We start from the raw sequence: 144,179 nt of genomic DNA, 5'->3' as shown, positions 1-144,179 counted from the left end.
CATGCATTTAAAGTAGCACAATACCACTTAAAACAGCCGTGGCTTTTCCTGCAAAGAATCCTGGGTACTATAGTTTGTTAAGGGTACTGAGGATTGTTAGGAGACCCCTGTTCACTTCGCAATTCCCAGAGTGGTTTAACATGCAGTCGCTCTTCCCAGGGAACTCTGGGAATTGCAGGGGTCTCCTAACTACTTGCAAAAATGTGTACGTTTGTCAGAGCTGCGTACAAAAATGTGTTTATTAGGGGTGTTATAAGAAAAAATGCTCCCTTTCTCTTATGGTGTATTCTGGAGCCCGCATAGAGTCCTTAAATGGATTCCCTATCAGTAGGAGAAAACAGAGGCCAACCAGAGTATATTGAGAAGCAAAGCGGCTAGTAAGTCTGATCTTTATTAAAGGAAATAAATTGTTGCAACAGGGTCCCCACTCACCACACACAGGAGGGAGGAGAGCCCTGAACAATGGTGTGCAAGCCCTTAAATAGACTTTTGAAATTGCCCACCCTGTAGCCCAAGAACACCCCCCTAATCTTGGCTGCCAAGTTACCTGATAATGGTCACTGATTGCATTACCTGGGCAGCCTGGCCATACTTTTGGGATAGTTAATACTTTAGTTCCTGAATCCTGGTCACAGGCTCACCCTATTCATACACAAATATGCCTTTAAGACAGGATTTGCAAGCAAAAAGACAATGGGAAGGCTTTCCTCATTTGCCTCCCTTACTGCAGAGCAATATTTGAGGTCATTGGGAGAGTCAAAATGGCTTCAGGATTGCTCTCCCATACTATTTCAGACACATGGGTCATATATTTAGGTATGTGTGCACTTACGAATATTTATTCTATATTTGAGACCTTAAAATTCTTATAACAAGGGCAATTTGCGCAAAAATGCTGGCCAATTCAAGATTGGAAAAATAAGAAACTGGCAGAACCAAAACAAATATATCCTTCCTTGGTAGGGAACCATGATTATTTAAAAACTAAACAAGACAGGGAAAAGAAAACAAGTAATGTATGGGTGTATCAAACTATCCTCCACCACTCCAGAAGCAGTTGTTCAATATAATTCTGCTTGAAAGAAAACAAAAGACAATTCATACATGTCTCTCTCTACAAATATTGGGTGAGCTCATTGCACTTCTTCAAAATCAACTTTGAAAACCGCTGGACCCGGAAACAAAAGGAGCTGAGGCGTAGAACAAAACATGTCAGTTCACTGAATTAAAATCAATTGCTTTTTTGTTTTTATTCCTTTGATTGCAAGCAGCTTCTTTTAATTGTACCAGGGAGGGAGTGTGTAACCCTCTGGAGAGGCAAGAAAACAAGTGCTGAGTATCACATACATTGCTGCCTACCCGAAAAACCGAGTATTCTCCTCTGGATTACAAAAAGGGGTGTTGGGGAGGGAATCGATGCTCTCAAAAGTGTGATGGAAGAAAATCAGAATTGGCCCCAGGGGAGTTCCAGAGGCAATAAAACCTTCTAAAGTTCATGGGGAAAGCTGTGCACCCTTTCACAGCACTGCTGTTAGCAAAGCGACCTGACTGCTAAGTGATGTTTAATTATTAAGCGATAAGATTCTCAACTCTGCCCTGGGTCTTTTCAAAGGCAAGAAGACGTTTTGGCTCTGCAAAATGATGTTCTCTCTCTAGGATTCTGTAGCATTTTGCTTGCTAGGGATGATTGCTTGGGGAGCAGGGATGGCTGCTAGCTAGCATCTGCCAAGCCCCTTGACCAGAGGCAGATTTAGGGGATGATGACTGGTTCGGTCACACTGGGCAAGGAGCCTCAGGGGCCCCGTAGGAGATGCTGCGATTATTTTTTAGAATGGAGCGCAAGATGCAAAGGGGTGCCGAATTTTTGCACCCCACAAGGTGCCACTGACATTTGAGACTCCAAGGTTCCCCACTGCCTTGACTCAGATTCAAGGGAAGCAGTTTGGCAGTTCTGAATAGAGCTCCAAATAAGCAAAACACTTGCAAATTTAATCAATCAATCAATTTCCTTTATTCGACCGATAGTCAGAGATAAAACATGATACAGAATTATAAACTAAAACACCATAGGGGTACATAAATAAGGTAAATTGCAAATTTAAAAGACATAAACACAAAGTGGCTAACACCCCAGAGGACAGGATCACACTTCAAAACGACCTTGACAGATTAGAGAACTGGGCCAAAACAAACAAGATGAATTTTAACAGGGAGAAATGTAAAGTATTGCACTTGGGCAAAAAAAAATGAGAGGCACAAATACAAGATGGGTGACACCTGGCTTGAGAGCAGTACATGTGAAAAGGATCTAGGAGTCTTGGTTGACCACAAACTTGACATGAGCCAACAGTGTGATGCGGCAGCTAAAAAAGCCAATGCAATTCTGGGCTGCATCAATAGGAGTATAGCATCTAGATCAAGGGAAGTAATAGTGCCACTGTATTCTGCTCTGGTCAGACCTCACCTGGAGTACTGTGTCCAGTTCTGGGCACCACAGTTCAAGAAGGACACTGACAAACTGGAACGTGTCCAGAGGAGGGCAACCAAAATGGTCAAAGGCCTGGAAACGATGCCTTATGAGGAACGGCTAAGGGAGCTGGGCATGTTTAGCCTGGAGAAGAGGAGGTTAAGGGGTGATATGATAGCCATGTTCAAATATATAAAAGGATATCACATAGAGGAGGAAGAAAGGTTGTTTTCTGCTGCTCCAGAGAAGCGGACACGGAGCAATGGTTCCAAACTACAAGAAAGAAGATTCCACCTAAACATTAGGAAGAACTTCCTGACAGTAAGAGCTGTTTGACAGTGGAATTTGCTGCCAAGGAGTGTGGTGGAGTCTCCTTCTTTGGAGGTCTTTAAGCAGAGGCTTGACAACCATATGTCAGGAGTGCTCTGATGGTGTTTCCTGCTTGGCAGGGGGTTGGACTCGATGGCCCTTGTGGTCTCTTCCAACTCTATGATTCTATGATTCTATGAAATATTTGTTAACCTATTTGATCTCATCTATGTGGAAAGTGGGAAAAGCTGCTTTCTGTAACTTCTGACAGTTATGGGGAACTGACCATATCACAAAGCATTTCTTTAGGTGGGTGGGGGGTGGAATTCAAGCAGATATTATCAGTGTAGCTTTGCACAAATAAAGTTAAAGGGCTGTGTTGCCCTCATACAGCAAATCAACTTCAGAAAAGTAATGGTCTTTTGGGGTTGTTGCCAGCTAAATTCTACTCAAAGTAGAAATAATTACAGTCATCTTTCAAAATTCACATTTATCCAAAATTTTGCGATACGGTTCTCTAACCAATGTTTCCAAAAATGCATATATTAAGGGAAAGTGTTCACAAAAATGAAGATAGTAGTGAAAATGCATACAAAAAAATGAAGTGTCAATGGAAATTACTTGCAAAAATGTGTGTTTGTCAAAAATCCACATAAAATGCTTTGACTGGGAGAAATTTGCCCTAAAAAGCTGGTGAATTTTCATGAGCATGAAGCAAAAGAAGAAGAAGAGAAGCTGCAAAATGTGGAAAACTAAATTGTAAGACTGGAAGAATGAAAAATCAGAGAAATGATACTGGCAGATCCTTCCATCTCAACTGACAAAGCTCCTTGGCACAGAATGCTTGCAAAACAGAGTTTGTCTGGCCAGATGTGTGTAATCGGCCAGTTCTGTTCCTAAGGATGTGATTGATGGCCAGACTGTGTGGTGGGTTTTTTAAAAAATGTATTTATAATGGTAAATATCATAGTGGTGTACAATGCAATCATTATAAAATCATATTCGTGGTCTGTTAGAAAAAAATAGAGATTTGGAAATAAAGCAATGCATTATTGAAAAAGCATAGACTCAATACTTCTTAGCTTGAAGCTATCCTAATATTAAATATTAATATTAAACACAGAAAAATGAAGGCTGTAAATGAAAGCGAAATAAATAAGTAAATAAAAAAACTGTTAAAAAAGAAAAGCAAAGGAAGGAAATAAGTTCAACCCTGGAATGAATGACATTAAAGAAATCTCCTGTTGGGAAAAAAAATTTCAGCTCTGGCTCATAATTTAAATATATGGACTGCTAGCTTTTTTAAAGCGATGAAACAATCGCTGAGACGGCTAGAGCGTCGGTGGCAAAAAACTCACTCCGAATCTGACCAGACACAGGTTAGAGCTCAACGTCGAGCCTACCAAGTGGCGATAGCAACGGCGAAGACTTTCTTCACCGCCTCTATTGCATCTGCAGAAAATAGTAGCAGGAGACTCTTTCAGGTGGTTCGTAATTTAACGGAACCACCTTTACCACCGGGGCCTTGTAAAGACCCCAAGATCTCCTGCAATGATTTTGCAAAGTTTTTTGCAGATAAAATCACTCATATTCGGAAGGAGCTAGACACCACCGTGGGAGCAGTGCCGGGGCGGGAGAGTGCTAGAGCTCTGTCTGGTCAAGTTGCATGGAATCAATTTCAATCCGTTACCCCCGAGGATGTGGACAGGCTGCTTGGACGCGTGAAACCAACCACCTGTCTCCTGGATCCTTGCCCATCCTGGCTAATAAAAGCAAGCCGGGAAGGGCTGGGCGATGGGCTCTGCGGGGTGGTGAATGCTTCCCTCTGTGAGGGAACATTCCCAGATCCGCTGAAAGAGGCGGTCATTAAACTGCTTCTTAAAAAACCATCTTTAGACCCGGCCAGTATGGCCAACTATCGCCCAGTCTCAAATCTTCCTTTCTTGGGCAAGGTGATTGAGCGCGTGATTGCTGAACAACTCCAGGCACGCCTGGAGGATGCGGACCATTTGGATCCCTTCCAATCGGGATTCAGGCCTCATCATGGGACTGAAACTGCCTTGGTCATGCTGGTTGATGATCTCCGGCAAGCTAGGGACAAAGGTGAGAGTTGTTTCCTAGTTCTGCTGGATCTCTCAGCGGCCTTTGATACAATCAACCATAACATCCTTCTGGACCGTCTAGAGGGGCTGGGAGCTGGGGGCACTGTTATACAGTGGTTTCGCTCCTTCCTCCTGGGCCGTGTTCAGAAAGTGGTGGTGGGGGATGAGTGTTCAGACCCCTGGGCCCTCACTTGTGGGGTGCCTCAGGGTTCCGTCCTCTCCCCCATGCTTTTTAACATCTATATGAAGCCGCTGGGAGAGATCATCAGGGGGTTTGGACTGGGTGTCCATCAATATGCAGATGATACCCAGCTCTACCTCTCTTTCAAATCAGAACCAGTGAAGGCGGTGAAGGTCCTGTGTGAGTGCCTGGAGGCGGTTGGAGGATGGATGGCGGCTAATGGATTGAGATTGAATCCTGACAAGACAGAAGTACTGTTTTTGGGGGACAGGGGGCGGGCTGGTGTGGAGGACTCCCTGGTCCTGAATAGGGTAACTGTGCCCCTGAAGGACCAGGTGCGCAGCCTGGGAGTCATTTTGGACTTACAGCTGTCCACGGAGGCGCAGGTCAATTCTGTATCCAGGGCAGCTGTCTACCAACTCCACCTGGTACGCAGGCTGAGACCCTACCTGCCCGCAGACTGTTTTGCCAGAGTGGTGCATGCTCTAGTTATCTCCCGCTTGGATTACTGCAATGCGCTCTACGTGGGGCTACCTTTGAAGATGACTCGGAAACTACAACTAATCCAGAATGCGGCAGCTAGACTGGTGACTGGGGGCGGCCACCGAGACCACATAACACCGGTCTTGAAATACCTACATTGGCTCCCAGTACGTTTCCGAGCACAATTCAAAGTGCTGGTGTTGACCTTTAAAGCCCTAAACGGCCTCGGCCCAGTATACCTGAAGGAGCGTCTCCACCCCCATCGTTCTGCCCGGACGCTGAGGTCCAGCGCCGAGGGCCTTCTGGCGGTTCCTTCATTGCGAGAAGCAAAGCTACAGGGAACCAGGCAGAGGGCCTTCTTGGTCGTGGCGCCTGCACTGTGGAACGCCCTCCCATCAGATGTCAAAGCGATAAATAACTACCTGACATTCAGAAGACATCTTAAGGCAGCCCTGTTCAGGGAAGTTTTTAATCTGTGATATTTTAGTGTATTTTTGGTTTTTATGGAAGCCGCCCAGAGTGGCTGGGGAAACCCAGCCAGATGGGCGGGGTACAAATAATAAATTATTATTATTATTATTATTTTAAAAAATAAAATGGCTCCCATATTGCCTAAGTTTGACCCCACTCATTGATATTTGTTGCATTTCTGTGATGTCATGGAATGTTCACAAACACTAACTGCTGTGCAGAAAAAACATCATCCATAGAAATCTGACAGACAGGTGAGGGCAGTGCCTTCCTTCCTTTTCTTGCAGATATTTGCGTAAGAACCTTTTACAGAACAGAGGATGGACAAAACATCAACCAAACACTGAAGGAGTGAGAGACCCCCATGCAAAAAGATGGGGAAATGGTAGACATAAAAAACCCCACCTCTTATTGTGCAAATGACAGATTCTGTCGCTGAAGGGATTTAGCCAGCATCTTCTGAACCTCTAGGTCCGGCATTTCAGTGACAGGATTTCTCAAACTGGAGAAAGAGGAAGGATCTGGTCTGAAAATGACCACAGCTCAGTATAGTTTAGCACCTGTTTTGCAGGTAGAAGTTCAGAGCTTCAGTCTCTTGCATTTTCAGGTAGGACTGGGAATGTCCTGCACCTGTAGTCCTGGAGAGCCACAGCCAGTCAGTGTCAACAATACATTAAAAAGAAATTGTTGCACAATTTTTCCAAAATATAAAAAATGGCAGCATGGTCAAGCCCCCTGCTGTTGTTATGGAAATGCCTCTCCATGGGACATTTAGTTTTTCCCTCCCCTGGCTGGAGAAGTATAAAAGGAAGTTTGCCTTATCCTGAGCCAGACCATTGGTCCACCTAGCTCTATACTGTCTACACCAAAAGGAGGAGGAGGAGGAGGAGTTTGGATTTGATATCCCGCTTTATCACTACCCAAAGGAGTCTCAAAGCGGCTAACATTCTCCTTTCCCTTCCTCCCCCACAGCAAACACTCTGTGAGGTGAGTGGGGCTTAGAGACTTCAAAGAAGTGTGACTGGCCCAAGGTCACCCAGCAGCTGCATGTGGAGGAGCGGAGATGCGAACCCGGTTCACCAGATTATGAGTCCACCGCTCTTAACCACTACAGTAGTACCTCAGGTTAAGTACTTAATTCGTTCTGGAGGTCCGTTCTTAACCTGAAACTGTTCTGTACCTGAAGCACCACTTTAGCTAATGGGGCCTCCTGCTGCTGCCATGCCACTGGAGCACGATTTCTGTTCTCATCCTGAAGCAAAGTTCTTAACCCGAGGTACTATTTCTGGGTTAGCGGAGTCTGTAACCTGAAGCGTCTTTAACCTGAAGCGTATGTAACCCGAGGTACTACCCGAAGGAGTCTCAAAGTGGCTAACATTCTCCTTTCCCTTCCTCCCCCACAACAAACACTCTGTGAGGTGAGTGGGGCTGAGAGACTTCAAAGAAGTGTGACTGGCCCAAGGTCACCCAGCAGCTGCATGTGGTGGAGCGGAGATGCGAACCCGGTTCCACAGATTACAAGTCTACCACTCTTAACCACTACACCACACAGGCATTTGGACTCTCCAGGATTTCAACTGGAGGGCACCATGTTGGGAAAGACTACTCTGAATCCTTTTTCAATTCTGTTTCATGCTCCAAATTGCAACACAGCTGACAATTGCCCCCATCACAAATGGGGAAGCAGAGAAGAGGCGGGCTCACCACTGTGCTGAAAGCATTGTGCACCCAGTGAACATTAAGAAATTGTTGTTTTGCTACTCGGCAAATCTCCAAGGTCAGCAAAGCAAACATTTCACCGCTGACAAATCCTACCTGGGCCAGCCTTCTGAATGATGTCTGTCTCATATTTCAGCCACAGAATCCTTTGGCAAGCTAAAAGCTCTGCTCACAAATAATACTACAAACATTTTACAGCTTTGGGTTGGATTTTTATATTATTTATTTGCAAGAATTCCCCCCCCCCAATGCAAATGATAAATATTTCTGACAGCACTTTAATTAATTTATCCAACCCACCAGAAGACGGAAAAGTCCAGTGGACTTGTTTTGGGGGTGTTTTCGTTGGTAGGAACAGTCTGGGTTTTGTTCCTTTTAATGCAGAACTGCAGAGTCTACCGCAATAGAAACAGCTTTTTAATTATTGCAACAAATCAAGGGGTAGCACCTCACTATTTGTCTGCATAAGGCTTGCATTCACAGCTCCCGAGAAGGGGGTGTTGGGAGAATTGATTTGTGCTGGAGGTCTGTTCAGTTTGAGCTGAGTAAACTGAGAAGAACTTCCATTTAATTCAATTTATTCTAAATAAATTTCATTCAAACTGGAAAAGAAGCTAATTGCCTCAATGTCTCAATTTTGTAGCACTGAGTGCAGAGATGGCAAAAATACTCCAAACAAACCTGGTGTGTTTGTTATGAGGATCATTTATTTTTAATTATTCTTTATTGTGCAGTTTATAAACACAATAACATTAAGTGTATAATGGCAATGATAAAAGGATTAAAGATTTTAAAAGCATAAGATGAGATAAGTTCGACAAATTCCCATTATATATATTTTTACCAGAAGATTCCAAATTTCAACTGAGATCATCCTTCTGAAATTGACCCTAATTGAGTTACAGCACATACCAATGTATTTGCACATGGTGCAAAACAGTGACAAGTAGCAAAAGCATTGTCAGTTTCTGTGGTTTTATGTATAGATCTAATATTATAGGCAAGTTTCTCCATGGCTTCCGTATCAAGGAAAGTATTTGATTGCCCTTGGTCAAATGCCACCTGCAGTACTGTATTGACAAGCTGGAACGTGTGCAGCTTGGGTGACCAAGATTATCAAAGGTCTGAAAACCAAGCCTTACAAAGAAGGGTTGAGGGAGTTGGGTATGTTTAGCCTGGAGAAGAGAAGACTGAGAGAGGGAAAGGAGAGGCATCTTGAAATACCTGGAGGGCTGTCGCATGGAAGATGGAGCAAGCTTGTTTTCTGCTGCTCCAGTGGGTAGGACAACGGATAGCTCATTTGGTAGAGCATGAGACTTTTAATCTCAGGATCTTGGATTTGAGCCCCACGTGGGACAAAAGATTCCTGCATTTTCAGGGGGTTGGACAAGATGATCACTGTGGTCCCTGCCAACTCCTTCCATGATTCCACGAAACTGCAAGAAAGCAGCTTCTGATCAAACATTAGGAAGAACACTGGAACGGTCTCCTTTGGAAAGTTGTGGGCACTCCTTCATTTCAGGTTTTTAAAGCAGAGGTTTGATAGCCATGTGTCATAGCTTCTTTATCTGCATTGGGATGGACTAGATGAACCTTGGGGTAATTTCCAAATGGCAATTCTATGATTCTATGTTTCTATGCCATATTTTTTTAAACAAACAAACAAACCAATTATTGTTTTATTTTCATTATACTTTAAAGTTCTCTCTGCAACACTGCCAGGAGGAGATGACACTTCTCAAAAAGAGAGGAAGTATAAGCTTACCCATTGGCTAGGTTTGTCTTCACTCTCCCTTCTTCAGAGCCAAGAAATGTGAGCCTTGGCAGTACTATTACCATGGCCTTGAGAATGACCTCCACCTTTCATCGTAACACAGCCAAGTCAGGTTTGATTCCCTCCCCAACCCCCAACCCTCCAAAATGTTTATTCTATGTGACTGTGTTGCTTACATAAGGTATTGTTAAGTCTTAAGAGCATTTGAAAACAGACTGCAAGTTGTTCAATAGTCCAGAGTCTAGCTGTGTATTATTGCTGTCCATTGTTAAGACTCGAAGATGCTACTCTGTGAAAAAGCACTTTAACACCATGAAAAGGCAATTTTGCCACATTTTTGCTAGCAGCGGAAGACCTCAGTGAGTTCTCCTGTCCAGCACACAGGTCTATTCAAACAAATGCTTGTCTCATCCACACTTCTTATTTTGAACTGCACACTTTAAAAAGGGGGTTGTTGTTGTTGTTGTTTTAGTTACAGTGCAAAGTTCTCAGAAATACATGGATGGTCCAACCTAGGGCTCTATCTCCAGCGGTTTCCAACAGATGCCTTTAGAAAGCTTGCAAACAGCACATAGTAGAGAGATTTATTTTCTATAATTAGTCCCAAACATATGGAAACTGGAGATAGAAAATTTGTAAACCTTGAGGTTCCACTCGTCAAATTTCCAATTAATCAATACTTTAAAACTGTGTTAGTGACTTGGAATGTTTCTTAAAGCAGAAGGTGTCCAAATTCAAGTTGCTGAAAAAGGGGTTGGGGAAAATTAAGAAACCCCAAGCCCCATCAAAGAGATTCCCTGTAAATCAGTGCCCACAGGGGGCACAAAACAGACTTATTAACCAAGTTGCAGAAAGAACATCCAGCTCCTGAGTGGCGAGCACCATCTGCAAGGCAGCTGGGCCCAGCTACTGCAATGCACCATGAAGCTTCAATGAGTTCTCTGTGTCCTAAGCTTCTCGGTGTGAGGCAAACATCCTCATCAGCTGAAACGCCAAACGCAACCCTGCATCACATAGCCAGGACCATTTCCAAAAGCAGCAGACAGGAGATTGGAAGCACATTTTAAACCATGGGGAAATGGCATTTTTGTCATGGTCCTCAGAACATCAGAACCCTGTTGAATCAGGCCAAATGCCTAGCGAAGCCAGCATCCTGCTTCCACAGTGGCTGACCAGATGCCTCTTGGAAGGCCACCAGAAGGACATCTCTTCTCCATACTGGTGCCCCCCCCCAGCATTTTAAAGCCCTCCAAGTTTATGGCCATCACTACAACATGTGATAGCGCATCCTACGGTTTAACTATGTGCTATGGGAAGAAGTCCTTTCTTTTGTATATGTGGAATCTTCCAACATTCATTGCATGGTCCTCATTGGCTTCTAGCTTTAGGAGAGAGGGATTAAAACTGATCTCTGTTCACTTTGCCCACTCCATGAACCATCTTCTACAGCAAAGACTACAGATGCTATTGGACTCCAACTCCCTTCAGCCCCAGCCAGCATGGCAAATAGCCAGGTATGATGAGACTTGGAGTCTAGCAACATCTGGAGGACCACATGTTTCTCTGTCCGTGATCTAAGAAGTAGCATTCTCCACTGCATGCAAGAATAGTGTCTCTACTTAGAAAAGTCATTCCCTCCATAGAGCATGGAATGTCCTCTAAGAGCAGAGATGGAGACCTCTGTGGCCCTCCAGGTGTTTTTGAACTCCACCTTCCATCAGCCCCAGCCAGCATGGCCAGTGATCAGGCCTGATGGGAGCTGAGGTCCAGCAACACCTAGAGAGACAGAGGTTTCCCATCCCTGTCCTACAGCTTCCTACATCCAAGAGCAGAAAACCCAAAACCACTGGGAAGTGCACAAAGAAGGCTTGAAGCAGCGGTGAGGAACCTGCGGTCCTCCAAACGTTACTAGACTACAGTTTCCATTATCCCTAAATATTAGCCAGGCTGGCTGGAGCTGATGGGAGTTGGAGTCCAACAACACCTGGAGTCCCCCATTGCCAGCCTTTCCCACTTGACTGCCACCATTGCCAGCCTTCCCCACATTGCCAGCCCCATCACAAGCCTTTCCCACTTGACTGCCACCTGTTGTTGTTTAGTCGTTTAGTCATGTCCGACTCTTCGGGACCCCATGGACCAAAGCACACCAGGCACTCCTGTCTTCCACTGCCTCCTGCAGTTTGGTCAAACTCATGTTTGTAGTTTCGAGAACACTGTCCAACCATCTCGTCCTCTGTCGTCCCCTTCTCCTTGTGCCCTCAATCTTTCCCAACATCAGGGTCTTTTCCAGGGAGTCTTCTCTTCTCATGAGGTGGCCAAAGTACTGGAGCCTCAGCTTCAGGATCTGTCCTTCCAGTGAGCACTCAGGGCTGATTTCCTTAAGAATGGATAGGTTTGATCTTCTTGCAGTCCATGGGACTCTCAAGAGTCTCCTCCAGCACCATAATTCAAAAGCATCAATTCTTCAGTGATCAGCCTTCTTGAATTGAAGGCGGGGGAGATTGTTCAAGGCAGTTTTGGTCTCTGGATGGGTGTCACTTTCCCCATTTCAAACCTGAGACACAGATGTTTGATGCCGCTCCACTAGGCTGCAAGGCATGCATCTTAGTTAACACAGGCAATTTTATGAATCATGTAATTAACGAGCAGCTCTAATGAACTACCATTCATTTAATGAATACCCTTCATTTTTCAACCTCAGAAAGTGCATCGGGAGAGGGAGGAGGGGGGGGGAATGAATCAAAAGCAGAGAGAGATTAAAATTCGCTCACCAACAGCACAGATTTGCTCTTTAATCAGGAAAATATGGTGATAATTAAGTGCTTATTTTTCAATTAAGAAAAACTTTGCTAGCTAGAGAAATGGAAAGAGTCTCTCCTGCCGCTGTAAGAAATGGGTGAGGTGTGGAGAGCCAGCTTTGAAGCAAGGCAAGCAACAAGGGCTGGGGAACAGCTTTAAATCACCGAGAAACCAAATCCGCCCATTGATCCATTGATACCAATATTGTCTACCCTGATTGGCAGTGGCTTCTCAAGGGAGAGTTTGTGCCTTAGATCATTTAACCCAGGAGTGCCTAATCTCCAGTTTGAGGGGTGTGATTTGGGGCCGTTGTGCTGAATGGAAGCATATGGCGTTCTTTACCCTTGAAGGTCAGACAGAGAAGTGTGAGGTGATGGCTTTGCACCTATCCAGGGACGAAACAGACACCATGCAAGTGCACAGATACATGCCAGGGTGTCATGTCGATTCACATCAAGGGACAGAGCTGGGGTTCTAAAAGCTTGCTCTATTTTCTGCCAGCCCTTTACAAATTCCCCTACCCCAGTAGTGATAATTTCAGACACACACACACACACCTGCAATGCCAAGGGGTGTGGGGACCAAAAACGGTTCAGCCACCCTACCCAAAGCCTTGATAGACTCAGGAATGGTACCAGAACCCATTGGGACAACCCAATAATACTGAATATGGGAAGGTTCAAGACAAATAAAAATGAAGTACTTCACACAATGCATAGTTGGACTATGGAATCTGCTCCCACAAGAAGCAGTGATGGCCACCAACTTGAATGGCTTTAAAAAAGTGTCAGACAAATTCATGGAAAAGAAAGCTATCAATGGCCACCAGCCACAATGACTATGTTCTACCTCCACTGTTAAGGCAGTATGCATCTGAGCACCATTTGCTAGGAATTACAAGTGGATATTATGTTGCTGCCCTTGAGTCCTGCTTGTGGGCTTCCCAGAAGAGGAATCTGGTTGGCCACTGTGAGAACAGGATGATGGACTAAATTGGCCTTTAATCTGACCAGTCAGTTGGGTTCTTCCAGTGTTTTTTATCTGGACTCCCCTTTATCTTGAATTCCCTAAGGTCTCTAGGGGACCTTAGCAGTAACAACAACAACTTAATATTTATAAGGTAAAGGGACCCCTGACTATTAGGTCCAGTCATGGCCGACTCTGGGGTTGCGGCGCTCATCTCCCTTTATTGGCCGAGGGAGCTGGCGTACAGCTTCCAGGTCATGTGGCCAGCATGACTAAGCCACTTCTGGCGAACCAGAGCAGCGCACAGAAATGCCGTTTACCTTCCTGCCGGAGCGGTACCTATTTATCTACTTGCACTTTGATGTGCTCTTGAACTGCAAGGTTGGCAGGAGCAGGGACCAAGCAACGGGAGCTCACCCTGTCATGGGGATTCGAACCACCGACCTTCTGATCGGCAAGTCCTAGGCTCTGTAACCCACAGCGTAACCTGAGTCCCTTTTTATTATTTATACTCCTCCCCCCCCCCCAAATATGGCCAGGCCTCCCCAGCCACTCTGGGCGGCTCCCAACAGAGTATTAAAACATGATAAAACATCAAACATTAAAATCTTCCCTAAACAGGGTTGCCTTCAGATGTCTTCTAAAATTCAGATAGTTGTTTATTTCCTTGACATTGGATGGGAGGGCATCCCACAGGGTGGGCACCACTGCTGAGAAGGACCTCTGCCTGGTTCCCTGTAACCTCACAGTGAGGGAACCGCCAGAAGGCCCTCGGAGATGGACCTCAGTGTCCAGGCAGAATGATGGGGATGGAGACACTCCTTCAGATATACTGGGCTGAGGCTGCCCTGTGCCACCATTGTGCCCTGGCAAATGTGGTTGGGGAAACTGGTTGCCAACTGAACATCAGGAAGAACTTTCTGACAGTAAGAGCTGTTTGATAGTGGAATGGTCTCTCACAGGAGGTTATGGGCTCTTCTTCATTGGAGGCTTTTAAGCAGAGGTTGGATGGCCATCTGTTATAGATGCTTTAGTTGAGATTTCTGCATTGCAGGGGGTTGGACCTGATGGCCCTTGCGGTCCCTTCCCACTCTACAATTCTATGATTCTATGATTCTATAACCACGGAAATCTGTTTTGGAGCCTCCTTGTGCTTGTTATTCCCCACCACACATCTCAGCTGTTTCAAGCTAATCATGAATATTTTACATCAGAGGGAAGAGATGAAAAGAGACGGCAAAATGGGAGAGAGGGAAAGTACTTAGGAGGCTGCCCTTCGTGCTAGAACACAGAAGAGAAGGGACGCTGACCGGAGCCTCTGGTTATTTGTACTTGCCTTTCCTAAATCCGTAAATGGCAAATTAGGGAGCTTCAAAGCTGCTCTGGGACCTGAAGAATGCACACTGCACTCCCTTGAAAGTGATAGGGATGGAAGTGAAGGGGAAATAGCATAAAGAGCCCATCATGCTGTTTGGATACACTGGACAGATCCAGTGAAGTTAAAGTGTTGGACCAGGACATGGGTAAACCAGGGTCAAAATCCCTTGGCCATGATACTGCCTGGGTGACCTTGGGCCAGTCACTGCCTCTCAGCCTAACCTTCTTCCCAGGGTTGTTGTGGGAATTAAATGAGGAGCGGAGATAACTATGTACACAACACTGAGCTTCTTGGAAATAAGGTGGGGGGTATAAATGCAATAAATAAATACATACAATTGTAGAGTTGGAAGGGACTCTGAGAATCATCTGGTCCAACCCCCTGCAATGAGGACTATGCAGCTGTCCCATACGGGGATCGAACCTGCAACCTTGATGTTATCAGCACCATGCTCTAACCACACTTGTGAAGAAATAGATCTCTTAGTACACTGGAGCTCCCTGCCTATTATTATTAGATGGACACATTCATTATACAGTTTTCAATGTTCCCTAAACACTCCCCCCCCCCCATTTAGGCATGTCTAAATAAGCATGTGGGATGCAGGTGGCGCTGTGGGTTAAACCACAGAGCCTAGGACTTGCCGATCAGAAGGTCAGCGGTTCGAATCCCCGTGACGGAGTGAGCTCCCGTTGCTCAGTCCTTGCTCCTGCCAACCTAGCAGTTCGAAAGCACGTCAAAGTACAAGTAGATAAATAGGCACCACTCCGGCAGGAAGGTAAACGGCATTTCCGTGCACTGCTCTGGTTCGCCAGAAGCGGCTTAGTCATGCTGGTCACATGACCCGGAAGCTGTACGCCGGCTCCCTCGGCCAATAAAGAGAGATGAGCGCCGCAACCCTAGAGTCAGTCACGACTAGACCTAATGGTTAGGGGTCCCTTTACCTTTACCTTTAAATAAGCATGTAATTTGATTATGTGCATTTTGAAAAAACAAACCTGTTGGTTTTATCTATATTGTGGTGGTCTTATTATCCCTACTTGTTTTTAAAGTCTGTTTTCAATTGCAGTTTTCAAATGGATATTTCGTGCCATTTCATGTAAACTGCTTAGGGATATTTGTGCAATTAAGCAGTACATAGCTAAATAAATAGATTAAAATGAATGCAGTGGAACCTCCTGCGCAAGCAGTCTGCAAGCAACAGGCAGCACCTGGGCTAATAATATCTTTAAACCTGGCAGGAGCAATCTGCCCCTAAAGGGAAAGGGGGAGGGGGAGAGACAGAGAGAGACCCTCAATTTTTACTCTGGTTTTTGACGCTTGTGTGTTTTCCGGACCCACCCTATTCCTGTGACTGTCATCTGTTTTAGAAGTTTTAAATTTAATATAATAATTATATCAACAACAACGGGCAGCCAAAAGGTTGCTCTCTATTTCTGGCCTGCACAGAGAATCCCTTTCAGCAATTTAGTTTCTCATGAATTTTGCAACCATCTTGGCTGGGAAACCACTGAATTTTTCTTACTGGACTCTACAAGCAGAGATTGGGGAAGAAGTTCAGTTCAGTTGACATATTCTTCTTACTGTTGTTGTTGTCTTGATTTATTACCTGCCTTTCACCTTAAGGCTCCAGGATAAGTTGCATAAGAGCAGCCTGCTGGTCACAAAGCCCAAACTGATGGCAGGGAGTAACCTACACGCAGGATTCAAGCACAAGAGTTTGAACCGTTTAAAAGCTTACAATGAATTCACATGTGGTGGACTTAAAGGTAAAGGTAAAGGTACCCCTGCCCGTACGGGCCAGTCTTGACAGACTCTGGGGTTGTGCGCCCATCTCACTTAAGAGGCCAGGGGCCAGCGCTGTCCGGAGACACTTCCGGGTCACGTGGCCAGCATGACATCGCTGCTCTGGCGAGCCAGAGCCGCACACGGAAACGCCGTTTACCTTCCCGCTGGTAAGCGGTCCCTATTTATCTACTTGCCCCCGGAGGTGCTTTCGAACTGCTAGGTTGGCAGGCGCTGGGACCGAGCAGCGGGAGCACACCCCGCCGCAGGGATTCGAACCGCCGACCTTTCGATCGGCAAGTCCTAGGCGCTGAGGCTTTAACCCACAGCGCCACCTGCGTCCCTGTGGTGGACTTACAAAAGGGTAAAAGAGTACAGTATTGGGAAATGATCCATAATGAACTGAAAAAAATGTTTTAAAGTACTTTACCCAAGAGTCCTTCCAGGTGTTAAAAAAGGTTATTTATGTATGCCACTGCTGCAGCCTGTGTTTTGATAGCCCCAAAATGGAAAATGAGTGAAGTCCCAACCAAAGAAGAATGGTAACTTAAGTTGACAGAATACGCACAGCTTGCAGACTTAACATATAAAATAAGAGACAAGAAGCACATACGTTTAGAAAAGATTGGAAAACGTTGACATGAATATATGGGAAATAACTGTGTACAGCTGAAAACGCTGGCAGCATTAAGATAAATTCGACAGTGTAAATAAGTTGCGATGGATGTAATAATGGAATACTGAATGGTATAGTTTCTGTAAAATATGCAGGGACTTATGTAAAATGAACCGTGGAAAGAGAAAAAGGGAAGTCATTGATATTTTAAGGATGCAAAAATGAGTGTTTTAAACTGTAAAACAGAAAATTTAATAAAAATTATATACAAAAAAATAAAAACTTACAATGAAAAAATGCAGTCACAAAGAACAGGATGGGTCCTAAGAATATGCATCTCATGGAGATATAAGAATATGCAGAAATGGTGGGAAAATTCAAGGAACCAGGAAAGGGGAAGAAGGGAAGTCATTGAATGTTTTTTATTAAAAGAAATATGTCAATGGTGGAAATGTATATTTGAACGTGAATGTGACTTTGGAAATGGTAATAATGAAAATTATAAATAAAATTAAAAGGGTCATCTAAAAAAAAAGAATATGTATCTCAGATGCCAAAGGTCAGGGTAAAGGGGTACATCCTAGCTAACTGGCCCTTCCTGAAACAATATATCAACCGAAATGAAACTAACCTCTGAAACTCGCACTGCTCTGAATGTGGTGATGTGGTTCTGCAAACCAAATACTGTGCAGAAAAGTGCACATTTTAGGGGAAAGCCTACATTTAAAGACATGTGCATTAGTGATTAGTGAACATAACAAGCAAAAGTGCATTCTATTTGGCAAAAAGGCATACATACAGCATGTGTTTAGGTTAGGAGTGCACTAAAATGCCAGTGAATTTCCACAAATTTCTTTGGAGGAGTGACTTTGCAAACTGATGCGGAAATGTGGAGAACTGAATAGAAGATTGGAAAAAATGAGAAATGGGGTGGAACCACAAATGGGCACATTCATCCATCCCTATCTTCAGGACAAAGCGCTGGAAAGAATAGCACTTTTTGCAATGTTGGAATTTGAACAGAGATGGGGGTGTAGCCTTGCTGCTGACTTCTTTTCAGCTTCCTTGTCCCATCCCCCCACCCCCATTTTTCTGAAGCAGAGTCAGCACAGATAGGAGCCGTATCCCTTTTTACGTCAGCCAGGCCAGTCTGTACTCTAGCTAAGAATAAGCTTTTGCAAAAGCAGGAACCACGGAAATAAAAGAAAATGCAGAAGCTGACAGAAAAGCAAACAGCTCTTGATGCCTGATTAAATGGGCTGCTCCGGAAAATCTTCCTCAATAAAGAAGTCATTGTTTTACAGTTCTCTGCAGTCCTCGCTCTCTTTATCTCTGGGACAGTCACAGTCGTGTGTGAAAGAGGAAAGTGTGTGATAAATTGTATAACTGCAGGAGGTTGCCTGATTATGGTTGGCTAGAGGGTCATGAAGGACAAAGAAAAACTGGGGAACGATCTATCACTTTTTGTAAAGAGGAGAGTCGGTTGGGAGGCAGAGGTTGCTAATGCAACCATTTTCTGTCTTTATCTTCTTTCTTAGCGATTCATATTCATGTTCAAATCTGCCTCAGAGTTCTTCTTCCACCAGCATTATGGAAAGCTGGTGTTAGTTGGTAAACAACATCAATAAACGGTAACTAATCTTTTGCTGACTTGCTCTGCTGTCACGGAACATTTTCATTGCCGAGGAGTAAAGTGTTTGGGCTTTGAACATTGGTCAAATAAATGTTGCTGCTGCGAAGGAAGTGACCTGTCAGTTTGGCTGGGGGACATAGCTTCCCACCAGCAGGGCTGTGTGGTGGGTGTGCTCTTGGTGGGAACGAAAGACTGGCTGGATAAAGCGGCTCTCCTTCAGAATAAAGGTAAAGGTAAAGGTAAAGGTACCCCTGCCCGTACGGGCCAGTCTTGACAGACTCTGGGGTTGTGCGCCCATCTCACTTAAGAGGCCAGGGGCCAGCGCTGTCCGGAGACACTTCTGGGTCATGTGGCCAGCGTGACATCGCTGCTCTGGCGAGCCAGAGCCGCACACGGAAACGCCGTTTACCTTCCCGCTGGTAAGCGGTCCCTATTTATCTACTTGCACCCGGAGGTGCTTTCGAACTGCTAGGTTGGCAGGCGCTGGGACCGAGCAGCGGGAGTGCACCCCGCCGCAGGGATTCGAACCGCCGACCTTTCGATCGGCAAGCCCTAGGCGCTGAGGCTTTAACCCACAGCGCCACCTGCGTCCCAGCTCCTTCAGAATACAAGAACATAAAAAGAGCCAAGATGGAGCAGAATATTGTTTCTCACAGTGGTTAGCCTCTGCAAAGTCCACAAACAGGACTCATAGGCAATTGGCCCACCCTGGTGTTGATCCCCAGCAACTGGCCTTTCAGAGACAGACTTCCTCTGTAGGTCTAGTTACAGGTAGGTATCCGTGTTGGTCTGCCACAGTCGAAACAAAATAAAAGAAAAAATGTATGAGCTTTCATGTGCATGCACACTTCTTCAGATACCAATAACAAACTTAGTTGGTCTCTAAGGTGCTACTGGAAGGAATTTCTTTTTTATTGTTTCCTCTGTAGGGAGAGTGAGACAATTTAGACATCATAAGGGCTAACAGCTATTGACAGACCTCTTCAGCTCTCTCCATAAATTTGCCTAATCCCCTTTTGTAGCCATCTTAGCTAATGGCTACCACTGCAACTTGTGGCAAGGAATTCTATAACAATGGTGAAATAAAAAAAATTAAGGTTTTATATATAAAAATCATTTTGTCCCTTCCAAATTGCTCTCAAATATTTCTCTGCAAGGTCGAAGGAAAATGGAAAAGCCTCCCCATTGTCCTTTTGTTCACAAATCCTATCTTAAGGGTATGTCTGTGAATGAACAGGGTGAGCCTGTAACCTGGCTCAGGAACTAAGTATTTATCATTACAAAAGACTGGCCAGGCTCCCCAGGTAATCCAACAGGAGATAAACAATGCACTCAGATTTCTGTTGTAGACTGCCCTTTCTGTGATGTAGGTATGATGTTTCTGGGGGTGGTATTGGACTCCAAGGCGAGCAATTAAAAATGTCTATATAAGGGCGGGCACACCTTGGTTTGAGGTCCTCCTCCTTTCCTGCCTTATTGGGTGACACCCCCCCCCCAGGTTATAGCATTATGAGAATGGGTGAGGCAGTTCTGAGTCTCTCTCTCCTTTCTCCACAGGATGTCCCATTTTATAACCCTCTGTGATGCAGTCACCTTTTGCCGCAAGCTTCAAAGGCTTCAGCTTTTCCTCATAGGGACGATGTCCCAATCACCTGATTCAGTTTGGTACAGCATTGAGTGGAGCACCCAAAAATTACAGAATAAACAGACGAATTTCCAAGGCATCCAGAAAGTTAAATCTGCAGCTTTGCAGCAGACCTGGGATGGCGATGCAGTTGTAGCGTGCCATAAGTTAGAGGCCTCAGACTCTTGGTGTGCTGTAAATCCTGGGATCAGTTGAATGTAATCAAAACTCCATACTCAACCTAAGCAAAGTCCAGCCAAGAGAAAGAAAGAATCTGCTCTTAAAAGAAGGGAGAGAAAATTCCAACGAAAGAGGAATGGCAGATTAAACTGTTTGACTGTTTGGAACATGCAAAAATGACAGAAAAAATTCAGGAATCAAACAAACCAAAAGTTTATAAAGGAGTGGGAGTGTTACAGAGGGTATTTAAAGAAAACAATGTTCCCAATTAAAATCTTGGGATTTGACTAATTTTCGCAAATTACATGAGTGAAGGATAATGTATTTTATACAATACTGATGATTGTGAAGGCAATAAAGGACACAGTAAAAGGGGGGAGCTGCAGTGAGGTAGATGGAAGTCACTTTCAAAAAATAGAAGATTATTTAACCATGATTGAAGGCTCCGAAGATATAAGGTGTTGAACGTCTTTATTAAGTATGGGTGACTTTTCATGCTTTTTTCTTTTTACTTTCTGTATTCTATGTTGTTTTGAAGATGAATGGAATACTTGTAATATCTAATGAAATCAACAAAGAGCATTGTAAAGAAGAAGAAGAAGAAGAAGAAGAAGAAGAAGAAGAAGAAGAAGAAGAAGAAGAAGAAGAAGAAGAAGAAGAAGCTGCTCTTAACAGTAATTTCTGTTTGCTTAAGATTTTTTTTTTAATTAAAGGTTTCCAAAGGATTGGTTTTGGGGGTGGGGGGGTTGAAGCTTTTGTCCTCTTTTCTCTTGTTTTCAACAAGCTTGTAGCATTTCAGGTGTTTGAGGATAGGAACTGGACTCAGCCGCGTGAAACCAAAAGCTTTCAAGGTCTCCCCATATTTCCCTGCAGAAAGCTGTGTGGAAAAGCTGCAGAGGAGACCCTGCCCCCTTTGACCTTGGCAAGACATAAGCAGGCAAATCTCTGAGAATATAATTGTGCTTTTAAGGGGAATGCAGCCCTTTTGACGAGCTTAATTTCTAACCGCTATCTAAAAAAAGCAGAAAGCACTTTGCCCTTTTTCCAGTTTGGACAAGTAGCCTCCGTCTCTCTCTTTGATCCACTCAGACCATCACATCTTCCTGAGCATCACCTATCAAAGGAATCTGCTGCCAGCGCTCAGATGTCAAGTAGCAGCAAATGTCACTTTGACCCGGCATTTCATCTCCCTGTTAATTAAAGACCTCCATTACTTCTTGAAGTGCAATATTTATCCCCGCTTCCAGCACTGAAGGACAACTTGCAGCATGACTTGACTCCTGGATTGAAAACTAAAAGTTTTTTTTTCCCACCCACCACTGTTGCTTTGCGGTGACCCCCACCCCTTCTCCAGCCTCTGGTCATAGCTTTGGAGGCCGTAATCTAACAAAATGCTGTGCGACTTTCATTAAACGTGGTTCCGTATTATCCTGGATATTCCCTAGCTGTGAGGCTGCAGAAGGATTTTGGTGTGACTTAGCAGGGCTTTAATGCTCAGCAGCCCTCGAGAACACAAAATTGGAAAAAATGTTATTTGTGACCAAGGTTGCCATCTGATAGACGCTCACACGGGAGCAAGTACATGAATGCAGTGGTACTTCCTTCCAAGCAAACAAAGCTAGAATTGCATGTGAAGGCTGCCATCTCATACCAGCAATAAGCCTTGTTAGTAAAGTGAGATTTACTTTGAATAGAGAAAAGAAAGAAGAAAAAAACATGGGCAGGCTGCGCATACCAAGTTTGAAAACAGGTGGGCATCAGTTACTTGTATAACTAAGTCCCGTTCCATTTCTACCAATGAGAAATAGTGGCCAGGACCCATGAGAGTGTCAGGAGCTCGTCCTACACTCAAGTAGGACCCTGGCAGAGACACATGCCCGACTGGCATGTTCTCTCCCTCCTGGTCATTCGTTCGGGAGCTTCAAAAGCTTTCTTCAGCCCGAACATCACAGCGACCAATGCCAACAGACATCGGCACACTTAGGGATCCGCAGAGTTTTCACAGCTTGCATAACAGACCTCAGCAACTCAGCATTTTGGCTAATCTACTTTATTCACATATAAACACACATGGAGCACTGCAACATGGCTCCCCCTCTCTCTAGCATCAGACAGCAAAGAGAAAAAGAGCAAAGGACAATAGTCCCACTTCACAGAACACAGTAACACAAACATCCTGTCTTCTTCACTTCCCACTTTGTGGAGTCAAAACATACACTGTCATGTGATAGACAAAAATCCCATGACTGCAACCATGGAGCAGGAATTCTAACAGGGAGCGATGGCTGTCACTTAACTACCAGGCAAAATTCAAAGTGCTGGTTCTGGTGTGTCGCTTGAGACTAGGATAACTAAAGGATTTTCACATAGCCAGCTGAGTCGGTAGGGCATGAGACTCATAAAGTCGTGGCTTCGAGCCCCATGTTGGGCAAAAGATTCTTGCATTCCAGGGGGTTGGACTAGATGATCCTCGTGGTCCCCTCCAATACTATGATTCTGCCAGAGATGGCCTTTAGTGTTTAGTGTGCTGAGACAGATAGGTAGTCATGTTGGTCTGCCATAGTAAAAACAAAATAATTTTTTTTTTCTTCTAGTAGCACCTTAAAGACCAACTAAGTTAGTTCTTGGTATGAGCTTTCGTGTACATGCACACTTCTTCAGATACACTGAAGCAGAAGTCACCAGACCCTTCTATATAGTGAGAAGGTGGGGAGGGGTATTACTCAGAAGGGTGGTGGGATTGGGTGATTGGCAGATAGCTGTGATGAGCCTGTTGACGACTCTTAACGACTGCAATAGGTCTTACAGGAAAAAGCAAGGGGTGAGAAGGTGAAAAATGGCTTTGTCATGTATAATGAGATAAGAATCCAATGTCTTTGTTCAGACCAGGTCTCTCCATGGTTTTAAGTTTGGTAATAAGTTGCAATTCAGCAGCTTCTCTTTCCAGTCTGCTGAGAGTTGTTAGGAAACCCCTATTCTCCTCACAAAGCTACAATTCCCAGAGTATCCCAGGAAGAGGGATTGATTGTTAAACCACTCTGGGAACTGCAACTCTCCAAGTGGAATAGGGGTCTCTTAGCAGCTCTCACCTGTCACCACCCTTCATAAACTACAGTTCCCGACAGGAAAATAGGTTTCCAGAAAGAGAGGTCAAAACTAGAAACAGAATTGTTAGAATCCAATACTAAGAATTTATCAAGAATGTATAACTTGCTGTTGAAATGGAATACACAGGATGAAACGGTGAAATCAGCTATGATTAAATGGGCACAAGATATCGGTCATGATATTATGTTTGCTGACTGGGAACAGTTATGGACTACCGGTATTAAATTTACTGCATGTAATGCTCTAAAAGAAAACATTATGAAGATGATCTACCGGTGGTACATGACTCCAGTCAAGCTTGCAAAAATTTATCATCGGCCTAACAATAAGTGTTGGAAATGCAATGAGACTGAAGGCACTTTTTACCACCTTTGGTGGACCTGCCCAAAGATTAAAGCTTTCTGGGAAATGATCTATAATGAAATTAAGAAGGTCCTTAAGTGGACTTTTCCTAAGAAACCAGAGGCTTTCCTCTTGGGCATGGTTGGCCAATTGGTGTTAAAGAGGGATAGGATCTTCTTTATGTATGCCACCACAGCAGCAAGAATTCTACTGGCGAAGTATTGGAAGATGCAAGAACTACCTACTCTGGAGGAATGGCAAACAAAGGTAATGGACTTTATGGGACTGGCTGAGATGACGGGCAGAATTCGCGACCAGGGGAAGGAGACAGTGGAAGAGGACTGGAAGAAATTTAAAATATACCTTAAAAACTATTGTAATATTGAAGAATGCTAAGATGTCAGGGGGTAAGAAGCAGAGAATTGCAGTTGTAACTAACAAGCTAAAGGAAATTTAATGAAAGGGAATTAGGATAATTGACTAAAGGGTTGCTAAAGAATCACTAAACAAGGATGCAGGGATGGGGAGGTATGGGGAAGTCATAAGAAAGAAGGGAATGAAAATATAATCTTGAAATTATATTGGTTTAAATGTTTTGTATGTTTTTGTTTGTGTTTTGAACTTTTTGTTTTTCTGTTTTGTATTGTTTCTATTATATGTTTGGAAAACGAATAAAAATTATTTAAAAAAAAACAACATAAACTACAGTTCCCATGGTTCTTTGGGGGAAGCCATGACCATTCAAAATGGTATGCTGCTGCTTTAAATATATCATGGAGCCATTGTGCTGAACTTTAACAGAAAGAATTACTATATATATATAAAAGCACCATTTCTCAAATCTGCATTTTCTACAAGAAAAATGTTGCCTCTGAAGCCTGCCCAACAAAGAGTGATATGAAATTCTAACTTATGCCACTGGAACAAAAATCCAGGCCTATGAAAATCTGGGGTTGGCATTACAAAGAGGGAGGTCTCTCCCCCACCATGGACGACGACCTATATTTGAAAAGTATGTTAACGTTACGGTATATATCCGATCTCCCAATCAGTACAGAGGCAAAACTTCACCTGCTCTCTGCTTACAATGCAGTCACGATCACGCGCCATATTAAAGGCTGGTAATTCCAGCAAATCGGAGAATTAAGGAATGTAAGAAGCGGATTATAGCAAAACTCCTCAGCAGCCGGGTTAATACTTCCAAAACTTGTCAAGGCTCTTGTTATCTTGAAGGCAAACATGAGAACATGAGACATTTGGCTGTTTTTTTCAGAACCCCTAAGAACCCATAAGGCAATGGGAATCTCCAAAGACACAGCAGTTCCCACCGACAAGGTTTGTACATGGCCAACTTGCTGGGTGCCTTAGAGCACAGGTCCTCAACCAGTGGGTCAGGATTCTGACGTTGGGTTAGAAGGCCATGGTGAGTCTCAGCAAAGCCATTGCTGCTGTCTTGGATTCCAGCTAAGGCTCACCAAACCCAAGAATACAGTTGAATACAGTTTCTCTGGAGGAAAACACATTCTTCTTATGACACACTCGTTCCTGCAGTTTCCATGAGTGGCTGGAGAAAGGCAGGAGCCCTTTTTCTCTCTCTCAAGAAAGAAGATAGAGGGCTAAGGGAGCTCTCTATGGAGCAGGGACCCTCTGTTCACTTTTGAGTCGGTTTCTCTGGCTTTCTAGACTTCATCCAGAACTGCTCTGCTGGGGACTAGAATGCAGAAGTGTCCACCGCATTGGTTTAGCTCAGCTGCACAGAGGTTGCCACCCATGTGTCTTTTCCTAATAAAAAGTACTAATGATTCTCAATAGCTTCTAAGCCTTTTGGCTAAGAACAACTGTAAAAATAACTGGGTTGTTGTTGTTTTTTTAGTAGTAATCTTCAGGCAACCCTAGGTATATAGAAGAAGAGTTTGGATTTGATATCCCACTTTATCACTACCCTAAGGAGTTTCAAAGCGGCTAACATTCTCCTTTCCCTTCCTCCCCCACAACAAACACTCTGTGAGGTGAGTGAGGCTGAGAGACTTCAGAGAAGTGTGACTAGCCCAAGATCACCCAGCAGCTGCATGTGGAGGAGCAGAGAAGCGAACCCGGTTCACCAAATTACAAGTCTACTGCTCTTAACCACTACACCGCCCTGTGAATTGCCATTTTAGGATTACTAATGTGCCTCATTAGCATTACAGCATAAATCACATGGAAGTGGGTCAGAGGTGAGTCTTGGGTCTGGACCAGTTGAAGACCACTGCTTCAGAACACTTCTGGAAACTGCAAAGCTGCGGGGGAGTCTCAAAGGGGCAGGGGTGGACTTTGGTAATGTGGTGTCCTGAGAGAGGATGAAATCGCCTCCCCCACCAATATTTCTTATTTTCACAATAATTCCTTTTGGTACAGTTGCTTTTTAATGGATCCTCTCAGTATGTGCCCATATTTTCCAGGGTAAACATACCCAGCTCCTTCAAACATTTATCGTGAGGCTTAGTTTCCAGACCCTCGATCATCTTGGCTGCCCTCCTCTGCGACATCAAATGTACATGGTTAGTCCGGGGATCCGGAGGTCCTTTGCTCTAAATTTTTACCCTATGCAAACCCCTTTCTGTAAGCTGAGTTGTACCCCAACTTCAACAGGAGTCACACAGTCTTCTCTTGCATAAGAATGCCAGGCTCTACTTTGCAGTGCACCCATTCTGACAAGGCGAAGGTAGACTTAAGTCCTCATATGATACTTAGGAACATCAGAGGAACTCAGCAAATGATTCTGAGAGGTCCACAAGAGGGGCACGTAGATGAGAGCTCTATCCTGTTGTTGCCCCCAGCCCAGCAATTGGTATTCAATGGCAGACTTCTTCTGTTAGTGGAAGTCCCATAGAGCCATCTTGACTCATATCCAGCGAAAGACTTCTCCTTCGTGAATGCCTTGCCTAGCTTATTCCTCTCGCCCAGCTACTGTCCAGTCCTCCTTCCCCATTTCAAAAAGCAGCTGTAGCATTTCCGCACAACAAACTTCATCCAAGCTGCTTCCAAGCTGCTTAATTCTACACACATTTGCTAGGTTCGGCGGTGCTTGTTCCCAACTAAGCATGCCTTAGGGAACTCTGATGGATCAGTGCTGGAGCCCTCCATTGTAGCCAAAACATGAAAATTATCCTAATCCGCTTTTCTGAGTTTCTGAGTTCTGCTCCAATGAGATTAAAGAGGAGGAAAAGCATTGCAAATTTCCCCACCCAGTGGGAAATGCAGACCCCTGAAGGAAAGAGGACTGATCGCAGCAGATTGAGCTGAGGGCTAAATCTGAGGTGCAGCTTGCAGGTTTTAAAAAATGTACATTTGCTTGCTTGCAGAAGCTTAACAAGGAAGGGGAAGGTTCGAGAGTAATACTCTTAAAATTCATATCCCCAGCAGATACACACACACAAGTCACACCGGGAGTGGGCTACGTATCGGCAATTAAATCATCGCTTAATATTTTGATTTTGACAGCTTAACCATCATCAAAACAGCTTAAGGCCTAGCAGGAGTGTTGGAGCAGTTTGGGTTTGAAAATTAAGACAATTAGAGGAAAGGCTCACTCTTTCCTCCCCAGTTGAAATTGGGATGCGGAAACTGTGAATCACAGTCATGCCATGCTGGGCAAGACAGTGATCCATATCATCACCAGGGGGGCAAAAGGATTGTATCACTCTTCGGGGGAAATGGGAATTCTACACACACCACTTGGCAGGGCAATTTGTACAACCAATTTGCCAAGTAGTTATGCATACAGTAGAGAACTGGGAAAAATGCAGCCTTGCATTTGTACAACCAATCTGAAGGTTGGTTCATCTATCTCAATAATGTCTGCATCAGGGTTCCCAGTGTGGTACTCTCTAGATGTTGTGAACAAATCCTGAATCAGGAAGTCCTTGACTGGTTCAAAACTTGTCTCTGCCATAAAGTTGTAATTAGCCCTTGACAAACTGCTGGCTGTGTTCTCCTGTAACATTGAGCTGTAACATAGTTTAGCCTTCCATGCATGAGCTTCATGTGCTTTCCTCTCCCATCTCCCTGAATTGCAGACTGGAAGGGCTCATATCTGTTTTCAACTAACCACAGTTTCTTGTGTCCAGACCTGGATAACTTGTGGCTAGCATGCTACCTATGGTTTACTGAAGCAAACCAACTTCCAGCTGTGTTTAATACAATACAAAGCAACTACTCTATTCTGAACTTAAAAATGGAAAGCGTAATGCTGGTGGTCAACAAAAGAGGTTTAAAGACTGTCTCAAGGCAAATCTTTAAAAATGTAGTATAAACACTGACAACTGGGAAACACTAACCTGCAAGCGCTCTAGTTGAAGAACAGCCTTTACCAAAGGTATCATGGGCTTTGAAGACACTCGAACCCTGGACACAAGGGAGAAACGTGCTAAGAGGAAGGCACACTTGGCAAATCCACACCGTAATCAACTCCCACCCAGAAACCAATGTCCCCACTGTGGAAGGACGTGTGGATCCAGAATTGGCCTCCACAGTCCCTTACGGACTCATGGTTAAAACTGTGTTTATGGAAGACAATCTTACTCGGCTATGAGTGATTGCCAAAGAAGACTTTAATGATCTGCAGCAGAGCCTCTGCTTAGGTGCAAACGGAACAGGGTAGCTCTTCACATTTGATAAATTCAATTCCAATTATATTGGGCAAACTTTTTCCACTGGTATTTTTCAACAGACTTTGAAAACTCGTCTTCATTCTGCTGCCTGTCATGTTCCATTTATTTATTGATTATTTAAGCATTGAAGGTGCAATTATTTGAACTGTTTATATTACCTGTATGCTTAGCTTTATGCTAGGCTGGTTGTTGTTTCCCCAGCCTGCTTTTTCCTGTGAATTTGGGGTAGATAAAAAGTTTTAGTTTTTTGTTTTGCATTGTTCTCACAATTATTTACTTTTGATATTTTTATGCCACTTTCTGAAGGGTTTTCTCTTGAAAAGCAGCTTATTGACTAATCAAATATATAATGACCCTGCCTTGCACCAACAAACCTTGGTAAACACTAGAAACTATGATTATTCGACAATGGATGTGAAAACTTCTGATTGCCTTCTCATGTCCATGCTAGAGGAGAAGAGGGGGAAGCAAGGAACATTCCATTGCCTCTCATTTTCAGACGTCTCCAAGCTATACCCTGTGGTGAATAACTTACTTCACATGTAGATGGTCCCAGACTTAATCTGAGGTGTCCCGAATTAAAAGGATTTCAGATAGCGGAGCCAGAAACGGTTGTGAGGCATTGGAGCAGAGCTTACTCTAAGTTTCATATCCTCCAGCTTACTGCCCAAGCAGGTGGCATAATCTTCCTCCCCACCAAAAAAATATACATCCCTCCCCAGAATTTCTTCTGAGAAAAGGAAGAAAACAGGAGGGGAAGGAGGAAATGACAGAAAAGAAGAAGAGGGAAATGGAAATAGATAGGAATCACAATAAAGAAAGATGGCGAAGAAGAAAAGGAAATGAGAAAGCAATCATAAAAGAAATGGGGGAGGTCTTTGCAAATAATTTCAGAGTTAAAATGTAATACAGTTATACCATGGTTGTCAAATGGAATCCATTCCATTAGACTTCCAAAAACATTTAACAACCAAGGCATGACTTCCAATTGGCTGCAGGAGCTTCCTGAACTCAACGTCGGATGTTCAGCTTCCAAAGAATGTTCGCAAACTGGAACGGCATTCAGGAGCCAAAATGTGTGAGTCGCAAGGTATTTGGGATCCAAGGTACAACTATACAGTGGAATCTCATTTGTCAAATGTTTTGAAAGTCAAACGTTTCAGCTTTTGAACGCTGACAACCCAGAAGTGAATGTTTCCATTTTCGAACGCCCCTCAGAAGTTGAATGGCTTCTGAGGCGCGTTTCTCCATTTTTTCAATGGATTTTGCCGACTGGCAATTGCGCCTTGATTGTTGAACGTTTTGGAAGTCAAATGTCTTCTGGAACAGATTGCATTCGACAACCAAGGTTCCACTGTATACTATTTGTATCAAGCTGAAGAGGGTAACCCCAGGTCTCAAGAGTGTGGGGTATGTGGAATTCGGCCCTCTAGATTTCTGTCTGGCCCGTGGAATTCCCCCTAGGCCATACCCCTGCTTTCCAAGCCACCCCTCTTGTTAATCATGCTTGGCACCTTTTTTGGTAGAAATGTTTACTGGTACTGCGGTGATGCCTCCTGCTTGTCTGAACAGCTTCAAGTGAGTCTTTGGTTGTAGAAACCTCTGAATTTTGTGTGGCTGGACTACAGCCTGCTGAGCAAAAGTCATTTCCTTTACTCCGCCCACTTTTCCCTCTGTCTCTCCACCCACTTCTTGCCCCTCCCACCACTGGCACGTTCCCCCTCCCCAGCTTTGGTCCTTGGGCTGAACAAGGTCACGTTAATAAAGTTAATTAGACTGGAAGGAAACTATTTGTCTTCATTTTCTATTTTATTTAAGTTAGCAAGCGAACTCCCTATTAAACTTCATATTGCCTAACTTCACCAAAAAACCCCACCTACAATTAAATTTTTGTCGCACATAATCTTCCTGGCTGCATACCAGAGCCAATTAAATCCCACTTTGGAGAGTCATTGATCTTCAGTCTGTACAGTGCTTGGCTAGTGGGAGCAATGAACTGACTCTGGGTAAAGCAAAGACGTCTGTTCCTCTGCAAGATGGGGATAACAATGACCCACTGAAATTTATAGGTCTGTTTAATTTAGGTTCGTTAATTTCAGCAAGTCTACCCTTAGTAGAATTTGGATATGATCCATCTTCTTCAGCACTTTGAGCTGCTTGGCAGATGTGAACATTTAAGAGGAGTTAGATACAACTTATATCTTTCCCATGCAACGGACACATTTTTTTGCCACATCTCAAACCAACTTTCCTGAAACTGCCTAATAGGACAAAGGCACAAACTCAAGCATGTCCTATGAGGGACCACCCACAGAAGCAGAGAAATTATTGCCCACTTGAATTCCTCATGCTGGTACTGACCCTCTCCCAAACTCTGAGGTCAATCCAGTTCCACCTCGGATTTGTTTGGATGTTTTCTTGGAGCCTTCCCTTCATCCCTCCTGGCTCCTTGGGCTGGTTTTTGAGGACTCCATGCCTTGCAACAAATCCACAATGCTTTGCTTTTCATTCCTGATGGCAAGTTGGAGCGGCGTGCACCCAGCATTGTCCTCCAGCTCCAGCAGTGCCCCAGCATCCAGCAAAGTCTTTACAATGGCCACGTTGTCTTTGAGCACTGCAAGGTGAGTGGGCGTCCAACCCACCTTGTTCCTGATGTTGACATCTGCCTTGTGCTCAAGGAGGTGGAGGATGCTGAGAAAAGCCCCCCGCTGTACTGACAGGTGGAGTGGAGTCCAGCCCAAATTCTCAGCTGCATTGGGGTCCGCTCCGCTCCTTAGCAACTCGAAAATTGCAGCCGCCTCACTGTAACGTGCTGCCAAGTGGAGGGGAGTCCAGTCCAGGCTTCCTCTGGCATTCACTTTGCCATGGTTGTCCACCAGGAGGTGGATGATGTCCACGTAGCCTTCAATGGAAGCCAGGTGCAAAGGCGTCCATCCTTTCTCTGTCCTCAGGTCCACAATGGCTCCATATTTTATAAGTTTCTCACAGATAAGGTATTTCCCTTTTGCTACAGCCATATGCAGAGCACTGTAGTGATTCTGGTCCAGGCTGTTGACTTCAACGCCATTCTTCAGAAGGTACTGGACCACCCTAAATTTGCCTTTCTCCACAGCGAGGTGAAGAGGGGTCCGGAGGTTTCTCTGCTTCCTTTCCAGGTCTGCGCCTTGGCTGGCCAGCATTTTAACGAGCTTGATGTGCCCATAACAAGCTGCCAGGTGCAAGGCAGTCCGTCCCTCATTCTCCTGAGCATTGGGATCAGCCTGGCGTGAGAGGAGAACCCGCACCACGTTCTCAAAGTTGTTCTGAGAGGCCAAGTGAAGGGGCGTCCACCCATCAAGTTCTCGGGTATCAACGTTGGCCTTGTGATCGAGTAGGAGACGTGCAATCCTGTCGTCTCCGTTCTGAGCCACAAAATGGAGAGGTGACCAGTTGTCCTCATCAGCCATGTTGACATCTGCACCATGTTGGATAAGGAGCAAGATGGTCTCCAGAGACCTCTTTTGGACGGCCAGGATGAGGGGTGTGTAGCCACAGGCTATCCGCTTGTTGACATCAGCTCCCTGCCTCAACAGGAATTTCACCTTCTCCAGGTTTCCTGAAGCAACCATGAGGTGAAGGGTGTCTTCATGGCTCTTGCTAACTTCTTCTGACATTACCAGAGCTTCCAAGCTTTCAACCTCATTGTGAGGGAAACAGTGGGATTGATCCTTTTCATCCTCAGCTGAAACAAAATTAAAAGGGGCTGAGAACATAACCAATGAGATCTGCTGATATCAGGCGCTTTGGTTCTGCTGAAATGTGGCCCAATGCCATCTATGAAGTACTACTGTCAACTGCTGTGGCCAAGCTATTTATTAATTTTATTAATTTATACCCCACTTTTCTTCCAGGGAGCTCAAAATTTCATAGATGGTTCTTCCTCTCCCCATTTTTTCCTCACAACAACCCATTGAGATAAGCCGAAAAGATGGTGACTGGCCCAAGTTCACCCAAGCTTGAGTTTCATGGCAGAGTGGGGATTTGAATCCTGGTCTCCCAGGTTCAACACTCTAATTAATTAATGTACCATGCTGGCTCTGATACACGGCATGATCCATCTCTGTCATATATGGTGCTAATTTTGCATTCTAGGATCTGTAAATATTTGCTTGTGCCATTCTCTACATTCTCAAGCAGACAGAGCTCTCCTACTGGATTGGTCAGCAATAAGAAGTCCTTCCCTTGGTCACTTTCATTAGAAACACAGCTGCCCCCACATATCCAGTCAGTTTGTGAAGGCGTCCAAATTGTGCATTGTGACCCACATCTCCAATACAACTGATGGTAATGTTTACCTTGTGCCCGAAGTAGTCACTTCATATCTTACACCAACCTTATTTCCTGCTCCCACCAAATTATACTGTAGGTTGCAACAATGCATTCTGCCTGCTCAGTTTGAGCTTACCCCCTGTCACCACTTCTATCCCCTTTCCATATGGGTCACTAGTCTGAACTTTCACCCCTGAATAGGTTTGTGGTTTTCTGCCTGACCCCAAATTGATGCTGGAATTACACACAAACACCCATTGATTAGGACTTGATTTGCTCAAGTCCCAACTGGTTCTTATATCATTGCCTCATTGTGTTTCAATAGGTTTTCAGCTACTTACATTCTAGTTACTAACAGGTCATTGAGATAATTTCTTTAACTGATCCAATTAATTCCTGTTTGTAAGCCTAACTTCCAACCTCCATCCAGACCAAGAACTCTCAAAATGACTTGGAAGTTGCTGCTAGCCACCACACCTCTCAAAACCCAGAACAGGGCAGTGGGGAATGATGGGCAAAGGCTGTCTCAAGATTCAGTGCAATGCTAAGGTCAGATTCCCTTATCCAGCTTGGAAGAGAACATGTTGAGCAGTAGGACTTTGCAAAACTCCAAAATGTGTTTTAGATCCTACAAAAGCAGATACTCACCACTGTTGTGTGCTTCCTGAAAGGGACCGCATCCATCTGTACCCTTTCTCTTTGTATTGAAGACATGGAAAAGAACATGGAGGCAGTTAGCAGTGTAATAACACGAGCCATGTGCTTTTCTGTCATGATATCTTTTTTAAAAGGCCTCTTTACTGGATTGCGCTGTGTTTTATATTCATTTTCACTTTGTGTGCTACACACTTGTTACACAAAGGCATTCTTTTCTTTGTTCACCTTTAATGGCCTTTTTGAAAATAAAGAAAAATCTATCTATCCTCTATCATCTATCATCTATCTATCTATCTATCTATCATCTACCATCTACCATCTACCATCTATATCTATCTATCTATCTATCTATCTATCTATCTATCTATCTATCATCTATCTATCTATATCTAGGAATCGTGTCTACTGGAGAACTATAAATATGCAGAGCCCATCAGAAACAGCAAGTCCCACAATTGACCTTGAGTTGTTTTGCATCATTTCAGATCCTACTTCTGTACCCTTCTTAAGATGCAACACATGGAGAATTCCCTTCCTATTTAGGGCAAATGCTCTGCCTAAAATGAGCAAGGTAGCAGGACAGCTTTCCCCTTACCTGTTCTCTTCTAGAGAAAGGAGGCTTCACCGACATCTTCCTGGAGAAGCGCTCATTCTCCAGGTCCACCACAGGGCATTGGGTTAGGGACAATAGCATGTCCGTCTCCACCACAACATCTAAGGAAGTGGAAAAGATTGGGAATGAGCTCATTTCAAGGACTTGCAGTTCCATTTCCCATGCAGCTGAAGAATGATGAAATGCCAATTAGTTGTGGAGACCAGATTCTACATGTTCTGGGGAGGCTGTGGTCCATGTTCCAGAGATATGATAGATGGGGCCTTCTCTGAGGCAGCAGCACTTAGAGGATGTTGCTCATGGCAGAAAACCTGCTTTTCATGCAGAAAGTCTCAGGTTAAAGCTCTGGCATCAAGATGTAAAGGATCTCAGGTAGGATGTAATGGGAAAGACCATTGCCTGGGACCCTGAGGAGGAGCTGCCTCTCAGACTGGGCATCATCTGACTAGATCAGGGATGAGGAGCATGTAGCCCTTTGTATATTGTTGGACTCCAACTCTTAGCAGCCCCAGATGCCAGCAAAGCCAATGGCTGGGGATGATGAAAGTTGAAGTCCAGCTACATCTGGAGGTCCACAGGTTCCCCAGCCCTGATCTAAGAAGTAGCATTCTCTACTGCAAGAGGCACTCCATCTTGAGACCATAGAACACCTCTTCTCAGTTCAAGGATTGAAATCCCTGTGGTCCTCTAGATATTTTTGGACTCCAATTCCCAGCAGCCCCAACAGCCAGCATGACAAATGGCAAGGAATGATGGGAGTTGCTGTAGCCCAGTATCATCTGATCAATCTCCACAGGTTGCCTATCCTTGGGCTGTATGGATCAATGGTCTACGACCTCTGGATAAGGTCAAAAGCCCAGCTGGGACCCCATATGTGGAATAGCTCTCAGGAGGAATCCTTTCAGCTACCAGACCTGTGAAGCTTGGCCTCTTCTGGGGCTCTTGGTCCCAACATCTCTTCATCAAGTCAACCATCTGCTGGCATTCCGCTGGCCAGTCATCACGGATGGGCTCCATGGAGGGGCGCTGGCCTGTTGCCACGGTGACGATGACAGCCATTGTCTTGACCCCTGTTGAAAACGAAAAAGGACCACCTTCTGTCACATATTTTTCCTCCGTGGGAAAACTGTGGGTGTATGTTAGGAGAGCACTAAATTGCTGACAGGTTTTTGTGAGGACTTAAAAAAAAAAAATCACCAGCTGATGTGACATTGCGACACACTGGATTTGAGACTGGCAAAAATGAGAAACTGAGAGAAGCCCAAATGGGCAGATATGTCCCTCTCTTGTGGTGAGTGGCAAAAAGGGCCACCTCTCTGGTGGTAGTCCACTTCAGAAACATCCTCTCCGGAAAGATCAAGTTGAATCCCTCAGCTTGAGCCAGTCAAGATATCCCTTGCCCTCCTACCAAGAGATCTGAAGCGCCTTTACAGAGTGGTGCTTAAGCTGCGTTGATTTGAAACAATTTTATCCCACTGTCTATAAATGTTAACTTCATTTTACATCTGCTTCTTTGCTGCGGTTTTCTTCCTGCTGTTTTTATGGTTTTCATTTTAATTTCCCTTTGTGCAAATTCTCTTTATTTGGGTGTTACTCACTTTGGGAGTTCGCTTTTCCCAAGCTGAAAAGGAAGCTTTAAATCTGGGGTTGGGGGTGGGCGGGATGGAACAGATAGTTAGTTGTTTTTAATTTTTGTTAATGTATGGAAAGACTGCCTTTTTAGGCATAGCTCACAGGGGGCGGCTTCTCTGTCATAAAAACACAATAGATTTCGAAAGAAGCAGCTAGATGGTTTATATGGAAGCAACACAAATGTTATTTAAAAAACATTGACTGCTTAAAATAAACAAACCAAGAGCAATATAAATTTCAGCAGATTAAAAAAAAAAAAAAGCCAGGCATTTACTAGATGTTTTGGAAAGTTGTTTGTTCTCTATGCATTTCAACAGCTCTTAAGATATAATCAAATTTTGGGTTCCTGAGATCAAGGAGGTTTTCAGCTATGCCTGGATAAAATTGGATGCCATTTTGAATCAAGATGGCAGGCTGAAGCTTTCTAAACTGCACTGATTTGGGGGGGGGTGCTTAGAATTATAGAGCAACATTGGGGCCTTTCCCACTTGTTCTAAATAAATAAAAATAAAGGCATTTCCTCCATTAACAACACACTCACCATTCACTCATAGGGTTATGAGGAAGTGAACTCTGGATATGTAACTGTTCTTGCATAGGTTAGAAACTTGTGGCCATCATGATGCTGTTGGGACTCCAGCTCCCGTCATCCTTGACCGTTGTCCATCATGGCTGGACAATAACATATGGAAGTAGTCACAGGTTTACCATCCCTGTGGCATTATTGGAAGCCTGTACTGAAATTTCTGTTCCAATCCCTCACCTGCATTCTGCCAAGGAGAACCCTGGGAGAATAGGTGATTTCCATCTCCTCACCCCATCAGAATTACCTGAATATGGCTTCTTCTGGGTAAGAATCTCCCAGATGACAATCCCAAAACTTGAAAAAGAATGAAAGAAATGAAGATGAAACAAATACAAACAAAAACACAAAGCATTATTAGGAGAAAATAGTTACACATGGAGCTTAAACAAAACAGGGATTTGAAAACTATGAAATATGGTCATGTGGAGCAACAGGGTGAGCCCAAATATAGTTTGCAGCCAGAAAGAAAATACAAAATGGCTCCTTCCCCCTTTCCACGTATGGAAACCAACTAAACTGCAGTTGGATGTTGTTACTCCAACCCAGGTAATGAGGAGAACTATCCCATCATGCCTGAATGTAGCAGGAAGAGGTGGCACATCCCATTTGCTGCCTGAGGTGAAACAGAAATGTGCCATGCTGCTGTACTGCCATGCCACCAAGCCACCATCTCCCTTACCTGGGTTGTGTGGTGGCACCTATGAAGTGGTGGTGGGCTCCAATGAGATCTCACCAAAATCTCAGGAGATCTCACAATATTTTGGTGAGATCTCATCAGAAGCCAACACTGCTGCCAGCATTGCTTCTCCGCTGGTGGCAGAGTGCCCACAGGGGCACTGCCTCTTGCACTTCTGCCACCTGAGGCAGCAGCCTCATCCCACCTCATGAGCAGGCCGGCCCTGGCATTAGGCTAGCTTGGGAGGTGGGCACTTGGACACACACTTAACTTTTCCTGCTCCAAGTGCCTCAGCATCTGCTACCTTAAGCATCCTCCTCATTCTGCCTAATGATTGGGTTGGGCCCAGACTGCAAGCTGGGAAGTGGCAAGCAAGATTCAAGAGTGGTCAGAAGGTAAGTCAACTCCACCAGAGAATAGATAGCCAGCAACTCAAAGGGACAGCAGGTTGGTCCTCACCTGTAGACATCAAATTTAGTTCCTGGTGGACTGGAGCTCTGCAGAAGTATCTCAGGAGGGATATAGCTCAAACTACCCCTCTGGGCTGACCTCTCAATGTATTCCATTAGGCTTGATTCTTCCATCCACTTGCAGAGTCCAAAATCTGAAATCTGAAGTCAAGGTGAAATAAAAGTACATTTTTCACTTCCATGCCTACCACTGGTTTAACTTCATTTGTCTCCTTATTTCTGGGCATGGACTCCTTTTTGTATTTGTGTGAGAGTTTGTAGGTGTGGGTAGATGGATGTTATATAAAATTTACTTTAATTATAACTGGAGCCAAAAACCACAAATTCACTGATGTTTTAATTTTTCAACATCCTCTGGCCAGAACAAGAGGCAGATGAATAAGCAGGGCTGCAGTGAGTAAGAGGAGGAGCAGGTCCTGGGGGCTCTTGTCATTGGACTGCGTTCCGGGATGTGGGCCCTCAGTAGGTGCCCAATCACGCCAAACCTTGGCATCAGCCCTGATCTTTCCCATCCTTGAAACTTGTAACTGGATATGTTAGAGACAGAACCTGTGACTTTCTACAAGCAAAGCTGCACCATACATGCAGTACTGAGCTATCACACACGCGCGCACGCGCACACACACACACACACACACACACACACACTAATCCTTCTCCCCAGGGATGCAGGTGGCACTGTGGTCTAAACCACTGAGCCTCTTGGGCTTGCGGATCAGCAGGTTGGCAGTTCAAATCCCTGCGACGGGGTGAGCTCCCATTGCTCTGTCCCAGCTTCTGCCAACCTAGCAGTTCAAAAGCACACCAGTGCAAGTAAATAAATAGGTACCGCTGCGGCAGGAAGCTAAATGGCATTTCTGTGCACTGTGGCACTTGTCATTGTGCACCGTTGCACCAGAAGCAGTTTAGTCATGCTGGCCATGCTGTGGACAAATGCCAGCTCTCTCGGCCTGAAGCAAGATGAGCGTCGCACCCCATAGTCACCTTTGACTGGACTTAACTGTCCAGGGGTCCTTTACCTTTTACCTTTACCTGAATCCTGCTCCCCAGTTTGACCTCACCTTCACATGCATGTTGGCATCCAGTAGGATGTTTCCTGGCTTTAGGTCCAGGTGAAGCAAAGGAGGCTTCAGACTGTGCAAGAAGTTCACAGCCAAGCTCGTCTCATGGATGATCCGGAACTTGAGTTGCCAAGACATTTGGTGGGTGGGGAGAATCTTCTCCAGGGACCCATTGGCCATATATTCCATCACAATCCCCAAAGGGCTGTAACAGATACCATAGATGGACACAATGTGCTGGAACTTGATTTTCTCTATTTTGGCTGCCTCTTCAGCGAGATGCTTTGTGCTGGTTCTACAGGGGGTAATGTGGAGCATTACTGCTAAATTTTGGTCTCAAAACAGTGAAAGTCACAAATAAGAACACAAGGTGAGCCTGCTGGGTCAGATCCATGTTGTCAAGCTCTGTTGTTTCAGTTTTACAACAACAGCACAACACATTAGTGTACTTTAACTTCAGTGGTAGATGCAGGTCAGTGCAAAAGATTGGCTGAGATGGTACCAAGGGATGACGCCTAGACAGGATGGTGATGGTGCCACGGTGAGCAATTCAATGAATGATTTGTGTAGTCTGGATTAGAAACTGAGGAAGAACCCAGTTTAAATAGATGCATACATTAAATTTTGTGGCTTTGCCTACATTGGATCACCTCTGGCATCAAGTGCCTACTTATGCCCAAGCCACTCATGAGTGGAACATTTTTCTTCCTCTCTCATAATATTAGGACTTGGAGACATCCAATGAAACTGAACATTGGAAGGCTCAGGACAGACAAAAGGACTTCATCTCACAGTTAGAAATCGCTCCCACAAGAGGTGGTGATGGGAAGAATAGGGTGTTGGATGAGATGGGCCATTGATCATTAGCCTGATTCAGCAGGCTCTTGTTGTGTCAGGATTTTTTATAAAAAAAATTAATAACAATCCTAATTATATACAAAACTATTCACACAAAAGTCATATTATATGTGTGTGTGTGTGTGTGTGTGTGTGTGTGTGTGTATACATATATATCTATATAGGGTCCCATGCTATACTACAGTTAGGCAGCATTATTTTATACAGTTATATGCATTGTTGCATGTATATGCTTATGCACTGGTAACCTGAAAACCTGGAGTAAAACAGTATATGCAAAAAATGAGTATATGAGAATTGTTCATATTTTTAGAAGGACCAATAAAAAAAATAACTGGCATCTCATCTAGCTCAATGAGTGAGATGGAAATGATTGAAATTCTATAGATAAGATAAACCAGTAAAGTAAAGCTTTTGGTTGACAATTTTAGTCCAAGCTCCTGCCAACCTAGCATTTCGAAAGCACCTCCGGGTGCAAGTAGATAAATAGGGACCGCTTACCAGCGGGAAGGTAAACGGCGTTTCCGTGTGCGACTCTGGCTCGCCAGAGCAGCGATGTCACGCTGGCCACGTGACCCGGAAGTGTCTCCGGACAGCGCTGGCCCCTGGCCTCTTAAGTGAGATGGGCGCACAACCCCAGAGTCTGTCAAGACTGGCCCGTACGGGCAGGGGGACCTTTACCTTTACCTCTCATGACAATCTTGCGATGCTAAGGGTGGTAGACCAGTGAGGTTTAAATTTAGGCAAAGCCAATAATTAAAAGTCCTGCGCCAAATATGTAATTCAACAGAGGGGAGGTTAGCCTCTAAGCACAATGAAGCTTTTGGAACACAGGATAGAAGAAGAAGAAAAAATGCCTTAGGAACTTTGAACAGCTTCTGTAGATCCAAGGTGAGTGCCTGTCCAAATCTGAGACCCATATAATAACTGTGCTAGGGGTTTAGCTTTAAACACTTCAAGGGCTGAGGGTATGTGATTGCCACCTTTGGTATGGAAAAAGTGCACCAGAATTTTGGCACTTTGGGACACTTTTGCTTTGCATGTATCTGATGGGCTCCCCATGACCCTGTTGACTGGAAAATAAAGCCGAGGTATTTAAAGACCAATAAAAAAATAACTGGCATCATGGAAATGATTGAAATTCTGTGCAGATAAACCCAACATTGAAATTCTGGGGAAACTCCATTCCCAGTTTGGAATTACACATGCAATCAATGTCCAGCCCTTCTTGAGCATAGCATCAAGATGACTTAGAAGTGTGGGAACAGCGGATCACAGCTTAGTCATCGTCACAGAGAGAACACCTGGACTGCACTAAGAACCTCACCAATATGCATTGTGTTCACCACATCACTAGCAGTGGTACTCCTACAAGCAAGTTCACTACCTGCTTTCCCATGGGCTTGCAAGCCCCTCTGTGACATCAGAGAGCCTTGAGGCAGTCTGAGGCAGTACTGCACCTCTGACTGCGCTTGGTTCAGCTGCATTTCATTTCCTTCTGACCTCAGTGCTTATAGTTCCTCCAATCATACAGTTGTACCTCGGGTTAAGTACTTAATTCGTTCTGGAGGTCCGTACTTAACCTGAAACTGTCCTTAACCTGAAGCACCACTTTAGCTAATGGGGCCTCCTGCTGCCACTGCCCCGCCAGTGCACAATTTCTGTTCTCATCCTGAGGTAAAGTTCTTAACATGAAGCACTATTTCTGGGTTAGCGGAGTCTGTAACCTGAAGCGTATGTAACCTGAAGCATATGTAACCACTGTATATACATGGCTGCAACTCAGGGCTCCACCACACTTCCGCTTGTTCTGTGATTTCAAAGCATGGGCTCTGGTTTCCTGCTGCTTTCCCTGGGAAAACCCACTGTTTGCTTCTGAATCAGAAAAATCCACAGAAAACAAGACTGACGTTTGTTCCAATTCATCAGCAAACAGTGGGTTTTCTCAAGGAAAGCAGCAGGAAAAAAGAAAAACCTCTTGGACCACCTAGAAGTCACAGACCAAATGGAAGTATGATGAGCCCTCAGAACAGGCACCCCCAAACTCAGCCCTCCAGATGTTTTGGGACTACAATTCCCATCATCCCTGACCACTGGTCCTGTTAGCTTGGGATAAGACCCTGCAGAAAGAAGTCAAGTCCTGCAGGGCCCTCGTCTCTTGTGACAGAGCGTTCCACCAGATCGGAGCCACAGCCGAAAAAGCCCTGGCTCTGGTCGAGGCCAGCCTAATCTCTCTGTGGCCCGGGACCTCCAAGGTGTTTTTGTTTGAAGACCATAAGGTCCTCCGTGGGGCATACCAGGAGAGGCGGTCCCGTATGATGGGAGTTGTAGTCCCAAAACATCTGGAGGGATGAATTTGGGGATGTCTGCCTCAGAATAACACTCCATGCACTTGCTGGAGTGGACCACTGTTCACAAAAACCTGTGTCATTAAATTTTTTAGCCTTTAAGCTATGTGTTCCTATAGAGCAGAGTTTCCCAAACTTGGGTCTCCAGCTGTTTTGGGACTACAACTCCTATCATCCCTAGCCAGAAGAAGCAGTGGTCAGGGATGATGGGAATTGTAGTCCAAAAGCCATTGGAGAACCAAGTTTGGGAAACCCTGCTATAGAGTATACCATGGATCAAGAGGGGAGAAAGGAGAGGGCAGGAAATCTCTGGCTAAAGTACTACTGAGTAATGGTTTCAAAAGTGCAAAGGGTCACAAAGAGTGAGGGGTGTTCAAATGCCTTTTAAAAGTTGATGCGCTTCATGACTGCCCCCCCCCAAAAAAAAAATGAAGACAAGAAATCTTAATTACAAGGATTACAGGGATACTTTGGGGTAAATTTAGCAGTGAATGACAGAGCCCATCTACATACTTAATATTTTAAAGACAGTTGGCTGGTTTGGAAATTCCATACCAGAACAGGCAACCATTGCAGTATCTAGTCTTGTTTTGCCTGGGTGCAATGCAACAGTTTTTTATCTTGCTTCTCAGCTGGCTTCACATTCTGCTTGATAACTTGCCTGACCAGTTGGTGCAGCTCAACACACGTTGAAGGCTGCCAAGAGAATTAGCTTCAGGCGCTTGACAAGGTGGGCCTGAAGCAAACCAGGCCAGTCTCAACTCGCCTCCCACTGAATGCTGTTTTTGTTGCTTTGGCCAAGCGCAATGAACAGTCTCGTGCCAAAGGTGTGAGCTAAGCAGATCCAAAGAGCCTTTCAAACAGAAATCTGGCAAGGCAACCCTCTCCAAAGAAAGCACCTAGCACAGCCAAGCAGATTACCTGTCAGGTCTGGAGTCCTGGGGAAGGCGAGAGGATAACTTCACTGCAAAGGTGGTTCTCCATCGCTTGTGCCTCACTCGGAAGACCTCGCCAAAAACCCCACTGGCCACCTTGAGCCAATCGTCCTCAAAATCTTCCTTGGTGAACATGGTTAAGCTGCCCGAATGCCGGTCCATTTCCAGAAGAACAAGCCAGGAGGAGCCTTCCTCTGGAGAGCTGCCTCCGCCTCTTGTTTCTCTGCATCTGATGAGACAAGGAAAGCCCAGGGAGGACTGACTTCCTGGTTCTGCCTTGCCAAGGGCGGGCAGAGAGAGTTGTGTGTGTTGATTGCATTTGTTTGGCGTGACTCTTAATGAAGTCACAAGTTCCACAGTTTGCAGCAGGCAGCAGTGCCCTCCGAAACAGACCAGCTCTTATACAAGTAAGACAGCAAGGAGGGGAGAGATACAGTGGTACCTCGGGTTACATACGCTTCAGGTTACAAACGCTTCAGGTTACAGACTCCGCTAATCCAGAAATGGTGCTTCAGGTTAAGAACTTTGTTTCAGGATGAGAACAGAAATCATGCTCCAGCGGTGCGGCAGCAGCAGGAGGCCCCATTAGCTAAAATGGTGCTTCAGGTTAAGAACAGTTTCAGGTTAAGTACAGACCTCCGGAATGAATTTAGTACTTAACCCGAGGTACCACTGTACAGTACACACACAGAGGCCTCTCCAGTGTGATAATCCTGTCTGGGTGGGGAGATTTTTCTGCCTTCAAGTGAGCTATTTTGGCCCATCTGAAGACCCACAAGTGCTGAAGGCCATTGAAAGAAGCTCTTAGCCATCCTTCTCTCACCCTGTCTGTTCTACTCCTCACAGTCAAACATTAAATTGTATGTTTCTTGGGGAAGATATCTGCCCCGTTTATTTATTCCTGTACTGTGCTTTGATGGAGATGTATTTCCCAACAAAGAGCGCTTCATAGTGAGGCATTCCTGATCGAACCAAGGTTTAGATTTGTTGTAGTATAATGGCTGCCGCGTTGCCTTTTTGGGGGTCAAATAGGGTTGAAGAAGTGAAATCAAATCCTGAAACAAGTTTATTCTAGTTTCAGGGCATGAGGAGTTTAAGAGGTTGTCTCTCCTAATGAGGAATATATCTGAGTGTAACCTGATGGAGATGGATAAATATAAATATAAAATGTCAAGTGTGGGGCAGGGGGCTGCTCTTTCTGCATTTATCCTATTTCAGTCGGTCTCTAACTGTTTCGTTCTGTTGACACTGTAAGTTTTTAAATAAACGAATGAATACACTGCATGTGTTGTTAGGCGTGCTTCAATAGCGATGTTACTGATTTTGATGCCTTGTGTTTGCCTGCTTTGTAGAAGAGCTGGGTGGTAACGTTTTCCATATATACAAAAGGGTATGATCATCCAGTGGCGTAGCATGGGTTATCAGCACCCGGGGCAAGGCAAGTAATTTGTGCCCCCTAACCCATGGATTTGCGCCCCCTAACCCGTGGATTTCCCTAACCCCCAGATGTTGCGGCCGGCCCCCCCTGCACCCCCCACGCTACGCCACTGTGATCATCCGGTGCACATTTTCTCAGGAGGAAACCTTGCCTGAGGGAGCATTGGTAAGGAAGTTAGGCAGAAACTCCACAAGCGCTATGTCACCACTAGTGTGCAGCGTCTGGGAAGTCTCAGGGTGATCACATGGCACACCTGATTCTCAAATGTCTCCTGCTTAACTCCTTCACTTAGGAATGGTATGGTGTGGTTTATGAAGTTACATAAGAAGGGAAAATCCCCAACCCATCCCAAACAGCTCAACCCTGCAGAAACATCCCAACAAGTAATTAAACTTTTATGAGTCCTGCTGGTCAGTGGCTCAAGTTGCTTCATAATCTGACCAGCAGTGAGAAAGGGAATTAATTTCACTTAATTGCACACTTTCTCTCTCTCCCTCTCTCCCTCTCTCTCTCTCTCTCTCTCTCTCTCTCTCTCTCTCTCATCTATCAGACACAAAGCTTAATTGCAGAACTGAGAGCTGCCAAATTCCAACATCTGGATTTTGTTGTCCTGAAAATTCCTCCCCACCCCCAGCTGTAGGTAAGTTTAAAAAAGTTTTTTGTCGGCAAGGAAGAGAACTGTGCACAAGCTCAGAGGAATACTTTATTATTTCATGTGCTTCCAGGGTCTAGTACAGAAAGCAGGTTCTATGAATCAAGTCAGTCAAGTTTAGTGACTAGAACTTCAGCTTGAAGTAACCATCTGCCCAAACTTGGCCCCAAATCCCACTTCACAATATCATACTCCTTTTCCTTTGAGGCAGAGAAAAAGCCCAAAATGATGTTAGAGCTCAGAATACCAAACTGAAAAATGAATCAACAGGCATTGTGATGTCAGTGCCAAAGGAGCACTAATCTCCAAATCAGTTGGCAATCATAGTTTTCTCTATGTCAACAGATTAAGCAGCCTGGCTAGGTGGATGAGGTGAAGGACAAAGGAACCCTAAAAACTGATGCACAAGATATCAAGGCACTATGATTAATCACATTCAGAAAGCAAATGACTGGGAAGGCAGGGTAGTGGGAGAGATGCAAGGAACCCACTAGTCATTTTTACAGCAGCTAAAGGATTTCTAAAGAATCAACAGCAGAGGTGCAGTTAAGAAACTTTAAACTCTGAACTTGAGTGGTCTTATGCCCACCCCTGGTCAATATGCAATACTTTACTTCCTTTAAAATTAGGCACGTCAGCACAGCTGCAGTTGGGGGACCCACCAGCCCTGGACTACTGCTGCCCCCCTAGCACCGCTGCTGATAAACAGGGAACTATCCAGGGAGAAGTCTCGGTTCAGCTCTTCTAACTTCCATGGATCGCAAAGGACCTGTTTGCTTATCCTTTCATTTCCCTCCCCCTCCCTTCAGATCTGTGACCTCTTTCTTGACTTGGACAAATTCCTTCCACATGAATGCAAGCCAAGGTGCCTGACCAGTATCGTCTGAACGTTAAGCCAGCAGTTGTAATGCTGCAGCAAATATTGCTAACACAGTAGAGCATGGAAAAAACCAGGGATACGGCAGTTAAATCCCAGGAGATAATAACTGTGAAACCCAACAATCTCCTTTCAGGAGGAAGATTCCTGACCCATGTCAACTCTTGGGAATTTCTACTCCCAAATTATTTAGGATCAACGCTGCAACTAGGCTCTAAAGAAGGGCCCCTCTTTCTTCGCAAACTTGGCTTCTGAACTTCCAGTCTCCAAGGTGGAGACACAACTCACATGGGGTCCATTAGCCCATCAAAACCTTTTCAAGCTAAGCCTTTTCTCTCTTTCAGAATGTGCCGCCCACTCCAGTGACACCTCTGCAGTTCTTAGGTTCTCTCATGAAGAAGGAAGGGAGAGAGAGAAGCAGAGACTTAAAAAGCAAGCAGCAGTGTGTTCCCAATTTACACTGGCGGCAGCGGCAGCAGCATCGAATCATGGCATAGCTACTGGCAGCAGCTAGCACTGAGGGCTTCAAGGAGCTTCCATTCTTTGGGGCTCCAAGGCTGCTGCCATTTTGATTTGGCGCTTCCGATACAACCAGAGAAGTACGACGACAGACGTTAAGACAACAATGCCGGTCGATAAGCCTAGAAGAGCAGGGAGCATCATGGTCATGTCAGAGCCTGGAAAGATAAATGGAACGAGAGTTGGGTGGGATTGGCCAATGTTGCAACGTGGTAGTAATTCTTTCCTAGGTGTCCCCCGTATTGCAGACATGTAAACTTAAAATTCCCCGCAGGTGAGAACAAAGTGCCAACCCAAGATGCAGGACTGGCAGTGGCAATCCAGGACCCCATGTGATGGAGAAGCTGAAATCCTGAACACTTGGCCAGCACGAGGAGACAGATGCTGTTATGGGTTTTGTGGGGTCAGCCTGGATGATATCCTTGAATCCCTTCCAGGCCTGCAATCCAGTAAGAGTTAGAATCTAGTTGAAGAGGCTGCAGAACCTGCCCAATCAGTCCCTGTGTTAAGGTAATGGCCATTTTGCCTTCTCCAGCATCTCAAAGATGTTGCAAGAGCTGCAACAACAGCCATGGTGCTCTACAGCCTAATGGGCTGGCTTTCCCCCACCGCCCTCACTGAGCTGCAACATAGGAAAACAATAGAGTTGGTGAGTGTAAGATGGAGACACTGAGGCATGTTTTGCTCTGTGCAGGGGCTCCCCTGGGAACCTGGGGACAAGCAAGATCTGTTGGGGTGTTGTTGCTGTGAGCACCTCCATCCTATGCTCAGGTGGCATGCATGTGTAAATAAAACCATATACAGTGGTACCTCAGGTTACAGATGCTTCAGGTTACAGACACTTCAGGTTAAAGACTCTGCTAACCCAGAAATAGTACCTCGGGTTAAGAACTTTGTTTCAGGGTGAGAACAGAAATCGCACACCGATAGTGTGGCGGCAGCGGGAGGCGCCATTAGCTAAAGTGGTGCTTCAGGTTAAGAACAGTTTCAGGTTAAGAACGGACCTCCAGAACGAATTAAGTTCTTAACCCGAGGTACCACTGTACAGTTGTACCTTGGTTGACGAACGCCTTGCGACTCGAATGTTTGTGCTCCCAAACACCGCAAAACCAGAAGTGAGTGTTCCGGTTTGCGAATGTTCTTTTGGAAGCTGAACGTCCAACGTGGCTTCCACAGCTTCCAGTTGGCTGCAGGAGCTTCCTGCAGCCAATCGGAAGCCGCGCCTTGATTTCTGAACATTTTGGAAGTCGAACAGACTTCTGGAATGGATTCCGTTCAACTTCCGAGGTACGACTGTATCCCAGAGACACCATATTCTCTGCTGACCTTCATTCCAAGGAAACCAAACCCTGAGCTTGCCACTCAGAAATTGTGGTGGCATGTAAAAAATATTCTGCAGCAGAAAAGGATCAAGGGGGATCAAGAACATAGCTCTGTACCCCACCACTCCTAATGGGCACCAGCCACCACTGAGTGTGTGGGGTTTGTGTGCATGTTTGTGTGCATGTTTGTGTGCATGTGTTTGTGAATGCATGTCCTCCCCCCCCCCACCCTTCACTCATTTGTGTGCATGTCAATCCTTGAATGCTGGCAGAAGAGAAGGTCATGCTTAGAAATCAGACCCATCATCCCTAAGATAAAGGTAAAGGTAAAGGGACCCTGACCATTAGGTCCAGTCGTTACTGACTCTGGGGTTGCAGCGCTCATCTTGCTTTATTGGCCGAGGGAGCCGGCGTACAGCTTCCGGGTCATGTGGCCAGCATGACAAAGCCTCTTCTGGCGAACCAGAGCAGCACACGGAAACGCCATTTGCCTTCCTGCCGGAGTGGTACCTATTTATCTACTTGCACTTTGACGTGCTTTTGAACTGCTAGGTTGGCAGGAGCAAGGACCGAGCAACGGGAGCTCACTCTGTCGCGGGGATTCAAACCGCTGACCTTCTGATAGGCAAGTCCTAGACTCTGTGGTTTAACCCACAGTGCCACCCACATCCCTTCATCCCTAAGATAGTAGAACTCAAATCCTGCAGGGCTCACTTTTGCTGAAATATGCATGGGATCAAGCCATAAGAAATATGCAGCTGGAACAAACGAACCCAGCCTAAGGCTGTTGAGTCCTTTGCTCTCGCCCACAGCAGGGGTGCAAAGGTGAGGGGATTAGCTGGATAAGCAAACCTAATTTTAATCCCCGCTTCTCAACCTGTGATGATGTCCCTTCAAGCACTCCTTTTCTGATGACCTTGTTGCAACCCTAGGAAAAGCCAGCAGCTAGTATATTGCTCATATTTATCATTTATAGGGAATGTCTTTTCTCTCTCCTGCTTCAAGAATGCATTGCACATCTCTCTGTACATCCCAGCAACCCTGCAAGAGTTTCACAGGTAGGCAACTGTGGGAGAATTATTTGCCCAAAGTTATCCACCAAACTCATGGCAGAAGTTAGACTTAAATCCGTTACCCAGATCCAAGGAGCAAATTCAGCCTCCCTCAACTTGGTGCTCACCAGGTGTATACCAGGTAAAGGTAAAGGGACCCCTGACTATTAGATCCAGTCGTGGCCGACTCTGGGGTTGTGGCGCTCATCTCGCTTTATTGGCCGAGGGAGCCAGTGTACAGCTTCTGGGTCATGTGGCCAGCATGACTAAGCCGCTTCTGGCAAACCAGAGCAGCGCACGGAAACACCGTTTACCTTCCCGCCGGAGCGGTACCTATTTATCTACTTGCACTTTGACGTGCTTTCGAACTGCTAGGTTGGCAGGAGCATATTCAGCCTTCCTCAACTTGATGCTCACCAGGTATGTTGGACTGCAACTCCCATCAGACCACCAGTTGGATAGCTCAGCCAGTACAGCATAAGACTCACAATCTCAGGGTTGTGGGTTCAAGCCCCACGTTGGGCTAAAGATTCCTGCATTGCAGGGGCCTGGAATAAATGATCCTCATGTCCCTTCAAACTCTGTAATTCTATGATATGTCCCAGCAGCAGAGGGATGTGCTGACTAGGGCTGTGATGGAAGTTGTGGTCCAAAACACCTTGGCAGCAGAAGGCTCTAGCTGCTAGACTTGTGCAATTCTCTAGTTGCTACCTGGAAACCTTGAGGCAAGGGGAAGAATGAAGAACACAGACCACACACACACACACACCTGTAACTGGTCCAGGTGTAAACTCTACCTGGGTCTTTGGAACCGGTCCGAAGGAGATTATGTTGTGGCGGGTTTGGTAACTATCCCTGCTGCTTGACTTGGAGAGGGTACTTAAGCAGCTCTGGGAAGGAAATGGAAGGATTATTCAACGTGGAGGCTGCAGCTCAGTTTATTATTATCACATTATTTATCCATTGAAAGTACAACATTAAAACACCCACACAAATTGGAAAGGGGAAAGAACCACCATTAAGGCTCAGAGCGCAGTAGGGGAACTTGGGGCCTTATATTTCAGCAGTGCCCTGTGCAATCCAATAATTCAGCACCCCCCGCCTCTCAAGCTACATTCTAAATAATAGTTGCAGCTTCCCCTGCAGCCCTGAATAAAATATTGTGGGGGCCCAGGTAAGCCCTGCCGCACATAGTTGATCACATGACATAGTGCACAGACACACTATTTGAAAGGGGATGCCCATCATTTTTATGGGGGCCCGGCCCCCTCAAATATTTTATTGTGGGGGGCTGAAGCCCCCACAACTCCTAAGAATTGGCTCCTATGCCCTGTGGCACCCCTGAAAGTCCACACTCTGGGTGACCAAGCTGGTCATGCTCCCCTAAATTCTCCTCTGCAGAGATGCAAGGTTCAGCAAAAGGATTTATTTTTATCCACAGCTTCTTTGGTTTCTAGAATGGCGGTCTGTGGCAGGACTTGGTTACAGAACAGCAATTGGAGAAGAGAGGAAGGGGAGAAAGATAACACATTAAATAAAGCAAGGAAATAAGTCAGGGTGGTAATTACCACCTGATAATTTGGTTTGGATGTCATGTCTAAAAGTGTCTTCCCTTTGTTCCCCAAATCCTGCAGACACTTTTGGAAGGAGAGGAATTCTGGATATGCTCAGAGGTACCCTATTCTTTTCTGGGCAACCTCCCAAGGGTCACATGTCAGTGGAGGAGGGGGAGGTGAGGGCCGGAAGATGAGTGAAGCAGAAAATGCAAATGTTACCTTTGTACAGTAGGCTAGTTTCTTCACACACACTCATACACCTGCTTACAGAATTTCAGCACCTTTCCCCCTCATAATTGTTTAAAACGATCATTGCTAAAACTCAGCTGCTAGGTAGCATAACAACTGCGTAGACATCAGCTGCTTAGAGAATATTTGCTAAACCTGAGCTGCTACTAAGGCAGCTCAGCTCAGCTCAGATAGATGCCTTAGCTTGCACCCTTGCCAACAAACTAAAAGAGGAGTAAATTACACAGTGCTTCTATTTTCTACCCTTACACCTCTTGAAAGACTCTAGCGGCACCCTTTGGTCCTCTGTCTTCTAACGGAACTCACCTGTTCACATCCAGCATCGTCACTCAGGCAGACACTGAGTTCACAGTGCAGATAAGCCACAGCGTGGCTCACCATCTGAAAAAGCTGGATGGTGAAGTTGACTGTTTGGGATTTGCTGTTCTGGAGCACTTGAATATGTGTGCATTCCCTCAGTGATCTAAGAGAGAGAGAGAGAGAGAGAGAGAGAGAGAGAGAGAGAGAGAGAGAATGAATCACCTGCATAGCGGCTCAATATGCACCAAATCAGCAAACTGGAAATTCACAGACTGTTGAGAATCCTTAACTGAACATGGAATTCAAACTCTGGACATGCTGTGATGGGCCCAGATGCTCCTGATTTTAAAGGTGGTGGTGGGAGAATGAGATATATTTTCGGATGACAAATCTCTCAATATCTGTTATTAGCTGAGGAATGAAAACCCCATATTCAGAGGTAGCATACCTTTGACAGCTCTCCAGATTACATAGATGGTTGGTTCTTATGATATTCCTACGATTTGCTGATGTGGCTGGATCTGAACAGCCATGCTCTTTCAGCAGTCATTGGGGTCACTGCCAATGGGGGTCTTATTGCATTATGGAAAAGAGTGTTTGCCCAGGGCTGGAGAAATCCCTCCTTTTTTAAAAAAATTAAAAGTCAAGGTGATTTTGCTAAGCAGACTCAGCCAGATGTTGTGTGGGTTCTCTATGATTCCCTTGATCCTCTTTCGGCTGACAACATGGCAGAAGTGATCCTTCCTGCTGGCAAGCCACCCCTAAGCCTTCACGTACGGATAAGGACAGTGAAGGAAAGTCACCATGAATTAATGAATTTGTCCTCATGTAGTCGAGGCCAAGGGCAAATGGATTTGCATCTGGCACAAAGATACAGGCGAACAGCCAAAATGACCATTTGCCACCTATGGATTGTGTGTGGGGGAGGTTCCTGCTAACAGTTGGCACAGGTTCTGAATAAGCTGTTAGGGTTGCAGCAGACAAATCAGCTGTTGGAAGAGGCTGGGAATTTCACGGCTGTTGCACCAAAGGATGTAGATAACAGCCTAATGTTGCAAGCCCAACCCCTCTTACCTGGGAGTAAGACCCACTAAATTCAATAGGACTTACTTCTGGATTTCAGAGTTGATCCGTTCTGCAACTTTTGACCCCACCCCCAATTTTCCCACTCTTGCTGTTCACCATAATATTCCCAGACCAGATTCAACTACAGTAACAAGTCCTCCCAGTGGAAACCTATGCAAGGACTTCCATTAGCGTAATAGGGCGTTCCCAGCCTGTCCTGTGTGTCCCCTGAATTGGCTAGGGATATGTGTGCCTGGGGAACCTTCAGAACAGCACAGTGGTACCTCGGGTTACATACGCTTCAGGTTACATACGCTTCAGGTTATAGACTCCGCTGACCCAGAAATAGTGCTTCAGGTTAAGAAATTTGCTTCAGGATAAGAACAGAAATCGTGCTCCGGCGGCATGGCAGCAGCGGGAGGCCCCATTAGCTAAAGTGGTGCTTCATGTTAGGAACAGTTTCAGGTTAAGAACGGACCTCCAGAACGAATTAAGTACTTAGCCCGAGGTACCACTGTACAGGGAGACAGGGGAGACCTTTTGGTTTTGGTTTTAGAAAAGCAACTAATAAGTGCAACCAGTAATCATGATGACGTTTCATTCATTCAGTCATTCATTTAATCTTGTACAACTCTCACAGGATTTAATTTTATACGGCGTCTCATAAGCATAATAAATAAATAAATGAAAGTCCATCTTGTTCCCTTTTCCCAGAAGCTCTGTCTATGCGTTTGTGGTGGTGTTGGTGCAACCATCAGGCCAGGCCAAGCATAAATGGGGAAAGGTAAAAACTCCTCCCCCCCCGCCGGGCCTCTAACCAATTTGACATGGGAGCAATGCCTTCCTGAACTCAGATATGGCTGTCCAGGTAAAGGTAACGGGCCCCTGGACAGTTAAGTCCAGTCAAAGGCGACTATGGGGTTGTGGTGCTCATCTTACTTTCAGGCCAAGAAATCCGGTGTTTGTCCACAGGCAGCTTTCCGGGTCACGTGGTCAACATGACTAAACTGCTTCTGGCACAACGGACACCATGACAGAAACCAGAGCACATGGAAACATTGTTTACCTTCCCACCACAGTGGTACCTATTTATCTACTTGCACTGGCCTGATTGTTGCACCAACACCACCACTGCTGGTGTTGAACTGCTAAGTTGTCAGAAGCTGGACAGAGCTCACCTGTCACGGGGATTCGAACCGCCGACCTTCTGACCGGCAAGCCCAAGAGGCTCAGTGATTTAGACCACAGTGCCACCCGCATCCCTATACGGCTGTCAATTACATCCTGAATATCTAAGGCCAAATCCATGCACTCCCCACCGCCACCAAGACAACAGACAGCATCCCTTTCTATAGTCCCTGATGCCCCAGACAAAGGTAGGTTCTGGAGCATCCATTTCCCGCCTCACCCCAAGCATCCTTCAGCCTCAAGTTGCTTCCCCATCTGACCTGGGGAAAAGACAGCAGGCAGCCTCTGGACCCACAGGCCTGGAGGTGGGCGTAACACAGCACGACTTGACGCTCAGAGTCGGGCGGCTTCTGTTGTCCTGCAGAACGATCTGGGCCAGGAAATTGTTAGGGAGAGATGGAGTCTTGCCCATGGCTACAGCCTGTAGGCTCATCTCCGCAGTGTAGTTGCCAGAGCCACAGGCATCGTCAGACACAACCGCATAGCTGAGTGGAGAGAAAGAGAGAGGGAGTGTGAGTGGGGAAGGAGGTGGGGATTATCCCCCCAAATGAAGGCTAAACTACAAATATCCCTTCCAAAGCCCAATTGTTTTCCTTTAACATCTCACTATATAATACATGGGGACGCAGGTGGCGCTGTGGGTTAAAGCCTCAGCGCCTAGGACTTGCCGATCGAAAGGTCGGCGGTTCGAATCCCTGCGGCGGGGTGCGCTCCCGCTGCTCGGTCCCAGCGCCTGCCAACCTAGCAGTTCGAAAGCACCTCCGGGTGCAAGTAGATAAATAGGGACCGCTTACCAGCGGGAAGGTAAACGGCGTTTCCGTGTGCGGCTCTGGCTCTGGCTCTGGCTCTGGCTCTGGCTCTGGCTCTGGCTCTGGCCAGAGCAGCGATGTCACGCTGGCCACGTGACCCGGAAGTGTCTCCGGACAGCGCTGGCCCCTGGCCTCTTAAGTGAGATGGGCGCACAACCCCAGAGTCTGTCAAGACTGGCCCGTACGGGCAGGGGTACCTTTACCTTTTTTATATAATACATATATGCCTCCAAAGTAACAACAATCCTTCCTGCATCTGATAAAGGGGATGTTAGTCCATGAAAGTTGATGGAACAATAAATCTGCTGGTCTTTCCACGAGGCTCTGAAAGATGCCCTAATTTATTATGAGCAACCACAGATATTCAGTCTCCCTGCTGAATTTCAAAAGGACAAAAAAAACCCACCAAAAAGAATTGCAAAAGGGAATACGCCTCCACAGCCCAACTGCATCAACACTCCGCTTTTGTAAACTGAAAACGGCAGCAGAACATTGTTAGTTACCACTCTTTGGTTAGGCTGTTAATAATAATAAAAAATGATTATTTGCATATGAAGGGGGAGGAGGAAATATCTGGGGAAAGAGTGTAGCTCAGTATTAGAACATCTGCTTTGCAAAATGAATGAATGAATAAATAAAAAGAGCAAAAACAATAATCTTAAACAAAAAATAATCTAAGGAAGCACGGCGGTTGGGTGGGGGCTAATGAGAAGCGAATGTGCTCAATAGCTGAGGAATGCTGGACATGGAAAAGAAAATAGAAAATCAAGTGAGCATGGAATGAAATAACCCTGAGGACATGGCTGTCTGGCACTGTGAACAGAGGCATCCTGTTAATGGATGAGGAGGACACACTGCCACATTTTGTTGCAGTTGCCACTTGTAAAATTCTGCTATTATGGCCATTTGGGGTGTGGGGAAGTCGCAGGAATGAAACAGAAAAGCCATCAATATATTGTGAAAATGAAATAAACTGCAGCCCTGGCACTTGAAGATCCACCATTTGAACAGTTATAAAAAGTAAGGTAAAAAAAGATAAAGAACCCCTGGATGGTTACATCCAGTCAAAGGCAACTATGGGATTGTGACGCTCATTTTGCTTTTAGGCCAAGGGAGCCAGCGTTTGTTCACAGACAGCTTTCTGGGACACGTGGCCAGCATGACTAAACCACTTCTGGCTCAATGGAACACTGTGATGGAAACCAGAGCACACGGAAATGTATTTACCTTCCCGCCACAGCGGTGCCTATTTATCTACTTGCACTGGTGTGCTTTTGAACTGCTAGGTTGGCAGGAGCTGGGACAGAGCAACGGGAGCTCACTCCATCGCAGGGATTCAAACAACTGACCTTCTGATTAGCAAGCCCAAGAGGCTCAGTGGTTTAGACCCTGTGTAGAATGGTTTTAAACCCTGACTGGAGCAATGGGGGATTATTTGCAGCTCATGATATCTGAAGGGAGCTTGTAGATGCCTCTCACCCTTGTCCAGAGGCAGTATTCGCTAAGCAAGGCCCCCTGCCCAGTCACCACTCACCTTGCTTCCACAAGTGAGGCCACCCAAAGCAAGACCTCAGTTCCTGATCTTAAGCACCGAACAGCTCATTTAACAGAAAGCTGTCCCGATTCATAAGTACGGTAATCTTAATTTTGCATGTCCTACAGCATTGAAATGACTGCCTCTCGCTTGAGGCTATCCTTACCCAACTTGGTGCCCTCTAAATGTTCTAGACTACAAGTCCCACGGGCTACTAAATGTTATGGACTACAATGGCTGCAGTCCATAAATATTTGGAGGGCACCAGGTTGGGGAAGGCTTCCAATAGCCCCAGCTCCAAATAGTTACCCATCCATGAAAACATCATCTGAGCGCATCACTCTCTGGTGGTGTGCTCTCCAATCTGACAGAGTTGAATTGGGGTCCCATGGTGGCAAATCAGCTACTGAGTCTTCTCTTCCTCCTCCTCCAGTAGAGTCACTTGTGATGGGAACTTGCTCTTCAGAGGTGTATGAATTAAATCCTCTACTGATGCTGGTAGCATCTGCAGAGAAGTCTCCACCAGCCTTCATACTAGGTGTATCTGAAAGGCTCCCCAGGGTCGGTTTGACTTGAGCTTCAGGATTTAGGAATATCTCAGAGGTGCCCGGTGGAAGACTTTGCAAATGGGATGTCTGGTTTAGAAGACTACCAGCAAGTCCATCAGCAGAAATGCTGGGAAATAATGTGGTCATTAGAAATGCTGGTGTATTAAGAGCTGTAGAAAACACAGAGGAGATTGGCAAGGAAGAAGCAGCCTCCTCCTCCTGTCCCTGTTCATCACCTGCCAATCTGGGCATTTCAGGGTGGTCAGCTTCTAAACTTGCTGGCTGAGGTTGCAAGTAAGATGCAACCAGGAACTGATCTCCAGTCCCAGCATTCTTGTTTCTCCTTTGTTTAAGAAACCTGCCCTTGCTTGCTGATGGTGAGGAAGCTACCATTTCACTTGTTCCACCTACACTAGGCTGTAGCCTGTAGGAGTCAGTCTGCAGTGTTTCCAAAATCATTGCTTCTTCACCCACAAGTGACGGAGTCACGTCTTTAAGAGTAGAATTTGGTGCAAATGAATGGACAGGGTGCAGAGGTGACTGAAGAACCTCCTTTTGATGATCTGTAGATCCTGCAGCATAGTATGATGATGACGACGATAATGATGATGATGATGATGATGATGATGGGGAGGAGGAGGTTAATCTGAAATCTGTGGCAACCAGTGAAGCAGATGAATGCCCAGAATCTGTGCCAGGCATGGTTGACATCAAGCTAGTTGCTTTGGTTTGCTTGTAAGTTTCAATATCTGTCAAAGTCTTGGTTTCTACAGCACTCAGCACTGGTTCCAGCTGTTCTGCTGCACTTGCAAGAGAGGCCCTTCCCCTGAGCGTTACAGTGGTTGGATTGTATTCCGTAACCAATTTGGCAGAATAGGAATGTGTTGTTACCTGGGAAGGAACATCGGCAGATGGTCTAGAATGTGTCTGATGATTCAGGATGTCCTCAGGATGTTTTCCAGGCAGAGTCATTTGCATCAGAGCATCTGCTGAGAACAGAGAAGACAAAGATGGTGTCTCCAGGCTCTCATCTGTCCTGGGGGCCTTGGATGGGATGTGATGGGAATCAGAAGGCTTGGGGAAGGTAATGTTCGTATGATAGGAAGATGTTTCATTTGCCACAAGAAATGCTTCTGCATAGGGGTTATTTAAGGCTGCAGCTTCTTTGTGCTCTTTTCCAGTTGAGGACATTGGAAAAGTTGACACCGCGTTGGGTACATAATGAACTTTAGAAGGAGCCTTTCCAAAGTGTTCATTGATTAAGGAGCCACGTGGTGCTGAGCTTGAAGGTGCAAGATGTTGTCCCACTTCTAATGGCAGTTTCGTGTTCCTAGCTGAAGATGCACTCAAGGACCCTTCAGAGTTCTTACTGATGTGAGTAATGGGGCTCACTGAACCATATGGATGCTCTTCAGCGTGAAGCATTACTGTTGATCTCAGCAGTGGGGGGTTACTTGCAGCCTGAAGGGAGCTTGTTGGCATCTGAGAGGCATAGGGTTCTGTCAAGGAGGACTGAGAAGAAACCTTGTCAAGGGTGCTCAACAGTTCAGTTGTGAGTGATAATGCTTTGGGTTGTTGCTGGATTGGCACCATAACTGGTGGAGCAGCTGAGATATGGTTCTTCACAAGCACTCCAGCAGATAACGAAACTGGATTGTCCTCTTCCAGCCTTCCAGCAGACAACTGAAAGTCTTCATTGTGGTCTGTGGTCAGTCCATGCTTTGTCCTAGTGCTACGATCCCTCAACCCATAGAGGAATGGATTGGCTGTTGAAGTGTTGGATCTCACCAGACTGACTCCTGTATGCTTTGGAGAAGCACTGGAGGCTGGCCCAGAAATGACTAGATGATCCAACAAATTAGGAGAATGAGTGTTTGCCCTTGAGGAGTGTCTAAGGGTGGACACAAGAGGACCAATTCCCACCAATCGCTCCTGGATACTACCAGGAGTAACCAAAGCTAGAGCAGCCTTGCTGGTGAATGAAAGACTAGCATCATGGCCCACTTCTTCCTCAGTAGGAAGTGGCACATAACCTTTAGGTGCCTCTGGTGGTAAGAAGACAAACACAGGTTTAACCAGAATGACACTGGATGGACTCATTTGTATCAGACTCGAAACCCCTGGATGGGAGAAGCCAAGGGCAGAAGTCAGAACCAGCATTTCCTGCCCACTAGCAATTGGTTCTCCCAAAGTTGGGGTGGTGTTTCGCAAAGGTTGTAGGCACACCATGTTTTCAGCATTCTGGACCAAGTGGGACAAATACTGAAGGGAGGGAGACATTCCCAGGATGCCACTAGAGGCAAAAGAGTCAAGACTTCCAATATCTGGTCGACTGAGGTGTTGAAAGAACCCCAAGGAGCTTTGAATGAGATCTTGAGCACCAGCCACCACCAGCATTGGTGTTGTCCTCAGGCTGGTGATGTTTTCCTCCACCTTGTGAGCCAGTGGAAGGGGAATGTTTATTTTGGTTTGGTGGCTGATAGGAGAGGCTGGACTATCTGAACTAGGAGGACTTCTCCTTGAGGAGGCAGGGATAGAAACATCCTGCACAGTTGTCCCTCGAGTGCCAGACTGAGGTGTTGGAAGGCTGGTTTGTGGAGAGTGTTTTCCTTCACTCACTTTCTCAGCAGTGTGAGGAGTCGTGGGAAGACCAGGTGCAGCTTGAAGTTGCAAACCAGGATGGACAAATGTGAGTCTACTTGGCATCTGGGTTTCAGCACCTGTAGAGGTTGGTGCTTCTGGTAACAGGGATAAAGCATGGACAAAGGCAGAGGCATTGGATAGTCTTGACTTGAGATGGCCAAGGAAAGTCATTTCAAGTGAAGGGTGCTGTGCTGGGGTAGAGGAACGTGTTTTTGGTGGGTTACTCTCATTTTGGGGTAGGCCCCGCAATTTCCCCAAGGCATCCAAGAACTCATGTTCTATGGGGGCATGGGCAGACACCACTAGCAATTGTGACTCGGTGGGAGAAGAGGCAGAAGACCCTGCTATCTGTGGTTTGGCATCAACAGAGATTGGCAATCCTTGTTCCAAGGATGCCTCATTTGTCACTGGCTCAACACGGGCAGATGTGACCGAAAGATGGGACTCATCAATAAAAGAGGCAGACATTTGCGACTTGGCATGTGATGGCACATTCGTGCCTGAGATACCCATTTGCAGCTCACCACTAGCATGAGGATGGATGCTCTGTGGTTGCAATGATTGGGCAGGCAGGGAGGGTGCCTTAGTGTAAAAAGAGACAGACGTATCTGGTGACAGTTTTTGAGAGCTATGGCCAAGGAAAGTGGTGCCTGAGACATTCAGGCCAGCAGCAGATGTGCCTGACACATTTGGTTCAACACGAAAAGGAACAAGTGACCCTGAGGCTGTTGCTCTAGTATGAGTAGAAGCAAAGTTGCCTAGCAGTTGCTGCTGAGCTTGGAATGGCACAGATGTGCCTGACACTGTTCTCTGTGATTCACTGGGTACAAGAGTTGGCAACACTGACTGCCTGGGCTCAGATTGGGAAGACTCTGCCACAACTGATGTGCTAAATCCAGCATGTGGAAAGGCAGAAGCCGAAGCCACACTTGATGGTTCTGACTCATGTTCAGCAGAAGAAGGAGAAACAAGTGAAACAGGTCTCTTTTGCCCTTCATGGGTGCCATGAGTCTCTGGCTTGGTGAGAGCAGATGTATCCAATGATTCTGACTCACTAAGAGATGGAACAAGAGCACTGGGAGATGGTCGCTCTCCATGGACTGTCAAAAACGTGTTGGGCAGTTGAGATTTGGATGTGCCTTGCATAATGTAACCAATAGGGGCAGACACAGTGTCTGATGGCGATGCAACAGTGGAAGAGATACCCATGCTTGACACTGCAGGTCCAGAACGAGCTGATGTTGGGTGGGCTAGCTGAGGCATGCCAAGCATGCTTACCTGTGGCTTGTCATCAACCAGGAAAGTAATGTCCAGTGGTTGTGCAGTGGAGTGGAGTGGGAGAGATGACTTTGGCCAGCCCACAAGAGTGGTTTCTTGCAGATTAGGGACAGCCTGTGTTCTTCTTGGCTCACCAACAGTTTGAGAAAGCCTGACATGGGAAGTCTGGGTAGCTGTCTGATGATCAGTCTCGTGGTGCAAAATTAAACCATCTTGAAGATGCTCCTCTGATTCATCAGATGTCCCTGATTTACTGAATAAGGAAAACTGCGGCACAAAGAGAAGTTTGGGCAGAACACTTTGGCTGGTGTCCCTTGGCCTGGCAGAGTGTGGTGGGGATTCTGAAGAGAGTGTGTTTGGAGTCACCAACAATGAGGAAGAGAGGGTGTTACTTTGAGAAGCAGTTAGACGGGCAGGGTTTTCAGCCGTTCTAAACTCAATGGTTTCATCTTCCAGCACCATCTCTCTATATGGAGAGGAAGCCGAGGAGGAAGGCTGTGTCAACTCTGTCCTGGGAATGATTGTCATTTTCTCTTCTGAAAAAGACTGATGGAAGAGAACTGTGGAGCTCCCCCTAAGGGATGGACTCTGTGTCTGCTCCAGGAGACCTGGAGTGCTGCCAACAACTGAAGTTCTCATATCCAACTGGGTTTGTTGATGCTCAGCTTGAGTCCATTGGCTAGCTTTGGGGATCAATGTTAACAATTTAGCCATCCCTTTCTTGGCAGGGGTCTGCATGGTTTCTGCAGGGAATCCTTCAGTGTCTGTTCTGTTCTCAGTGAAAACAAAGGTAGTTGCTGCCACTACAGAAGGGTTGATAGACAACTCTACCCTCTGCCTGGCACTTCCTGAGGGCTCTGAATCAGGCAGCACAGTTGCAATCACACCCATCGCTACCACCTTGCTGGGGGTGGAGGCAGGCTGCTTCGGAGTCATGCTGAGCTCCTGAGATGTTGCCTCTGCTTTTCCTTCTTCCCTAGACAGCGGTGTTACCAACCGTTCCAGCAGGGAACTGAAGGATGTTGCTTTTGACTTTGGCATGCCTGTAAACAAGGACTGGCTGGTGATGGGAGCTTTGCTTTGGGGATCCAAAATGGCTCCATCCAAGAACTGTTTGGGGCTTGCCGGCTTTGTAGCAAGAACAGGAAGTGTCTGGCCTCCATCTTCTGAGGTTGCTTCCACCTCCGTTCCACTGACTTCATGAAAATGAGAAACATCCTGATTAGCAAGGTCTGATGTCAAGCTGTCAAACTGAAGTGTCACTTTTTCTGTGTCATCTTCAGTCCTTGAAATCTTGGCTGTCACCAGGCCGTCACCAAGCAAGTTTCTGTCTGCAGAGGGACTGGACCAAAGTTCACTCTTGGTGGCACCTAAAAACCCTTTAAAATCATACCAAAAGAAGAAGAAAAAGGCAGTGTGTTAAAGCAGTTTGTTGGGTTTGCTATAATCAGTCGGGGGCAAAGTAAAAGCAGTTTTTAAACCTCTGTCCTCTGTAGGGATGAGTCTGCTGCACTTCTTCTTCAAAATAAATTAAACTGGTGGGATTGCAGCTTGCACCTTCTCCTGGAGTTTCTTTGAAATGTAAAGGCAACTAGGGAGGGCTGAAATTTCAGGATGATTTAGTTGCCTTTAGCGCAGTGCAGTTTTAGTATTGAATATTTATATTCTACTTTTTTAAAAAAAATATGCTGGTGTGTAGATCAGAGTATCCATACACATGGTGGATGCAAATGGACAGTGGATTTTAGCTGTGTTTTGCCCCCAATTCGGCTTGGAAAACTTTTTGACCAAGCTGTTTATACATGTTCTAAACAAACAAACACAGTCTCTGACTTCCAGGCTGAATTTGCACTTCTTGTAAGGCACCCAGAGGAGAATCAGAGCCAATGCAGTTTGTGGTTGGGCTCCAGTGACACCATTGCTTTGTTCCTTCTCTGCAAACCAGGAAACACCAAACCCTGTGCTCGGAGAGTGCCATCTAGGCTGCAGCATCAGCCTGCCTGGGCATCCGATCACCTGACTCTTGAGGGCCAATCCCAGGCCACCAGGCTCAGACTTGCTCCTAAGTCCAAGCAACTTATCTGTAGCCCTCCCTGGTTGCCTTTACATTTCAAAGAAACTCCAGGAGAAGGTGCAAGCTGCAATCCCACCAATTAAATTTGTTTAAAAGAAGAAGAAGCAGTTTGTTGCATTTGTTTGCAATAAGCAGTCGGGGGCAAAGAAAAAGCAGTTTTTAAACCTCTATCATCTGTAATAATGGTTCTGCTCCCCTGCCCTCTTTCGGATCACCCAACTGCTCCTGTCCCACTTGGACAGACCATCAGCACCCTCCCCTCTTCCCTCCAGGACCCAGAACCTGATTGACTGGATAACAAATGGCAACCCACAAAGGCTTTAGTGTTCATGCACATTCCTGTGCATGGATGTGCATGAGAGAAGATGCATCCATCATTGTCTTTGTCGTTATCCATTTTGTCTCATTTTGTTACGAACCTATACATAACATATGTATATCACAATAGGTGCACTATTTTTATTCTTCGCATGATTGGACCAATGGAACATACAACTGATATTTATATGAATCGTGTGACTTCATTGTATTGTATTGTTGGATTATGCAATATTATAAATTAAAGCTGAAATACTTTAGAATCATAGAATCATAGAATCATAGAATCATAGAATTGGAAGAGACCACAAGGGCCATCGAGTCCAACCCCCTGCCAAGCAGGAAACACCATCAGAGCACTCCTGACATATGGTTGTCAAGCCTCTGCTTAAAGACCTCCAAAGAAGGAGACTCCACCACACTCCTTGGCAGCAAATTCCACTGTCGAACAGCTCTTACTGTCAGGAAGTTCTTCCTAATGTTTAGGTGGAATCTTCTTTCTTGTAGTTTGGATCCATTGCTCCGTGTCCGCTTCTCTGGAGCAGCAGAAAACAACCTTTCTCCCTCCTCTATGTGACATCCTTTTATATATTTGAACATGGCTATCATATCACCCCTTAACCTCCTCTTCTCCAGGCTAAACATGCCCAGCTCCCTTAGTCGTTCTTCATAAGGCATCGTTTCCAGGCCTTTGACCATTTTGGTTGCCCTCCTCTGGACACGTTCCAGTTTGTCCGTGTCCTTCTTGAACTGTGGTGCCCAGAACTGGACACAGTACTCCAGGTGAGGTCTGACCAGAGCAGAATACAGTGGCACTATTACTTCCCTTGATCTAGATGCAATACTCCTATTGATGCAGCCCAGAATTGCATTGGCTTTTTCAGCTGCCGCGTCACACTGTTGACTCATGTCAAGTTTGTGGTCAACCAAGACTCCTAGATCCTTTTCACACGTACTGCTCTCAAGCCAGGTGTCACCCATCTTGTATTTGTGCCTCTCATTTTTTTTGCCCAAGTGCAATACTTTACATTTCTCCCTATTAAAATTCATCTTGTTTGTTTTGGCCCAGTTCTCTAATCTGTCAAGGTCGTTTTGAAGTGTGATCCTGTCCTCTGGGGTGTTAGCCACCCCTCCCAGTTTGGTGTCATCTGCAAATTTGATCAGGATGCCCTTGAGTCCATCATCCAAGTCGTTGATAAAGATGTTGAATAAGACCGGGCCCAAGACAGAACCCTGTGGCACCCCACTAGTCACTCTTCTCCAGGATGAAGAGGAACCATTCATGAGCACCCTTTGGGTTCGGTCAGTCAGCCAGTTACAAATCCATTGAGTGGTAGCATAGTCAAGTCCGCATTTTACCAGCTTCTTTACAAGAATATCATGGGGCACCTTGTCAAATGCCTTGCTGAAATCAAGGTAGGCTACATCCACTGCGTTCCCTTCATCTACCAGGCTTGTAATTCTGTCAAAAAATGAGATCAGGTTAGTCTGACATGACTTATTTTTCAGAAATCCATGCTGACTATTGGTGATCACAGTATTCCTTTCTAGGTGCTCACAGACTGTTTGCTTAATGATCTGCTCCAGAATCTTCCCTGGTATTGATGTCAGACTGACTGGGCGGTAATTATTTGGGTCCTCTCTTTTCCCCTTTTTGAAAATAGGGACAACATTTGCCCTCCTCCAGTCTGCCGGGACTTCGCCTGTTCTCCAGGAATTCTCAAAGATGACTGCCAGTGGCTCTGAGATCACATCTGCCAGTTCTTTTAATACTCTTGGATGCAGTTCATCTGGCCCTGGAGACTTGAATACATCTAAACTTGCCAAGTATTCTTGTACTATCTCCTTAGTTATTCTGGGCTGTGTTTCTTCTGCTGAATCATTTGCTCCAAATTCTTCAGGTCGGGCATTGTTTTCTTTATCGGAGAAGACTGAGGCAAAGAAGGCATTGAGGAGTTCAGCCCTTTCTGTGTCCCCTGTTTGCATTTCACCATCTTCTCCTCTGAGTGACCCCACTGTTTCTTTGTTCTTCCTTTTGCTACGAACATACCCATAAAAGCCTTTTTTGTTGCTTTTAACCTCTCTGGCAAGCCTGAGTTCATTCTGTGCTTTAGCTTTTCTGACTTTGTGTCTACACGTGCTGGCTATTTCTTTGAATTCCTCTTTGGTGCTTTCCCCCCTTTTCCATTTTTTGTACACATCCTTTTTTAATGTTAACTCAGTTAAAAGTTCTTTAGATAGCCACCCTGGCTTCTTTAGGCACCTTCCATGTTTCCGTCTCATTGGTATGGCCTGAAGTTGTGCTTTTACTATCTCCCTCTTAACAAACTCCCAGCCATCATGAACTCCCTTTCCTTTTAGTATTACTGTCCATGGGATCTCACCCAGCACTTCCCTAAGTCGGCTTTCTTAAAGTCAAGAAATTGAGTCCTAGTATGCTTGGCTGCTCCTTTCCGCTGTATAGTAAACTTCAGAAGAGCATGATCACTCGCGCCTAATGATCCTTCCACTTCTACCCCACTAACCAGGTCATCAACATTGGTTAGGACCAGATCTAAAATGGCTGTTCCTCTTGTTGCTTCACCCACTTTCTGGACAATGAAGTTGTCTGCAAGGCCAGTGAGGAATCTGTTTGAACTTATGCTCTTGGCTGAGTTTGACATCCAGCAAATATCCGGGTAATTGAAGTCCCCCATTACTACTATCTCCCTTCCTTTTGCATGCTTGGCCATCTGTTCCAGGAAGGCATCATCTATGTCCTCCGTTTGGCTTGCGGATCTATAGTAAACTCCCACAATGAGGTCCCTGTTATTCTTCTCTCCCTTAATTTTGACCCAAATGCTCTCACTTTGGCTTTGAGGTTCTAAATCTTGGATCTCTTCACAGGTATACACATCCCTGACATATAACGCCACTCCTCCTCCTTTCTTGTCTGGTCTGTTTCTCTGAAATAGATTGTATCCCTCCATTATTACATTCCAGTCGTGGGACTTATCCCACCAGGTTTCAGTGATGCCTATTATGTCATATTTAGTTTGCTGTACCAAGAGCTCAAGCTCATCTTGTTTATTACCCATGCTTTGCGCATTAGTGTACAGACATTGAAGTCCATTAATCATTCCCCCGTGTCTCTTATTTAAGGATTTTTTCCTCCCACCACTAGGTCTGCGTGCTGTTTGCTCCATTTGGTCTATGACATTTGGATGATCATCTTCATCAATTGATAGACTCCTACCTTCAGGAGCACTGTCTCCCTCCCCCACATTAGTCAGTTTAAAGCCCTCCTGATGAGGTTTCTGAGATTTTTGGCAAAAACATTCCTCCCAACCGTTGTGAGGTGCAGCCCATCGCTTGCCAGAAGTCCATCTTCAAGAAACTGCAGTCCGTGATCTAAGAATCCAAACCGTTCCTGTTTACACCATTTGCGAAGCCAGCATTTAATTGCTTCAATTTCCTGCCCAGAGCCTCATAGTCTCTTTTGATCTTCTGGAGGCTATTGCTTGCAGTGTCATTGGTTCCCACATGAACCAAGAGGAAGGGGTATTTGTCAGTGGGTTTTATGATTCCTTGCAGTCATTCAGTTACATCTTGGATCTTAGCCCCAGGGAGACAGCACCCTTCCCGAAACATCTTGTCATGCCTACAGATCACTGCTTCTGTTCCCCTCAGTAGGGAATCCCCTATCACCACTACACGCCTCCTCTTAGGTTTGGTCGGGGTTCTTCCGTGATCTGTCCGTTCCAAGGTCGCCTGCACATTCCCTGAGGACTGACTTTGCTGCTCGTCTTCATATACCTGATCGACTGTAACGAGGGAGAGATCCTCAAATGGAGTCTGTTCTTCGTCTTCCATGCTAGGGGAGAGGACCTCAAAGCGATTGTGTATTTCTAAACAATCAGAGCGAACCCTGGGCTTTCTACTTCTTTGAGTCACGTTTCTCCATATATCTGGCTCCTGTGTTGGTGAACTAGCCTCCTTCTCGGGAGTCCCCTGTCTCCTCCTTGGTGGAGACAGTGTGCTCTGTTGCTTCCAAGAAGAGCTCCAGCTCTCTAATTCTTTGGAGCGTAGCCACACGTTCCTCCAGTTGCTGGACTTTGTCTTTTAAGAGTGCAATCAACATGCAATTGCTGCAGGTAAAGCTGCCTGCAACCTTTGGCAAGATGGCAAACATTGTGCAGGAACCACAGGCGACTGCAGCTGTTCCCTCACTCTCCATCTTGAGAACATGTCATTGGGGCTGGCTACAGTGGTCCTCCATCATAAGAAGCGTGCAGACAGGACAAATAACTCCCCCCAAAAAAATCCTAGGTCTCCCCCAAGAAACGTTTGAGACTAGCTCCCCTAAATTTAAAGATGGATCAAACTGCGCGCGCTGCTAGGCGCACGGCGCTACCCTGCAAGCTCTGATAAGCTCCTCCCACAGCTAATCACCTGCCTACTTTAAATAAATAAAAATGATGTATCCATTTGTCACTCACTCTAAGATTACATGTTTAGAGATCCTGGTATGTAAGTGTGTGTGGCAGGTTATGTTCCAACCTCTGAAGATTGCCAAACCTAGTAAATGTAGCTCACATTTTTAACAAGGCGTCCCCTAAAGGAAAAACTGGGGAGAAAACTCAGGCTGTGGTTCGCCAGAGGCAGGGACCAGAAAACGTAGATTGCAGGTAAATAGAGGCAGCTGGAATGAATGGCTATGTTAAAACAGCCATTGATGAACCTACCCACACCCAATGAATTTAACATATTCTTATGTAAGCAACTGGTGCCAAACTGAGTCTTGTTAATGGAACTCTCCAATTGGCAGGGCCCTAAATGATCATTACAGCAATCCCAGTAATATTTCCCCAGTAGTAGCACACAACTGAATGACAGGTTCCTTCACCCAAAATTGATCTTGATAAAAACTACCCCAGTAAATCCTCATAAATGTCCGTGCTTCCGTTGAAGGGATTTCGCTGCACAATGTCAGAGGCCCAAAGTGGCTGTAAGTCTGGTTTAAGTGGGAACATAAAGTTGGCTTACAGCTGCTTTGTTTCACCAGCCAAGTCCGAAACAAACAACACATAAAGTGATACCTATCCCCCTGAGATCTCCAAATCAAAATCAAGCATTATTTTAAATTTCTGGACCATCTTTTTAACCACCTCTCTTTTCCCCCCGTATCACACATCTGCTACTGTAGCAGCTGTTGACATCCCCAAGGTCTTCATTGAGCCTCATGATTAGAAGGTTAAACTCTGCCGCGCAAAAAAGCGCATCAGTGCATTTTGCCAAGGCTTCACATTTGTGCTCCCAGAAATCCAGGTGGGTGCCATTAGCAGGGGCAAGTGGAATATGTGCACTTTGCAAAAAAATGTAAACAGTGTTCAAGCGGTGACTTCTGAGATCAGCAAATCTGCTAGCTGTCTCACCCTGTGGGACACAGAGAACATGCTACAGTGGAGTTCAAGATCAGGAGTTCAAGAGGGCAGAAAACTGTTGGAGAAAATTAGCACTGCATCTGCTAATTGCAAACACACAAGGCAAATGAACGCTCCACAGATGGCTGAATGGATGAATATCATATTGTATATAATAATAGCAAATTCAAGCACTGAGTTGTGACATTTATGTAGCTGAAATAAGCCTACAGAGAAACAAGAAGTGAGGCATGGACAAGTATGTTCATTTCAGTTTCTCTGTTTCTTTTTTCCAATATTGAGTTCAGTTCTCCCCATTTCTGCACCAGTTTGTAACTTTTAACGAGAAAACTGCATTAAAATCTGCACGTGTTTTTCTGCAAGTCCACTAACATGCACATTTCAGTATGTATTTTTACCTAGTATATGCTTTGCAAGCAATGTTTCCCCTAATGAGAAACATTTTTGTAATTTCTTCTAATGCATACCATTTCATGTGCATCTTTCGCTAACCTACACATTTCTGTATGCATTCCTTGGTTGCGGAAGTGCATTGGCAAATTTGGAGATGTTACAAATTTTGAAGGTTCATATTAAAACAAATTTCTCCACCACTCTTACTCACCAGCCAGTCTCAGTAGCCCTGCCACCACCAGCAAGGAAGTGGGGAAGCTGCTGTCCATCTTTCTGCTTCGTACTGAACACAGGAGCCCTTGAAGCACTGGAAGGGACCTTGCTCACACCACGGGCAGAAGATGCTGCGAAGCATTTGCAATGAAGCATTTGCAAACCCCGCTTTACAGGTGAGCAGTCTTGAATTACATACTTTATAAAAAAGTCTTTAGGTCAGACAGCAGCCAATTGTAAAAGGGCGAGAGAGAGAAGTTCAGCCAATTGGAAGGTACTGATTAAGAAAAGAGGTGGAAGCGATGACACAAACCAAGGCTGTGTATGCTTGATTTATCCCTCTCTGCTTTGAGATTTTGGTTGGTTTAGATGACAGAGAGAGAGAGTTGGCTAAGAAGACGGCTTTATGAAATGTAGTTCTCTTTGGCAAAGCCTGGTTTACAAACAGGGGCATTGTTAGGGGGTGGGTCAGGGTGCCTGAGTGCCAGGTCTCCTGCCCCTCCCTCCCTTAATAAACTTTTTTTTAAAAAATGACCTTGCTTATAGGGTGGTTGGGTGCTCTCCAAAGCACAATGTCAGTGCGGCAACTCCCACCCACCATGTAATTGACTTCCCAGTCTGGGCAAAGATTATGTTGACCTGTGGTTGCTGGATAGGCCTAATTCTTCTGTTACTACATTGGCCTGGAGTGGTCAAATGACACATTTAACAACAACAACAACAACAACATTGCAGCATATTTTTCAGTACTTGTGAGTTCTGAAATTATTTTTTCCCCAGTTTTTTATTGGCAGATTTAGATCTCTTAGTTGGATGGATAGCTTGAAATGAAGTGATTACATTGCTGTTTTGTTTTCATTGCTCTAACTGGTTTTTATTATATATTTTTTATTATATTTTGTGTGCTACTTTGGCAAGGACACATTTTGAAAGGGTTGTTGTTGTTTAGCCGTTTTGTCATGTCCAACTCTTCATGACTCCATCTGGTTCAGCTCTGGTTTGGGCGATCTGGGCTCCAAAAAACCCTTAATGACTTTTCGTGTCCGTATTTTTACTTCTTGAACTATGGCAACCCTACTTTACAACATTTTGAAGCCAGGCTGTCGGATTGTGCAGGCTGTCAGATTGTTTGTGCTGCATCAGAAAACTGGTTCTCCTCACAGGGCAAAGAAAGTGTAACTTTTCGATCTTCATGAGAAGGCCTTGCCTTACACCAGGCAGGTGTAAAATTGATTAACTTGAAATATTTTCTTTTTTTAACCTTTCTAGCAAAAAGCCATAAAGCAGCAACAAATACAAAATGCAATTAATGAAATCAGTAGCATACCATGCCCCATTTCAGTTCAAACCAAAAAATCCCAGGGACAGTTAAAACTACAGTTCATGAAATGTAGACCAGTGTAAAATGAGTTGAAACTTTCAGGTCTTTGAGACCCAATTAAATATGGGCAGGAGGGACTCTGGAACTTAAAAGGCAGAGATTTGTAACCAACAGTAGTCTAAAACAGCACAGGTCTGTCAGTTTTCCTTGGTCTGGGCAAGATTTATACCAGGAAATCATTTTTGGTGCCTGTCCTGGTGCCCACAAGCAGTTTCTCAGAAGAAACATTTCTTCTATGTTTTGTTACTCATAAGCAGGCAGTGGCACGGCTGTATTCAGTTCTCTGAGCAGTTTAAGACTCGATTAGAAGCATTACATTTAACCTTGGCTGTGAACCGCACACATAATTTTGAAAGATCTATGGCTAGGCCAGCTGTGCCTGCCTTTGTTATAAAGACATGAAACAGATCTTGTTGAATGAAGTCATCATAACCTCATTGCCACCAAAGACAAGGGTGGATGGAAACAAATGCATTTAGCCCTGCGACCTACAGCTTCTGTATTATGTAGAAAAGCCTATTCAAATCCCATACTGGGTGGAAAGGAAAAAGCATCATTTAAAAGAAGGATGTGTCAGTAATTATTACCAAGAGGGCAGCCTACATGAAGTTGGTACATGGACGCAGATGGTGCTGTGGTCTAAACCACTGAGCCTCTTGGGCTTGCTGATTAGAAGGTCGGCGGTTCGAATCCCAGCAAAGGGGTGAGCTCCTGTTGCTCTGTCCCAGCTCCTGCCAACCTAGCAGTTTGAAAGCACGCCAGTGCAAGTAGATAAATAGGTACCACTGCGACAGGAAAATAAACGGCATTTCTGTACACTCTGGCTTCTGTCATGGTGGGTTCTGTGGCTCCAGAAGCGGTTTAGTCCTGCTGGCCACATGACCCGGAAAAGCTGTCTGTGGACAAACGCTGGCTGCCTCAGCCTGAAAGCGAGTTGAGCGCCGCAACCCCATAGTTGCCTTTGACTGGACTTAACCATCCAGGGGCCCTTTTACATGGAGTTGACAATTTAGGTTGGGACCCTTCCAAATTTGCTGGACTGCAACTCCCATCAGCATGACGAATGGGCAGGGGGATTATGGGAGTTGTAGTGTGGCAACATTTGGAGGGCCACAGAAATAGCTACCCCATGTAAGAGCTGCCATAGCATTCTCTTCACAAACTGGTCTCTGTCACAAGGAGCTCAACTGTGGTTATATTTCTGTAAATATTAGACAAGTCATTTAGAGTGGAACCACTGCAGTTAAAAAATCCCAAGTGCCCATCCCGTTAAAACACTAAATTGTATGGACTCTCTGAGACAGGCTACATCCAACGAGTGTACAATCTGCTCACTCATGGGTGAGCTGTACACTTGTAGTTGTGCAACAGGTGTACAGTCTGTGTAGATGAGCTTACAAATTAACACGTGTACACTCATACACACAAACACTTGTGCATGTGTAAACAGCTTGTACCTGCGTTCATTGTAATGTGTGAACAAGTCAAATGAGAGGTGTGCAGGGGAGAAAGGGAGTCAAGTGTAGGCTGTAGAGAAATTAAATGTTAGGACCTCAGAATTACCTTGATGGACCAGAACCAGGTCAACCCAGGCAATATTCTGTTTCGAAAAACAGTCAACAAACAAGACTCTGGTTTAACATGGAAAAAGTGGGGGTGGGATATTTTAGTAGGAGCTGTAAATACAGCATTAGGAGAGCGTGCAACTGTAGCTGTTTTGTTATTTATTTTTATTCTTACATGATGGTTTTCAGAAAGGCAGTATGAAAATATTTGAGAAAAAATGTGCTTAAAATAACTTTGATAAAGAAACCAGAAGCTTTCTTATTAGGAATTGTAGGTACCGAGATCCCAAAGGAGCAGAAAAGACTTTTCATGTATGCTACGACTGCCGCACGGATGCTACTAGCCCAGAGATGTAAAGAAGATAAAGTCCTTTCCAGAGAAGAATGGCAAATTAAGCTGTTGGAGTATGTCAAAATGGCAAAACTGACAGGAAGGCTCAGGAACCAAGAAGACAAAAACTTTAAGAAAGAACTGGAAAGATTAATAATTTATTTAGGAGAACACTGTAAGCAAATGAAAACATTAGCAGGATTCTAATAATACTTGTAGGGACATGGGTGGCGCTGTGGGTTAATCCACAGAGCCTAGGGCTTGCCGATCAGAAGGTTGGCGTTTCGAATCCCTGCGACGGGGTGAGCTCCTGTTGCTCGGTCCCTGCTCCTGCCAATCTAGCAGTTCGAAAGCACGTCAAAGTGCAAGTAGATAAATAGGTACCGCTCCAGCAGGAAGGTAAACGGCGTTTCTATGCGCTACTCTGGTTCACCAGAAGCAGCTTAGTCATGCTGGCCACATGACCCGGAAGCTGTTCGCCGGCTCTCTCGGCCAATAAAGTGAGATGAGCGCCGCAACCCCAGAGTCAGCCACGACTGGGCCTAATGGTCAGGGGTCCCTTTACCTTTACCTTAATAATACTTGTAATGTAACAAATACTATGGACAATATGGAGAGATATAAAATATGGATGAAATAATATGCAGTTGAACATGTTGACAATAGGATGGGAGTGGTGGGAAGTCTGGAGATTCAGAGGGATCTCTAAATATGAATATGTATTTGGTATTCTTATAACTTTACACTTGTAAAATCTAATAAAAATTATTCCAAAAATATAAAAGCAACAAGATAACGAGGCGGGGGCGGGAATGTTTTAGAAAAAAACAGGGCTCTGCCACTGTGTGAGAGACACAGCTTCTCTCTCTTTTCCTGTGTCTATATCATAACAGCAAAATCAGATATATTGACAGATGTTATTTGCCCTCACAATGAAAGAACTGTCCTTGCGAACAGCAAGGGGCTGCTTATGGTGCCAAACTAGGTTATCACGCAGCTCCTGGATCTGCTCTCCTGAAAGATGGTGCCTCCCCCAGTTCAGCAGAAGTTTCTGTAGCTTTGGGAAGGTACCATTAACAGCTCCCAGCGCCTGGAACTTTCAGAGCCAGCAGCTGTTGAAAGTACTGGGGAGACTGCAGGCATTTATAAAAAGTCTTCTCCCCTAGGATCTTGTTATTGCTGGCGGGGCTGCTGGTGGTGGTGTTCTTCAGAATCCTTTTTCTAGTCCCACAGATCTCCCTGCTACCATTACTGTGGCTTTTGCTTTCTGGAGTAAATAGTATCTATGGGATGAACAATGAGCCCAAGGACTACTTCTTAACCTGTAAAATTATTATTATTATTATTATTATTATTATTATTATTATTATTATTATTACTAATACTACTGTTATTATTTATTAAGTTCTTATAGGCAGGTAGTGTGAGGCTACAAAGTAACAAGACTATTTTGGAAAGCGTTCTCTTCATGCCAGCCATGGTTAACTCAGGCAACAGAAAAATAGTCTCTGTTCTTACTATTATATCACAAGCTTTAAGCCTGAATCCTAGCGCTAAAAAAATCAGATTCTGCACTAAATTCAAAGGAGGCTGGCTCCAAACTTAGCCTCATTAAGGACTTTTGCATGATTCCAAAAGGAGGCTGTGAATGCTTAGCACCTTCTTGATTAAGCAGCTCCGCATTTAGAATCCGCAACTGCCCAGTAAAAAGTTGGAAAGCGATTTTACATCTTCTCCATTTAAGTCGTGCTGGATTTCTTTAATTCTAGGAAGCCAATCCCAGGGAGTTAGTGTCAAGCTTAGACCTCAGCGCTCACAGTAACACCAATGCACACTTCTGATTTAGTACATCTAAACATAATCCTAACAGCACAATGGATGTCAGCCACCTGCTGTGATCTGCAACTGCAATGGATATTGTCCAAGCAACTCTTGAAATAGTTTGCATATGTGTCTTAGCGGAAGAATTTAATGAGTAACCAGTTTGCCATCTAGTGGTTACAGAAGAGCCTGTTCACAATCAAAGGGGCAGAAAAAAGAACAGGAGAACTCTGGATCCCTCACTTGACATGGGTGCAGAAGGATCCAGTATGGAGCTTTGCAAACATGAAATAATACCTGTATTGTATAAAGAATGTGTCAAAGCTCCAGAATCAATGTTGTAATCTTCTACAGGAGAAGGTAAAATGTGACTGTGAGGGGGAAAGGGCCAACTTTGCTGATCAAGAGGGCCAAGGCATTGCCTGAAACAGCAGCTCTGCTGAAGCAAAGAAGTCCTGGGGGTCTGGCCAATGCCTGGAAGGGAGGAAAAGGAATCAAAGAAGACCTCAAAGATGTACTGAAGATAACATGTTATGAGGCTCCTTCTTCAGAAGCTCCTGACACTCTTCAATGGATTAACAATAACAAAGCCATCCTGTGACACTATAAAAACATATAAGCATGTTTTAGCTATCACTTGAAGAGTTGAGTCAATGGAGAGAAGAGTCTTCTGATTCATATGTGGTTAGGGTTGCTATATTTCAAAAAGTTAAAATCCAGACAGAAAAGTTGTTGCATTTCTTTTTAGCAGAACTGTTGAACTTTGGGGGGTGAGGAGCGAAGTTTTTTTTAGTTTAGAACAGCACTGCTGGCATGGGCAGCCTATATGGGTGGGTTTGCGCACATCGGCAGGACCAGAGATGTTTGTGTGCATTTTTTAATCAAAATAATGACACTAATAATAACAATAATAATCATCCAGTCTTGTGATACATTAAAGATTTAAAAAAAACCACTTTGTTTTGGCTTATAGTTTTGTGGTCTAGAGTCTGCTCCATCAGATGTATGAAGGGTTATCTTCAGAAGAAAGGTTTCGATATACATGAGCATACAGGAAAATGTTGTAAAGAATAGCAACAGAATGCAAAAGTACAACCTAAGACCTATTCATTTAAAATGTGCAGAATGGAGTGACCACCAAGTGAAGGTGATTAAACCAGTATCCACCAGGGCCCACAGCCCTAAGAGACCAACACCGTTGTGCTGGTGTTCAGTGTCAAATGAGCAGCAGCCCCTTCCAGCCAGCCATCATATCTGGCTTGGAAGAAAGCCCAACTCACTCCAAACAGCACCTTCCTCTGAAGTGGGGAAGATTAATACACTCATCAGCTGCTCCCAAGAGGACATAATGATATCTAATTTTACATCTGCTGCTTTTGGCATAATAGCCATCTAAAAGTGTCAAGGAGGGAGAAGAGAAGAGCCAATCTGAAATCAAATAAGCTTGCCCTTTACTTTTCTGTTTCTTTTCTCCTCTTCATAGGCTGGCTGCCCATTTTGATTATATTACTGCAACCTGATTAAGCAGCAAAAAAGTACTGACGCTAAATACGCCAGTCTGGGGGCCAGGTCCACACCTGACCTTGCAATAGATTTTTGTGTGTATTCAGTGTGTTGCTTGGTCTTTCACAAACAGGAGGTATGTGCTAAGCTGCTGCTGCTGCATAGGGTCCAAATTACCCTCCAAACAGCTCCGCCTCAAATGTCCTCTTTGATTCTTTAAGACTGACAACTGCCCATTTTTGTTAATAACCTTCTATTGTCAATGTCTGTCTAGGACATATACATCACCCTCACCTTAAAAAGGAACACATTTACTCATTTTCTTTTTCATGCTCCCTACCTATCTGGGCATGAAAACCGACACCTAAGATAGCTGATTAACACTTGACAAGTGGCTTCTGCAACAAGGAAACCAGCGGCTATTTCAGAGCCCTCTTGAAACTTCTATCATACCAAGAAATTTGCTCATGGAAAGGTTACCTCTTTTTGGAAAGGAGGAAAAAGCCTCTTTCATCCAGGCATGGCCTCAGGCTTTGTATTAACTCAGTTATCCTTCCAATACTTTTATCTCCCCGTCCATGAATCACCAAACAGTAGCCCTGTTCCAATTAATCCTCTTTATTACAAAAACAAGGTGCAGCCCTGACCAGAGCTATGGCAGACTTTGTAAACATGCTCTGGAACATTTACAGAAGCTTTTAAAATCCCTGCATGTGCTTCAAAGAGGTGTTGAGGACCGCCATTCCGTTCAGCTCCCGCAGCCGACTAGTGTGCCTAGAAGTTGCAAAGCAAAAGAGAAAGATTAAGTCAAAGGCAATTGCCAGGGCAAAAGATGAAGTTATGTGTCACTCACTTATCAGAGTCAGCAGCTCTCTCTCTTTCTCTGTCTCTATTTTTTTTTATTAAATTTTCTGTTTTACAGTTTAGAGTATTCATTTTAACAACCTTAAAATATCAATGACTTCCCTTCTTTTCTTACCATGGTTCATTTTGTGTAACATAAATCCCTGCATATTTTACATAAACTAAACCATTCAGCATTCCATTATTAAAAGGTAAAGGTACCGCTGCCCGTACGGGCCAGTCTTGACAGACTCTGGGGTTGTGCGCCCATCTCACTTAAGAGGCCAGGGGCCAGCGCTGTCCGGAGACACTTCCGGGTCACGTGGCCAGCGTGACATCGCTGCTCTGGCCAGAGCCAGAGCCAGAGCCAGAGCTGCACACGGAAACGCCGTTTACCTTCCCGCTGGTAAGCGGTCCCTATTTATCTACTTGCACCCGGAGGTGCTTTCGAACTGCTAGGTTGGCAGGCGCTGGGACCGAGCAGCGGGAGCGCACCCCGCCGCAGGGATTCGAACCGCCGACCTTTCGATCGGCAAGCCCTAGGCGCTGAGGCTTTAACCCACAGCGCCACCTGCGTCCCATATTCATCCATCAAAACTTATTTACACTGTTGAATTTATCTTAATGCTGCCAATGTTTTCAAGTGGGTAGACAGCAACTTGAAAGGGAACCTGCATGCTTTCTTCAATAGATTTCCCAGCAGATAAAAAAGCTTATTATTTGTAAATTCCTCCTCCTCCTGACACAACAGAGTTTAGTTGTTGTTAGCATACTGGAGAGCAGGGGAGCTGGATTGGCTGACACCAGATCTCTCACACACAACACCCTAACAACTTAAGAAGAGTCTGCTGGATCAGGCCAAAGAGGACCCATCTAGTCCAGCATCCTGTTCTCACAGTAGCCACCCAGATGAGCGCTCTCCTCTCCTGTGGTATCAGGCAATTGCAATTCCCAAGGATATTGGCTCTGACCATGGAGGCAGAGCGCAGAAACCCTGGTTAGGAACCATGAATTTGTCTAATCCTCTTTTAAAGTCACCCAAGTAATTAGCCATCACTGCCTCCTGTGGGAAGGAGCAAGTTCCATTCCACTGAGTGAAGAAGTACTTTAATGTGTTCTGAATCAAAGCACTACACACTCTTGAGAACTACTGCACGACGGTGTGTTCACATTGCAGCACATTCCCGCTTTCACCGCAGATCATTGCTTTCCTCTTGCACAAACTGTATGCATGAGACACATACACACAAACATCCCATCTGCAACTGGCAAAACCTGTCCTGCTTCAAAAAGGTGCAATTAGGCTCAAGGACTGTATTGCCCATTCAGTCTCTAGCCTGGGGAAAGGGAGAGCCAATATCAGAACAAATTCAAGCTGACCTCACCACACTGAGAATGACCAGGCTTAAAGCACAGGCACTGAAGGAGCTCATGCAGCATATGGAGGCGTTTTGATTATTTTCATGGTCGGTTTTGAGAAATGCTCAAATTCTCTTTGAGCAGGGCAGGTTCTCTTGTGCAAAACCCTTCACAGGCAGGGGCAGGCTCCAGGGGCTCCAGCAACTGGGAAAGAAGAAGCCCCTCTGGCTGTGCATGGGTTTCTCTTATAGGGATAGAAGGATAATCCAGCAGATTGGTGAAGATTAATGACACTAAGACTGTTTTGATGTATGGAAGTGATGTTATATGGAAAATGTCTGGATATGGCTACTGGATAAAAAAATATATATATCCACACAGGATTACAAACTGTTTTAACCAGCTTGTGGAGACTATCGGAGGTCACAAAGAGAAAGGAAAAATATATGAAAATAACAACAAGAGATGTGGAAAAACAATAAGAAAGGACTGGATAGTACTGTGAACATCATATGGTTAGATTTGTGGACATTAAAACAGCAGCAAGAAGCAAGAAGTTGATTGGATCCCCTTCGGAACTTGAAATATGGGTACCCCCAACAAAAATTTAAAATTCGGCTGTGTAATTTGGAATTTATGTAATTTGGTTTGATTTGATGCGATTGGTCGGTTAATAAAAAATTATTCTTAAAAAAAAAAGGATAATCCAGCAGTTCCCCCCCATTTCCAGTCCCACAAGCCAGTTTGATCACAGCCAAAGAGGCTTGCAGCCCCAATCAAATTAACCTTTATTTAGATGCAAGTCTCACTGGGCTCAAGTAAGTGTGCATAGGACTGCAGCCTTAGACATTCTGCCCAATGCTGTTGGCCTGGGGATAAGCCTGGTGTCTTTCCAGTTGGGAATATCAAGTCTGATAAGATACAGCCACTCAAGCTTCCCAAGACTGCTAAAATGTGTTATGTACACAGAAATCTGTTTTGCAAGCCCATGGATGCTTTTTTTTAACATGTTACAAAGGGCAAGTCTGGATTAACAGTCGAGATGTTGGTGAAGCTATTCTGAAGGCAACATCTCCTGCAAATGCTCCCTGCACAGTAAAGCCACATGTTGTGCACTCAGAACTCAGCACTTCCTGGCCCATTCCACATGTCAAAAGGGATTCCAGAACGTAACAAAAGATGATATTATAATGGACACAGTCTGAAAAATGATAAAAACCTGACTGACTGGAAAACCCTGATCTCACTACTTGGCTGTGATGTGTCAGAACAGTCAAGCAGTCATCTCTCTCACACAAAAATCATTCACCGCTTGATGCCTTGACCACTACAGCTGTTTGTATAAAGCCCACCAAAGTGGCTGAATGTGTACTGATTTACAATATTTGTTCATAATCAGCCAAATAACATCAGTTCCAAGGGTGGCTGCCAATAAATATTAGCACAAACAAATGCAAAACGAGACCAGAAAGCCATAAAAAATGAGCTTCTCAGAGGTCTACCTTTATTCCCCCAGCGTGCCTTGCATCTGTCTCCAGAGCCAGGGATTGTGGGAGGCAATGAGGGAGGGAAGGAGAGACTTACCTGTCAGGGGCTTGGCAGCTATTTCTGGGGCAAGGGAAAACTAATATTCACCTTTTGTGATTGCATGCATAATAACGCTTAGCATCTTTCTGTATTTTCTTTCTGTATTGGAAGCTGCCTTGAGAACTTCACTTAGTAGTTCAGCAGGACATAAATATGCCAAATAAACAAATAAATAAAACCAACAGAACAAGGACAATCCTCAGTGAGCCCACATCTGTGGATACTTGCCTGGCATCAGCTGTGCAGAGCTTTCCTAAAGCAATGGCTGCGTTCTCTTGCGCAGACGTCCTCTGAGCATCCCTGCCAGCGACTTTCAATAAAATCCGCACAATATCCACGTCGAGCAAATTAGTGGCTGCTCCGGGCACCTCAAAGCATCTCCCAAGGCAGAAAGCAGCATTTCCTGCCAACACCTCATTCTCTGAGCGCAGAAACTTCAGCAGTATCTTACATTCTGCAAGGTTGTGTGGAGCCAAAGAGAAATGGTGTCAAACATCAGCAAAAGAGTAAGGGATGTAACCAAAGACTCTGTCCCCTCAATGCCAAACACCCTCAATGTTCTTTGGAAAAGAAGAACTAGCAGCAACACAACTGCCCTGTGGACAGGGAGTAGGGAGAAAATGCAGATTAAACTCATGTCAAATCTTTTAATAAATTGAAAAGAGCCAACCTGCTACTTGCTGCTCCACCCACATCCCAGGGGAGCCATTTTGCAAGCTGACCTACAGGGCCTGGACAGAAAGCAATTTAGTGTCAGGGTACCAGAGAGGTGGGCTGAAAAGGCTTTGAAGCAGCAAAGGGCAGTTCTGTACCGAGAGGGGTCTGGTGTGACTTTCCACAAGCTAGGAGGGTAGGAGAGCTTTCTTCAAGGTGCCTGCTTATGGGTGGATCCAAGGATTTCACACTTCTTTGAGAGACAACTTCATCCATATTCCACAGTTCCCACTGTAACAGAGACACTGCTCTCCTCTTTCAAGAAACACTATGCACGTGGAAGCTGGCTTGCAGGAGTTACATGCTAATGATCTAAAAGTCAACCTGTTCCAAGACAGGGTCCCAATATTACCTTGCAATTAGATGGAGATTATTATGCAGACTTCTAATGACTGTCTGAGCAGTCACTTTCCCAGAGCAGGCTTCCAAGGTATGCAACAACTTGATTTGGGGGTGGGGAAGAGAACTGAAATAAGCTCTAAAATCAAAAGCTTGAAGTTGTTGCTCAGGAATAATGTCAGAACCATGCTTTCAGAAGTGGCCCTAAGAAAGGCTGTCGTGCACTAAAGTGTTGTTGTTGTTGTTTAGTCGTTTAGTCGTGTCCGGCTCTTCGTGACCCCCTGGACCAGAGCACACCAGGCACTCCTGTCTTCCACTGCCTCCCGCAGTTTGATCAAACTCATGCTGGTAGCTTCAAGAACACTGTCCAACCATTTCGTCCTCTGTCATCCCCTTCTCCTTGTGCCCTCCATCTTTCCCAACATCAGGGTCTTTTCCTGGGAGTCTTCTCTTCTCATGAGGTGGCCAAAGTATTGGAGCCTCAGCTTCAGGATCTGTCCTTCCAGTGAGCACTCAGGGCTGATTTCCTTAAGAATGGATAGGTTTGATCTTCTTGCAGTCCATGGGACTCTCAAGAGTCTCCTCCAGCACCAGAATTCAAAAGCATCAATTCTTCAGCGATCAGCCTTCTTTATGGTCCAGCTCTCACTTCCATACATCACTACTGGGAAAACCATAGCTTTTACTACACGGACCTTTGTTGGCAAGGTGATGTCTCTGTCTCTGCATCAAACTGTCACACTTCTATTGTTAAAAAAATCTCCAAAACTCAGCTTCTCATTAGAGGCCCAAATGCATTACAGGCCCTAGGCAGGCTAGAACTGGGGAGGTGGGAGAGCTCCTCACCTTGACCCTATTGGGGTCAATAAAATCCTTCTAAGGGCAGAACTTTATTTGCTATGTGTCCCCTCAGCAAAGGGTTTGGAGCAACTCACATTTGCCAAGGTGATGAAAAGGGAGCACCTGAAGAAGAGAACGGAGGAGGTTGCATAACCCTTCCAAAGTCACGCGTTTTCCAAAGCAATCTCCCCTCTTCTGAGCCATTTCTCTCCCCACCCTTCTTCCCCCAGCTCAATTGCTTCCAGCTTTTTTTTTGGGGGGGGGGAACTATGTCAAAATTGATCTGGGGGGAGAGGAGAATTTTTAAGGGAGAATCTGCTGGTGGGGAACAGTTAATCTCTACTCTACAAAAATGCCCCCCAGCTGGTCTCCACATTCGGATTACGAGTGAAGCTCACAAGGAAGCTTGTGTTTGCCTTGTAATATAGATTTCCCCTCCTCCCCCCAAAACCAACAACTCTGCTTACAGTATAGAGTCCCTCTTTTCTGCTCCTTAAACTGTTCCCTTTAAAGGAGTGCAAGATACTGTTTCCTCTTCCGAGATGGCGGTTTACCGTTCTGAACACAAACCTATTTTCTCCATAGAAAACAGGCACAACAGGCTGCACTTTAAGAATGACTGAAGGCCATATTAAGCAGCGGTGAAGGCTACCCTGATTGTAAAATGTATTTGGATTCTGCAGGACGTAAGATAGGATTAATAGTCCTGCTTCATCCTGTAGACAGCAGAGATCCCTGTCTGTGATCCTTGCCCCAGATCAACTCTTTGCAGCCAGACTTACTTTTATCCAGCTTCACAATCTCTTCCTGTGCCTCTTGGCTACTTTTGGCACAAACAGCCAGGATTTTCATTGCATAGCCATGTGTGATCTGCCCATCTGCCTAGATTGGAGTAAAAAAAGAGGCATCCATTAAACGTCTAGTTATGCACTCTGGGGCTCGGAAATATACAACAAGGCCCTCAGTTCCAGAAAGTTTATGGGTGCTTTATGACAAGGCAGCAAATCATGGGGTATTTAGGCATTCTGAGAGTAATAATTTTCTTCCATCTTTACATATATGAGCTCCTAATTATGCCCAGACAATGCCTCATAATCAGATTCAAGCTCTAACACTACAACAGTCTGTGACCTCTAACAGGAATATGGGCACTCCCAAAGAATATGCAGTTCTAATGATGCTTCTTATGGTTCATTTCCATACATGAATTGCTGATAAGGGAATAAATCCATCCAAGGGATGGCTTCACTGCACATTAAATAGAATGTATAAAAGGTCTCTTCTTTCAGCTTTCATAGGTACCCGGACCATTTTCTCTGGGCCGAAACATTCTTTAGAGGTGAAGAGCTAAGGCCACGAAGTCATCCAACACTCTGTAAATTATTTTCCTTCCTGTGTGCTCCTGCTAAATTTTGCTTTTCATTATCTTATACTTATTCATTATATGCAATTCATTATATTATGCATGCAGTAGCCTGCATGGGTGAAGATGGAATGGTGGCAAAAGTGGGCACTGACCTCATTGCTGCCATGCTAAGATGCCAAAGGAATGCCTAGAATTCTTCAAGTGGTTGCAGACTGGATATGCTGGGAGTGAGGCACAGCAATGCTATGAATCTCATACAGTTTCCAAGCATCTGCTGTGACTCTATCCAGACATAATAGTTACGTTAAGAGGTAAGGTGTCTCAACCTCCTCACTAAACTACAACTTCTACAACTTCTGGTATTCCTGGGGTATAGCTAATGGGGCCTCCCGCTGCTGCTGCGCCACTGCCATGCAATTTCTGTTCTCATCCTGAAGCAAAGTTCTTAACCAGAGGTACTATTTCTGGGTTAGCGGAGTCTGTAACCTGAAGCGTCTGTAACCCAAGGTACCACTGTATAAGGCAGGGGAAGGGCTGCAGTTCCTTTGCAAGCAGAAGGTCCCAGGCAGAGCCGTAACTTGGGGGGGGGGGGCTAGCCAGGTTTTATGCCCTGGGTGAAGCCTCCAGAGGCGTGCCATTGAGGCTCCCAGCCTCAATGTATTGTGTCCACAAATACACATAGGGGAGTGTCATCACCCCTGGTCCTAGGTTTAAATCCCAGCATCTCCAGGTAGGGATGGGAGAGAGCTCTGGCTGAAATCCTAGGCAGCCACTGTCAGTCAGTGTAGATATCATATGACTCTGTATAAAGGCAGCTTCCTATGCTCCTATATCCCAGGTTCAACTATACCTTCACTGTACAGGGCATTGTCATGAAAACATTGACCTCCTAGATGTTATAGAAACCTGAAACTGGCGAATTACCTTGAGAAATCTGATCATTTTCCTCACCACGCCATCTTTTATCGCCTCTTCCCGTGCCTCTGGACTTATTGGCAGGATGTGACTTAAAAGCCCAACTGCTCGCTTAAGGAGAAGAAATTTGGAGGTGGCGGTAAGAGAGAGAAGTTGATTTGTCTTCTTTCAAAAAAACAAGCTATCATATTTGTTCATGTCATGGTCCTTTGCTAGAGCTGACTGGACCTTTTACTTTTTTATATTGCTGGATAGATACCGTCAAGGCAGAAAATAAAACAGCAAGCCAATACTAAACATTTATTATCTGGAAAGGAAGCTCATTATGCCTGACAAACTGTGGCTCTTCGTTTTGGTATTAATCTGAGACAAAGCATAGCTCAGGCTATAGGAGGACAACTCCTATGTTTATTTGTGCTTCAATTCCCAAGCTAAAATCCTTAGTTAAAGCCAGAGTGGAATGGCAAAGGCATCACAGTTGGGAGCAAAGAGAAGTGACTCCCAAGAAGGAGGAGGATTCACCAGTTACATACTGCTACTTCATTTCTGAGCCATAATCCTCTGCAGGCAGCCTGTGGGCATTCCAAGCTAGCCCCTGCTTCTTTCCTTCCCACTGCCTTTGCCCCCAAACCTTTTTCTGCTTCTGGCAACATCCCAGTCCCAATATGCATGCTTCCTCAAGAGACGATAAGAATAGACATAAGAGCATTATGCAGGCAATTTATAGCCCTCTCTTTGTTAAAACCAAAGCCAGTACAACATTATATAATACATAATAATATACATATATATAATTAAACCTCAATAAGAAAACAAATTTACATCACAGCACTGTGAGAGCAACAAAACACATTCATTTAATATTAATTCTACCACTTTCCTTCAACTCAAGTACCACTTACTGTCACAATTCTTCCCTCTTTACAGTCAAAGAGGGACATGCATTTCCCAGAAATCTCTATGGCAAAATCCTGAAAAGAACCAATAAGGTGAGAATGTCAGCTGAGAACAGAAGCTTAATTACTGCTCCTAATTACTGGATTAGCAGGAAGGCCCCTCTGAGGTATGACATATAACAGTGCTCTAAGTCACAGGGCAGTAAATTTATACGTGGACTGGACAGTTTTTGATTCAGATCCCTTCTCAGTGACAAAGCTTGTCACTACGGACTGCATCCAACATTCTCCGTCAGCTAAGTGCAAGGACTTGTGTAGTAGCAGACCAGTGAGTTTTAATGTAACACAACAGAAGAATGCAACAGCTGCACCGGAGGAAATTCATTGAACAGCATAATATGCCACCTATTGTGCAACCAAATTACCAGCAACCTGCTCATATATTCTCTTGGCAACAGCGTTCCACTGGCCCAAAACATTGAACAGTGAAACAAGCAAACAGCTCAGTGACTTTTAACTCCGTACTATACTACTTCAGATACAACTCTATGTCTCATCCCAACTTATGCTGCCCTCGCCTTTTTTCTCAAGTGTCATGTACATGGATGATGCAGTTGTATAATTTTAAATAACAATTACAGTGGACTCATGTGCAATTGCAAGAGCCAAAAGCCTGATTTTGGCAAAACAAAATAAAAAATTTCCTTCCAGTAGCACCTTAAAGACCAACTAAGTTAGTTCTAGGTATGAGCTTTCGTGTGCATGCACACTTCTTCAGATACACAATTGGGTTCCAAAGAGAGGTTCATCATCAGGCCAAGCAGTGCATAGAGGCACTCTGGGTATCTGGTGGCCTTGCCTTTGTTCCAGCACTCATCCTTCACAGGGAGAAGACAAAATAAGCACACTAGGTATGAGCATGCACACGAAAGCTCATACCTAGAACTAACTTAGTTGGTCTTTAAGGTGCTACAGGAAGGAATTTTTTTATTTTGTTTTGACTATGGCAGACCAACACGGCTACCTATCTGTAACTGATTTTGGCAAGTTATAGAGGTGCAGCCTCTCCAGAATTTAGATGAAATTCCTGGGTGTATCCATGACAAAAAAAAGAGGTCACTGGCTGGTGCACCTGTCCTTAGGAATTGGGGGTGGGTGGGTATAGGGGCACATTCTGGGAAAGTAAAAGACTACACACAGCTTCACAGCTGCAGTAGTAGAGGTGGGAAGGCTCACAAAAGGTATTCAATTCAATTCCACTTTGGGAAACCAACAAATCAACTAAAGGATAGGTGAGAGAGCCCAACACTTTACCTGAAGGAGCAAATTGGGTTCCAAAGAGAGGTTCATCATCAGGCCAAGCAGTGCATAGAGGCACTCTGGGTATCTGGTGGCCTTGCCTTTGTTCCAGCACTCATCCTTCACAGGGAGAAGACAAAATAAGCACACTAGGATTTCACAAAAACTGTTGAGGTATGTGGAAATCTCAGTGTCTGGGGCTCATAGATTCCTCATATTTCCTGCTCCAGGGACTATGCACTCCCCTTTTGGTCACTCATTGAATCTGACCACTCCTTGGGGCAGGCAAAGCACATGATTTTACTTAAGAGGTCCTGGGTTCAGGTCCTGGCATCTCCAGATGAAAGGATGAAAAGGAGAGCCCTTGCCAATTACTACACAAGCATTAATGGACTATTTGCATCAATGGTCTGGACTCAGTATGAGGCAACTTCAGGTAGTTAGTTACATGAGACCATAACACCGTCGTAGATCCAGATAAGACAGTATGATGCTATTAAAACAGTGACAGGTTGTTAAAGGAGGTCATCTTTCCATTGCAAGAGGAAAGGAAGATTTCTGGTTGGGCTTCCTTTCTAAGTTGACGCCTTGCCATGTGGGGACTGAGTTCCGTGATGCTGGCATGGCTTCTGTGCAGGCAGCAACGCTGGCACAGCTTCGGATTGGCTGCAGGAAGTTTCTGCAACCAATCCAAAGCCTCGTCGCCCGTGCACTGAAGTAAACCCAGCACGGCCATGGACGGAGAGGCCAGCAGGCTGGCAGCGGGACTGGGCTGTGCCATGGGCATCATGATGGGTGCATCGCGGGGCTTCAGGCAGAGCTTGGCGCACCTGCTGGCCCCACGCCTGACACCCGGCTTGGAACTGCTGCTGGTGGCACGCTCGGCGGCCACGTTGGAGCAGCTGGTGGGTGAGCTGCGCACCTCCTGCTGGTGCTCCGCATGCGCGGCCTGCCTGCTGACCTGGCCTCGGATGATGGGCCGCAGCGCGTGGTGTACACCGCCTGGGAGCTCCGTGGGGACGGGCCAATGAAGTGGCTGCTACTAATCAACAACGCTGGTGAGTGGGTGCCGCCTAGACGCGCTCCTGAGCGTGTGCAGAGTGCATTCCTCCTCCAGGTCCGGAGGCAGCTGCGGGATCGGCTTGTAGGGTATTTATATTTTTCAAAATATAGTCTGGCCCCCCACAAGGTCTGAGGGACAGTGGACTAGCCCCCTGATGAAAATGTTTGCTCTATAGGGTCATTTCAAAAAGCCACATTTAAAAAAATGACTCTGAAGCTTTGTAACTGTGATTGCATCAACATTTGGGTTTGATTATTATTGGGTGGAATATGTCTTAGCAGCTCAATTTTGCATTCAGTATTAACTTTTGTGTTTTATTTAAGAAGCAAGAATTAAATATTGAAAATAGGGCAGCACAATAGGAGAAGCAAAGGTAGGAATAGGAGAAGGAAGCAACCCCAGCCCATACAAGATGGGAGGGGGCAAACCCAGCCAATGCAATGGAGAGCATGCTGCCAGGTCACACCTACTCACCAGAAAGCTCAAACAGGCCTGCCAGCAATCTGGGCTTTCAGTCATCTGCATTCGGATGACCACGTCTGAGCACATGTCTCCCATGATGGGAATGCAATGGGCGAGGCCCAGCTCGTTCAGTGTCTCAGCAGAACTCTTTTGAAACGAGTGAAAACAGGTTGGCACAATGTGAATTTTGTTGTATATCCACCCATAATACTCCACAACCAGACTAGAAATTTTAGAAGATTCCCTCTCTACTGAAAAATAATCCTTCATTCCTTCATTACAGTATTCGGAAATGAACATTCCTGAGGAAATGCCAAATCTCTGTGGGGGCAGCCCTGAGATCAGCAGAAAACAATCCAACAATGTAATTTTCTTTTTAATGGAAACGGCTTCATCAAGCTGTTATGAGGACCTCATGCCATGTCCTTGTCACTCAACTCCAGAAGCAATGGAGGGATTTCCAGGGCTACTGCTTAAAACAGCTGAATCCCAGTGTGCAACACTAGCCATGAACAAACTCTTTCCCCACTGCTGAGGACAAAAATGGATGAAACACTGATGAGGGACAGAAGCACCTTGGGAACCTAAAGTTCTATCTGAATTGTCTTACCATGATTTAGTATTTGTAAAAGTACTTAAAACAGATTCTGGATCCCTTTTCACAGATCCAGAGAGTCAGACTCCATGGTGATTCCTGTCTCAATGCACCAGAGTTAGGCACAAGGGTATGGCAAAAGAAAAGCAACTGCCTAGCTTACTCAAGACCCAAACTCATCATGCCCACCTGCCACCTTCACAATCTCTCTGACAAATCTGGGAATTCAAAAAGGGCTTCAGGAAACATCCAAGCTACCCATTTGTTTTTTCTTTTTCCTTATTCAGCCTCCAATTATTTCCAACTTTTCACCCTGCCTATCATCTTCCAGATCTATGTTAAGCATTTCAGTTTTAGCTGTAAATAATCCCTGCAGAAATTTGAAATGAAACAAAGCTGCAGCATACAAAATGGACAAAAACAATGCTTTGCAGCAAAATTCAGGAAGAGAGAGGTTTTCTTACCAGTAATTCTATGAATAGTGGTAAAGCCTCTGTAGAGAGTTTGATACGGCACTGAATTTTGAACCTGGTAACAAAGTGAGATTGATCTTTAGACCTTAAGAACACAAGAGCCGGCTGGATCAGGCCAATGACTCATCCTGTTCTTACAGTGGCCAACCAGATGCCTGGGCTCTTGTTCTTCCACAGATGACTGGAGGGACATATTAAGCCTGCCAAGCCTTTCCAAACAGATGCCCAAACCTCTGACTCAGTGTCATAATTCACTAAGACAAGATATGGTGATGAACACTAACTCAGATGAGCTTGAAAGAGGAACAGACAAACTCATGGAGAACAAGGCCTTCAATGGATGCTAGTCATGATGGCTCTATGGAATTTCCATTGTCAGAGACAGCATACCAGTGCCAAACCCAGGTGGGCTCGTGTATTCCAACATTCTGCTTCTCCCAACAACCAGCCAGATACCTCCAGGAAAGCCACAAGCAGGGCTTGAAGTCCAAGGCCTTCCCTCATTGTTGCTCCCCAGCAATTGGCAGGCAGCAATACATTTCCTCTGAACAAGCAAACCTCCATAAAACTATTCCAATCAAGATGACTCTTTAGAGATTTGCATCTTAGTGGTTGCCACCTAGGTCTTCTCAGGCATAGGGTGCAAGCCCTGCCCTGTTAAAGCAGTCTACAGTTTAGTCATGAATGTCAGGATTCAGTAAACTACCAAAGCTAGTTCTGAATGAGGAAGGAATCTAAGGGCAGCTTACTTCTCCTCTGGGACTAAGTTGGTCAGCAATTTCAAGGCACATCTAGCTCTGCTGTCAAAAACCTTGATGAAAGACATAAAGATGTGTAGCCACCTGAAAAACAAAGCCAAACATGTCTTGGGTCAGCGAGATAGCAGAGGTAAGCAAGCAGGGTAGAATCCCGATTGGGCTGCTTAAACCTTGGATTTGCATTCCAAGTCACCTTGAATTTTTATTTGTACTAGGCACCTAACAAGAGAGGGAGAGGGAGAGGGGGGGAGAGAGAGACAGATAGACAGAGAGGTGAGGAGGGAAGGAGGGAGAATAGGACTAAGTTTAGTGAGTTCTTATCACTGAAAGGAAACAAACCCAAGCTATACTCAAAGCAATCACTCTCCCAATGAAAACTATCAATCCAAGTTTCTCTGATGCACCTTCTTTCATGCTAAGAAAATCACATGAAATAGCTAGAGTGAGTGGGTGAGACGAGCAATTCATTGGCGTAGACAGGCAAATTATGTCATCTGGAACAGTAAGCGGTCAGTGAAGTGTTGGGTCTTTTCTACAGAAGTGGACAAAGGAGTCTGACTCACCAAAATATAGCTGCATTATGAATAGAAATTCTATTTTTAAAAAAAAATGTATTTGCCTCAGTGTTGGAACTTCATGTTATAAAGTGTTGGTACAAGTGTTAGAAATGTCTTTTGTTCCTCTGTGATTTCAAAATGATGTATTTAAACTTATGTCATTCTTCAATTGGGGGGGGTCCAAGTTAAAAACAGCAAATCGAAGCAGATTATCCCTTTTGCACACATTTTAATGCTGCACAGTGGCACTATAATCCTAGAAGTTATTGATTCCAATTTCCAAATTGACTAGCACAAGCTTGAAACTAAAAAAAAAATTGATGCAAGGTCCAAATGAAGCACAAGAAGAATGCAAGTGGATCTTTTTCTCCAAGATCAAGTCAATAACTAAAATCTGTCCTGATTGCAGTTGGAAGCACATGCTTATATAAGCAATTGTAGTGATATGCCTGGTATCTTAACTGCAGAAATGTGCTTCAATATGAGATTTACCACATTTTGCAAAAGTAAGAATTTTATGTCCCTTGCGCTTGACTATCTGAGTAGCATCAGTTAGGTTAAAAAAAAGTGTTTTCCTTCACTCCTAGCATTTCATGCACTGGCTTAACAATCAGGTTGTTAGCACAAAATGTCATCTCTGTCCTGTGTATTATAGCCCTAACGAGAGCAATGCTCTCAGACACACTGGATAGACCTTTAAATCTCTTGAAGAAGCAGCAAGAGAGAAAGCAGCTGCAGCTCATTCACTCCCTGGTCCTGACATCTGCCATAGCTGCAACGTAGCACACCCAGAGAATATAGCAGATATGGTAGAGCTGGGAGAGAATAGATAGGAATTCAGTCTGCTGCTGTCTTGGTGGCTCCATCACCCTCAATGCCAGGAGAATAGCTTTGAGTCCTGGACGGCTGCAAATTAATCTACACCTCACCTTCTGCTAAACCTTTGCAAACTGCTGCTCCATCCGCCATGTAGGGCTATGGCAAAACAAGACAAGCTTAAACCACACTTTCCAAGCAGGCAAGAGCGCAGCCTTTTACCATGATACCAGGTGGGACTTCTTCAACACACTGAGCTGCCTTTTAATTCCTGGCTAGGCTTACAAACAATGCAAAACAGTGAAGTATTTTGCTTTTAATTACACCACTGAGATGTCATCTACACCAGAGACTGTGTTTCTTTTTTCTCGGCGGGAATTTTTCTTTATTACCAGCAAACTTATTACTGTGGGTGGGAGGACCCAGGGAGATCGATGTGCGTTTCCCCAAAGAAATTAAGGAGCAGCCATTTTGCTTCAGCTTGTCTATAAGTGCTTTGCCACTTCTGAACTCTGGTGCCCAGCACGAAGGAGACAAAGAAGAAGAGTTTGGATTTGATATCCCGCTTTATCACTACCCGAAGGAGTCTCAAAGCGGCTAACATTCTCCTTTCCCTTCCTCCCCCACGGAAAACACTCTGTGAGGTGAGTGGGGCTGAGAGACTTCAGAGATGTGTGACTAGCCCAAGGTCACCCAGCAGCTGCATGTAGAGGAGCGGAGACGCGAACCCGGTTCACCAGATTACGAGTCTACCACTCTTAACCACTACACCACACTGGCTCTCTGGAAGGAGCTATTGCTGAAGGAGGAGGGAGCAGAATCTCCCTACCCGCATTCCTTTTCCTGCTTTCCACCCAAAGGGACAGCCTTGGTGTGTAGGATTGGATGAGCACAGGGGTGGGGAGCCTCATGCCCAGGGGCCAAATACAGCCCTCTGGGCCTCTCTGTTTGGCCCTTGGAACTCTTACAGAGTTCCCCTCTTCAAGTGCTTAACTGTGACTAGGTCTCTTGCTTGCCTGGATGGAGAGAGGGGTGAGAGAGATACAAGCAGGCAGACAGACAATTCTGGTGCTTGTGTGGCTGGAATGTACCCTTCTGTCACACCTATTATTCTGCCCACTTTTGCCTCAAGCACCCCTAACATGTGGCCCCTGAAGGCTGCCCATGAGGGAATGTAGCCCTCAATCTGAAAATTGCTCCCCACCCCTCAGTAAGTGGCTGCTTGACAAAACACTGAAAGTGAAGTGCAAGCCCCAAGGCCAAATGCAAGATTCTTCAGAAACTGGAAGTCAGACTCAATGAAGACAAGCCCAATTCCCAATCCAAAAGCAAAAGATGCTGAAGGAATGCTCCTCAAACTTTAAAAACCAAGGTCCCATTCCAAGCAGTCTGAAAAGCTAACACTGGGACTGAAAATACGTAGGATGCTTGTACTGCTCGTAATCTCAGCTTCAGAGACTGAGCCTCAACATGACTGTTTCAGCCCCGACAATTTTTTTTGCTCTTCCTTGTTTCTGCAGAAGGACTGGGACTGCTTAAGCAAGCCAGGTTAAAATACAATACCTAGTTGTGTCCAGGTGTCGGACCAAAAGGATCCTCCCATTCTCTGTTTCTGCATAGAGAGAAAGCAGGGCTAAGCACTCTTCTTGGATTTTGGGCACCTCAGAGAGCAACAGAGAAGGAAGTTGTAGGTTGACATCAGGATGAGTGAGAAGCAGGCGCTGGTTCTCCTCTGGAAAAGAAAACAAGACAGAAAATTTCAGCTTGCTCCACCAGGTGCTCTGAAAGTCTTTTGTCAGCAATTTTGTCTCTGTTCCAAAATCACTCAGCTATGTGAGCACTGCTCTGTCATCTGCTTGAGGGATATGTCTGTAGGAGTGATGTAAAAGGAAGAGTGTTCTGTCTGTACTCTCCATTACTCCCTTTCCCTCCCTCTCTCCTCCCTCGTGCCATTTCTAAAGGGCAAATTATATATCTCATTCATACATGAGAAGCAATTCACATGTCTCTTTTAGTCCTACCTTTCAAGCATCACTGGAGGACACAAGAAGTGCAGCTTAAGGCTTAATTTGAACAACTTCATGCTCCAGAAACTTGTCTAGCTTATTTCTCTCTACCATCTTTTTGAAAGTCCATTCCCTAAAGAAAGAAACCTCTGGTCCCTCTGGCTGTATCCTACAACCATCTCATTTCTGAGAACATGCCTTCAGAGAAAGCTTGACGCTAGCCGGACTCCTTTGTCTAACACAAATGTGAGACTGAGCCATGTCTAACCATTTCAATCTGGCACTGACACATAACTTAAGTCAAGGATTTTCAGAACCACACGGACACAAAAGACAATAAGATGATGCAAAACCTCTCCCCTGGGGTAATCTTGCTACACCACTGCCATTATTAACTGCAAAGGACTATTAGTTATTAATAGCTAATAAAGTGCTCCTGAGGTCCAAGCACAAGCAAAGAGGAGGCCAAGGTGGGAGTTCCCAGAAGTATATAAGAATATAAAAAGTTTAATGGGCAGAAGCTTTGTGAAGGGCCTCAGGGAGTTGTTAGTGGGAAATCCAGAGGCTCACTGCTAATGCTGTACTTGCTGTAATTACATTTGACCTGCAAATCTTGGTTGCAGGATCTTGGAAAGATGAGCACTCGCAGGAGTGAATCACTGAAAACAATGCTTCCAAGCAGAGTCAAAGCCATATTCATAATACATTAACAATAATTGATGTTGCTTACCATTGTCTTTGCAGGCTGCTTGCCACAGAAGGAGAATGGAAATAAACAGCTCCACTTCATCAGGGGATTTTGTCTTGGTGTGGAAAACCCTGGAAAATAAACAGGTTCATTAAATATCAAGGAGAGGGGCAGGTCCTAGGAGATGTGTTGGTCCCACAGAATAAGGAAACATGAAACAAGTGAGGCACAGCCTTTTGTTTGGACAAACTGGGGTTTAAAACCTTGGTGCAGGCTTTTGAATCATGAAAGGTGCTTTCTCAGGCTGGATGTTGCCCAGCCAGGCCATGTATTTTTTTACACAGCAATGTTCTGCTGGCAAAAAAATTGTTCCCCCCCCAAAAAATGTGACTCAGGGCCACACTAGCAGAGAGTGCAGGATTTTATCTGTCTACTTAGAAAGCAAAAACTGATGGTCTGTCTCAATATAAGGCAGCTCCTATGTTCTTATACCTCAGTTCTAAGCTTTAACATTTCTCCAGGTGCCTGTTTTCTCCCAGAAGGCCATTAAAAGATTCTTCCCATCCTAATGGATTGAATCACTGTGGACTTCAAGACACCATTCAAGTTACTATTACATTTTGCACAGACGGCTTTTGCTCGCATTCACTCATTCCACTTACAGCTCCCCTGGATCCCTCTTTGTTCTGTTTTCCGAAAGAATTAAAAAGAAATCAGCAGTGAACAAATGTCTTTGATCTCCTCCAGGCATCAGATTTAGGCAGCTGAGAGTAGCACTTAAAGTCACCAGAGTTATTGCTTTTCAAGAAGTACAACTTAGCACATTGCAAAAATGAAACAATATGAAGCAATGAGCTCATAAATCCTGCAGGAAGATCCTCTGCTTTGATTCTAAAAACATTAAAGAGATACTGAGAAAAAGTTCCAGCAGTTAGAGCAAAGGGGGCCTGAACTCCCTTCCTGGTGAAAATCAGCAAAGTGTACACTGCCTTTGGCTGAAACTAGTGGAGGTCTTTCGCCTTGGGTGAATGTGGCGCTTTAGAACTCCTAGATCTGATACCCTTTTATGTTATGCTTTCCTAACCTACACTTACCCTCAGGCTTGACAAATTAAAAAGACTAAGCCTTTGGAAGGAGCATGGAGGATGCACCAAAGTTATTTTTCCTTTACACATCCAAAAGAGCAGATTTTTTGTGTGTGCAAAGGGTCACCTAGAAGTCAGTAAAACTTTGCAACTGGCTGCCACATTATCGGCTGATCAGCCCACCTGAATTTCATACGGGCGATTGTGTTTCTTGGAAATAGACTTGCTATTGCTCTGGCCTGTAACACCCTTCTGTTCTCTTCACCTGAGAGACCTTACCGTTGTACGACTGCGTTGTCATTGATGATACTGAAGCCATTGTTTGTCCTAAATAAGGCTTGCTCAGTGCCTGTAACAAATTCAAAGATCATCATGTCAGAGAAGTATCATGACATGCTCACCCAATACCCAGAGATTAGAAGCAAGATCACTAAAGTCAGGGCTGACAGAGGGAGCAGCAAGCAGCATAGCACACACCACTCAAAACAGTGTTCTTCGAGGCTTTCAGTAAGCAGCATTTCAGGTCACAAGTGCTGAGCACCTCTCAAACATATGCACATCCTGGGGGTACTCACAGTCTTGCATCAACGCAGTCAGAAGCCTAATCCCATCCGCATAGTACAGAATGTTCTCATCAGGGATGCGGAGCTTCTGGAGCAACTCCTTCACTGACACAGCTGTGTGTTTTCCAGATTCAAGCTCCTCCATGGCCCTCTCCTCCTCGTGCTGCCTTTTCTCCTCCAAGTCTACTTGGTGTATGTAGTCTGAAAATCCAAAGGGGGGGGGGATGTAGACCTAAACAGGACACATAACCTATAGCAAAAACTAATGGAACGGAATTCAGTGAACGTAAAGCACGGTGTTCCAATTAAGTGTCGGGTCCTGGTGCTTAAGTAGCAGCAAGCCAAAAGTACAAACATCGTGTTTCAAAATACAGGAAGCTAGTTTAAAGTCGACAGCAGGATGGCAGCAGCAGGAAAGTGAAAGGCTCTTTATACTCCTTACCTTTGCACAGCTTCTCTTTTCCAGGATCAATGTCTAAAATCTTCAGGTAGCATTCTCTGGACTGAAAGAAAAAGGGCAAGATTTTACAGGAGGGACAATTACAGGAGATCCATCAATGGGGGATTTCCTCCCAATGCAAATACTGACTTCAGAGGAAATAGGTTAAATTTAAAGAAGGGCAAGAAAGGGTTACATTTTCCCCTCCATGCCTGCTCTGAATCTATTCATTATCAAACATTCCTGTAGACAGGCACTAGAAAGGAAATTCTACTTTTTCTCCTGGGTATCTCCAACCCAGACATGGATCAACTCCTTTGCTTTTCCTCCCTTAGAATAGAGACAGCCAGTGATTTAAAATAAAACCCATAAAAAAGCTTTGCAACATTTTTGTCAGCAAGTTAACTGCAAAAGCAGCAAACCTACACATTCTGAACATGATTTCATCAGGACCAGGCTGCTTAGCATACCTTCTTTTTGGCACTCGCCTTTCTTTCTAAAAACATATAAGCATGTAAGAACAAACAGAAGTCAGCAGTGTGAAAACCGAGAGAATTCTGGATAACTGTCTAAATGAATGTTTAAACTGGAATAGAACAGATATGAATGCCTAAAAGTCAACAGGTCTTACCTTACTGTACTGCTTCTGGGCCAAATATGCTTTCCCCATGTGGAAGAGAGCTTTGATGCATTTTTCATCACACTGTATTGAACAGAATTATTCAGTCAAGCCTTCAGCTATCGGTCTCCACTATTGACCTGGCACTACACAATAACGGCAACAGTCAATTACTACAAACTGACAGTTGTTCCGTACCTTTAGAGTACTATCTTATAACAAAGTGTCCCACCGAGCCAGGACAAAGTCCAGGTACACAGGAAGCTGCCTTATACCATGTCAGACTATTGGCCCACCCAGCCACACTGACTAGTAGGGTTTCAGGCAAGGGACATTCTTAGCCCTACCTTGTGATGCTGTTGGGGATTGAACCTGGGACCTCATCTATGCAAGGTAGGTGCTCTGCCCTTGAGTTCCAGCTTTTCCCAGACTCATAGGGAAATGCCATGCTAACCAACTGCCTACCACCCTTAGAAGGAATGCCACTGCAGGATGCTAAGGAGCCTGGACTTTGGCCATGATTCAAAACACAAGGCAGCCAACAAAGTTTTTAAGAAACCACATTCTAGCCACTTGAAAATGTCTCCAGATTGACTGAAACAGGGTTTCCCAAACTTGGGTCTCCAACAGTTTTTGAACTATAATTCCCATCATCTCTGACCACTGGTCCTGCTAACTAGGGATGATGGGAGTTGTAGTCCAAAAAGAGGAGGAGACCCAAGTTTGGGAAACCATGGACTGGAGTTGAAGAGCTGGTAATGGTCTGTTGTCGTGTTTCTTTTTCAAGCCCTGAGCACAGAACGGTGAACCTGTGCAGCAGGTATGTTGTAATTAGAAGGCAGCGATGCTTCTCTTGGGGCTCAAGAAGTGAAATCAAATAGATTGATCTAATTCTTAAAGGTGTCTGCTATCAGGACATCTAAAACGCTGTTCAGCCACCCTGGCAGGAAATTATACTGAAATGTGGTCATCACTTATACTGACAGATACTCACCAGACTTTTGAGGAAAGCAGCTGTTTTGCTGCACCTTTGCTGGCCTGCTGTCTAGTGCTTCCACCCTCACCCCGCTAAATCAACATCACTTATGATATTACAAGTGGCAGGAAAAACAATCTTTCAGAAAGCTTTCAAGGCTTCAAATCCTAAGTGGACATTAGTCTTTCTTCTCATCTTAAAGGCAAATGACTGGGACAGCAACACCAACATTGGAAGACAAAGGAGCTTTTGGCTGCAGGTACTTACAGGATCACAGCCAAGGACAACATTCACTCAACATCCACTCTCAGGCAGGGCTGCAAGAAGTGGCGTTAATGTGCCTTCTAGCTTTGGGAGTGAACAGCCCCAAACACAGAATGTCAAAAGCCAGTAAAGACTGGCGGGAGATGAAAAATCCTAGTCCGATCAGGATATAGGGCTATACCCTTGGAACCCTGACAAAATAAGGAGAAATTATTCATCGAGAAAGGACAAAGAGAAAGGAACTGAGTTGGGGAAATTCACAACCAGATTAACCCTACGGCTGTGAAACTGCAGATTCTCAGCCAAAAACAGCAACATCACTCCCACCCACATACAACATAGAGGACCTCTTGGAAGAGCACTTTAATCTGCAACTAATAAGCAAGCTGTCTACATGGGAAGTAGCAGCTGGAGTGCATTTCCCAGGCAATCCAGGAAAGAGTTGCCTGGCATAACTCCTCTTCCAGCTCTGTGGCGGGACAAGCTGTAAGACATTCTATGGAACCCTAGCATAGGAATCCTCCAAGGAAAACACAGGGTGCCACCTTGGCAGGCCAAGGAGAACAAATGCCTGAGGAATCACTCCAGGTGGTCATACAGGAGCCTATGGCTGAGTGAATCTCACAGGGTGACTGCATAAATACTGATGAGAGTGATTGGAGGAAAGAGCCCCAGCTCACGGAACAGCATCTGTTTTGCATGCAGAAGGTCTGCGGTTCGACAATACTGAGCTAGCTGGAACAGTATTCTGACTTCCTGTACTCCTGTGTAAGTTTTGTGGGCTTTTTAAAGAACCAAGAAAATCAGATTTCAAATGGCAGCGGATCAGCTGGTCTCTTCTGCCTTAAGTGAATGCCACAAACTCATGAATATCTTAATATATCTGAGGTGACACAATTGAGCTTTGTCAGCAATGCACTGCTTAATGGAAATCAGGATTTTAAAAAAAAATCACTTAAAATGCATCATCGTTCAGCTCTTCCTTGTTCCGGGTGTCAAGTGAATATGTCAATGTCACATATGTTCGGGGAACTGAACAAGAATATTAATCTTCAAGTTTTACACATATCTTAGAAAGTGTCACAAGATAATTAATTTATCATGAATTATATCAGTCTTTAATTAAATATTTGAATTGAAACAAATGAGAAATTGGGAGATTTGTTCCATAAAGGAGAGATATAAATGTTAAACCTCTCTGCTCTGGGACATCTAGCATCTCATTTAGGTTTTTAATGAAAAGTCAGAAACTGTGTCCAGGAAGACAACTCAGTGTCTCTTAAGGAAGCATTGGACTTAATTTTAATCCAGTAATCATAACCAATGCAACACCTTTCTTTAAATGCGAATAATTTTGGAATCTTCAGCACATTTTGACCTCCTGAGATTTCCATTTTACAGAACAGGCATGTGAACATCTACTGGACTAGATGGTGCATCTAGTCTAGTCACCCAAATACCTCTGGGAAGCCCACCAGTAAGGTATGAGAGTAATGGAACTCTCCCCATTTGTGATAGCCAGCAACTGGCAAGGGAGGTAATATATTCAAGACTAGTAGCCTAGTCATGATAGCCATTTTACCACCAGAAATATGGTTTGAGAGAGTGACTGGCTTGCCTAACAGCAAGGACCCCTTGATCCAAATGAGGATCTTCATCTACCTGGCCTGACTGTCACCTGCAAGTGCCATCACAAAGCAAGAGAGAGGTTCATGGCAACAAAGGGTCATGAAGCATAGAGGTTTGGAAAAGCATGAGAGTTTTCTCACGATGCTCTAGAATAGCTACTACCTCCCTGTGCCATGAAAAGTGGCTCATCTGGCTGCCTAAACTTTCCTTGGGGTACTTTTTTCTTTTAATGGTTGGTTTGTATTTAATAGCTTGGAAGATGGATCTACCCAGTCCCTCCATCACCTGTATTGTCTCATTCACACACCACTAGGCTGAATGTACCCAACACTTTCCCTCTTCAGAACTGGCCAGCTGAGAAATGTAGGGGGTCTCTTACCCTTAAAGCCCAGTCACAGTCACTGATAGCTTTTTCATAGTCCTGCAACTTGATGTAGGCCTGAAACAAAATGGATCAACAGAGGACTATAAGTTGAAGTACAGTTGCTAATTAAAAGACAGGTCATTTTTGTGAGTCTTTCCTTGTTCAAAGTATTCAACTGATCTCAGCTAATTAATTAAACTCAATTAAAGTGATAAAACCTGCACACATTCTGGAAAGGCTACAAAAAGTAACCCTTGAGAGATGCTCCTTACTCTCCCAGGCACACCTTCACAGAGTCTTCAATTAAATTAAACCAGAGAAAACAGGGAGAGGTCAAAAAGCATTGAACCCATGATCAGAAAGGGTCCTCTATGCCTCTGGGTTTAAGGCAATGAATTACAGCCCTGTTTCAATTATTGTCAAAAGCACCATTAATTAGAACAAAAGCTGTTCCTCCTACAAAGGCATTTAAGAGTTAAGGTCCTAAATCAGAGGAATCCGACTTTTCAAAAAGTTGCAGGTCAAAACTACAATATTACAGATGTGTTTTGCATCAGTTGGCTGTCCTGTAAGAGATGAATCTAAGAGTTCGTGACCAACCACATGATGTAATAGCCTCTTAAAATGCTTGACAAAATGACAGTACAGATCTGGAGAGTTCCACTCATGATGTGAAGTGCATAGAGTTCTTTATGAAGGATGAGCAGCGGCACTTTGCGAGCTTTCAAATAATGTGTCCTGGAGTTTTTATGCTGCTAGTTAGGCACTGTAGTGGACAACCTGGTGACCAAGATATACCCCAAGGGAAGGGAAGCAACTTGCCCTGACACACCCCATGCTTTCCAGTGTGTAAAGCCTGTCAGCTCCCCAACCCTATGACATGTTGGGACCAGGAAAGCTTGGTTCACCTGCTAATGGATACTCCGGAACACACACACACACATACAGACAAAAATATCTAAGGACTCTGATATTTTAAGAGCCCCCAAGGAGCCACAGATGCACACTGTCTTACACCACTTTTGTACCAGAGAATTTGGCTTCATTTTTTAGCATCTTTCAGGATGTCAGCAGTAGCCATGTAGCATGCCTGAGTTGCATCCCCTTTAACAGAGCAGAATGCAGGATAAGTGGAATTGAATGAGCTTTGTCAAAGAGCAGAGTCTGCAATATTCTGCCACTAACTTTCGGCCATATTTTCTCCTAGATATCCTATTAATATTCATTGTTGAGAACATGGCAAGAAATGAAGCACATCAAATCCTATTATAAGGAATGTGAAAGGTGACGCGAGAATTGCACAGAGCTGCTTGTAGCTCATTTTGAACATGCTTAGACTCTAGAAAGGCCCACAAAGACTATTTCTATGTTCTCATTAGAAGGTGCTGAAGGTCTGGCTACATTTCAAAGGAGCAACTGTAACACACATTTAGCTGAATTATTTGTGCCTCCAAAGGGGTATTGGTTGGAAATAGGGCAAACACTTTGAGTTTTACCTTTGGTCTCCATCCTGCACTCAGCTATCACCTGTGGCACCTAGAAGCTGTCAGCATGTAACAGAGGCCACACCCTGGGATACGACTTCGACTGGTCAGCTAAACCAGGTGAGGGTAGCCAATGGGTCTCAAACCCTTGGTTAGTTAGGGTCTTCCCCTGCATGTGAAGACAGACTCTGGCAGATTGAGCAGATGAAACTAATAGTGGGCCCAACTGTTAAAAAGGCAGCTACTGCACATGCTGTAGAGGGGGAAAAAAGGGGCGGGCAGATGGGGCTCATCAACCTGGGAAGGTAGGAGAAGGAAACACTGATCCTAAACCACCACTACACTACAGGATATCTTCAGGAGAAGAAAAGGCTAAGGATTAAACCCTATACAAATCTGGAGTGGAGTCTCCAAGATGGATGCATGGCGCCTTGTACGCCTCCTTCTGTCAACTCCTGCAGTCAAGCTGGTGCCAAACGTATTGCTCTTTTTTTCCCTTTGGACCACATCAGCGAGGCCAAGATGAGGGCCTTGTCGTCTGGGTAGACCAGGACCTCCATACACAGAGCTGCCCTCCACAGTCACTTACGGACTCATTGTTAAAATCGTGTTTATGGAAAACAATCTTACTCGACTATGAGTGATTGCCAAAGAAGAAGAAGAAGAAGAAGAAGATGACACACTGCCTAGGCTTGCACTCCAAGGAGGTCATGTTGGTGTCGCTAACACAGTGGTTTGACTTCACCCCCAGAGGTGCGCTTCATTATCTCTCGAGACAGACTAATGCCAACAACAGTGTATTCAAAACTTAGCTGAACACCACCCCTTTTTAAAACCCACTGTGCTATACTACTGGTAATCCCACCAATCTATACTTTTCTTTTGAACCTGTCATGCCTCTTATGTACGCATCCTTCTTATGTATCCATAAGAACTAACACAATTTATTGATTTCTTTACTTTACATATGCATATCCCACCTTTTAAGAACAGATTCGCTGAATGACAATTTACAATTAAAATAATAAAAGCAAAAAAATCTCACAATTAATAAAGCAGCACAGCATAAAAAGAAAGTAACCAATAACAAACAAACATATAAAAAAACATTTAGGGACAATGATGTTTTTAAAGTCCATGTAAAAATAGACAAAGAGGTGGCTTGTTGGATATCCCTGGGGTGAGAATTGCAAAATCTTAGTGTCAGCATGGAGAAGGCCCTATCTCTGGCACAAGCCCAGACAGCCTGATTTCTTTTTGGCAGGGCATGGGGCAGGGTACCTGAAATGGCAACCTTGGATGATATTATTATATTATTATTATTATTATTATTATTATTATTATTATTATTATTAATTGAATTTATATACTGCCCTATACCCGCAGGTCTAAGGCCATTTCCCAGAATAAAATCAGATTATAAAACCACAAAATTTATAATCAAAATAAAAACAACAACCCAATAGCCCAACACTTTTTAAAAGGGCATTGGGATGGTTTCACATAAGCAGAGAAAACCTTTCGAATATCCAGGTCCCAGATTGCTTAAGCAGATGATGCTTCTGACTACTGCACATGATTGGACATCATTTGAAATCACATAATTTGTCAAGCGTGAAAGTTTCAGTGGTTAGCACTGTTTGCTAAATAAACATGCTAATTTAGACAACTCTGTGGAGCACCAGAAAATGTGATGGAAATGGAAAATGCCCCTATGCCAATTCCCAAAGTCAAAATTTGCCTGAAAACGGGCATCACTGATGCTCAGCTGTGCAATTCTCATGAGAGAAGCAAGCGATGCGTTGGCAGATAGGTGGGTACTAGGAGGGCGATACTAAGCCAAGGCCATACAGTCCTGGGAATCATGCAACGCATAAAGAAAATGAATGCATTTCAAATGCAGGAAACCAGGCAGGAGTTGGTGACCCAATGTTATAAATGACTAGAATAACATTGCCATGTTTTCCTTCCAAGTTCATAATATTATCTTCCAATGTGAAAATAATATTATTTTCCAGATAAAGCATCGTTTACCAATAAACTAGGTAGTCTGTTTCAATTGCAACCATGAATCTATGGCTTTATCTTTAGCACTGGTTATATTCAGACTCAAGATTAGATCACCAAATCAACTATCCGTTGTGGGGATAAAGTGGTCATCATTTGTTGTTCTTGCCCCACACTGACCTGTGCTCTGTTGGTGTATAGCACCTGCATATCCTTTTGCTTCTTGAGGCCTTCAGTGTACTTCTGAATAGCCAGTGCATAGTCCCCTTTGCTGAAAGCATCGTTCCCTTTTTCTTTCAGTGCTGTGGAAATGATAACCAGATGCATAAAAAGCCTTTGTTAGGTTAGACCCAGAATGTTGGTTAGAAAGTGGGTAGGGTGGGGGGTATGAACCAACATCCTGATTCACAATAAACAACTAGGACTTGAGCTCCAAGATTCTCATATCCGGTTAAAACTTTCATTAACTTCCGTTGCCATTGCTGAGCTGTAATAACCTGACGTTATTAAATATTTGACCACCGTAAACTATATTTGAAGATACATGAGCAGTCAAATGATCAATTATTCTTTGACTATGCCTTATCAGTGCTGTTCACAGAATCTGTGGAGGCAGGACCCTCCTTCCGTAGCCTGAGGTGTGACCCAGACATTTTATGAAATCTTATATGTACAACTGTAGAACTGGTTTTTATTATCTTTTCTATTTTATCTCACGGTATGCTGCTTCAATAGCTTTGTGCAACCCATACAGCACACAGGCAACAATTATTCACATAATTAATATTCTTGTTCAAAAACAATTTTTCACCATTTATCAGATTTGTGAGAATAAGACAACTACTTACAAAATGCCATAAAAACTTATGTTATCTAAAATAAAGTGAACTTGCAGTATCAGATTTTACTAAGTTCTTACAATTTCTTGACGCAATTTTTGTTTTTTCTTGTTTTTTAGGTAAGTTCAAGAAGGTAGCGATGTTCCTGGTAGCTGTGAAGTGCAGATGAAAGACAGGGTGCCAGCGTTCTATCCCTGTTTCGCCCTAGCAATCCATAAAGTTGAAGAGCTGCTATTTCGTCCTCAGTAGTCTTGAGCCATTAATGTGTCTATTAGTGCTAAATGTAGTTATAGAAACAATTTCTTGGCTTAAGCATAAAGAACTAAATAGCTTAAGACTACTGAGGAAGCCCAGAAAACTGTGCTCAGGGAGTGGACTATCAGCCAACCCCAATAAATTGGCTCTGTCAATTACCTACCTTCTTCTTGAACTTACCTAAAAAGCAAGAAAAAATAAAAATTGAGTCAAGAAGTTGTAAGAACTTAGTAAAATCTGATACTGCAAGTTCACTTTATTTTAGATCACTTATAAGTTTTATGGCATTTTGTAAGTAGTTGTCTTATTCTCACAAATCTGATAAATGGTAAAAATTTGTTTTTGAACAAGAATATTAATTGTGTGAATAATTGTTGCCTATGTGCTATACGGGTTGCACAATCATTATTAACGGCACAGGTTGTATTTCTTCAGCAGCACTTCAATAGCTTTGGCACAGTGGTTTATAAATCTGTAAAATAAATAATAAATAAAATAGAACAGCTTCATCACATAAAACCAAGGTTTCTTTCTAGACAGCTCCCACCCCTTCCCCTGACATGTCAAAACCAAACTTACCATTTGCTAAGGCTTCATTGTGCTTCCTTTTCCTTGCTCGCTCTTTGGCATCCTTTTCTAAAATGGCCATGAAACTCTCTAAAAGCCAAGAAAGTGGAGATGCAAGTTCAATCAAACAAAAAGAGCTTGATCGCTTTGGAAAGGGGAAAGATGAAGGTAAAATTGAAGAGCAAAGCCATATCTGAGATGTGAAATGGAAATTGAAAAGGGCTGTTTCATTAATGTGACATCAAATCAGAACAGGGGTAATAAGCTTCCATTTAAACAGAGACCCATAGCGCTGATAGTGATTTTAATCCCTACATTTGAAAAAACCCACATTTCTAGGCGACAGGGTCTTTCTAGTTTCTGGATAATGAAGTGATTAAAAGATACTGAAAAGCACTTATTCACTGAAGATGCAAGCCATCTGGGCTTGTTATGTAGATGAATGAAACCAGTTCTGACTTGGGAATTTAAAAGAAAAAGTGGCTTTAATGGTATAAGATGTCTCAGGATTAGTAGAGACAACTGGCATTCCAGTCCCTCAACTAGATACAGGGAACAAGGAGCCAATCAAGGCAAAGGGGAAAGAGTCTGAGGACATGTCAACACTGCCCACCCCTTAACTCACGTGCAATTAATCGTAGGGCTCTGACAAAGAACAGCAGAATTGCTACTACCATGACACTCCGTCCTCACAGAGGTGTATGCAAGCTACCTGGATCTGATGGGGTAGCCGGTCTATAGGTTGACAGTAGACAGACAGCCAATCTGTGAAACAGGATCTGTTCCTTTTCACTCCATGTGTCCCCACAAACAAAAACAGCAGAGGAGTCTCTTGGGATACGGCTTTCTTTCAAGACCCACCCATATGTGGGCAAATGTAGAACCTGGGCTAGAGTTTGCTTACAATACATGTATGCATCCTTTGTTCTACCTGCATATCACAGAGATTCATGTAGTACTCCTAGTTCAAAATACACTGGAGCAATGTATTGAGCCGCTTACCTGGATTCATTGTTTCCTGCTGATCTGGCAAATCCTAAAAGAGGTACATCAAAGCAAAAAGTTAGTTGCAAGTTCGGAGGAAGAAAGAGCATGCTGCAACATACTGCTTGGCTGTGGGGGGTTTTTAATGGTACCTGCTGCAAGAAAAGAAAATGAGGCTGATTTTTCAAAGCCACTTAAAAAATAATAATAACCTATAATAACCTCAAAAAGAAGAACATTTTCAACAGCTGTCAAAATTAATTCCGCCAAGAGCATTAAAAGCCACGGGAAGGAAACAAAACAAACTCCCTCCCACCCAGTAATTCGGGGCTTAGGAAACTAAAATCAATTTGGAGAAGGATTTTGCAGACACTTCAATAGGGTAAATTGCCATTGTGGACTGACACTTTAAAACAGCAATAATGGCATGCTGTTGTACATTTCATAATTAACGTCCCAATTTGACGAAAACTCCTGCTTTCAGTGTTTTATTTGTTTTTTGCAGGGGGGGGTGTCAAGCTTCTACTAGCCCAGAATAAAAAAGTGTGTGAGTTTCATAATTGGAGCCAGTTTAATTTTGCTACAGCTGATTGAGGAAATTAGTTCGTCTGTATCTAAACATGCAGAACAATGGGGTGGAATGAGATGACAGAGTCCCATAGTGATAGAATGGTCAGACTGTCTTTAGATTGCAAAATAGGGTGAGATTACAGGGTCCCAAAAATGGCAGAATGGTCTGTTGCCCTTCAGGCTACAGATTAGGGGATGCCATTTAAAAAAAAAAAAACCCTTAGAAAATTAGCACAAGAAGAAGAAGGCTGGGCTAGAATGCTATTTTCAACTTGCAGGGTTTTTTTAAGGTAAAAAATGGCAGCCCTCAATTGCAGTCAGAAGTGGCATAGGCCAATCTACTAACATCTAACTGTGCTGCCAATGTGGATGCAGGCCTCAGTTAGCTACACCCAAGTACAGTCTGAACTGTCAATGAGAATGGGCAAACACAATAATCAGAGACAATCAAAGCAAGGAAACAGCAGGAAAGGGCTATAAAAAGGAGATTATTTCTCCTAATATTGACACACACTGTTCTCAAATAACAGTGGCATTTTGTTTTAATATTATGTGCATTTAAGCAACGTTGGGAAATGATACAGCAATTAGCAGCATACTGAGAAACCTTAAATAGTTCTTCCAAGAAAAGAAACTCGACAAAAGGCAAAAGTGGCATCCTGTATACAGAAGTCTCACCTGGTTTGCTATATAATAGCTTAAAAGTACAATATGTAATTGTTCAAAGTCCCCTGTACCATCAGGGTACGAGGATTAGCATAGCTTTACCGGGGCTCGTGTATTGATGCATGTTCTGTCCACTGTGGGCTTGTGCTTATCCTCACATTTGACAGCAGTGGAGTTTAATCTTTTCTCTGTATCTGCAATGGCTTTCTCCTGGATAGAGGAGTCTGTGGAATTCAGGCCTTGAATCAGGTTGGCTGGAAACGGGAAGAAAAACGAAACAATTAAGCGTGGAATAGAAAAGTTGTCAGACAAATAAGGAGTTCACTCCTGCCCTGAGTAATAGGCTTCAGAAATTTACATGCCACTGCTTCTGCACACGGCTTCCAGGGCAACAAGCAAGTAAAGGACAAATAAGAAGGACAACAAACAAATCAATAAAAGCCACAGGGTAATACAAAGTATAAGAGCATAACAAACCACACGAACCAGAGAAAAGCTAAGCCAAATAGAAATTTGCCTGCCCTCAGCAGCAGCCTTCTCCGCTGCCACCAAGGTGTGGCATAAGCTGGAGCACCTGCTGGTGGATGGGCCACCACACAGCAAGAGCATCGTGAGCATGCAGGCACTGCTGGACATCTTGGTCGGCTTCCACACCAAGGGCAGCCACAACTCAGTACTCTAGAGGGACAGGTTTGTCTCTGACTTCCTCAAGGGGGAAGGGACTTCCTGATTATCAAGAGCAACATATAGAATCATAGAGTCATAGAGCTGGAAGGGGCCACGTGGGTCATGGAGTCCAACCCTCTGAAATGTAGGAATCTTGTGCCCAAATGGTGCTCAAGCCCACAACCCTGAGATTAATAATAACTAAGCTATCAAACTTCCTCATCAAAGGTGCCCCGGGGCAGGCTACCCAGAGTCAGCATCCACCTTACCATTAGTGGTAGGCCCAAGAACCCCATCATCTCCACCACGGCCCACTACCCAAGGACCCCAGCCAGTGAAGTATCTGGCTGAGCTGGCTTAACAGTGGGCATTATGTGTATTTTATGTGTATTTTAATGAACAAAGACCATAGTCTTTGGGGACATGGAGAACGTGTGGATGAACTTAACAGTGCTTAGCTTTTAGTTGCTATTTTGTTAGTGTTGTTAATATCATTTTATAGATTATAAATGCCACACTGATTTGTTAATCATATAATATGATTTTTGTTGTAAATGTGATGTTCTAGCTAGAATCCTACAAATCTGATATTTGTAGGAAAACAAATCTTCTATCCCTTGTGGTTGCACAGATGTGTTTTAAATTGGAATGGCAAAAGGAAAACTGTAATATTGGGTTTTTTGTTTGTTTGTTTTAAAAAGACCCTTAGAAATATTTATTTCTCTGTCATTTATTTTTAACTTTCAAGAACTTAGAAGTCAAGTGATACTCGCCCATCACTTGCTTAGAGTGTTAGTCAACATGCTCAAGAAAGGAATATTTTATGTTAACTTCCTACGACTCAAAATATGCAAACAATGTTTTTTTAAAAAAAAATATACTGTAAATATGCAAACCAGGTGCTGCCCTCTGGCAAAGTAACATTTCGATGTAGACTCAATGCTGAACAAATTGCTCAGCTCAGATTTAATTTGGGGGCTTTCTCAGAAGCTGGCATGATGTACACCACTTTCAAAACATTGAGAAAGATATAAAAAGAGAAATGTTTTTGCAAAGCAGTGCAACTAGGCCAAGATTTAATTCTGAAGTCAGCATTTTATCTCTGCAGAACAGATTGGCTGTTCTGGATGCCTGCTCTCCTTGAAGTTCTGGCTTTGTTGCACTCATGTTTATATGAAAATGGATGACCCAAGCAATAATTGAGATTTCTCCAAGTCATGAATTGGAAAGCCAGTTCTAATTCACTGAGGGGTAGAGGCGAGATGAGTTGGGGATACTGCAGAAAGCAAAACCAAAACAAAGAACAACCATCATCTTCCCATCTTCTCAAATGACCTGTACAACCCCTGTCTGTACCTTGCAAGTAAAGCAGACAGCAGAGGAAATTAAAAGATGCCGCACTACGGCTGCAGAGGACCACAAACAAAGAAATTCAGGAAAGAAATTCAAGAAGCAATAAATTCTAAACTCTATGCTGATACTAAGGCATCTGCCTTTCAGATGCTTTAGACTACAGTTCCCATCAGCCCTCGCCCAGCATTACCTTATGATGCTGGGGCTGATGGAAGTTGTCATTCAAAATATCTGAAGGACACCTGGTTGGAAAAGGCTTCCCTAAAGTTTTCTTTCCAGCACAGGCTGTGCAAACATTACTGGCTTAAAATGCAGCAAGGCCATTTATTCCCTGCTGTGTAAATCACATTTACACATCATTGTGTAGCACCCTGCTTGTGGTTAACGCTTAGCTGGAATGAAATATTCAACGCAGCAATAGAGAAATTAAAATAATAATTTATTTGTCAGACAAATAAATATGAGGCACAGCGGTATATGGTTACCAAGCTCTGGCCTGGCCTCCTGCCATTCTGGCCAGCACTTATATTTCCTTAATCCAGCCCCCTTGCTCCTCCTGTGGCTGCCTCTGTCCAATCAGCCTAGTTGAAATTCCTATTGGCTGTTTGCTAGAACCAATCACAAAATATACACCCATTTCCTTCTGTCCTTTTATGGGAATCAAAAAGCTATATATTCTTCTATCTATAAATGACAAATAAGTAGTAATATATCTTACATGTGTCTCAACAAGGAACCTTAATTACCAGCTCACCTCGCCCTATTGCCCTCCAAAACAGATGGTTAATCTTAAATTTTTATCTTAAACAGATGTCAAGGATCATCATTGAAAGATCTCCTTCTCTTGAAGGTCTTTTAAACAAAGGCCTGACAACCATATGTGCTCTAATGATGTTTCCTGCTTGGCGGGGGGGGGGGGGGGGGGCTGGTGGCTGATGGCCCCTGTGATCTCTTCCAACTATATGAAATAAGAATCTAGCATAAGGATTTAACATTTCTTAGCTTCTAATTCCTTTGCATAATTACATTTAAGCCAATATATTTAATACATAACATAAATAACCTTTTTAAAAGAATAAACCTTTTCAAAGTAAGGAACAGTTTCCAGCCTCAAAAATAGAAAGAAAACCTCTCTTCTCCAGCCAAGCCAGTTGCCTTTTTCACTGCTCTTGACCTTTGAACCTCAGGAAAATATGGCTCAAGTTGAATGGGAGGCACATGGTTTTATTTTACTATTTACCCACTCTTAATTATGTTTTTCTCTGCTTTTTTATCTTTTGTAATATGTAGGGTCAGTGTAACCTTGGCTGTCAGCCTGTAATTCCCTTTGACTTTGAGAATTGTTTTCCCATTATAACGGTGGGAAAAGAAGGGACGGTAGTTTCACTTTTGAAAAGCTCTGCGCAACGGAAGATTCCACTGGGTTAGAGACTCCATTTTTTTTTCTTTGCTTTTGTGTGCCAGGAAGAAGGAGGAGGAAAGAGGCTGTCTGTTTTGTAAGGCGTTTTTATTTTATTTAAACCCAAATATACTTTAGATACTTAAAGCAACTGTATCACCAGTATCTTTGAGGAACTAAATCTGAAGCTGGGAATTTTTGTTTTCCTTTTTTTTGGTATTTTCACTTCGCCTTTTTTTTCTATTTTTTTTTTTATTTCTCTTTGCCGGACTGTGGCCTCCTGGTGGCTGGGAAAGAGAAATTTCAAGCTGTTTTTTTTCTTTTGCCTCTCGGGCCTTGGCTGGACTCTTTGGGCTGACTTGTCGTTATTGAAGGGGGATCTGGCTGACAGGAAGGAACTTTAAAGAATCTTAATTTGTTTGAGTGCAGCTCCCGGAACATCCCCTCAGCTTGAGTCTTTATGGGAATTAGCCCAATTGAGGGCAAGAAGATTAAGATCAAGAGTGTTGATGTATGCAATTTGATATGGAATAGCCTAAATGGTGGCAGGAAGATTTAAGATTTAAGACTAAGGTTTGATTGGGTTTATATATTGGATCTGAAATTAAAGTACCTTATTTGGTGGATTAGCCTAATTGGTGGCAAGAAGAAGTGAAGACATTGAAAATTGAAATTGAAACTGAAAATTGAAATTGGATATTGGACATATATTTAAAAGGCCTGCTATAATTATATTAGGACTAAAATATTTTGAATGTGGATGTATGGAATGTTGCTGAATGGAATGCTGATAGATTATAGAATTTAAGGGTACAGTTGTGTGGTGGTTTGGGAAATTAATCTGCTCTCCTTTTTTGGGGGGGGGCTAAATAATTGAAATATTTGGAATAGCGAAAGCAGGCCCGATATTTTAATTAGTGGATTACTAACAAAATTGTGTGAAATGTCGCATGTACAGAAAAAAAGTGGGGAGGGGGGGACTCCGGGAGAAAGAAAGGGGTCTAAGCAAGAATCAGATTTTAGATCTGAAATACTAAAAATGTTTGCAGAAATTAGGCAGAGTGAGAAGAACCTAGAAACAAAAATTGAACAGGTGGATTCAAAGATTGGGAAAATGGATAAGAAGATAGACGAAACAGTAAATGAACTGAAAGGACAAATCAAAGAAGTATCTAAAAGAACTCATGTGTTAGAGGAAGGAATGAAAAAGACAAAACTGGAAATGAGGGAACTGAAACGTGAAGAGGACAAAATTAGGGTTGGTCTCCTGGAAACTAATAAATCACAAGAAGAAATGTGGGACGCCATCTCCATGAATGAACTCCGACAACGGGAGGTTAACCTAAGGCTGAGAGGGATACCAGAAACTCAAAGTGAGAACATTAGACAAAAATTAATAACTGAACTGGCACAATGGTTGGAGTTTCAAGAAGGGGAGGTGGCAAATACAGTACAGAATGCTTTTAGAATGAAAGTAAGAACGACTAAAGCAAAGAAATTTCCTGGAGACTGCCTGATAACCTTCAAAGATAGAGATATGAGAAATTTGGTTCTTCAAAAAAATAGGGAAAAAAGATTGACTATAGATGGCTGCTACATAATTATTTTTAAAGATATACCAATCAGGCTGTAGAAGCGGAGAGACCCCTACAAAACACAGGTACAAATCCTCAAGAAGAAGAATATAGAATTCAAATGGGAATTCCCGGAAGGGATCTCCTTTACTTATAAAAACAAGAGACACCGACTGACCAGCCCGGGGGAGATAGGCAAGTTCCAGAGAAAGTATAAAGAATTGACAGCAGAAGAAGAAGAAGAAGCCAAAGGAGCAACCGGAGGTGTGGATGTAAAGATGAAAAATGGAAGACAACTGGATGAAGAGGAGGAAGAAGAAGAAGAAGAAGAGGAAGAAGAAGAGGAAGAAAGATTATAATAACTTAGGAAAAATTTTTATATTTATTAATTGGAAACAACATGGCTCTAAAGATTTGGAATTGGAATGTGAATGGTCTGAACGAAAAGAAAAAACGAAATAAGGTGGAACAATTTTTAAAGAAGAAGAATTTAGATATAATTTGTATGCAGGAGACACACGTGGCAAAGAGACACAGGAAAATTTTGATTAATAAAAGACTTGGAAATGAATTTATATCTTCAGACAAGGAAAAAAAGAGGGGAGTGATTTTGTACGTAAAAAGTAAAATTGAAGCCCAGCAAGTTTTCAAGGATGATGAAGGAAGAATCATTGCAGTTCAAATTAATTGGCAAGGCGAAAAAATAATGATTGTCGGGATCTACGCACCTAATGGAAATAAAACTGATTTTTATAAGAATTTAGAAGAAAAGCTGTTGGAATTTGCAGATCAAAAGATAGTTGTGATGGGAGATATGAACGGGGTGGTGTCTTCAGAAATGGACAGATTAAGGAACAATGGATCGAAAGAAGGAAAACTACCCAAAACTTTTTTTGAAATGGTCAAAAACTGTAATTTAATAGACATTTGGAGGTTAAGACACCCGTTGGAAAAACAGTTTACATATTATTCGGAACCAAATCAGTCAATGTCCAGAATCGATCAAATTTGGATATCAAATGAATTAACTCCAAGAATTCTTCAAGTGGAAATTCAACCGAGAGTTATCTCAGATCATAGTCCCATTAAATTAGAACTTAAAGGCTTTGAAGAAAGAACATTTAGATGGAGAATGAATGACTATCTACTAGATGATCAAAAAGTTGTGCAAGAGGCACAGAAGAAATTGAAAGAATATTTTGAAGATAATTGTAACAAAGGAACGAAGATGAGCACAGTTTGGGATGCAAGCAAGGCGGTGATGAGAGGGTTCTTTATACAACAGAATTCGATCAAAAAGAAAAATAGAGAGAAAGAAAAGAAAGAAATTTTAAAACAAATTATGGAAAATGAACAAAAATTAATCAAGAAACCAAATAACGTAAGGATTAAACAAAGTATTAAGGTTCTACAAACTCAATTTGCAATGATAATAAATAAGGAAGTGGAATGGAACATCAAAAAATTGAGACAAAAGAACTTTGAATTCGCAAATAAATCAGGAAAGTGGCTTGCTTGGCAGATCAAGAAAAGAAAGGAGCAAAATACAATAAATAAAATTGAAATGGGAGGAGAAGAGATAACTAATCCCAAAGATATTAGAAAAGGATTCTTGGACTTTTATAGACAATTGTATAAACGAAAAGAAAAGAACAACATGAGAAAAATAGAAAGATATTTAAAAGAGAAAGAGGTGCAAAAGATCCCGACAGAAGCACAAGAAAGGCTGAACACTCCAATTGATATAGAGGAGATGAAGGCGGCGATAAAAAAATTGAAGAACGGAAAAGCCCCAGGACCAGATGGTTTTACAGCAAGGTACTATAAAGAATTGGGAACAACCCTAATGTTACCACTGAGAGAAGTAATGAATAATATATTAAAGGAGAGAGAAATTCCAGAGACGTGGAAAGAAGCATTTATAACCTTTATTCCAAAAGAAGATGCGGACTTAACTCAAGTAAAGAACTACAGACCAATCTCCCTTTTAAACACGGATTACAAAATTTTTGCAGGAATAATTGCAGAGAGATTAAAAAAGGTTTTACAAGAAATCATTCATGAAGATCAAGCGGGTTTCCTTCCTGGCAGACAGATGAGAGACAATGTGAGGAATGTCATAAATATTTTAGAGTATCTGACGGCCAGGAATGAGAAACAAGCAATGTTGATGTTTGTGGATGCCGAAAAGGCATTTGATAACGTATCATGGGACTTTATGTTGAAAAATATTGAACAGAGGGAAATGGGGAATGATTTCTTTAATGGAATAAAGGCAATATATACGGAGCAAAAAGCGAAGTTGATAGTGAACAATATGATAACAGAAGAAATCAAAATTTCTAAAGGTACCAGACAGGGTTGCCCGCTATCACCATTATTATTCATAATGGTCCTTGAGGTCTTTTTAGATTCAATAAGGAAAAATGAAAGTATAAAGGGGGTGACAATAGGCCAAAACCAATATAAAGTTAAAGCCTTTGCCGACGACTTAGTTTTGATGGTGGAAGAACCGATGGAGACTGCAGCCGAGATACTGGAGGAAATTGAAAAATTTGGAGAGGTGGCAGGTTTTATAATAAACAGGAAGAAAACCAAAATTATAGCCAAAAATATGGAAAAAACAACGATGGAAGTATTGCAACAGCAAACGGGTATTGAAATTGCCAAAAAGGTGAAATATTTGGGAATATGGTTAACTCCAAAAAATATTGATCTGTTCCAAAATAACTATGTCCCGGTGTGGAATGGAATTAAGAAGGATCTGGAAGTATGGAGAAGACTAAAACTATCCCTCTGGGGAAGAATCTCAATGATTAAGATGTTAGTGCTACCAAAGATGTTATTTTTATTCCAGATGATACCAATACTAAAAGGAGCGGCGATCTTTAAAGATTGGCAAAGGATGATTTCAAGATATGTCTGGCAGGGCAAAAAGCCGAGAATCAAATATAAATTATTAACAGATGCAAAAGAAAGAGGAGGCTTTGCCCTGCCAGATTTGAAGTTGTATTATGAAGCATCATGTCTTTGCTGGTTAAAAGAATGGATTAAACTTAAAAATACGAAGCTCCTGGATTTGGAAGGATTTGACAACAGATTTGGATGGCACGCGCACCTTTGGAAAGAAAAGAAAAAGGGTTATAAATCATTTGAAAATCATATCTTCCGGAGATCGCTATTGGAAGTTTGGGACAGATACAAAAATATATTAGAAATGGGGGTCCCACATTGGTTATCCCCATTAGAGGTTATAGGTGTCAAAAAAGTTAATATGAGAAGTGACTGGATCACCTATGGAGACTTGGTGGTGAAGGAAGGGGGGAAGTGGAGATTAAAACCATACGAACAAGTAAGGGAACATGTTTATGATTGGTTGCACTACTATCAAATAAGTGAAATGTTTAAAAAGGATGTGAAAGAAAAAGGGTACAAAGAAAAAGACTCAAAATTTCAAACAGAAATTGTTAATAATGATTGTAAGATAATTTCCAAAATGTATAAAATTCTGTTGGAATGGCATACAATGGACGAGGAAGTAAAAGTGGTTATGATTCAATGGGCCAAAGACTTAGGATATAACATAGAAATAGATGATTGGCAAAGAATATGGAATGAAAACCTGAAGTTTACAGCATGTATCACATTGAAAGAAAATGTTATGAAGATGGTATATAGGTGGTATATGACACCAGTAAAATTAGCAAAAATGTACAAAACCTGTAACAAATGTTGGAGATGCAAGGAGAAAGAAGGTACATTCATGCATATGTGGTGGGATTGTAAGAAAGTAAGGGGGTTCTGGGAGATGATATATAATGAATTAAAGAAAATGCTAAAATATAGCTTTGTTAAGAAACCAGAAATCTTTTTGCTGGGAATAACAAGAATGGACATAAATAGGAGAGACTGTAAACTTTTTCAGTATGCAATCACCGCAGCAAGAATACTGTTGGCCCAAAAATGGAAACAAGAAGAAGTACCGACTCTGGAAGAATGGAGGGCAAAATTAACAGACTATGCAGAACTGGATAAACTAACTGGGAAAATCAGATTCCAAAAGGATTACAGGTTCTTTGAGGACTGGGGAAAATTTACGGAGTATTTGAAAACTGTTTGTGAGGACTGTACAACGCTAGTGTGCTTTAAAGAAGCTTTGTGAAAATACAAGGAATATTGTTAGTAAGCAAATAAGGTCAGAAATATAGTGTTTAATGGCAATATTAAAATTAAGGAATGTGAAGATAGGACTTGAATTACGAATGATTGTCAGAGAAGTTGAGGGAGGTCCAATAAGCTAAAATATGTGATGTGTAAATTGATATGACTGGAGTTTTTCATGAAAAATTTTATAATAAAAATTTAAAGCAAAAAAAAAAGAGAATTGTTTTCTGCTATAAATCAGGGGGCCCCCTTATCCAGGAGAATAAACATCTTGCCAAGGTTCTTAGGCAGCTGCTCTTCTGCCTGGCATGAAACATTTGAAGATCTTTAAGCTCATTTTAAAATACAGGCCCTGATCAAGCCTCAATAAAAATGCAGGCTTATGATTAGATGCCTCAATTGTACACATCAGTACGATGTGTACATGTGATTCCATGTCACCTGCTGTCTGTCCACACCAGTGGGCAGAGAGGGGGTATGGATGTCTTCACGTGGCTTAAGTTTCAAATTGAAACAGTGGAGTTGATTTGGGGAGAAAAGGATGAAAATGCATAGTACCTCAAAAAAAGTACAGGATAGATGTGTACTGGGGCTAACATGGTGTGTACACAGCTTTACAAACCAGCCATGGGAGTGCACAGGATGCTGTCATACAGTAAAGGACAGATGACAAAGGATAAGGCGATTCTCCTCTTTTACAGTGGTACCTCGGGTTACATACGCTTCAGGTTACATACGCTTCAGATTACAGACTCCGCTAACCCAGGAATAGTACCTCAGGTTAAGAACTTTGCTTCAGGATGAGAACAGAAATCGTGCTGCGGCGGCAGCGGGAGGCCCCATTAGCTAAACTGGTGCTTCAGGTTAAGAACCGTTTCAGGTTAAGAACGGACCTCCGGAACAAATTAAGTACTTAACCCGAGGTACCACTGTATATGATTGTAACAACTAGAATTGTTTTTCCAAAGCACTGGGAAATAAATCAAATACCTAGGACTTATAGAGAATTGTACAGCAAATTATGGGATTGGCAATTTTGAACAATTTAGCTTATGCTGCATGAAACAGCAAAGAAACATTCAGACAAAATTTGAAGCTGATTAGATACGGGTCAAACAATATTAGAACAATAAATACATCACAATGACTGACAATTCCTTTCTGCTTTTACAAAGGCATTTCTTAAAATAATACGTATTTGAATCTTAACCCAGTGAATTAAGTCACCCAGTGAACCATCCATGTGTAGCAGTTTACGAAATTGTAAATATATTTCAGTCTGATGTTTGGAGTGGAAAGTTATGTGAGAATCACTATATACTAGTGGGCTACATAAATGATGAATATAGGTTTTTTATTTCCATATTATATCCTTGAACAGCTTTCAGTAATCTTTTCATTACAAAATGGTGGCATAATCACTGTATTTGTACCTTTATCTTCTCCCTCATTTTGTTTAAAAGTGTGTGAGGAGAAGCTGGAGCAGAAAATTAATTAGATTACAGATGTGTCACTCTGATAAGGCTTCAGTTTTTCGACACTGATAACACCATGGGGAAAAACTGGGGAGAAAAACATTTATTTTCGAAATATAAAACCTGTATTAAGTAGTAGTTCCCTTAGGACAAGACAAGGAAAAGAGGAAGAAAAGAAGAAGCAGAATAGGGCAGTTTTTATATCACAGAGCTAGAGATTTTATGTGATAGTGTGCTAGGTACAATAAACCAAAGGCTAGCCAAAGTGAACAGCATTTTAGCAACTGAGACAGGATATAAATAACATTCAAAGAATCTCATTTTTATACTACTGATACACAGTTTTTCAAATGAGGGTAGGAGTGTTTTGCATTAGTCATCCTTCCCCTTCTTCCATGCGGGAAGGTGGGTTATTTATTGTCGTACCGCATTGCTTGTCACCAAATACTATTTGCTATGCATATTTCTATAAAGCTCTGTGCTCTTTTTCCAAATCTCAGGGTTCATATTATCTAACTCAAAAAGATTTTGAAACTGTAAATAAAATAATGTTTACAAAGAGTTACCAAGATTATTGTATGGAATGAGCTGTCAAGCTCATAGTCTCATAAGCATTAAAAAAAAAAAAAGCCAAACTAGGAGGCTTTTAAATTATTGATTGTCATGAGAGCAGTTGCTAGCATAAATTTTTAAGGCAATTTTTGCAACACAGAGAACAAGTAAATCAAAGGATTACCGACAGCAGAACTTGTCAGATATAGCTGTAATGCTGTGTAGTCTGGTGATCAAATCTTTGCATCTCTGAACACTATTACTATAAAGAGTTGTTCTAATAAATCATCCGCTTCTTTCACTATCTCGGTGCTTTCAAGATGTCTTTCCTATGCTTCTTAATTCTTTTAGGAAGGTGTTCAGGGTAAACTGCAACATACTACCTGAATGGTCAGATAATGGCTGGAAAAGTGTTGTCTAAATAAAGTGTTTTACAACTCTTGATTTTAAAATCCATGCAAGCTGATGGTTCTGGTGCTGTCCAGTGGTCAAGAGGAGCTGCAGCTTCATCACAAGTGACTAATTTCAAAGGGACCAACAATGTTAGCCCGTTAAGTGGCACAGAATTTTCATTTCCTGACAGATGTTATTCTGAAAGGTGGCACTGGATTCATTACTCAGGGCATGATCTGAAAGCACATGTAGCAGCAACCTCATCAAAGTTAAGCAATTCTGGGGCTGGTCAGTCCCAGCATAGGGACCCACTGAGAACTCTGTGTGCTGTACCACAGATGAAAGGTGTGGTATAAACGCTTCATTTCATCGTAGGTGTAATTCAGCAAATCAGTCAGTACAGCAAAGAGGATAAAGTACTGAGTTTAAGAAAGGATCACAGCAGAATGCTAGAGAACACGTATTGCCTGCACAATGACCCAGGCTCAATCTCTGGCAACTCCGATCTAAATAATCAGTTAGTTAATGGGAATTCTTTCTTTCTGAGGCACTGGAGAGTCAGAGTAGAGAATGTTGGACTTAGATGGGCAGTCAGACCTGATACAAGGCAGCTTCCTGTATTCCTCTTATAAAATCCAGGTTGAAATCCCTGTGTAGTGAAAGTCATTTCTTCTTGCCATCAGCTGCCTCAGGTGTAGAACACTAATGGGCCATTTATTATTGTTTCACAGAAAGAAAGGTAAAGCAACCACATGCACAGGGCCAATTGCCAAGAAAATCAAACACAATCACATTCGATTTCAAAAGAGGCAACTTCCCCAAAATGAGGGGATTGGTAAAAAGGAAGCTGAAAGGCAAAGTTAAGAGGGTCAAACCACTCTCAAACACTTGGGGGTTGTTTAAAAAGGCAGTGTAAATATGTTTACTGTGGAGCTCAAGAAAAATTGGCTCAGCGGTAATTTCAATTTCTCCTGCTTTAGCTGAGCGGGGTACTTCACTAGGAAAGAAGGAGAACCTCCCTATAATTGCACCAAAGGATGCTGTAGTGAAAAATCAGGTGCTGCTGACTGACTGGGACATGCTCAGCTCATGCAAGGTACTGTTCAAACAAACTTATGGTTGACTTACTAACTTCATCCACATCTCTAAGGAATTTCTGCAAATCCTGTTCTTCCTGCTCTTTAGACATCTTGACCCCAAATACTGAAACAATCTGTATGAAAAGAAGAGGAAAAATTATAAAACATCTCAAACTATTTCATAATGTCTAAAGCTTGCCACCTTGTGGTTGTTTCATGGGTTCATTAGAAATGGCTAACAGTAATTTATGTTATGCTAATTTTGAGTTCTGCCTATGCTGCAGACATGCAAAGCAGATTTACTACCATGGCTTTTACTTGGGACACTTATGAGGCAGGGCTAGAGCTCACTAATCCTCAGTACTACTATCTAACAAAACTATTTATGTCCCAATAGTGTAAAACCTTCTACTAAAGGCCCTTGTAGAAGAAACACTTTTAGTATTGCAAAAAAGGGTGGATGGGGAAATCTAATTTCTGGTGTTCCAAAGCCAATCCAGGGCAAAGCTGGAACTGTGAGAATAGCTGGAGGGAAGAAGACAAAGAAGATGCTGAGAGCATCCAAGAATGGGTGTAGTTTCAAGGACGAGGGAAGGACGAGATGCTATTTACAGGGCAGTGCCAAGGATAAGAAAGAAGAAGTCACTTTCTAGGGTCTTGCCTTGCTGCAGACAAACTGGGGGATGGGAGAGATCTAAAAGGGGGAGCACTATTTTTTCTTAAAGGGGTTAGCATGGTTATTCCTTCTACCTAATACTAATACACAGATTTGCTATCACTAAATAAACTGACCCTTGTGGGGGCAGAACAGGTGGGACCCCCCCCCCCTCTCTCTGTTGTTGGCATCTGTTGCTTTTACAGATTGCATGGCAAGCTGAAGAGCAACAGGGGAAGTTTTATATATATATCCATACTTCCACTAGGGTGGTGGGAGCTTAAGCTGCACCAGTTGGATTCTGGCTACACACTCCATAGTGTATAAATTACAATATACAGTGCTTTTTTCTTTTAAAAATGTTTAGGGGTACTCTCATTTTGACTCAAGAAAATCACCATTTTATAGTTTAAATAGGGGAAAATAAATACAGTAAATGGACAAAAGTACAAAGATTCACAAAATGTTTAGGGGGTATGTGTACCCCTGCGTCCCCCCAGAAAAAAAGCAATGACTACACACACACACAGTGTATAAATTGCGTATAAATCTTGAAACTGAGGTTCTGCCCCCCCCCAACAAAAGCCTGCCCCTCAAAAAGATGACTGACCACTGGGTTTATTTTTATTTTTCTTTACATTTAAAAGAAAATGTTCATGATCTGGGATCTCCCCAAAAACTCAATTTTTGGTGCGATCTCCCCCCACCCACCCACCCACAAAAAAAGCTCAACAACTTTTTGCCCAACCACCTCCCCCCCCAGTCAAAAATCCTGTACACAGATCTGAAGACAGGCTCCGACATCTCCCCTTAGAGCTGCCTTGAAATCCTGGAGAGCCGCTGCCAGTCAGTGCGGACCATACTGAGCTAGATGGACCGAAGTCAAGTCCCTATTTCCCCAGAATACCTGGGGAGGACTCGGGAATTACTATTTTCGGTTAGGAAAAGTGATGAAAGTCTTGAAATTAGGAGCAAATACCAGGGACGGACTTGAGTCGGGCTTTGGGTTCCTTCACAGGCCGCGCCGCGTCCCGGCGGTCTCCATGGTAACCGCGCTGCCCCCGCCGAGGAGTCCAAGATGGCGGCCCAGCGCGCAGCCCCGAGAGCGGAGAGGCGTGGCTATGCAAAAGAGCCCAAGGGGAAAGGAGAAGGCGTTGGCGCCTCAGAGGAGGCGAGGGAAGAGCCGCGCGCCTGTGGGCGGAGACAAGTCTCTCCCGCCTGTTTGTACCTCAGCGCTGTGATGTCTAAACACGGGTTGCTCGAAAGGGATTCTCACGTTCTCCTGCTAAGGCTCACGCTCTTGCAGCTGAGACTGCTAGTAAAAGCACAACGTCCGACGGCATTTCACCTATAGAAGTTTATAGGCAAGCAAGGAGGTTTTAAGCTTCCGTGTAGTCCCTGTAATAGAAACACTGACATAGAAAGATTGGAAAACGTTTATTGAATATATGGGAAGTAATTATGTACAGCTGAAAACGCTGGCAGCATTAGGATAAAGCCAACAGTGTAAATAAGTTTTGCTGCATAGCTGTCAACTTTTCCCTTTTCTTGCGAGGAATCCTATTCGGAATAAGGGAATTTCCTTTAAAAAAGGGAAACGTTGACAGCTATGTTTTGCTGGATGCAATAATGGAATACTGAATGGAATTTTTTTTTTTTTTTTTTGGTAAAATATGCCAGGATTTATTATATGTAAAATGAACCATGGAAAAAGAAGAAGGGAAGTCACTGATATCTTAAGGGTGTAAAAATGAGTATTTTAAATTGTAAAACAGAAAATTTAATAAAAATTATATACAAAAAAATCCAGGAAAAAAACACTGATCTAGAAACACTCCATTCTCACCAAGTCCTGGTGGATTTAGTGTATCCCTCCAAATGTGTTACATTAGATATGTTTGTTGCTTTAAATATGCTCATCTTAGTAGGTTTTATTTATATATGTGATTTATACCATTCTTCAACAGGACCCCGGGTGCAGTTGCAATTTTGATGAAACCAAGTAAAACAAAAAAACCACCAGAAAGCATTAAAATGCTACCATGTGAGAGCAGACAGCAGAATCACAACCTACACCGAAACAACAGGAAAAGTGCAGAGCAGTTGCCTGGCTGGCTTCCCAAGGGAGGCCTCTTCACAGTTGAGGTGCAGCCACCAAAAAGGCCCTGTCTGCTGTTCCCTATTACTACACATATTTATCTTGCTTTTCCTTTAAGAAGTTCAGGGTGGTGTTCCCACTTCCCTGCCCCCCACCTCCTTGCTATTTTACTTCCACAACAATCCTGTGAGGTAGATTTCTGGTATTTTGAAAACCTCTCACGCTGATGCTCTTCAACAGGTAAGCCAGGAAGGGTCTCTGAGCAATCAGAATTAAAGTATTAAAAATACAATAAAACCAAACAGCAATAGTAATGCAACATAATAAAACAGCAGTCAGCAGAGTGCTCACTAAAGCTGCATTCTTACACACCCTTTTCTTGTGTGAACACATTGGGATTTATTACCAAGTAAGCATGCATAAGATGCCACAGCACAGCTGATGAATTAAAAATAGATAATTAAAACGGCATTGTTGCTGAAAACAAAACCAAGATGACACCTGTCAAGCCTCCTTGGGCAGAGAGGCCGATTTCTGGATATCACGTGATTCATTTGGGGTTGAGGGGTTAGATTTGGAGAAGGGCTTCAGAGAATGACCATAGGACTTGGGGCAGGAGGGTTGTAATTTAAGGCTCAGAGATAGCTTTACATATGAGCAAGAATATGAACCTGGACCTCCCACCTCCAAGTTGGATGCTCTGTGCATCAAACACTAAATGGCACCAACTCTCTGCTGCCCCCAATAACTCAATCTGTGTGCCAACGTTTCAAAATCAACGTCCTTGCCGCTGCACAGAAAGAAGACAATAGAGTTCCACTAGCAAATATGCTTTCTCCCCATTCTAACTACTTTGATAATGGGAGTTTCAATTTGTCCAGTATATAGCCATTTACACAGGTGGGAGATACGATATGTCATCTTACAATTGCATTTATATCCCAGCTTCCCTACAACGAGTTTGACAGTGGCATACACAGTTCTCCCCCTTCCGGTTTTTATCCTCACAAGCACCCTGTGAGGTAGGTTAGGCAGAAAATGGCTGGCCTAAGGTCATCCAGTGAGCTTCATGGCTAAGTGGGGATTTAAACCCAAGACTCCCAGGTGCTAGACTTGAGACACCAGTCACTACACCACAGCAGCTCACCACCATCCCTTCCTTCCTTCCTTCCTTCTCTGTGTAAAACTGATTACAGTGGTACCTTGGGATGCGAACGGGATCCGTTCCAGAGCCCTGTTCGCATCCTGAACGGAATGCAAGACGCGACGGCACATCTGCGCATGCCTGGGTCGCATTTCACCGCTTCCGCACACGCAAGTGATGTCAATTTGAACGTCTGCACATGCGTGAGCAGCAAAACCCAGAAGTAACATGCTTCGTTACTTCTGGGTTGCCGCAGAGCGCAACTCGAACACGCTCAACCCGAAGCACATTCAGCTCGAGGTTTGACTGTATTAGTCACTCATGTAAGTATATTGATTTTCATACAATTGTCACAGATTCCAGAACAGGGGTAACCAACGTGGTGCCCTACAATAGTTTTGAACTCCAGATCCCATCAGCCCCAGCCAGCATGGCCAATGGTCAGAGATAGTTGTTTTTGCCCCTCTTTGGGTTATACCTGATCTATAAGGTCCACCAGAGTAGCTCTCAGTGACAATTGCTAAGATGGGAAGACTCTTCCCTATTATCTGTTCTGCTGTGGTCAACTATTTCCATCCCCTCTTTGTTGTTGTTTAGTTGTGTCCGACTCTTCGTGACCCCATGGACCAGAGCACGCCAGGCACTCCTGTCTTCCACTGCCTCCCGCAGTTTGGTCAAACTCATGCTGGTAGCTTTAAGAACACTGTCCAATCATCTTGCCCCTGTCGTCCCCTTCTCCTTCTGCCCTCAATCTTTCCCAACATCAGAGTCTTTTCCAGGGAGTCTTCTCTTCTCAAAGTGGCCAAAGTACTGGAGCCTCAGCTTCAGGATCTGTCCTTCCAATGAGCACTCAGGGCTGATTTCCTTAAGAATGGATAGGTTTGATCTTCTTGCAGTCCATGGGACTCTCAAGAGTCTCCTCCAGCACTATAATTCAAAAGCAGCAATTCTTTAGCGATCAGCCTTCTTTATGGCCCAGCTCTCACTTCTATACATCACTAGTGGGAAAACCATAGCTTTAACTATACGGACCTTATCCCCTCTTTAGCAGCAAAAAAACAAAAAAAGACTGCCTGCAGAATTTTCCTCAATATTTGCAGAACAGTGCATAGTTTTCTTCCCAGATGAGATTAATACATAATGACAGTTATCTTTATGCAATATCATGTCATTAAAGCAATATCATGGCAATGGGCTGCCTCTGGTATTCCCAGGGCCAGTCATTAAATCTCTGCAGTAGATTCTTTCAGGTTGTTGTCATCATCGTTATAATATTGGTCTGTTTCATAAACCTCCAGTAAAATTACTTCATCTCCATTCCCCGTTCACTTACAGAGGGAAAGGCAACAGTTTCTGCTTCTTAAAGAGCCAGGCTTTTTAATGGCATTCTCAAATAGGAAAATATATATGACAAGGGAGATTAGGAAAGAGGCAAAGATCTACAGCGAAGATGGGAAACCGTCACCACCAAACATCTAATCAAGAATTTTCAACAGCTACTAGGGCAGAATCTTTGCCCACGAGCATTCAATTGATATTGCAAAGCAAAACCATCATTCTCTGTCAAAAGATAATGATTCACATTTACTTCCAGTTTGCTGTGTATTAAATCTAGAAAATCAAGCAGGCGTATCAGCACTATAGTGCACCCTTTTGTACTTTCTTCGTGCGCTGAACTGGAACCTAAACTCAAAATTATATCACATTCAATAATGTAATTCACACATTCGCCCAGAAAACTGGAAGAGAGATTTTTTCAGCATCGGTAACCTTTCCTTGCATGAAGAAGCAATAATGAGCTCTGATTCCTCTCCATTTGCCTTGGCTAAAAGCATATGGGTCACTGCTAATTTTCTGGTTTAATAATTCAACATGGCCTTGGTTTGCCCATCAGCAAAATGGGCATTCCACCAAAGTCCCTTTAGAGAGAAGGTGTTGAAGTGTGAAATGTTGTTGTTAGCAATTAGTTCTTTTGTGCAAATCAGAAATATAAAAGTGGTGCAGAAGAAATTGGACTCTATTAAAAACAACAACAATTTTATTATTTATACTCCACCCATCTGACTGGGTACCCCAGCCACTCTGGGTGTCTTCCAGCATATGCAAAAACATAATAAAACATTAAACCTTAAAAACTTCCCCATACAGGGCTGCCTTCAAATGTCTTCCAAAGGTTGTTCAGTTCCTTATTTCCTTGACATCTGGTGGGAGGGCATTCCACAGGGCAGGTGCCACTACTGAGAAGGCCCTCTGCCTGGTTTCCTGTAACTTTGCTTCTTGCATTGAGGGAACCACCAGAAGACCCTCGGAGCTGGACTTCAGTGTCCGGGCTGAATGATGGGGGCCAAAGATGCTCCTTCAAGTACACAGGCCAAGGCCATTTAGGGGTTTAAAGGCCAGTGCCAACACTTTGAATTGTGCTTGGAAATGTACTGGGAGCCAATGTAGATCCTTTAGGACTGGTGTTATATGGTCCTGGCAGCCACTCCCAGTCACCAGTCTAGCAGCCGCATTCTGGATTAGTTGTAGTTTCTGAGTCACCTTCAAAGGGAGCCCCACATAGAGCGCATTGCAGTAGTCCAAGCGGGAGATAACCAGGGCATGTACCACTCAGGTGAGACAGTGAGGAAGAGCTGGGTACCATCCATTAAAGCCTCTTTGGATAGGTTTAGACAAATTCAGGGAGAATGGGGGTATCAATAGTTACTACTCATGATGGCTGTGTACTGTTTCTATTAACAGAGGGTGTAAACTTCTGGATGCATGTTCCTGAGAAACATAATTGGGGGAAATGCTGTTGCTTGTTGGCTAAGAACAGGATGCTGGACTAGATGGGCCACTGGCCTGATACAGCCAATTTTACTGAGGTGTACTGACGCGGGTGGCGCTGTGGGTTAAACCACAGAGCCTAGGACTTGCCGATCAGAAGGTTGGCGGTTCGAATCCCTGCGACGGGGTGAGCTCCCGTTGCTCAGTCCCAGCTCCTGCCAACCTAGCAGTTCGAAAGCATGTCAAAGTGCAAGTAGATACCTTCTCTGGCGGGAAGGTAAACGGCGTTTCTGTGCACTGCTCTGGTTCGCCAGAAGTGGCTTAGTCATGCTGGCCACATGACCCAGAAGCTGTACGCCGGCTCCCTCGGCCAATAAAGCGAGATGAGCGCCGCAACCCGAGTCAGTCATGATTGGACCTAATCGTCAGGGGTCCCTTTACCTTTAGGAGAAAAGCATATTTTTAAAAAGTTCTTCTTTCCAAGTTGACAAATTAGCAATTTCATCACCCTTCCTTCCTTCAGGAAAGATGAATGTGAAATCCTCATCTTCCAGACAGCTCACATTTTAGGTAATGGAACCAACATGCATTTTGGCCCCCATGCTGAAATCCACAGAGTCATTCCTATCCATTCACCTAGCTTTATTTCCTGCTGGAGGGAACGCTGAGCCAACTGCTATTTCATATGGTGGAATTAAACTGGGCCCCAGAAGGCAAGAGGCAGTGTGTTGGAAATCACCCATTGACAGCCAAAGACTGGATACTTTATTTGTGCAGTATTAAAAAAAAAAATTAAAAATCTCCCAGCCTGCGCTCTCGTTTTCTCATAAACGCAGAATGCCTTCTCCCATTTCAGGGCTTGTAAAGGCTTCTCTCCAGGGGGTCTGGATGCATAGTCACTTAAATGCACATTTGTGCTAAAAGGTTGGAAGGGCAGCCTGGTAAATTTCCATATTCCGAGGGTCTGTTTTGCTTTGTAGCTCTTTTCTGACTGAAATGCCAACCAGGATAAACATCTCATCATGTCCACAACTTGTCCCAAATGGTCTTCGCTGGCTCATGTTCTTGACAATTATGAGCCGATTATGGGTCTTCCATCTGCCATTCTGCTCTCTAAGTTCAGGACTGTGCGGCCGCATGGCAAAAAGGGTCTCTCTCACACGGCATCGCCCCAAACTACGCACAACTAAAGGTGTGGCTTCCCACAGCGACAGCTCAGAGCAGGGAGACACCAATATAATAACGCCATTATACAAATCTATGGTGTCACCATATTTGGAATGCTGTGTGCAGTTATGACCTGCTCACCTGAAAAAAGGTTTTTTTGGGGGGGGGGTCTGTGTTGTTTTTATGCTATATGGTTTATTTAAACATACAGTGGTACCTCGGGTTAAGTACTTAATTTGTTCTGGAGGTCTGTTCTTAACCTGAAACTGTTCTTAACCTGAAGCACCACTTTAGCTAATGGGGCCTCCTGCTGCCGCCGCGCCGCCGGAGCACGATTTCTGTTCTCACCCTGAAGCAAAGTTCTTAACCCGAGGTACTATTTCTGGGTTAGCGGAGTCTGTAACCTGAAGTGTATGTAACCTGAAGTGTATGTAAGCCGAGGTACCACTGTATTTACAACCTGCATCTAGATGGAGGGAGTTCAGATCATTCACATCCCAGGATGGTCCTGTTACTGCAACCTCGGATTCCAATAAACCCCAGACGTCATGTGTGACCTTCTCTGGGGCTCTGTAACAGAATGTTGCAGTATCTAGAGCTGTTAGCCATTCCATTCTATTCCCCCCCCCCCAAAAAAAAAAATTCAATTTGTATAAGGTGGAAAGTTCCCACTGAAGTGAATGGGAGCTGCTGTTTTTCTGTGCAAACTGGTGGCAGCGATGGTGGTATCAAATCAATACTCTAGCAGAACTGTGCAAACTGGTGGCAGCGATGGTGGTATCAAATCAATACTCTAGCAGAGAGGCAAAGGCTTAAAAATCTACCTTGCACCCCAATACTAGGGTCCAAACCTATAGCAGGCACCCTGCCGTGCTGACAGTTTGTGAGGGTTTCTTTAATTTTAAAAAACCCTTTACTTGTGGGCAGAAGAATGCAGCTAATATGTCATCTCACTTGGCCTTTAGTTACAAGCAACAAGGAAAGGAAAGAACTGTAACAACATTTCTTAAGTATGCGCACCGCTCACAAATTCCCCCTTTCTTCCTTTCCAAAGCTATTGAAATTTTCTCTGTTGGAAGAGGCGCATATTTCAGTGCCACAAGCTTCCCTAGCCAGGGCTATAACCTGAAATTCACTCGGCATTATAGTAAAAAAAATAGGCTCCTGAGGTGCCACAAACTTAGCCACAGTTTCTTCGAGGACAAGGTGTCCTGCATTTGTCATCACTGTCTTTTAGCCAAGCACGGGCTCTTCTTAGCAAGCCCATATAGATCACCACCAAGGTGTTGTTGTTGTTTAGTCATTTAGTAGTGTCCGACTCTTCATGACCCCATGGACCAGAGTACGCCTGGCACTCCTGTCTTCCACTGCCTCCTGCAGTTTGGTCAAACTCATGCTGCTAGCTTCGAGAACACTGTCCAACCATCTCGTCCTCTGTCTTCCCTTCCCCTTGTGCCCTCCATCTTTCCCAACATCAGGGTCTTTTCCAGGGAGTCTTCTCTTCTCATGAGGTGGCCAAAGTATTGGAGAGAGTTTTGACCAAATGTGATCCACCTGGAGCAGGAACCAGCAAACCACTCCAGTATCCCTGCCAAGAAAACTCCATGGACAAAGACAACCACCAAGGTACAAGCTGAATTTTCTTTTGGTTCTCCCCCCCCCCCACACACACACTTCTTTTTTTGTATTCTAACTAATTTGGAGCTCTTCTCCTCGCTCCCTAGTGCCCTTTGCTTGGACTTTCCCCTTCACCAGATGGATTGCAACTAGAATCTCATTTGGAGCTTTAATGAGCTGCAAAATGTTTCATTTGTTTGTTGAAAAGCCTTATGAGATTAGACTTCAGAGGAAGGAGCTGGGTCAGAAGGTCTGGGTCTGAGGTGGGGGCAGAATAGAGGCTGTGTTCAAGTCCACAATCCCCCCTCATTTAAATTAAACCAACTTACAAAACAGCCAGCAATTTGCATAGAGCTCTGCTTTGGCTTTAAGACCTCAGGTTTCACAAAGTTTAGTTCCCGGATCTCAGTTAAATTTCTGAGCTCCATGACCGAGAAGGAGTTTATCTTCAAAGCTCCTAACTATAACGACTGATACTGGTATCCAGTCTGAAAACACGTCTGCAAGGCAGTTCCCCAGTGAAATACCCTTTCAAAAGAATACAGACCTTCCCTCTTATCAATAGAAAACAAGGAAAGCCTCTATAGCAGACATAGGCAAACTCGGCCCTCAATAGGTTTTGAGACTGCAGTTCCCATCATCCCTGACTGGTCCTGTTAGCTAGGGATGATGGGAGTTGTAGTCTCAAACATCTGGAGGGCTGGAGTTTGCCTATGCCTGCTCTATAGTATGTGCCTTTTCTGAAACTTGGTGGCCCATGTCAATACCCAACAGCGGCGTAGCGTGGGTTGTCAACACCCGGGGCAAGGCAAGTAATTTGCGCCCCTAACCCCTAACCTGCCGCCGCTGCCAGCTTCTTCTTGCTGCTGCCTGGGCTGGTCTGGTGTGGTTCTCTCCCGCGCTCAGCGCTGCGCTGGGCGGCCGCTGCACTGTCCCTCCCCCAGATAGTCCCTCCCTCGCTCTCTCTCCGCTCCGCACAGTGGGCGGCGACCCAGCAGCTCGGATCGGATTCGCACAGCCAGCACTGTGAGAGAGAGTGAGTGAGCCAGGTAGGGGCAGAGAGCTGCGAGTGCACCCCCAAAAATGTTGCGCCCGGTGCGGCTGGCACCCCCTGCACTCCCCACGCTACGCTACTGATACCCAAAGCTCTGTCCTGAAAGCAAAAACCCAGCATGCATTGAAACCCTTTCCCTCAAAATCCACTGCTTTCCTCATGGTTTTAACAAGGAGGGAGAAAAATGGTCCTTTGGTTTGTTTTCATACTGCTCTACTCAGCAGCAAAAATGTTTCCAGCTCCGTTGTCTGGCAGAACATCTGCATCTCTGGCAGAACAGAGAGGTTTTACCAGGGTTTTAAAGCAGACCAGCTGCGAAGTTAAACGACCCCCCCCCCCATTCCCTTAGTGGGATTCCCAATGGCCCTTTTTTTGCTCCAATCCTCAATGCCCAACAGCACTGAGTTTGGTATTAGAAAGAGTGATGCTGGCATGAGGCTTTCCAAATTGGCTACCACTGCAGCACATAAAATGCAGAGTAATCGTTGAGTTTGCTTGACCTGCCAACAACCCCAGATTTTAACAATTTAGTTGAAGTTTTACAACCCGGTTCCTACCCCTCTGACTTTGGATTTTATCTTCTACAATTCATTTTTCTTTTGTTCAGTTTTGCCTTCATTGAAGTTCCTCCTAGCCATTGATTAGTTTCACTAGACAGAGGTCTATGCCAATCTATGCGATCTTTGGCAGCTCAGTGGGCTGGATATGGTTGTCAGGGTGGCCACCTGGATTCCTTCCAGGCAAATGAACCGAGGGCAACTAAACTTCTGACTCCTTTGGTTGTCATTCCTCACTCTCCTCTGAATTAGGCACTCAACAAGCGTTTAAGGCTCTGTTTGGCTAGAGGCACCATTTGTTGTCTTGGGGTGCAAGGTATATTTTAAAATTAAAATAAATAACCAGCTTAGATGGAAGCTACAGAGGAATGGAAGGAAGGTGGGGTTTAAACCCTACCATAGTCATGACCAGGCAGTGAGGCTCTCATGCTTGCTATTTGTAATGGGATGAGCCATTCGCGATTGGGTTGGACTTAGATAAAAGAGAGGTGCTGTCTCTTGGTCCGGTGCTAAAATTGCAGCTGCCCTTTCTTTAGCCAGTCGTCCTCCAAGAGCCAGGTGCACCTGTGTCTATAGGTTAGAAAAGTCATATAAATAGCACAGATAGAGTTCAGAGAGTGAGAGAGAAATTCTGATAGCACTTTACTGAGAATACTGAACAAAAACAGCGTATGATTTGAGGGAAAAGGAAACAGAGAGTTCTTTTGTCTTTCTTACTTTAGGTCCTGTACATAGCAGGGAGGCAGTCAACTTAAATGGAAGTAACTTAAATCAAACTATGTGGGAATGACACTCTAGTGATGCATTAGCCAATTAATTGGTTAGATCAGCCGACTGCAAATGTTTTTACAGTGGTACCTCGGTTCTCAAACGCCTTGGTACTTGAACAACTTGGAACCGGAACACTGCAAACCCGGAAGTAAGTGTTCCAGTTTGTGAACATTTTTTGGAAGCCAAACATGCTCCGTTTTGAGTGTTTCACTTCCGATTTGAGTGCCACACTTCCATTTTGAGTGTTATGCTGAGGTCTGTCTGTTTTTGCTATTTATTTTGCATTTTTGTTTCTGCGGCTTTTTGTTTTGTTTTTGTGACTGTGTGGAAGCCAGTTCAGCTACTGATTGATTGATTGATTGATTGTGTGACTGCAGTACATTGTTTATTGCTTTCATTTTATGGATCAATGGTCTCGTTAGATAGTAAAATTCATGTTAAATTGCTGTTTTAGGGGTTGTTTTTAAAAGTCCGGAATGGATTAATCCATTTTGCATTACTTTCTATGGGAAAGTGTGCCTTGGTTTTGGAACGCTTTGGTTTTGGAATGGACTTCTGGAACGGATTAAGTTTGAAAGCCAAGGTACCACTGTATTTTTTTTTTAAAAAAAAAAACAAGGTCCCACGTTTAATCTCTCGAATCTCTATCCCCAAACTTCAGGTAACAAGTGATGGAAAAAGCCGCTCTTGGTCCAAGACCCTGGGGAGTCTCTGCCCATCAGATGAGACCATTTCTATGTACAGTGGTACCTTGGGCTAAGAACTTAATTCATTCTGGAGGTCCTTTCTTAACCTGAAACTGTTCTTAACATGAGGTACCACTTTAGCTAATGGGGCCTCCGACTGCCGCCATGCCACAGCTGCACAATTTCTGTTCTCATCCTGAAGCAAAGTTCTTAACCTGAGGTACTATTTCTGGGTTAGCGGAGTCTGTAACCTGAAGCATCTGTAACCTGAAGCGTTTGTAACCTGAGGTACCACTGTATAGAGTGTCAGATTACAGGCTACAGCAAGCAGACGGGTCATCCAGCAACAGGCAGCCAGAAGACTTGCTGCCTTTGCCAGGCCCAGCAACCTCCCGCTCTTGTGAAGGTGGGGCACAGTCTCTCATTTCCTGCACTAAAGTCAATAACTGGTGCAGGAGACCCAGCCCTCAGTCCAACATGAAATCCTCTGTCGCCATTTGCCAATAACATCAGAGCAGGAATCCTGCTGCTTAAGGTGTTTTTGCACCTTAAGACCCTACCACCAGGGGTCGGCATGGTGAGGTGTCCACCAAGCGCCCGTGCCCAAGAAATGGCCCCACTGACAAGAGCGCCCTGGGCTTGCTGCAGTGAGGAAAGAGACTCACTGAAGGAGGGTGTCTTGTCCAAAGCTCCTCCGAAACCTGGAACCAATACTGGATCTTACTAGGTAAAGGTAAAGGGACCCTTGACCATTAGGTCCAGTTGTGACCGACTCTGGGGTTGCAGTGCTCATCTTGCTTTATTGGCCGAGGGAGCCAGCGTTTGTCCGCAGACAACCTCCGGGTCATGTGGCCAGCATGACTAAGCCACTTCTGGTGAACCAGGGCAGCGCACGGAAACGCCGTTTACCTTCCTGCCAGAGCGGTACCTATTTATCTACTTGCACTTTGACGTGCTTTCGAACTGCTAGGTTGGCAGGAGCTGGGAAAGTGAAACGGGAGCTCACCCTGTTGCGGGGATTCGAACCACCGACCTTCTGATCAGCAAGTCCTAGGCTCTGTGGTTTAACCCACAGTGCCACCCGCGTCCTTGGATCTTACTAATTAAAAACAAAACAGCAGGTTTTGAAAATCAGTCCTGGCTCCTGCAGCTTTACTCAGGGAGCTTTGGCTTTGTGGAAATACGGACCGTGCTATGCCTTCTCAGAAAACAAACAAAAGATCCTCCACTCAGTTCTAAAGGGGGGAAAGAGACAGAAGGAACCCTTTCTGAAACTCTGCAATTATTTCCAGGAAGGTATATAATACAATTGAATGAAGTGGTACACAGACATGATTTCGCCTCTTCAAATAAACAAAGTCTTAGTCATTTGCATTTCCCCATGAGTCCTGTCTCTCCTCCTAAAGGCCCCTGCTGCTGCCACAGCAGATGTATTTTCCAGAGCATAAGGTGGGTTGCCAGCCTGGTGTCATCATTGCATGGAAAGAGATGTATAGATCTGAGATTTTGCAAAAATAATAATAATGACTAAACACACTTGCATGCTATAGATTAATTGTTAAGGACCAAGACAGGAAAGTCTATGGGCCAAATGCTTTGTGAAGCTCTTCATTTCCTCTGTCACCTGTACCCCTTACAGTTTGTTTGGATTACAGATAGGTAGCCGTGTTGGTCTGCCATAGTCAAAACAAAATAAAAAAAAATACTTCCAGTAGCACCTTAAAGACCAACTAAGTTAGTTCTTGGTATGAGCTTTCGTGTGCATGCACACTTCTTTGTTTGGACAGTGTTGTACTTTTAATATGTGAGGTGTCATTGCAATAGTCCCCCATTCTGCAGATGGGGAAATGAAAGCTGAGGCACAGCGGATTGCTCAAAGTCACAAAGGGAACCTGGATTACTGACCGGGGTCAAGAACTCAAGCCTCTTCTCTCTGCTGTTTGAAACCACTGTCAGATAAAAGGCAACAAATGTCACATGAAGGTAATATTGTGCAGTCTGTTGCTCATCAGTGCAAAATTGGGGGCATCTCTCTCTTGCTATCACTGATCTGCTAAGCCCTGACAGGATGAGGCATGTCATAGAATGATAGAATCATAGAGTTGGAAGAGACCACAAGGGCCATCGAGTCCAACCCCCTGCCAAGCAGGAAACACCATCAGAGCACTCCTGACATATGGTTGTCAAGCCTCTACTTAAAGACCTCCAAAGAAGGAGACTCCACCACACTCCTTGGCAGCAAATTCCACTGTCGAACAGCTCTTACTGTCCAGACCCTGCCCATTTTGCAGCATCTAACTGACAAATTGCAGATCACCTTATGCATGAGATGAGATGGATATGGTTTCCATATATCTGTAGAAAGGTTCAGAAAGCAACAGCTGGAGATAATAGGATCACTTCTGAATATCCACTGGAGGTGAATAGCAATTCATTTACCGTTTTTTGTAAGGAAAATGGCACAGAGGGGACAAGTTAACCCCCAACTATAATGCATCCTACTTTGCACAGGGCAGCCCTCTATTAATATGATGATGATTATAATTTCTATCCTATCCTTCCTCCCAAAGTAGTTCAAGGAGGCAAACACCAAAGTGATAAAAACCAATATTATCTGTCTATAACATTAAAAAGCGATGAGACACATTTGAGCATTAATAACACCTTAACTTTTTTGAAGAGGTAAGTAAAGGTAAAGGGACCCCTGCCTATTAGGTCCAGTCGTGGCCGACTCTGGGGTTGCGGCGCTCATCTCGCTTTATTGGCATACAGCTTCCGGGTTATGTGGCCAGCATGACTAAGCCGCTTCTGGTGAACCAGAGCAGCACACGGAAATGCCATTTACCTTCCCACTGGAGCGGTAGCTATTTATCTACTTGCACTCTGATGTGCTTTCGAACTGCTAGGTTGGCAGGAGCAGGGAACGAACAACGGGAGCTCACCCCGTCGCGGGGATTCGAACCGCCGACCTTCTGAACGGCAAGTCCTAGGCTCTGTGGTTTAACCCACAGCGCCACCCGCATCCCTTTTGAAGAGGTACCCAGTCCAAATCTGGTTTAAGAATAAGAAACCCTAAGAAGGGAGAGCAGGAGGGGCCTTGGAAGTCACCTGCAACAGGTAGCCACCGAAGAAAGCAAATAAGCATGTTTATTTTAAAAAGCAAAGGTAAGCTCTTCTCTTTTCGATGGGATGCAAAAGGCAATAACAATGTGCTATTGCCACCTAGAGCTCACACTAGTAACAGCGAGTGACAGCTTTTTTTCAGCTAGAACTCATTGGAACTCAGTTCTGGCACCTCTCAGGTGGGCGCCAGTGCCATTCTAAGAGAACAAGGGAGGCGTTCACAATAAATCCCAACACCTCTTTTTCTAGAAAAATAGCACCGGCTGCATAGCTCCACTGGATGTTCAACATATAGTGGGATGGCACCCAGTGTGACAAGGCCTAAGTATTACTCAGGATAAAAGGTAAAGGTAAAGGGACCCCTGACCATTAGGTCCAGTCATGACCAACTCTGGGGTTGTGGAGCTCATCTCGCTTTATTGGCTGAGGGAGCTGACGTTCAGCTTCCGGGTCATGTGGCCAGCATGACTAAGCTGCTTCTGGCGAACCAGAGCAGCTCGTGGAAATGCCGTTTACCTTCCCGCCAGAGCGGCACCTATTTATCTACTTGCACTTTGACGTGCTTTTGAACTGCTAGGTTGGCAGGAGCAGGGACTGAGCAACGGGAGCTCACACCGTCGTGGGGATTCAAACCGCTGACCTTCTGATCGGCAAGTCCTAGGCTCTGTGGTTTAGACCACAGCACCACCCGCGTCTCCATATTACTCAGGATAGGCTCAAGGAAATTAACGGACATGACTAAGACAGGCCCATTGATTTCATTAGGTCTAATCTTGGGTGAAACTTGGTTGAACACCCTCCACAGTTTGTAGCAGGAAGCAGCACTGCAGCCGAAGCAGCAAGTAGGCAAGGCTTTCATTTTCTCTGAGTCGGCTTAGCACATGCAATTTATGATAAGGAACAACAGCCAAGCGTGCCAACTTGAATAAAATAGTGGGGGGGGGCAGGTAAGCCCCACCCCACATTAACTAATCGCAGGATGTAGTGCACACACACCATTTGAATGGGAATGCCCATCAACGTTGTGGGGGCCCAGCCGTCTCAAAAAAATTATTGTGAGGACCAAAGCCCCCACAGCCCCTAAGACAGGCATAGGCAAACTCGACCCTCCAGATGTTTTGGGACTACAACTCCCATCATCCCTAGCTAACAGGACTAGTGGTCAGGGAGGATGGGAGCTGTAGTCCCAAAACATCTGGAGGGCCGAGTTTGCCTATCCCTGCCCTAGGAGTTGGCTCCTATAATAACCGTGAGGAAAGGAAGAAAGCTAAAAGGAAAGGAACTGGTGGTGGAGCCCTCATTCTGCCTTGTTCCCCCCCCCCTTATGTTATATGGACAGGTTTACGATAGCCATGCATTCTGATTTAGTTATGTTACCCATATCTACTCTGAGGGGGTACAATAAGGAAAGGGATTGAATGTAAAGCTGCCCATGCACTGGTCATGCTTTTATATAATTCTGTGGTGCAAGCACACTTGCACTCAGAGGTCTCTTCCCACTCCCCACACATTGCATACTGCTCTAAGGCCATGGGAAGAACTCAGCACGCAGGGTCTTCAAAGGAAAGTGACATCTGCAATTTGAGAAGTGTGCCGCTAGATGGCAGCATCTGATCGTTTTTAAGCACTAACCAAACACCAGGCATTAGCTACGTATCTCTTAAAAAAAAAAAACCACCCCAAACTGTTAGCATTTTCCACGTGGAATGGCTACTTATTTCTCCCGATTGGGATCAATCAGAACTAGTTAGGTTAAGAAGGCATGTGCACTACCAGTGCATAAAATTAAAAACTAAACAGCTTTGAGGTTTTGGGGGGTTGTTTTTTTTACAATCGAGTGGTATATAACTTTTATTAAATAAAATACTAATAATCAAATAAAATAAAATCTAGAACTAACAGTAAAATAATACATAGAAACACTGGGACTAGCCTTAAACCAACTCAGATCCTTGGAGACCATTTAGCTCAGTATTGTCTACACTAATTGGCAGCAGCTCTGGGAGCGTTTCAGCCAGGAGGGTATCTCTCCCAGCCAGGTTGAAGCAGGCTGGTTTTGCATGTTGCTTTTCAGGTTTTCCCAGGATTAAGGGATTGGCTCCAGTTGAGGACAATGTCACGTGAACGATGCCTAGAAGTCTTTGGCTCGCAGTGGACAAGGCCTGGCAAGCTTTTCCTTGGGGACACCAGTGTTTTACATATATGCGTTGTATATGCAATATAACACTGTGACACCAGAGAGTGCTGTGGAGTCCCATCTTTCCCTACCAGATTTCATTGTATGAGTTTACAATGTGTTTAAGTGAATCGCTTCTTTGATGTGTCTAGGTCCAGCCCTCCTGTAGAAAAAGTCTGTGCTGAGCCACTGGTGGTCCTTCTTATTGAAGTGTGTGTGTGTGGGGGGGGGGAATCCCCTGTGAGCTGGGCTCCCACTTGCTTGCTCTTTTCATGTAGGCAGAGCAGCTTATCCTGGAAGTTGTTTTGAATAGAACTGCCATCCTCCCTGAGCATCAGTCTCTGGTTGGGGCTCCAACATCTGGAAGGCAATGTTGGGATACTGCCGGGAAGATGGAGGCATCAGGCAGGCCCCCAGCTGGCTCCAGCCACTGGCCGGCAGCCAGTCTCCCTTGGAATAGCATCAATTAGCTGTTAGTTTCTGTTTCTCACCATAGCTGTCAACTTACAGATTTGAAAATAAGGGACCAACAGCCTTGAAAATAAGGGACCAGCAGCCTTGAAAATAAGGGACCTGCAGCCTCACCTGTTCCAGGCACTCCAGTCTTCCTGTCCTCCTGCAGTCTGGTCAAACTCATGCTGGTAGCTCTGAGAACACTGTCCAACCAACTTTGTAACCAGAGGTTCAACTGAATAGAATCTGAATCACATGCACCACAAGACCTCTGCAGCCTCAACTTAAGATGGCTCCCCGGCCTGGCTTTGCACTGCAAAGTTTGCAGCAGCACATGCAACAAAATGGCATCCAGCATTCAAAAAACCTCTCAGCTTGCATTAACTAGCCACACACAAGGCATGCAAGCTCCACCCCCCAGTCATTCTTAGACTCCTTATTGGGTGAGCAACATAGCCAAGCAACACAGTTGGAGCCTCCCTCCTCCCTGGCCGGCAGGGAGGGAGGGAGAGGAGTTGCTTCCTTTGAAATTTAAGGGACATCATTCAAGGGACATTTAAGGGACATCCATCAATAAGGGACAGCAGCGGGACATGGCGCTGGAATAAGGGACTGTCCCTTCAAATAAGGGACACTTGACAGCTATGTTTCTCACTGAGCAGCTGTGTGGAGTCATAGGACTCTGTTTACATTCCTGGGATTCCATACTATTGGAGTCTCACGGGAAAGGAGACGGGATATGACGTTAGTGGTTTCCTGTTTCCTTTGTTCCTTTGTTCAGTTGCTCTCTGCTTCTATAGAGAGAGGATGTCTTTTCTGTTCTGCATAGTTTAGAAATAAAGCTCTTTACAATGTAGCTCATACTGTCTCATCACTTCCACATGCTGCTGGAAACTCTGCTGGGAGGACGTGCCTTGGAGCCTCATCAAAGGCTCGAGGTCGTTAAACACGTCGGGAGGCAATTCCGAAGATGAGCCTTATCAGCTCTGACGAACGGAGTTTCGACATTAGCGACACGAGCCTCAGATACGTTTAGAGACCCGTGCACGCTCTATCAGCAAAGTGCATAAATCTTCTCACAGCAGAAGAGGCAGACAGAGAAATGTGTAAGCATAATGTACTGCATTTTATTCAGCATAGTTCAGGAACAGAGGAAAACTTGTCTGCTTCCCTTCGTCTCCAGCAAAACAGCAGTAACACAAAAGCTATATACAAACGGAAGTTCCCAGCAGACTGTGCTGGAAATAAACAGGCATGTGACATACAATAGTCATGCATGTTCCCTTTTAAGGTGGAACAGAACTATATCCTAAAAGGCAACACATGAGCCGCCGTTGGTCTAACCACAGCACTACACCAGACCCTCCAAGTGTCCCTATTTTCCAGGGACAGTCCCAGATTTACAGAAGCCATCCCGGTTTCTGATTTGATCCCAGAATGCCCCGCTTTTCCTTAGGACGTCACTATTTTCACTGGAGAAATGTTGGAGGGTATGTCACACTTTGCTGGCTTCCCTGAGGACACTCACCAAACACCATGGCACTTTTTTGCCTCTCACTCTCCTCTACTTCTCGCCATCTCCTTCCAGAATACTCTGCACCATTAATTCTCTGCATGGATCATGCTGGGCGCTTCTTCCTCCTCTTCCACCACCATCCCTGCAGGCCCCAAATCCTTAGCTTTTCTGATTCTCCACAACATTATTAGTGCTTGCAGACATTTATTTTAACTGCCTTTCCTGCGGTAAATCATTCTTCTCTCCCTTCACACCTTCACTTGTATGTACCGCTAAATGGATGCCTTCAAAGCCAGAATGCCAAGCAAGTCATTAGTTGAGATTGCAGAGTCTACCATGTTCTTCCTAGCAAATAAATATTAATGGAGGGTGAGGGGATAATGAGAATTATGAACACCCAATGGCAGGCCAGTATCCTCTAACCTGGGAAGGTCTGCTAGAGACCAAAGAATCAAGAAAGCTGGCTGGATCACCAGGCACTAAACACTCGCTGCTTCCAGTTCTCTATTCAAGCATCACAAAGAACTTAAGCGCTTTGTGCTCCTTTTAGGACCCCAACCTTGGAGACAGGGAAGGGCAAATCTGTTAATTTCAGTTCCTCTCTCCATCCTACCCACCTCGCCTGTTCACTACATCATAGAATCATAGAATTAGAAGGTACCCAGGGGTCATCTAGTCCAACCCTCTGAAATGCAGGAATAAATCAGTTCAGGGTCATTTATTTTTACAGGTCCTCATGAAATTTCCCAGCATTTTCATGGGTGTTCCTTTTGATGAACTCAATTTTGCATGCAGCTGTGTCTAATGTACACATATTTGCAATCTTTGAGGCAAGGCATTTCTATATGCTATATTTTTTCCCCCTGACACATGCCCATTTACACACACTCTTTCTCCTAATGTGTGCATTTTGGTAGCCACTCTCTGGTCGTAGAGCTGCATTGTGAAAATTCAGAGACGTGTGCATTTGAAGGGTTGTTTTGGACAGTGTGAACTAGTAAGTTTGCATTAAAATACAAAGCAGATCTCTCTCCCATCCCTACTACTACGTACGTACTGGCTACACATATGTGTCCACAACACACACCATTCTTCAATATCCTCCCCCCTATGCTTGCTGAGCATTGAGCGCACATCTAAATATGATCTTCCCTCCTAAATACTGCATTTGTTTGAAGTTCAAAATATGGAAATGTCCAAACATCATCCAGCCTCTCTATCTTTCACACCCCAATTTATCCATATATACCCTCCCCTTCTCCATCCAAGTCAGCAATGTGCAGGCTTAGTTCACCCATGAGGCAGGGTGAGATGACCTCAGGCGGCAGGATTCATGGGGGCAGCAGAACCCAATGTAGATCTCTGTTCTCCCCTTGACCCTGCTGTAGATCTGAGGGAGCCACCATTTTATGGTTCACCTCAGGTGACAAACTGTCTTGGGCCGGCCTTGGCTGCTGGTCAACTTCCAAGTGTTATCCAAGTCACAGAAACTTCCTGCAAACCTATTTGCAGTGCAGGGGAGCAGGCGTGCAACCGAGTCCTGTCCCCAGGATGGTCATTGTACAGTGCAAATTAAACCCAAGTGTTGCCCTTCTTCGTGGAATCTTGTTAGACTGATAAAACAAAAACTGAGGAATTGCGCCCCGATCCCAGGTCGAATCCAACAAAGACAAAAGAAAGCACCGTTGCTTCTTCTGAGCCTCTGTCCCAGTCCTCTTCAGTCACCAGGCTTGATTTACAATGGCTGGGATGTAGGTTAACCAAGCATATTAGCACCTGGGGTATGCTACAATTGAGTCAGGAAAGTATTTTATGACTGAAAGAGAGTAATTGTGGAGCAAAAGCAGGACCAAATGGAGGACTGTCCACTAGATGGCAGCCATGGCCAAGGTATGGAGTCTCAACATAGCATCCCTCCAGTTCATCTTCTCTACCTCCACCCCCCCCCCCAGACTTGATTATCATGGGACCCCATTTTTTTGAAGCTTGCTCATATGTTCTTGATTGCTGGAATGAGCTGGTGAGCTTCCACCTTTCCCACCAGAGTCTGGCCATCACTAGAAGTTCACAACTGGATCAGCAACAATAACTGTGATTGGGTTTAGAGTCTAGAATTCACATGAGTCTCAGATTGGTTCCTGGTGGCCAACTCCTCCCCTTTTTCTTTGTTAAAAACACAATCTGAAGAGAGTCCCTTTGGAAGCTCTTGCTTCACAACCCCCTACAGTTATTTTGCTGTGCTCTGCTGAAAGAGGTTCATTCGCTTCCCACCATATCACAGTACGGTGGTACCTCGGGTTACAGATGCTTCAGGTTACAGACGCTTCAGGTTACAGACGCCGCTAACCCAGAAATAGTACCTCAGGTTAAGAACTTTGCTTCAGGATGAGAACAGAAATCGTGCGGCAGCAGCAGGAGGCCCCACTAGCTAAAGTGGTGCTTCAGGTTAAGAACAGTTTTAGGTTAAGAACAGACCTCCAGAACAAATTAAGGTCTTAACCTGAGGTACCACAGTTCACTTATATAAAATATTTCACTTTTGGTGGCCCAAACCTTATAGCATTGAATGAAACACTAGTTCCTTTGCGTGTAGGAGTATATGAGAGGGAAAGGAACATGGGTGGCGCTGCGGTCTAAACCACCAAGCCTCTTGAGCTTGCTGATCATAAGGTTGGCAGTTCGAATCTGTGTGACGGGGAGAGCTCCCGTTGCTCGGTCCCAGCTCCTGCCAACCTAGGAGTTCGAAAACATGCCAATGCAAGTAGATAAATAGGCACCGCTGCGACCAGAAGGTAAACAGCATTTCCCTGCGCTCTGACTTCTGACTTCTGCCACATCTTTAACTTAGTAACAACAGCAAAGCTGATCATTGCAAAGAATTGAGGGTGGTGGCGGGGATGCCAAAAATATGTGTAGAAAATGAATAAAAAAGGTTTGGCAATTAGCATGATTGTTAAAAATCAGTGAGACATTAAAATTAAAAGACAGTCGCAGAATCCTAAATTTGCAAGAGTGGGGTGCTTTTATTGATTATTGAAGGACAAATTATAATGTGGAAATTAATGCATATTTCTGCTTCATTATCTCATAATTAACAGTCCGATCAGGTTGGACAATGATTTTGTATAATTTTCTAAGTGTTTAGTAGATGAAGTAACATTACAGGTTTTTGCACTTTGTGGACTTTTTTTTTAGATAGATAGTATACAGTGTTACCTCGGGTTAAGTACTTAATTTGTTCCGGAGGTCCGTTCTGAACCTGAAACTGTTCTTAACCTGAAGCACCACTTTAGCTAATGGGGCTTCCTGCTGCCACCATGCCGCTGCTGCGCAATTTCTGTTCTCATCCTGAAGCAAAGTTCTTAACCCGAGGTACTATTTCTGGGTTAGCGGAGTCTGTAACCTGAAGTGTCTGTAACCTGAAGCGTATGTAACCCAAGGTACCACTGTACTCCTATATATCAGTGATGTAAACATGTGGCTCAGCCCCTTTTGGGGGGAAAGCTCATTCCAGTCACCCAAAAAGAAGACATCAGTAGGGTCCTAGTCCTAGGCTTAGTCTCAGGATTTCACGAATGCCTCCTAGCACCTGGATTCCAGAAAGCTCCATATTGCTTGGGAAAGTGTGCAAAGGAAAATCTTAGACGTGCAGAGCAAGCTGTGCTTTGCATTTGCTGACCTGAGTCAGGAATGATCATAGAGGCAAACTTTGGCTATGCATCCCAATGTGAGATCTCTAGCCCATGCAAATGCCTCTGTCTCTCTCTTGTTAGGATATTTCCATTCCACCTTAAAAGGGAGCAGGCTTTGTGAGTCACAGAGTCTGCGTATTTCCTGTTCACAGGAAGTTTATGTTTTGTCTATGCTTTCGTTTCTCTCTCTGTGCCTGAACACGCAAGCAGGCAGTCATGTTTTTTCCTTTGTTCTGACCAACGCTGAATAAACTTCTAAATAATGCTCTCCTGTGTGCATCTTTCGCTGTATGAATTCTGCTGATAGAGCGTGCATCAGCTCTGGAATGTGGCAAGCTATTTTCTGGAGCTCGTGTCGCTAATTGCTGATACTGTATCTACGGGAGATCGATGGATCGTCCGGAGGCGACGTGGGGGCCATGATGGGCTTTATCTCCCTGGCAGTATCCCAACATCTCTACCTGGCCTCTAACCTAATTAAGTCATCCACAGCACATTCTGATTTGATCCAGTTAGAGCCCCGACAGAGGAAAGCAAAATGCATGAGACTGTACCACCACAGCTAGATAAACTCATTAGCACTCATTAGCATTACTTGAGGTTAGATCTCTCTAGCACAGGCTTCCTCAACCCTCCCAATGTTTTGAGACTACAATTCCCAGCATTCCTGACCACTGGTCCTGCTAGCTAGGGATCATGGGAGTCGTAGGCCAAAAAACATATGGAGAGCCGAGGTTGAGGAAGCCTGCTCCAGCAGGTATATGTGCATGTGGAACTGTTTGCAGATTCCTTTGTATTCATCACCTGGGGTTGGAAATTTAGATCCAGTGCTCTGCAGCTTAGAACTCCCACCAGTACTCTAGATCTTTCTCTCGCTGTGCTCAAGGCAACTGCCTCCCTTTGGGTGTCCATATTGCCTCTAAGCTCCAGGATTCAGCCCTTGTGCTTCCTCTCCAGTTGCCTCCAATTGTAGTGAGCTTGGTTCCCCTTCCTAACCCCATTGCCCCATTGTTGTTCACCCACTGGAGAGCTAACGGAACGCACAGCCTTATGTTTCTCCTCCAGAGCCTCTGTCTTAGGAAGCCTCCAATCAACAGAGGTTTCAAGGAGCTGCATGGTCCTCTCCACTTCCCATCACAAACTGCCAAAGCACAATCCACAAACATTTCCCTGTGAAAAAGCGTCTCTCTCCCACTACTTTACAGTAGAAGTAATATCTCAACCCAGGTTTTTCTTTTCAGTTTCTATCCTTCTGTCTCTCTAGACCTCAAGCAACTTAGCTACACTGCTCCCTTGCTTGTATTGCTTATTTTTTTCAACATTCCTCTCTCATCTGACATAGCCTCATACATGTCTGTCTAGCACCTACCATTTCCCCCTGCCATATTTGGAATGAAGAGAAGAGAAGAGTTTGGATTTGATATCCCGGCTTAGCACTACCCAAAGGAATCTCAAAGCGGCTAACATTCTCCTTTCCATTCCTCCCCCACAACAAACACTCTGTGAGGTGAGTGGGGCTGAGAGAAGTGTGACTAGCCCAAGGTCACCCAGCAGCTGCATGTGGAGGAGCGGAGACGCGAACCCGGTTCCCCAGATTACGAGTCTATTGCTCTTAACCACTCTTAACCACTCCACCTCACTGGCTTTCATGAGGATTTTCCTGCTTCTCCACCTCTTATATTTAACTACAAGGTTACATTTTGTTGTTATTGTTGTTGTTATCCGTAATGTCTCAAGAGACAATGGAGTGCACCTCCAGGAGTAAAGTCAAACCACTGTTTTGCCAGCACCAAAGTGACCTCCCTGGGGCACAGTCCCAGGCAGTGTGTATGGAGGTCCTGGGATGCCCCGATGTCAATACCCCCTCTTGGTCTTGCTGATGTGGTCCAAAGGAAAGCAGAGCAATATATTTGGCACCAGCTTTGCTGCAGGAGTTGCCAGAAGGGGCATACAAGGCCAATGCCTATATTGTAAATCTTTTTTATTTTTTAACAACCTGCTTAAAAGTGTCTCTATTTTGTCAAAAATCTTCGGATTCCAAGCTCTGGGCTGTTGCCTGATTGCCAAGTGTCTTATATGTGTTTAATTCTCCCGGAGGTGCAACTCTGTGCTGAAATTTCATGTCTCAGTTGGATAGGGACATGGACACCCATAGGTAAGGACACAGGAAGGGATGCCTGGGTACTTTATGGAGAGCAGCGGAAAGGCAAAGGGGGCCTTCTGTAGGTGTGGGTGAGTTTGATTTCTCCCCAAGTCAAAAGCTGCACTTTGATGCTACCCAATGATGCTGAAATGCACATCTCTTAGCCAGGGCAGCACTGCCTATTTAACTTTCAGTTCTCTGTTGAGTGACAGGCTTTGGTGCTGCCACTTA

At 44.2% G+C, this 144,179-nt stretch overlaps 3 protein-coding genes across 9 annotated transcripts; all 3 read right to left on the bottom strand.

Moving 5' to 3' along the window:
• Positions 1-30,379: 30,379 nt before the first annotated feature.
• Positions 30,380-43,003, bottom strand: ANKK1 (ankyrin repeat and kinase domain containing 1). The gene is made up of 8 exons (XM_079954686.1): positions 42,720-43,003; positions 38,593-38,887; positions 37,521-37,672; positions 36,630-36,679; positions 35,082-35,237; positions 34,150-34,268; positions 33,546-33,594; positions 30,380-32,310 (listed from the first exon to the last, which is right to left on the bottom strand). The coding sequence occupies exons 1-8, from the start codon at positions 42,893-42,895 to the stop codon at positions 31,022-31,024; spliced, it is 2,286 nt and encodes a 761-aa protein (XP_079810812.1). The 5' UTR covers positions 42,896-43,003; the 3' UTR covers positions 30,380-31,021.
• A 1,900-nt stretch (positions 43,004-44,903) lies between these two features.
• LOC307203773 (uromodulin-like) lies at positions 44,904-75,347 on the bottom strand. The gene is made up of 5 exons (XM_079954891.1): positions 75,266-75,347; positions 53,212-53,436; positions 50,705-50,861; positions 49,391-49,483; positions 44,904-46,377 (listed from the first exon to the last, which is right to left on the bottom strand). The coding sequence occupies exons 2-5, from the start codon at positions 53,382-53,384 to the stop codon at positions 46,366-46,368; spliced, it is 435 nt and encodes a 144-aa protein (XP_079811017.1). The 5' UTR covers positions 53,385-53,436; positions 75,266-75,347; the 3' UTR covers positions 44,904-46,365.
• Positions 75,348-75,387: 40 nt separating this feature from the next.
• TTC12 (tetratricopeptide repeat domain 12) lies at positions 75,388-120,114 on the bottom strand. Of its 7 annotated transcripts, none has more exons than XM_079954690.1 (22): positions 119,962-120,114; positions 118,377-118,461; positions 105,775-105,926; positions 104,455-104,488; positions 103,465-103,542; positions 101,972-102,093; positions 98,316-98,375; positions 95,080-95,151; positions 94,452-94,512; positions 94,022-94,210; positions 93,726-93,795; positions 92,404-92,492; positions 91,231-91,399; positions 88,286-88,378; positions 87,528-87,591; positions 86,481-86,615; positions 84,959-85,063; positions 83,651-83,719; positions 82,758-82,859; positions 81,250-81,349; positions 78,803-79,028; positions 75,388-75,559 (listed from the first exon to the last, which is right to left on the bottom strand). In XM_079954690.1, exons 2-22 carry the CDS (start codon positions 118,435-118,437, stop codon positions 75,484-75,486), a joined length of 2,127 nt encoding a protein of 708 aa, XP_079810816.1. In that variant the 5' UTR covers positions 118,438-118,461; positions 119,962-120,114; the 3' UTR covers positions 75,388-75,483. The 7 variants fall into 7 exon arrangements, with proteins under 7 accessions (XP_079810816.1, XP_079810818.1, XP_079810817.1 ...); XM_079954692.1 differs by having other exon boundaries at positions 119,973-120,097; XM_079954691.1 differs by having other exon boundaries at positions 119,890-120,045.
• Between the last annotated feature and the right edge of the window lie 24,065 nt (positions 120,115-144,179).

The sequence above is a fragment of the Podarcis cretensis genome, assembly GCF_951804945.1.
Source record: "Podarcis cretensis genome assembly, chromosome: 15".
Taxonomy (NCBI): Eukaryota; Metazoa; Chordata; class Lepidosauria; order Squamata; family Lacertidae; genus Podarcis; species Podarcis cretensis.
This window is presented reverse-complemented; position numbering and strand designations above follow the sequence as displayed.

Coding starts and splice junctions, on each gene's coding strand:
- ANKK1 (XM_079954686.1), bottom strand. CDS start 42,895: ATGGACCGGCATTCGGGCAGCTTAACCATGTTCACCAAGGAAGATTTT. Junction 37,673..38,592: donor ATGCCAACATGCATGTGAAG/GTGAGGTCAAAC, acceptor CCTTGACTTCAG/ATTTCAGATTTTGGACTCTG. Junction 34,269..35,081: donor GAAGAGGCCAAGCTTCACAG/GTCTGGTAGCTG, acceptor CCACTTCCTTAG/ATGTTGTGGTGGAGACGGAC.
- LOC307203773 (XM_079954891.1), bottom strand. CDS start 53,384: ATGAGCCTACAGGCTGTAGCCATGGGCAAGACTCCATCTCTCCCTAAC. Junction 50,862..53,211: donor GCCTGCTGTCTTTTCCCCAG/GTCAGATGGGGA, acceptor TCTCTCTCTTAG/ATCACTGAGGGAATGCACAC. Junction 49,484..50,704: donor ACGATGCTGGATGTGAACAG/GTGAGTTCCGTT, acceptor TTTCCTTCCCAG/AGCTGCTTAAGTACCCTCTC.
- TTC12 (XM_079954690.1), bottom strand. CDS start 118,437: ATGTCTAAAGAGCAGGAAGAACAGGATTTGCAGAAATTCCTTAGAGAT. Junction 103,543..104,454: donor GCAGGAAACAATGAATCCAG/GTAAGCGGCTCA, acceptor CTTGGCTTTTAG/AGAGTTTCATGGCCATTTTA. Junction 91,400..92,403: donor AGCAGCCTGCAAAGACAATG/GTAAGCAACATC, acceptor TTTCTTTTCCAG/AGGAGAACCAGCGCCTGCTT.